Here is a 144179-nt window from a genome sequence, read left to right on the forward strand (position 1 = left end):
GGTAGTTATTTAAATCTGAAAAAGATATCAATTAAATTCAAAGAAAATTTTGACCTTGTTGCTTGTAATAGCATCAGTGCTCAGCTCTGCTAGACTTCTGAGATAAATTCATATAGTTAGATAGCAGAAAACATACCACTGTACCAGTGTGTCGTTCTGAGGACATCCAAAAAACAGAGATCCATTGTGCTAAGCATAGAAATGCAGTAACTGACATCAGCTGTCCTAGTGAAGATGCCAGCAGTTCCTCAACAATGAGAATTCAATGAGAACAGTTAAAGTTGTGCAGGGCTCAACAGGACACTGTATTAGCTCCATTAGCTCCATGCTGGGGAGTATGTCCTCCTGATAAAGGGAGGCACAGTGCAGAACTACCAGCTTAAACCCAGAATGTGGTAGAGCTGTGTCTATGGACAGCAAGATTGCCTGGGGGAAAAATACAGACCTTGATTTATGGCTACAAATGTTTCAACACATTTTTGAAACAAGGTTCAGGGTCAATAATTGTGCCAAGCTGGTGGTCTGTGACATGAGAGCATACAGTAGAGATTGGTTTATGAAATAAAGGTAAGATTAAATGTTTAAAAGATGATGCAGGAAAAATTACCATAAATCCTCCTAAAATGCTTTTTAATATGTAAAAAGGAACAAAGTCAGTCCATGACAATAGACTTCTTTGAGTTAAGGACCAAATGCCATTTCCTCAGGAGCATTTCTAAAAAGATGGTATTTTATGAATCACTGTGTCTTGTTCTTGCCAAGTTCTCTGCTTATGTACTTCTGTTCTAGGATATGGTTAACAGCCCTTGCATCTATCAGAAAGTAAGAAACATCTGCTATAGCACTGTGCCAGTGTTACCAGGGTTTGGGTCTCAAACTGAATTTTTGTTTTTTACTACCTTAGCAAACCTGTTTTGCTCAGCAGCGTTACTTGGAGAAACGGAATCACGACAGGCCTTTTCTAATAGATAAATCATTTATTCTGGGGGGAAAAAATGTATGAAAAAGAAAAATAAAAGAACCATTTTCCCCTAAGTGAATGTTATTACGAACAAAACAAAATAAACAAAAAACCACCTACTAATCAAAAGAAAACACAGCCACATGTTTTCTACAATCATTTCTAATAATAGTAAAAAGGTGTGATTCCTTGTTACTTAAACTGTGATACAAATGTTTCATGGTTTCCTGGTACAAATACTTACAAACTGAAAAATACTTTGTTATTATTTTTTCATTCACAGCCTACTTTTCTTTGCCCAAATATGCTCAAATTAGGCCGACATAATTTTAACTGATATTCAGAAAATCAAAGAAGCTTAAAAAAGCCAAAATGTGCCCTCTGGAATTCTGGCTAAAAAACGACTAAACCAGCATGTTTAACTCTTAGTATTACTTTTTCAGTAGCTCTTGAACTTAATGCATAATTGCAAAGAAAATTTATCAAAGGACAGAGTTATCAAAAATGATCCCCAAATTCCATTTACTCTGAAAAAAATAAGAATTGGGAGATACTTATTTTTCCTACCTTTTTAGAAAACATTCTTTGAAGGAAAGACAAGGAAAGCTTTTACTGTGCTATGGTGACAAATCTAACTGGGTGTGTGTCATCAGTGATAGTATGTGGTCATCCAAAAATAAGGAAACAGAAAAAATAGCTGAGGATCCAACAGAAGGTCTCATGTGCAGGGATGGTTGTTCTGTGTGGTGGGGGTAATGCTATGTACATATATCAAATCATATAGGAAGAAGTCTTTCTAGACCATTAATATACCTACTGAATCAGTTTATAAGATCTTTTCCTTCTTCAGTTCCTCATTTCTATATTTGCTAGCGTAAGATAACTATGAATGAGAGGATATTACTACCACATATACAAAAAAACCAAAAAAACTAAAAAAAAAAAACAAAAAAACTTCCACGTTAAAAGCATTGTAACAAATCTAACAGTACTTTCTTTATTTTTTCTGAAGCAGTAACACTGGCTGACTGCAGTAACATTTGACTCTGCCATTGCTGCAACATGGATATCCTATTCTTTGATTTGCCTGCACTCTCTATGTTGTCTGTTATTAAAACTAGGGAATGGATCCATATTGGAACTACTAGTCTCTGTTTATAACATTTCAATCCTTAATTTTATAGTGAAGTCTTAAATTTCAATGAAATCCACTTTTCTTTTACAACTAACTTGTAACAGTGAAACCAAGGGAAAAAACTGCTGTAACCTCCTCGAGTGCAGGATGAGGATTGACCCTTAACATTTAATTGCTGGTTTTTGTTTTGTTTTGTTTTGTTTTTGTTTTTGGTCTGGGTAGCACTGAGCTGAAAATGCATGATCTCAGTTGTTTATAACCAAAAAGCTTTACTCAGAAGCTGATTTCCTTTATTTATTTATTTTTACAAGCAAACAGCTTAGAGTAAATTTCTCTAGCTTTTTTGTCCTGGAATTTCCCATTGAGTAGCACTGTCTTTCAAAATAATTAACTTTCATTTGTTCTTCTAACTTGGAATTCTTTTGACCCAATAGTTTATACAGAGATGTATCATTTAGATCTATAAGTTTCAAATAAATACTTTTCAGTAGATATTCTGTATGTTGTTATAATACTATTTTCTTGTGTAATGGGCAAACATTCAGCCTGTATTTTAGAAACATTCAGAGTTGATTGTGTTTGTTGTCAATGGATTTTTTTTAATATACAGTGACTAACTGTATACACCTGGATGATATGGAAGAAACGATGGCTTTCATAAATGTTGTATCTGAGACAGAACAGTTTAACTATGTGGAGTCACCTTTGGTAACATTTGCATAAAATGATGGCATTACACTCCCAGTTGTCCTCTTCCCGTCATATACAAGATCAAAGAGCCAATTATGCTCTGAGTCTGTCTGCAGCTGTTAAGTGCTTTCAAGGACTGTTTTTGCTCTCTCTGTTTTTCAAGAGTGTGCACTATAAGAGAGTATCAGAGTTTCCACTGTACTTGAGCTGTAAATTCCCCAAACCAATGTTATGCTCAGGCATCTGCCATTTTGTTTGATTTCTTAAGATTCAGCAGCTGAGATACATAATACACAGCATACCATGGTCATGAAAAATGTTGTCTTTTGTTGGCAGACAGTGGAGTTCTTCAGGGAGCTGCTGTCTTGCTAGGAGAGCATCTTTTTCAACATGCTTTATGTGGGAACTGTGAGCTGGGCAGCCGGAATGAGGATTGGAAGAAAACAAAATCATGGATTGGTGTTAATTTAAGGTAGAGGAACAAGGGGGAGGGAATGGCACGGAGATGAGAATTAAATTTATGATTCTTTCATCCTCATCATTATCTTACCAGAAACTGAACTCTTGAGGGGAGAGTAGATATGTCCTGAAACACTGTTCATGCAGCTAAAGAGTTCTGCCAGTGTGGTGAGGACTTTGGTGGCTTATGAAAGCACAGTAGAATTTTTTTGGTGTTTACCATTGCTGATCCTGGCATTTAGCTTTCAAAATCACAGAATAGCTGAGGTTGGAAAGAACCTCTTGAGATCATGCAGGGTCAGCTAGAGCAGGTTGTTCAGGGCTGAGTCTCATTGGATTTTCACTGCCTCCAAAGACAGCAGAAAAATATTTGCTTGTGTTCAGATGGAATTTATGTGTTTTAATTTTTACCCATCAACTCTCGTCCCACTTGTGGTTTCCACTGAAAAAATCTGGCTCACCTACTTCATTCCCTCCCATCACATATTTGTCCTCATGGATAAGATTCCCCTGAGCCTTTTCTTTTCTAGGGTGACTGCACCCCACCTTCCTCCCAACATCTCCCCCCCCCCCCCCCCCCCGCCAGTTTTTTCTTACATATCTGACACTCCAGTTTCTTAATCCTTTTTGTGGCCCTGTACCAGCCTCACTACAGCAAGTACATATCCTCACTGAACTTGGAAGCCTGGAGCTGGATTTAGCGCTTATCTTAGCCTGTATGTGTCATTAAAGCTTTCCAAGATGGTTTTGTAACACTGTTTTAATGACTCTAAACACAGTGATGGCTAAATCCCTGGATAAATGAGATCAAGAAGAAGGGACTGGAGGCTGACGTGTTACAACTAGTAATGAAATAAACAGCTTTTTAAAATAAATTATTATTAGTTCTTCTTGTTTCTCAGTATTTTATAATACTGTTATTTATATATAGCTGTCCTTCTCACTATTTTCCACAATCAGATTTCATCAGCATCCTGTTTTTCCTCCAAAGATGAACATTATTTTGTGATACCACACATACCAGAAGGGAAGAAAATGAAAATAAACTTATTATTTGTTATTTATTTATTATTTGTTTAGTATGGCTTTCTGCATGCCTCTGTCAGCAGTAGCTTCCATATATTTCAAAACATCTTCCTATTTACATGTATTACTGGGCTATAGGAGGTAACTACACAAAAGTCTCTGGAAGTCTTTGCTGTGAAGAATTTTCAGCCTGTGTCTATGTCTACAATATCTTTTCAGTATTTTACAATTTTTATTTATTTATTTATTTATTTATTTATTTATTTATTGGGGGGGGGGGGGAGAGGGGGATATTTTCTTATATTGTTATGAACAAGGCTCAAAACAGACATTTATATGTTTATACTGTGATCCACTGAATAGAATGAAATATGATGCATCAATTCCTGTTAACTAATTTTTAGTATTAAGTATTACAGCTTTAGGAAAATAGTGGCCTTAACTGCCTGAAGCATAAAGTAAAAGTAAAATGAAGGACACAAAGTTGCAGACATTACAGTTTATCATCTGCAGAAGGGAAATAATGTTTACTACTTGAATTTTATGTTTGTTTTAATATCTTTTTTTTCTTAACCAGTAGCAGTTAACTTTTAAAAATATTTTACTTAGAACTTCTGCATATTTACAGTTGGTTTCAGTAAGAATCTCAAAATCTGTAATTTATAAGAGATTTAAAAATAAAAAAATAAAAAAAATTTTTAAAAATTGCTGCTATTCAGACAATGCCATCACAACAGTGTCTTGCTTATAAACACACTCCTTGACCTTAAATGTGTGAGTGCTGTGGAATAAAATCAATTTTCACACTGTGTAGCAAGTCTAGTGAAGACTACCGCTCTGTATTATCAGTTCAGAGAGCATAAATGGCCCAAAGGATAAGAGTGTTCAGGCCTGCCAAACATGTCATTGGTGACAAGAGCTGAGTGTTGTTGGTTTGTGCTTTTTTTTTGTGTGTAGTGTATTTTATTTGTAATTTTTTTGTTTGTTTTGTTTTCAAACTTGAATATTATCAAGGTAATAAACAGTTTTCGTACCACATTAGTACTTCTCTATCTTTAGTTTCCTCGTGGAAGACCTTTTGACAGATTTTGTTTCACAGGAGCAGGAGTAGAGTTCAAATTTTCGGGTCACTAATCAACATTGTCTCAAGCCTGATCAAGTCATTGGGTGAAAGGAAGGGGATGGCCTAGAATCCACTATGCCCTGCTCAGGCAGTGGATACATTGGCTGCCTTAATAAACAGCACAGGATAACAGAACACAAATAGAGTAATTCATGCTGGCTTCTTAGAGGAAGATGGTTTGCTGTCCTACGGTTTCCCAGTGAGACAACTGAGCATGTTATGATCCAGAACACTGGTGTTCTGTTAACACCGTTTCTCATATGAAACGAGGACAATTGCAAGAATCAAGTATAGGACTCTGTCCTGAAAAGCTCTATAAAATCTATTAAATATTTATTTTCACTGGGCCCCTAACAAAACTTCCTGAAATTAGATTCAAAGTTACTACTGGCTTTTAAAGTATCAACTTTCAATTCAGCAGCACAAGTTTACTTCCAAGTGAAGTAATCAAAATTACGCAATTTTAGAATTAAATACAAAAATTGCCTCAAACTATCCAGAGATGATTATCCTTGCCATATTACTCTTTATTTCATACTTAAACCATAAAAATGAAACAGATTAGCATTGTGAATGCCTGATACATATTTCCCTGGTTTTCTGTCTCAATTAGAAACAAAATCTCGCATAAGTCCCATTTATTTTTTCACGTGAATTGAAGTAATTTCCACTTAAAGCCCTGGTATAATCCTTTCATATTACAGTAATTTTAGTAAGCTCCATCATTATTTGAGGAATTCAGTCTCCAGAGAAATCCTTTGGTTACATGATGTTACAAAGGTTTTGTTTGATTCCCTAATAGTACAAAACTGTTCAAACTCAGACAATCCAACTTAAGTCCTACTTCTTCAATGCTCATTCTATCAGCTATCCTATTTTATTTTCAGGTAAATGACAGTTATTGGAAAATTATAGCTAGAGCTGATACATAAAAGCAGATTTTTTACAAATCATGTAATATAAATCATGAAATATAGTGGTCAGCAGTTTTTCTTTCTAAAGAACTGTTATGAATATATTTTTGTTCCCTTCCCTTTAGGTTATACAGTAATGCAATATGTTCTGAAATTTCAGTAATATATTTCTACACTTGCAGCCACTAGATTTTTCAGGAAAACCTGTATATTCTCTTCCATCTCTACTAATTCCCTTTGTCTGCATATCAGTCTCATTTGTGGAGACATCTCAAGTCATGTGTGTGTTGATTCGTACTCATGAACGTTTCCATTTTGAACTCATCTTTCCATGATTAATTTAGCACTTAGTGCACTGAATTATAAACTACAGTAATAATAGTAATAATAAAAAGGATAATAACTGTTCTTTTGGATTAACACTTAAAAGTCTGTAAAATTGTAGACTGGAAGCAAACTATCAATAAAATTTTCATGGCAGTTGACTGTACATCCTTTCTCATCGTATCTTAAGCAATTCAAATTTTATTTGCACATCTATTTTCATTGTTTAGGTATTACAGATTAATCCTGATCTTTAATTTTGATTTTTTAAATTTCTTCTGATGTTAAATCTAATTGGACAGCTAAAATTTTGCAGAAGTTCTTTGTAAGCACCATATTCATTAATGCCCGATTAAGATATTGTGCAGTTAACTTAAAACTTACATGGAGCAGAAACAATAATACATTAATTATTCCAATTGAAGAAAAAAGAAATCTTAAAATAGGAAAATTCATGTTTGGCTTCAGTCAGAAGGAACATCAGGAGGCCCTTCTCAAACAACATTGTCCAAGGCTTTTTCCAGATTAGGATTAAAATCTCCAATAATGCAACTGCACAGACCTCTCTGGAAAACATGTTCCACTGGTTGACTGTCCTCATGGTGAAAAGATTAGTCCATATTTCCAGTTGGAGTCTTTTTTGTTTCAACATTTGATAGTAAACTGCTGTTAGACATGGATAGATGGCAGTATTACATATAAACTGTCACACTGGTATTTCTTCATACTAAGGAACTCAAGGTAATACCTCAATGTAAGTAATCAAGCAGTGACAGATGTCATCAAATTTTATTATAAAATGTGGGTTTCCAGTTCTAAATTGAATAACTTAGCAGAAACAGCAGCATCCAAAAATCTGTAAGTAGCTATAAGCATAGCTTTCAGTACTGCTGAGCACATCTGCCATAACAAACCTGCCAAAAAATCAGGAAATCAGTGGATCTGTCAAGAATGGAGAACTGTTTTTTGAATGTTTTATTTATAACCAAATTAAACATTTGACTACAGCCCTCTCCCTGCTGGAATCTTCTTGTGTCAGTTGAAAAAGACTTGCTGCAAACCTTTAATAAGCATCTGTTTGATGAGAAGACAGTATTATGGTTTCGTGTTGTGCTATCTGATCTGGCTAATGAAAAATGCTAGAGCTGAAGGAAGGCTGTTATTTAAAAAATAAAATAAAATTGTGAGATATCACATAAAAAAGTGAATTTTTCATCTAAGATACAAACTTGTTATGCTGTTCAATCAAACCCACTTAACAATATGGACAGATATTGTCAAATACAGAATATTTTGCAGAGCTATTGAACATGCTTTCTGTAAACTGTTATGCAGCCCGACTGTATGACAGAAATGGGAATCTGAAGACTTAGAAGCTTCTCTGTACTCTGAAATACAGAATTTTGGCATTCATACAAGTGAAGGACAAACACTTCAATCTAATCTCTGTGCAAATACTGCAGCAAAGATCAACATTGCTGTCCCTATTTAGTTTTGTCAGTTCATTTAGCCTGAGAGAAATTTGAGAATATCCGCAAAAAACATGATCTTTTTCATTCTTTCAAAGCAAATAGAAAAGTATATAATAAAAATTTTAAATGTAAAGCACCCTTCAGCTTTCCATAGAGAAAGGTGAGATCTGTCTTTGTTGCATTCATCTATTTATTATTTCTTTGTTTGTTTGGATAATAAATATAGAAGAGACCCAGCTGAAGGGGAAGTGAAGACATCATGGTTAAATAAGAAGTCTAAGTGAATAAAATTCATGGAAGGATAAAGTAAAATGAAATGGAAGTCATCCAAATAGTTCATGTTTCTGAAGTGATTAGGAATTCTGGAAAAAGGCCAAAAAAAGAAACACACATCCTTCATATCTGGTGGTTACTTTGTTCCCTATAAAAATTACAGCAGAAATGTATTATTGACACCATGGAAAGTATTTTTATAGATTTTATTTCTGAAGAAATCATCAAAGTCAGAAAACCAGGGACTGCCACAGAAGTGGCACAATTCACATCCAGAAGTTAATAAAATAATTATTTGTTATTCACTCCTATGTAAATCTTGGTCAAAATCATATAAGGCTAAAATAAGATTAACTGAGTTTACCTGAAGACAAGGATTATATGCAACTCCATACTATTACCAATTCCTCTTTGTTAGTTATCTAGAAAACCTTTATTTGGCATGGAATTTGCACATGGGGAACCAGAAGAATGGGAAATAAATAAATAAATAAATTTTGTATCTCAGGAAATTTTGATCATTCAGCCTCAAAGCAATAAAGAAATATAAAATCGATAGATGAAATATTAGCTGAAATAAAATTTCCCAAGAATTTACATAAATAGAAACTGGAGTTTTTCTTGAGGTAAAATTACACTGCATTTCACATTTTGTACTTTGGAGTTTAAAAATCATTTCAGATGAATGTGTTCTCTTATATGAAAATTATGTTTTATAGATGTTTAAAAAAAATCAGAGTTCTGTTCCAAAACAAAGTACATTTGAACCATGCCAGACTTAGTTTTATCAGACAAACAACCCTTAAATAAATGTTTCCCAGAGCTAGACAAATCCCTTCTGATCAATACAAGAGAGTAACAAGAGCACATTACTTCTTCAGGTATTTTTTTTCTAGCTTTTATGGTTAAGATAGTCCTCCATAAATAATGAATGCCCTTCAAATTTTGTAGAGGTAAGAGAAAATCTAGCAATCTGAAAAGACAGGAAGCAGTGTCTTTAAAGTCTTATCACTAACAGGTTGTTAGCGAAAGTAGACTGAAGAGAGGATGCTTTTCCTTTCTTGGCTCCCCAGCTCTCCTTTTTTTCTTTTTTTTGTTCCTTTTGGGAATCACAGACAATAAAACTTCACATTTTTCAGGTTACCTCCTATACAAAACTATTTCCTAAAGGGTATCTTTTTCTACTCTGCATCAATATGGCAGGATCCCAGACCAAAACACTTTTTTTTTTCTTTTCTTTTTTTTTTTTTCGTTCATTTATCAGCTTTCTTAGATAGGAGAAATGAACTCCTTACTGCTAAATTTTCTTGTGGGAAATTTTCTTGTTTTATCTACACTTAAATATCTGCAGTTTTTTAGAGCTAACACACACCTTATGCATTTGTAAGTCCTTTAAATAACTGTTAAGAGGAGACGTGACTAAGGTTTATCCCCATAAATTATTATAGAAAGGCCTGGGTTGAAAAGAACTGCAATGACTTTCAACCCCCTGTCACAGGCAGGGTTGCCAACCACCAGACCAGGCTGCCCAGAGCCACATTCAGCCCAGCCTTGAATGCATCCATGGATGGGGCATCCACAACCTCTCTGGGCAACCTGTTACATCATGTCACCACCCTCTGTGTGGAAAATTTCCTCCTAATATCTAATCTTAACCTCCTCTGTTTCAGTTTAAAACCATTCCCCTTGTCCTAGCACTACCCACCCTTACAAACAGTCATTCCCCCTCCTGTTTATATGCTCCCTTCAAATACTGGAAAGCTACAGTGAGGTTTTCCTGGTGCATTCTCTTCTCCAAGCCCAGTTCCTTCAAACTTTCTTCATAGGAGAGATGCTCCAGCCCTCTGATCATCTTAGTGGCCCTCCTCTGGACTTCTGATTTGAGTAAGCATCTGAATTCTCTGTTCAGGGGCAGCTAGACTAATCAAAGGTTCACATTCAAACAATGGACCATCAGTGACCAATAGTCAGCAAAGTGGAATATCAAAGAAATGTCCAGACTAACGCAGAACTTTTTCATTTGGATAGTGCTACAGAGTTGTACAAAAAGGACTGCTCCTAAGCAAATTACCTTGGCTGAGAAATGGTACACCATGTCCACAACAGAACAGCACATTAGTATGACTATGACACTTCCTCTTTGTGACAACGTGCTTTTAGAGTTAACTTAGATTTCATCACATAGTTCTTCCTTGCAGTACTTAAACATATCCATTAATAAACAACAAATAATATCTTTACCTCATGGAACTATTTTTCAGGTGATAACTTGTCATCCTTCATATATACTATGTCTTAGCAGTAGCATCTGTAAAGCCCTGAAGGCAAATGAAATTGTGACTTTAAATATTAAAGTGTTATTAAACACTTCTAATGATTCAGATAGATTTCTTAGAGGTTTCATGCAACTGGTAGTCTGTGTAGAGCTGCTTTGTGCAGTGAGACACAGATGCTGGATTGGCTAAAAATATATCTCTGTATTATAAAATGCAGACATCTGTGAGGTTTGCATAAGTATACAAGGAGCATACGGTAATAAGATTTTTCTGAGAAGACAAAATCTACAAGAATTTTCATGATATTCTTATGGTTTTCAATTATTCTTTTGAGAACATAGATGTAGACTTTTTTGGAAGATACCACCAAAACTGGTTCTCCATGACCGGGAGACTTCAAATCTTCCTTACTTGTTTGTATGCAAAATTAAGTACATACTGCAACATCAGAAATCCCCAGGCTTCTTTATAGAAAGTGCTCAGAGAAGTTGAGTTGCTTCGTAGAGCACCAAGAACTGGCATAGAAAATAGATGTAGTATAGTTAGATTCTTAAATTTGGCTCTTAATTCTAACATCAAGGGTCTGATCCCATAATCCTCTTGCATCCTAACTACAACTATGCCTCAGGAGTGAACTCCCAGATCGAAAATAAGAAACAGAGATGTATTTTATCTCAATGATAATTAGCAATTTATTACATACTTGACACTTCTGTGCAGGAAATTAGTGTAATCTGAAGCATATGAAGCTCTTAGTAGTGCTTATTACAAATTCATAGACACTGAATGCAGCTGTCTGCACATTGTAGAGGCAGGTCCAGTCTTATCAGCTATTTTCAGCTTTGAAGATTCACATTTTACTGTGTGATCACTATTCATAGTTAATTGGTTCCCCACAAAATGCAGATTGGACTGGTAGATACTAGAATATTGTCTGCCTGGACTTCAGCAGGGAATTTGAAATGGTTTTTTGAAATGGTTTTGAACAGAATTCTTACAAAAAAACTGTTGAAGTATGGGCTAGAAGAGCAGACAGTGAAGAAGACCGAAACCTAGTTGAAAGGTCCAGATAGAGGTGATCAGTGGTATAAAGTTTATCGGGAAGCCAGTAACAAGCAGAGATCCTCAGAGGTCAGAACTGGGTCAAGTCCTGTCACACATCTTTGTTAATGATCTGAATGATGAAGCAGAGAGTACCCTCCTCAGTTTTGCAGAGGATTCAAAACTGTGAGGAATTACTCATATGTGAGGTCATGCTAGTATCCATCTACAGGCTGAAGGAATGAGCTGATAGGAAAAACAAAACAAAACAAAACAAAACAAAACCCAACATATTAGTAAGAAGAGAGGAAAATGAGCCCTTATTGTTCTGCTTTTAAAATTTTCAAGAGATGTGATGGTATCAAGGGCAATAGTAAAGTAACTTGAAAGGATAGTGAGTTTTTAAAAGTAGACCTCACATCTCTTCATCGTTAAAATTCCTTCCAATGAGCTATTGGATAAAGCAGAGTGGATTTCTCTCTCCCACACGGTAAGATGGTTGAATCCACACAGGATTATCAGCATGGAGTCCAGAGTGGAAATGTATATGACTTTTTCTGGTTTTAGGGTCACTAGTAACTGCTGAGAGAGAGGTCTTTGTTTCTTCTGGTCTTTGCTCAGTTTGCTCATTTATGTGAATTTCCTTTGCAGGACAGCAGTTTCTTCTGCACTGGTGAAACCACAGTTCCTAAAAGTAAATTCTTTTTAAGGATCCAGCCTACCATGCAATATCCAAGAAAATAAACAGAGGATTTTCCATTTTTAATTTTCATTTTCTACTTTTTAACGAATAGATTAAAAAGTTAAACAAGATAACAACACAGTATTTTCCCTGATTTCTACACATTAAAAAGCTAATAAATATTGAGTCTTCTGCTAGTGAGATCTGTGTCTCACTTTTGACACTAGAATAGTGTTATCATTAAATGGAAGTGTGCTTTATAGGGTGGAGATACTTCACAGCATATCAGGTTATTCTAGTGTTTTGCTTATTCAGTTGCTGTGTACTAGGGAAGAAGCACACCCTGGGTTTCCCTTTTGTCTAAATATTGCATACCCAAATTCTTCCCTGTAATAAGAGGGAAAGATGCAGCTGAGACATGCAACTGTGATCATGGAACTGGTAATCTCTACAATATCCTGCACTGAAGGTACAACAGAGCTACATTATGTCTTGCATTACACGGATATCCTCTGAGAAATCTGTGTATACCTGCTGATCAACACCTGCATGTCCACAGCATTTTTAAAAGAGATCAATAACTACTTTATAGTGAAATATATTGCATAGAAGGAATCAGAAATAGATATTCAAGAACTGTTTTCCCTGAAGTCCAGATAAAACTAATATTGAGATAAATTACAACTCAATGCCTGATGTATATATTTCTGTACTGTTTTTGTGTATGTATCTTCCTTAAGGAAAACCTAATGAAGAGATATTTTGTCTTTATTTTGGATATCATAAATCTATTGGCAACATGGACTGTGTATACAGGAAACAGGAAAACAAGTACAGCTGTCAGTAGGAAAAAGCTACAAAGGAAAACAGAAATAGCCTCTTTTACTTTAATAAAGTCTATATTTAAAAAGTTAAAACAGCTAATCATTTTTAATTTCTGCCACATCCTTTTTTCCTCACCTCTGAATATGACTTCAGCTTTAAATCTCTGCAGGACTTACTGTGAGGATACATTTTTGTCACCAGCAGTGCTCTTTGCACATATCCTACCAACAAAAAAATGCCTTGATCCAAACAGATGACAACAGTCTTTTCTCTTCCTTAAATCCAGTAAATTCCAAGCTTGCAAGCACTCATAAATTATATGCACATTTTAGAGTTTATATAAGGAAGCTGTTATGTTTAGAGAATGAGAATAACCAGAGTGGGCAAAGAAAACTCTTAATAACAAATCACGTGCTTCCACTAAAGGCCTGAATCTTTATGACAAGAGAATGCTGGTCTGCTGAGAACAGATCTAGCACACTGATTTACAAGTAAATTTTTTTGTGATATTAGATTAAATTTATAATCTTACTTTTTGTCTCTGGAAGCTGGATGTGGGTGTGAGCAAAATTTTACTTGTATTGTAAATTCCTCCATGTTGAATCACGTTAATTAAATGCTTCCTAAAGCATGGATTTTACACCCTGAAGCTACTGAGTCATGACAGAGATTTCTTGGATCTCACTACAACAGGAAATGCTGCAACGCAAACAGGTCAGAATTGTGTTTGTGTATTTCCCATAATGCACACTTGCTCGTACAAAGTACAGCATCCAAAATTCTATTTGAAGAGACATAAATTGATCTAATCTGCTTGATGTTATATATGCACTTTATTTTTTTTTTTTCATTTTCCTTGTATTTTTTCTCCTTTTGTTTTTCCTTTGTCTTGAAGTTCATTTTCCCTTTTCTCCTTCCTCCCCTGCTTGTCCTCAAGAAAAAAAAAAATCTAAATTAAGTTGGCTCTTTGCTATGGCTCAAGTTACCACAAACAACGGCCACTTATGTCACATTTAAAGACTGGTGTCCTACCTGCCTATAGAACAACAAAAACTAGAGAAGCTCATAGCTGATTTTGCCTCTCCCAAATTTCTCATTTCTTTCTTTAATTGCCTGACAGCAAATGCTACAGTTGGCCTGAAATCTTTCCTTGCTTTTGTAAGTGGGTGGGGTGGAGACCTTATTGAGAAAATAGCTAGTCTGCATAAATACAGAAAAAAAATACAAAATAGATGTGAACCTTGATCAAGGGCAAAAAGCACTTGAAAATTCTGTAAATCAGCACAGCGATGAGATATAGGAGAATCCAAGCAAAGACAGAATTAATCTGAGTCTAGTTTTATGTTTTAATATGATTTCCAACCAGAGATATGAGTTAGGGGCATTTCTAGCATGTGTTTTATATTTCTTAGAAATTAGGAAAAATCAGCATCTTAAATGTTCTAATATTGCTTTTTAATTCCACAGATAATTTGATTACTTTTCTGGAAATCTGACATGATCAAGTGCAAACAGATGTTCTGTACTGGTGGGTTGTGGTTAACTGGCTGGTCACATCAACATGAGGTGCTGCCCAAACTGATTCACACTGATTAAAAAATATCAGTATTTTTAAGTCACTTGGTGTTCACCAGTGCATCAAGTCTAATTCTGAAGGGATAAATTGATTGAAGTTATAAGCAAAGGAGGGTTAGAAAAAAAGCTTTATGAGTATCTGATCCTTGAAATCTCACTGCTTGTAATAGCAAATGTCTTGGGTCAGATGTACAATCCAGCTAAATACTCTTTGTGTTAAGTTTACTTTTTTGTATTTAGCTTCTGAGTCCATGCTCTAGACAAAATCCATCTGGAGCATGACGTGACTATAAATGGAGCCAGAAGGCCATGAATTACCCTGTGAATAAGTCGTTGTCACTTCTTTCTGTTAGTTTTATTTTCTAATATAGAAGAAATAGAACAATTACAAGGAGTTCTAAGGAAATTGATGTTTTTATTGCATAAACATATCATTTTTCTGTTCAGTTGTGATGTATTTTAACTAAAAGTAACTAAGATATTTGATGTTGATGGGATTGTTTGTTTGCAGCAATAATCCTAAGTATAAATCATGGCATTCATTGACTTAGATAATGATAGCACTCATAAATAACAGAAATAATAGTCTGGAAGGAAATAGCTCTCATGTGAAATATTGAAATATCTGTTTATCACTAACTTCTCCAGCCATATTTGCTACTCCGTCTATTGGATATTATGACATATCAAGCTTAGATGATCTCAGCCAAACACTGTTACCTTGCTTGAATCCTGTCCAGTGCTACCACGTGCTGACATTTCCCCAAACTTCTGCTAGTAGACATAGTGTAAGGCTAAGACAACAGTAACAACAGATCAGTACTGACTATTTATATACTGTATAAGTAACGGGAGAAAAAAAGAGCAACTTCAGAAGGCAATGCTTGTAAACACTAGAGTAGAGGTGTGTGCTTGACACTGACAAATCAGTAGTGACATGAGTATCAGTGTGAAGGAGAGTTTTAAAGAGGAATTTAAGGGCAAACAAAGAAGCAGTTTAGCACATATTTACAGTGACCCCAGGCTTTCTGGATAAGATAAGATATCACAAGATAAGAATTGATCTTTTGAGTTTAAAGGAGACAAGATGAGAGAAAGGGTATATAGAGTCAGAGTCTTGACATGAGCTTTTGTATTTTTTAAAAAATATCAACATTTCATGAGAAAAAAAGACCAGGTATAGAAATATGTTCAAAAATAAGAATGGAGAATCAGAATAAGGAAAACATTTAGTAATTAGTATTTTGTTTCTTTCAATTTGAGCAACTCGTGATTCTGTCATGGAAAATGAACAGGCTGCTGAGATGGTTAATAACTGTACTCTTCATTCAAGTGTATTTTTGGGCTTATGCTCTTGCTCCTTGGGGTCATTTGCTGCATTACACACCAGAAGTACTCTGCTTGATATTGCAGCATGTATCTACTGAGAGAGCAGCAACTGGGACGGTCCCATAGAACAGCTCTGTCAAGTCTTAAATCTATACCAAGAAAAGTAACTGCGATATATTACCATGGTTTATTATCACTTTTTTAAAAAAAAAAAAATATATTACTTAATATATATAAGATTAAAAGCAATTTGAATCAGTCTTTCAAGAAAATATTAAATATTACTGTACTATATAATTTTTTCTAAGTTTAAATCTGTCACAAATGTATTAGCCTTCAAGGAGTCACCTACCACCCCATCTCCAAGTGTTTCTCCACAGAGCTGTTACGTAGCATCCCAACCTACCCCATCGAAATATTGTCAGTTAAACAAAAAACTTCTTTCCCAGCAGCCAACCATGAAACTGTTGGCTTATCTCCAGTATTTGTTGCTTTTTTCTGTCTTGTCTGGTGGAGAGAGTGAGGGGAAGTATGGAAAGGTGTTTTTGATTTTTTTAATTCAAGTGCCTTTCAAGTTATCTTTTATACTTGGATAATTTCATATAGTATTCATTCTAATTTACATCATAATTAATGGATAGAAACCAAGGAATTTCTTAATGCTGCCTAATCTATCCTTCTCTTCTTTGTTACTCAGAAACCGCACCTTATATTTGCATAATTTTTAACTAGCCTTAATGTACCACCACAGCCAATAAATGGAAGTATGTTTCTGCTAGACAGTTCTCCCAGCAATCCTTTGTTCCGTTGCTCCAGAGCTTCCTAGGAAGGCTCAAAATGAAATAAAACTAATACAAGGCATAAACAGCAAATTTGACTCAGAGAAGAAACTGAGGCAGGAGAGAGCTGTACCATGTTCTTCATGTCCTAATTTTCTCCCTCCCCCTCCTCCTTTCTCTCCCAGTCAAATGTAATCAACCAATTAGGACAGGTACAGAAGGTAAAAAAGAAAAAAAAAACAAGGGAAAAAAAAGCAAGTGTGTCTTCAGTAAGAGATGGATGGATTACAGTACAGCTAGATAAGTTGCAAATTCTTTGAAGACCAAACAGAGTCCTCCAAGTGTATCTAATAAAAGCAAGGAATGAAGCAAGGTTACTCCATCTAATTTCAGTTCCAATGAAAATAAACCAACCAGTTGAAACAAAGAAAAAACAATAAATAATTTCTAAATGAAAACAAACAAACAAACAAACTACAAAGAGATATGTAACAGTAAAGATGGACTTCTCCAAATATAATATTTAAGAAAAAATATAGTCCAAGATTTTGCTAGATAGAATCTTTATTGGGGAGGTGAAAATTGGCAGATACAATATGTCTTGTTCATCACTCCTTAGAAGATAGTCTCATGAGGAAGCTAGGGAAATCACAACTAGTCAAAATGGTTACAGAACTGAATGGAAACGTATATCCAGAGGAACAGTCATTCATGCTTCACTGTCAGATAAGTTACTAAATAAGTAAGTTTCTATGGGAATCCATCTAGCATTTACTAATGTTTGATGATTTTGATAGTGACTTGCATGAATAAATTTGGCTGTATGAATTTTTTAAGCAATTTTAGAATTCAAAATCATTTTGAAAAAAAAAAGCAAGAAATAAATGGTCTGATAAGTGAAGTGTAATACAATAGGATTAGTGTAAAAAATTATCATTATATAAAAATTTTTGAATGTACAAATACCACTTGAAGGAAAATGTTCAAATAATTCAAAGGAAAATGTCAAGTTATAGTAAATTGTGAGCCAAAAACAAGGTAAATCTTGTGGATTGTTATTAAATAAAGACAAATGACATAGTAGTAAATAAATAGAAGTATTTTACTTGAAACACATGAAGTAAGTTTTTTATGGCTTTTTGATCAGAAGGTTAGATAAATGGTTAACATGTAGTTGTTGAAAGAAATTTATTTAATCCGTCAGAAAATAAAGAATAAATGAGTAAATAATAATATATATATTTTAAATATAAACTGCAGTAAGACTAAACACTAAGATAATAATAGAAATAATAATAGATAAAAGAAAGTGGAAGAGCAGGAAAGTTCATCTGGGCTTGTTAATTTTACATAGCTGGAAGATATTAGGCAAACACTGGAGAAAAGTTTGGCATAGCATATTTTGTCTTTGGCTGAAGAAAAATTGGAGGAGGTGAGAAATGATGAGACAGAGAACTGCGCTGCAAATAATTTATAATCCTCTTTGCCCACCCATTTCATCAAGAAAAAGTTGGGCTGGAAAACAATGTCATGGCTTCTCAACTAGTTGAATCTTTGTTGTGCAATAGTATGATGATATATGATATTGCAGTCTTTTTGTTTGTTTGTTTGTTTTTGTTTTTCCAAGAACTTACATTGAAATGCTCAGCATACACTTATTCTGAAGCTTTAAAGGGGGAGTGGTTTTCTAAGTGTGATGCACAGAGATCTGATGTAGATTCACTACGATTCATGTTTGTCGTTAAGCCTGAAAATGGCAAGTCAGTTGCAACTCACTAGGTACTAGCTAGGAAATGATGCTAAACAGGTACAGAATTTTATAATAATTTTTAACTTCAAGATAAGTTTTCAAGTATCTGACTTTTTTGCTTTTATAGTAGCAGTAGATTTTATAGTAGATTTTAATGCAAATTAGAATGAATTATTAACTTGACAAGCACTTAGATTTTCAAATAGGTCAGCTGGGTTTGGTCAGACAAGAAATGGAAATTGCCATTTCCTTTGTTCAAAATCAAATGTGCAGTAAGCCATTAAGCCATCTAAACCTAATCAAGAACAACAAAATCTATTCATAAAAACACTGTAATAATTTTTAGTGTGAAAATGAGGAGCATGTGTGGACAATAAATTCCTCTGTAATAATAAAAAAAATTGCCTTTTAAACAGTTAGCCATACTCTTGAAAGACTTCCATTTTTATAAGTTCACATTGAAGCTCTTCATAGTCTATTAATTTGTTATTAATATTCATTTATTTAACTACTTTTATGGGAGAAAAAATGTCATGGTGGCTTTGATTAAGATATGCTACCTTATCAATAATTGTATTATACATGTCTCTAGTGAAGCTCTTGTAATTCCATCTTTTTCCTAAATCTGTGTTCCATTCTAAATCTTATGTATTACAGATTGAACTTCAACTGCTCTAGTGTTTAATAAGAACTGAAAACATGCAATTCAACATAAATTTTATAGAACAACCTGTAACATCAGGGGAGCAATAAGAGTACTGCTTACAAAGAAATTTATGTATCATTCTTCTACTTTAAAGCCCACTTGGGGATTGTTAAATAGTAATATATTATTAGGTATCCATCATTCTTGGCGTCCCGGTAGAGACAATTACCTCTATGTTTCCGTCAGAAAGCAAATTATTCTTCCTGGAAATAAGTTTTATGCTTCATTATGTTCCAAAGTCTGGTACAAATTTGGAATGACTGAATTTGTGGAAAAATTAGGAAAAGCGTTAGTAGCTTTGGCATGACAGTACAATAATGTATTAGTAAGCATAGCCTTCAAGATCTGCTGCCAGGTTTGGTCACTAAACCAGACATTTCCAGAACATAACATGCTGTTCTTCTGTTCTTTTATTTCTCTTTATCTTCTTTTTGTTGTTTTCTTTGTTTGTTGAGTTTTTTTTTTTGTTGGTTTTTTTTTTTTTTGTTTTGTTTTTTTTTTTAATACTAATATTTTGACCAATCCCCTTTTTCTTTTTCTTGGAAACAAAAATAATTGCATATGTTCTTTAACACTATCTACATACAAAAGCAAACCAACCAACCAAACAACAACAACAACAACAACAAAACACCAAAAAACAAACAAACAAAAACCACTTTGTTATCAGGATTCCTTGGGCAGGTAAGAAACAAATTATTCTGACCAGGGATTAATTCCCTAGACACCTAGAGCCCCACGAAGCCTCTCTTACTGTTATGTGATTGTTGGCTATGTGACAAGTACACTTGCAGTAAAAGAAGACAAGAGGAATAGAGCAAAAGAAGCAACTGTCCATTTACTACACAACAAGTGATATACCTGGGCTGAATGGCTTCTTGTAATTACTAGCAATTACTTTTATCTGTGATTCTCTCAAATATATCTGAAGGAGATGATAACCTTACAGGGAAATATTCATCGAACCAGAGAACAAATAAGAAATAAACATGTATATTATTTAGAGCAGAGTTTGGAGCCCAGTTATTCTTTTTCTCTTTAGGATACCCTCAAGATCTTGCTGTTTCTTGAATTCTATAGTCTCATAATCATTTAATTCTACTAGGTAAAATGAATGAGACAAATAATACTTAAAAATAAAATAAAGATGATTTTCACCCAAGATAGCAGTCACAATGCAAAAAATGCATTCCCTCAGAAATAAGTATTATGGAAGTGTAGAATAAAATATCTTCATGGTTCAGTTTATAGAGCAGTGCAGAAGAAGAGTGGGAAACAGCTCTGGTCAAGGTAGAGGAATGCCAGGGAGAAAAGACAGCCACACTGGGATAATAGCTGATAAACCACAGTGTAACACATATTTTCTCATGAGATACTTGTCTCCAAAGACTTGAATGTTGCTTGTCTGGATTTTCCTGGAAAACATTGTGTAACATAAATGAACAGAGCTTTAATTTGTTGCATACCAAAAAACACTGAAGCTACCGTGTGTGCTTTTTTTTCGGTTGGATATATTAGGATGCAGTATAGTGCCCTACAGGGCACACACAGAAGAAGACAAATATTTGAACTCTTAATTCTGCCTGGACTTACACATTAGATAGATGTACAGCAAAAGGTAAAACAAATCCTGGTCATCTCTAGAAGCTGGACTTTGGCATTCTTACTAAGCTTCCTCCCTATTTTACTGCCTTGGGAACTGGACAATAACTGAAAAGAGATTTGTAGATTTTAAATTGTATATTTACTTACAAATTTTGCTTCTTACAATTTTTGTGAATGTAATGCTGTGGCTACAGGATGTGTATTTGCCTTTGTTTCAGCTCACAGGAACTAACAGCTCTGTATGCCTGTAATAGTTTCAAGAGTAGTACCAAATGTGAGCTTCGTTGAAACCAGAGCATTTAATTAAAACATTTCCAATAAAAAAATAGAGTAAAAATAATAAATGTAATATGTATTACAATATAATTATTTTGCTGCTGTACTTATTATGAAGACAATTTGAAATCTTTCCAAAAAATATTATTGTTATACCAACAACTGACACATCACTTGCTTTGAAACAGATTTTTCTGAGATGGGCTGATTGTACTGAATATCTTTACCAACCATAGCATTTTACGTAGCAAAACAAACATCATTATTCCACAATAAAATTGTCTAAAATGATTTTGTTATGAAGTAAAAGTACACAAAGAAACATGAAGATACAAAAGTTTCTTGTACCCTGAGGGTCAGTTGGAATATGAAATAATTTCCCTAATTCTCTCTTTCCTTCCGGGCCCACGTACTTTGGAAGTGGAAGTGAGATCTGAGATTTTGCATACAAGAAAATGCAATAATAGCTTTGGAGTATAATAACCTACGGTTTTAAGTTGTTTGGTAAAAGTCAGGCTCTGTTATATTTAAATCTGAATTTGGGTATTTGGTTTTATTCTGAACAGGTGAAAGTGAAGCTTCTAAAATTTTTCACCTATCTGCAAGAAAAGAAAACTACTGAGCAGCCAAACCATTCACAGGAACAGTGCCTTGGCCAAGTATAATTCCCTGTCCTGTGTAATTCAGAGTTAGGAATTTAAACTATGTCTGCCACAGACTGATGGACTGGCCTTGCACTGGTCAATTAAACTTTTATTTTTGTGTATATGAAAATAAATCATGAAAGTGGAGGAGATCCAAGTCTCAGTTTTAATTCGAAGAAAAGAGAGATAGAACAAATAATTTAATGTAGACACTGATAGAGTCCATACAGTTTCACAGCTATATGTTCATCTCTTACTGTCACTGTAGTGCTGTTATAGGCCTGCTACCTTCTATCTGTACCAGTTGTCGTCAGCTATCTCATCCCAGAACTGAGTAATATTATAAAAATTTTGGCTTCAGTCAATCAGCTTCTTTCAACAGAAGTTATTTCACTGGGAAATGCACGTATCAATTTTAATAATGACTTATAAGGGTTGCTAAGATACTTGTTTTGTTGACTAAATGTCAGTAACAATAAGTCGGTATGTTTGACTCTGCCCCTGATTATCTGTAGGATAATAAGCTCCAGCAATCTTTTGCAAGTTTGGGCAAAATTACATGAGAGACCAAGGCAAGGAAGGGAGGGAAAGAGAAAGGGGAAATGAAGGGAAAAAAAAAAAAATTAAAAAAAAAAATTAAAAAAAAAGAAAGGGAAGGAAGGAAGGAAGGAAGGAAGGAAGGAAGGAAGGAAGGAAGGAAGGAAGGAAGGAAGGAAGGAAGGAAGGAAGGAAGGAAGGAAGGAAGGAAGGAAGGAAGGAAGGAAGGAAGGAAGGAAGGAAGGAAGGAAGGAAGGAAGGAAGGAAGGAAGGAAGGAAGGAAGGAAGGAAGGAAGGAAGGAAGGAAGGAAGGAAGGAAGGAAGGAAGGAAGGAAGGAAGGAAGGAAGGAAGGAAGGAAGGAAGGAAGGAAGGAAGGAAGGAAGGAAGGAAGGAAGGAAGGAAGGAAGGAAGGAAGGAAGGAAGGAAGGAAGGAAGGAAGGAAGGAAGGAAGGAAGGAAGGAAGGAAGGAAGGAAGGAAGGAAGGAAGGAAGGAAGGCCGCTTCTCGGCCTTTTGGCTAAGATCAAGTGTAGTATCTGTTCTTATCAGTTTAATATCTGATACGTCCTCGATTTGAGGACTTTATATTAAACGGATTTTTGGGTGTGGGAGTTGGACCCGGAGCTTATAATTTGTGCCCTGGTGGCGCAAGTGGTAGGAATGCCGCATTGCAACACCAGAGGCCCTGGGTTCGAATCCCCCCTGTGGCACAAGTGGTAGAAGTACCACTCTGCTATACAGGAGGCTCGAATCCCGGGGGGTTGGACTCGATGATCTCCAAGGTCCCTTCCAACCCGCACGCGACTATGATACTATGATACTATGATACTATGAAGGAAGGAAGGAAGGAAGGAAGGAAGGAAGGAAGGAAGGAAGGAAGGAAGGAAGGAAGGAAGGAAGGAAGGAAGGAAGGAAAAGAAAGAGAAGGAGAAAGAGAAGGAGAAGGAGAAAGAGAAAGAGAAAGAGAAAGGAGAAAGAGAAAGGGGGAAAAAAAAAACAAACAAACCAAAAAACCGAGAAAACTTTGTTTAACTGTCATCAGTTCTAGGAAAATGTATTTATAGCCTGAACTTTTATTTCCTGGGAGTGGTGACCAGAGCCACATCTGCTTTCAATATGAATGGGATTTTTTGACAAAGGGAGTGAACAGGGCAAAGTGTAATCATGTATACATATATATGTGTATGTATATGTTTGGATTTCTTTTGTTTGTCTGTTTGGTTTTGTTTGTTTGTGAAATCCAATAAACTGGGGGTTCTTAGAAATAACAGGATGAAGTTAACAGAAAGTTTTCCTAGATGTCAATTCAGAAATTCTAAGATGTTCTGAATTGTACACCTGAAGCAGCTCTTCTCTGTCAGTGGAAGGACTAGAGAAAGATTGTAGCAGCACTGAACTGCAGCAAGTCTGAAACTCACCTCTGTGTACAATCCCTTAACACTGCTGTGCAGTGTAGTAATGCACACATTTTTACACTGTCTTTCTGACTTCTGGAACCCATCACACATTCAAACTGTTCCAAGTTCTAGTAGTAAGAGAATGGAATTTATTTTATATTCAATTTCTTGGCCAGAAAGAAAAGAAACATAAATATGTTCTACAGAAATACTCATGCTCTCTTCCAAAATGTGCTATCCTTCCCAAATATAATCAAAGTTGATTGCATATTGCCAGGATTGCAAGTGCAGTCTCAGCCTGCTATGATATTCCATGTGGGAAACATGCAGTTTTCTAGCCTTTCTATTAAAGCTCTGTAGGGATGAGTGATCCAAAGCTAGTGGGAAAGCAAGGGAGGCTGGCAGGTAGATATTTCCCTTTGGTATTCCTATTCTTTGGCTCATGGCTGCTGAAGTGGAATGAAGGAATGGGTTTCACTAGGCAAAGACAAGCACCAATTTATCAGAGAAATTCTTGAATTGATTTATCAAAGATATAATATGAAATTCCCAGCAGCACAATGTAACATAAGATCAAAGCTTTGTCACATGACTGTCTAGTGTTATAGCTTGCCTGAGCCACACTGAGTGAAGAGTAATTGTCTGGGACCTTACACAAAATACATAGTGTATTTAATCTATATAAGTAACAAAATATTTTTTAAAAATATTTTTTATTGAATCACTAAAAAAGAAATAAGGAAAAAAGAAATATAAAACTCATGAGATACCAGATCCTATTTTTTGTGAAACTAATGCATCGGTCTGGGTGGATGGAAATGGATGTAATTCTTAGCAAGTTCTCAAGGTGTTTCTCAGAGATTTTTCCTGAGATTTTACTCCATGTGTACTTCATCCTTGAAAATAACTGTTCACAATTGTTAGAACTGCCAAAATGCAATTACATGAATAAGGTGGGATTGTGAAGCAATGGAGATTATTCTCTAGTAAGAGAGCTTTTATAAAAGTACTTTGCCATCATTTAAGTTTCATTTTGAATGCTGTTTTGGTTTCAAACAACAAAAATAAGTACCTTTTGACCTTGATGACTCATGTTTAATTCACTTAAATGAGTAGTCAAATCCACCAAAAATGATAAATTCATAAGCTGAATCTTCATACTGTCAAATCTTTCCTTTGGATTAAATAAATTATTTGATTTCATTTTGCAAATCATAAAATTTTTGTGGCATTTTACCTCACCTTTACTTCAAAAAGTAAATTATGTTTCCATAATCAGCATCTATATTTTTAAGGAATTCCTGGAACTTGTGATGATTCAATTCTTTGGACTTTATGAAATTCACAGCTTTGATTGCAACTTGCATGATATTACCAGTTTTTAAAGCTTTTGCGCATAAATTTTCTTGATGCATGATACAGTGATATTCCATCAGATGTCAGCTGCTGGTAGCAATTTTGGCATCTTCACCTAGATATATTCTGGTAAGACAAATTCATCTTAGGAAAATTTGTTTGTGTTTTCTTTTTTTCATCAGAATAAGTTCTATCTGTAATGTTTTCCATACATTACTTAATAAACTCACCATCAATAAATGGTTTATATATGTTTTATATAGATAGATAGATAGATATGTATATGTTATATATACATATACATGTATGTATATATATAACATATACATATTATATATATGTTCATATATATATATGTGTGTGTGTGTGTGTGTGTGTGTGTGTGTGTGTGTGTGTATATCAGATGGAAATGCTTCCACATAATAATAATAGTAATCGGATATGCTACCACAGCTTTTATAATAAAATCTAGTTGAACTGTAACTTTAAAAAATAATTTTTGAGATTTTTTTTCGGTTACGCTATTTTGTCGTTATGAAATATTTTTAATATGCATCAAAAATTGTTTTTGCATGCAATGTCTTTTCAAATTTCTCTCTTCATTCACAAGTTTTATGGTTTTTTTCCTTTGAGATAGTATAAAAGAGATTGAAAGGTTTTTACGGGTAATCACGGCATTTTACTCACCAAACAGTACAAGTGCATGTAGCATGTATTAGACTGGAGTTTTAGTTTGATCGAGCTTGAGTGACAGGTGTGAGAGGTGCTGATAGTACTGCACTGTTCCCTCCTTTTGTCCTGGTTTCAGTTGAGACAGTGCTAACAGCACACCCATGTTTTGTTTGTTGTTGAGTGATGAGACCACACCTGGTGCTGGACCAGGCTTCTGAACAAGGAAGAGATTCTTCCATGGTGGCATGGCAGCAGGGGTTGGACCTCGTTACTTGCTGTCCCATTCCACATGTGACCCATGTGCCACAGGTTGAACATGGGTGCTTTTTTATGTAATGGGAATGAGAAGAGCTATTACTCCTGTACTGCTGTAAATCCTCCTTTTAATTCAGGAACCCTACTTTTTTGGATGCCTGGCAGGTCTAGGTACCAGCCTCTCACAAAATAAAGTTGTATTCCTACGTAATATAGCCTTGCAGCCAAATCTCAGCCAGTTGCTTGAAGCTGAAGCCTAGAAGCACACCTGTTCTACGGATGAAATGTCTAGATAGTCTCAGCTAGAAGATATGGCTTGAAACTTGTCAACTTTTATATCACTGGGACTGCTGACAAAGACTCCACTCATCTGTGCTAGCTCCCAGTGAGCCTGCAGTACAGACATTCCTAATTTCAAGACTCAGCTTCAGTATTCTTTGTGAGCTTCTGGGAACTCTCCCTCTCTGGACTCAAAATAGCAGAGGCTACAGGAATTCCATAGCCTTTCCGAATATTATGGAAGCCCTGAGTGCAGGCCTTTCAAAAAAATATTAGGGACAATTGCCTTTTTAGTTGTGGACTTAAGCTTGTTATGTTTAAGATAGCTTTATATTTGTGGTATTGCTTGTTGGTTCATTCTCCCATCTGGAGTAAATCAGCTATACTCTCTTGAATAGACAGAACTGTGCCAAATTATAGCAACAAAGATTCAGGCTCTTCACTTCGTAAATATGTATAATATATTTTTGAACTCATTTGTTAAAAACAAGTCACCTTAGTATTCTGAGAACTCCCCACAGGATGTGGCAGAAATAACAACTTAGACTGTCTGGTATTAATCTGATTTGCAGTCCAGTTCAGGAAGTGTGCCAAAGGAATCCCCAAACATAAAGGATGTTTGACTCATGGCTAGAGATGTGTTCTTTCCTCCTGCTTCTTCTCAAATGGATGGGATGGATATTCATCCCTGTCCCATCTAGTTTATTCCCCATGTTGTAAACTGTGTAACTTGTCTATTATATTTTAAAATCACTCAGTGTATTGGCACACTATTTAAGGAATGTAGCATTTCAGGAAGTAGCAAAAATCATGGGGCAGCTTAACTAAAGGTCATATGTGACCAAACCACAAAATGTCATCTGAAATGCTCAGCAGCAATCCAGCCATGAAATAGACAGTCACTAAATAGATGCTATCTCTCCCAGTTTATCCTGACGATTTCCTAGGGATATTTAAGATTATTATGCTGTGAAATTACTGTACCATCCTAATCAAGGTAACTGACCAAATATCTTCTGGAGTGGATTTCTTAAAAACTAATTAGAACGAACACAGATGTGATCCAAACTAGTAGGTGTGCACAACTAATCCAGTTTGCTAATCTGAGATTCTTCTCAAAATTCATTTACTTATTCCTTTAATTTTTCTTTTATTTCTCCTTTTTTTTTTTTTTTTTTTTTTTTTTTTTCCTTCCCTTGTTTTCTCTAGAAATGAAATACTAGGAAGGAGTTTCTTCCTGATGTGATTAAAATTCTTGCACGGGAATTGAGAAGTCAAGTTCTAACTCACTCTTCCACTTCAAGAGGGTCACTGCTCTCTCAGTTTCAGGGAGAAGCATTTTCCTCTACTCTCAGAGCCAAAGTTCACTGACAGATATAGACACCATTCTTAGGAAAAATAAACAATATATATTTGCATGTGGGTTTAGATAAATATTTTTTATTTTCAGTGACGTGTTTTCTTTCTAAGTGATTCACATGCACTACAATGCGGTCATCTCATTTCCAGTCACTCTTATATTTCTAATTAACTATTGAGTAATAAGAGAAGATTCTTAATAGGATTCTTACTCTAATCAGATTAAAAGCCCTTATTTTAAGAAGCTTAATAAAGAAAAATTTATTATCAACATTATCAATCTCAGTTAAATACTTTTGGCCTAAAATTTCTTTTATCTTCCATTTCTGGAATTCGTTTCTAATTTTTCTGACCCACAAAGATTCCACATGTTAGCCTGTTAATCTTAACAGATCTGAATTTTAAATATAGGGTGATACATTTATAATTATTATGGACAGCTCTTTGGGTAGTAGATAAAATCACTGGAAATGTAAGCAACTGTTTGTCTTTTGGCCTAGGCACTCAGATATTGGGAAATCTCACGTTATATTTAGTCAAAGTTTTACGATCAACTGTATTTTACCGTTTTGGGTAGCTGTTGTAAATGTTAAAGACATAGGTACAATTCCCTGTTGTAAGAAGTCTTTCTCAACAGGGCACCCAATTGTTGTACTGTGTATTGTTTTGCATAGAACTTGAAGTGGTCAAGCTGTCAGCTACCCATAAGATTATTTGCATAACCACCCTATTGATTAAACATCTGGGGACTAAAACGCTGTATGATATATTTGTGACTTGACTGGTCTATACAGAGGCAGAGTAGATTATTTTTTCCTACTTATTTTGGATAAAAAATATATTTGAGTGGGATTTTAGAAGATTAACCTTATTTGTTTGGAGCTTATTTTTTAAGTCATGCTCCTAAATCCTGCTGTTTATATGCCTTGTAACAACATTCAAGTAGCCATTCCATATAAAAAGTGTTCCCGAAATGCACTGAAAGATATGTATAATTTATAGTTTACCCAAGTGAAAGTATATGAATTGAATTGAAAGTAATTTTTTTAATCTTATAATTACATCTTAAAATTAAAACAACTCAATTGTCTTATTTACCTCCCTTGGTTTCAGCAGTTAGACAGAAAGTACTGGATGCCACACAAAATCTGTATGCAGCGCTTTGTAATGCATTATTCAAGAAGTCTGCTATTAACTACAATAAATATTGCAGTACCAGATGCTGTTGCAACATAAATAGGGAACTGCCACTTCTCCTTCTGTGATCAGGAAAATGTGCTGGATCATCTTATGCAATAAAGAGAGGATCCAACACTGAGCTTTGTTCTGTTCCTTCTGGCAAGTCTGTTATCATCTAACAAATTCACTATGTGATACGATCTTCAGCTGAAGTTCAAGGATTTGATTTCTCCTAAGTTTCATAGTTCTGCAAATCAACTGGTCACAGAAGTGTCAAAGTACCTGCAGAAGTGAGAGAGATGCCAAATGCTGCTAAACTAAGAATGGTGACAAATCACGAATATTGTTAAGTGAATCATTAGAACAAAATAGAAGGCTACGGACTTCTAAGCCGCTGATAGCAGCATCATATTTGTCTACTGTATTTTACAAAATAAGCCAAACTCAAATGGATTGCAGTACACTGTTTTTCTGTAGTGACAACATGGCTTAATGCCTTGTCCATTCCTACTTCCTAGTTCTTGGAATGCCTTTCATAATATGTTGAAGATTGAAATATCACTAACACTAAAATACTGGGATCAATTTGATCCACAGTCGTTTTAGAAGCAGTTTGGACAATGAATATACAGTTTTGAATGACTGCTTATATTTATTAATACTCATCTCGAATGGTCACATTGCATGTTCCGAATCTTCAGTGAGGCACATATATTCCTTCCAGTGGAAGAGAAAATATAAATGACTGAAAGGCTCTTCACAGCTATTTTCACCTCTGATCAGATAGAAAACTGTATTATATGAGAACAGGAAATCACTGCTGGGTATAGGTGAAAGCGCTTTTGCAGCAAGATTAAAGACAAATACAACTACTTGGAAATCAAGGTGAAGAGACAGGGAAGGAACATAACATAAAAGAGGAAATTGTTCTGTCTCAAAAAGGACATGGTCCAGTAGGCCTTTATCAGCTGTTCTGATTGCCCTGAGAACCATAGAGAGGAAGTTTATGACAGTGCATTTATGTCTCTGAGATATTTAGGAATACAAATTAAATCCATGTCATTGCAAATAAGGGAGGGGACAAGAGGAAATCACTTAATCTTAATATGTGGAAAAGAGGAGTATCTGTTGGCCTCAAATTTTTGATACAACAAACCAAAAGGAATGTCCACTAGCATGAGCAGAACTTCCACCCAATAATAGCAAGATGACTCCTTCTAAAGGTTTATAATCTGGCATCCTCCCAGCAGAGATTCTTTTCACTGGGACGTGACAAGATCATGCCACATAGCCTTGTGAAGGAAAGGACTTGTAAAGAACTCTAGGTATGGGATTTAGACCCTACAGGTTACCAATATCTGTCAACCTAGCCAGACCACAGCAGTTCTCCTGCCTGTTCGAAACATGCAGAAGGCATTCTCACAAACCCACTAATTAAATAACTCCATACACACCCTTCCCTGCATGGGCCTTGGCTTGCGGTCACAATGGTGGTAATTCTGGCAGAGGCATCCTGATCTAAAACAACAGCTGTTGCCACAGACAGGAGAGAAGGAAGGGCCTGGGAATGGTTTCTGTCAGGATGGGTGTACAGAGCATTAAAGATTATCCATTTCTGTTATTTCCAAATAATCGATCTTTCTTGATTTGTTTTCATAGATAACCCATTGTCCACCATTAGAGCTCAGATTTATAATTAACTATTATGAAAGCAGAGGAGAAACAACATTTAATTTTTTAACTGCTCTTCAGTTACAGGTTATTGCTATAGCTGAAATTTTATTCCTCAGCTACCTTGAAAGGTCAAGCAGGAACCCTGCCTCCATGTGTGTATGCTGACTTCCTTTGGGCAATCCGCCCAGACTGCAGACTGAAGAGGCCCTCTGGGTACATAAATCTCAAAGGCTTTGAGATAGTCCAGATGGTCTTAGTAGGAAAGGTTGCCTTTTCTCAATGCGTTCTCATTGTACTTTGACTAATAGACTCTGGCCAGTAGGAAGACCTGGTCTAGATGTAAATATTTTTCCTTTTGTATTCTGTTTGTTTTCCAGTAGGGCAGGAAGTCCTTGAAATGATGTTAAGTATGGACTGGCTGTCAGGGCCAAAATCATCTGTGTTTTCTGAAAGAAAATTATTTTCGTATTTGACAATAAAAAATATTGTTGCGCTCATATTGCATCATGTCTGTTCTCCTGGTTTCAGGGAACCTAACTATCTTCCCCTTCTCCTCCCCACACTTTGTGAAGTGAAATCACTTTCCTGTGCATTGATCTGCGTAAGGATGAGTTCTTCTCCATCTGAGAACACTTCATAATGTCCTCAAGCCTTGTTTTAGGAGAGAAAGAACAAGGCACAAATAGATACACTATTCTCTGGGCAGTGAGCACTGAGGGGAAAAAGGTTATCCAGCACCTACAGGTTTTCATTATCATGGCAACGAAATAGTAAAAAACATAGAAAAAATGTAGATGGGTTATTATATTTTAGTCAGTTACAAACAGGAGATGCTTCTTGATTTAAAAACAACAGCAACAACAAAACAAACCATAAAGACATGTGTGGGATAAAACAACACAAAAATTTTGATAGTAACAGAGGGAAAAATTGCACAGGCAAACCAGACAGAGAAAAGAAAGGAAAAACTTTATAAAAATGTAAGAGTTGTAGTCCCAAAGAAGGCATGAGGTGTGCCACAGAGCAGGCTTATTAAGGGAAAATTAAATTAAATATAATGTAAATACTGCTGGCCACACTTTAATTCTATTTCACTGATGGATTAATTTGCACTGATACAGTAACACTGCACTCAATAATATTTATGTTCATCACAATGATGTGGAGAAACAACTCAGAGAAGGAATGATTCTTTCATAGATGTCTCTTAAACACAACCTCTCTGGAAGATGCTGAGGTGTTTTTGTTTTGTTTATTTGTTTGATGTATCTTTGTTTCTTCTTAAATCTACATTAGCAGCTTTAAAATCAGCTTTTTCATGTTAAATGAAAGGATGCTATTAGTGTTCTTCAGTCCTTTGATGAAATGTGTGGGGGAAGAGCCTGGACCTGGATCTGCTTCTAAGCTCTGCATATCAATAAGCATGGAATGATCTGAGGTCAGGCAATGTAGTTAAATCACCTTTTATGTCAGGTTACATAAAAACAAACAGAAGAAGTATTTATTTACCAAATACAAATATACAACACTGATTGCAAAGATTGTTCAGGAATGAAAATCCACAGCTTATACCTACCTAGCATTTTAGCTTCTGAGGACCATTCCAGCTGTAAGAGGTTATCTAGGAAGCTGACAGATGCTTCAGTCTTCCTGTCTGAAGCCTGTTTTGCATGCAGCCTGACTTTGTTCTATTGGAAGTTGATCCTGGATTCCTACTTCACAAATACCATAATTCTCCTGCTGAGATTTAACAGATTGAACATTGCCTTTACAAGACTCATGATTTTGGGCAAAATTTCAACTTTCCTGCCACCAGAAAAGTATCTGTTTTATCTAACCTGGAAAAGTTAATGTCTCTTGGGTATGATCCAGGGCTAATCTTATTTTTCCATACAGCAAATGAAAGATTATTTTCATGGTGAGCTGAGCCAGTAGCTAAGTCATTCACTGTAGGGCAAGAACTACTTGTAAAGTCAATTAACGTTACTTCTCACTGACTCTGAGTATTCCTAGAAACAGAGGACTGAACAAACATACTTTATACTGTCATATTTGTTGTATTAGCATTACAGCCTTTGTTTTGTTTCATTTTGTTTTGTTTTTCCTGGATTTTGACTGACAGTTTGAACAGAAATTATATTAATGGGTTCCTTTTGGCAACTGTGGGTTCAAAATCGATTTATTTGAGCAATAGTGTGATACCATAGTGCGCTATACACAGTGACAAGGTATGTTAATAAAGTGAGTTCCTACTGAAATGTAATGTGTCTTACTATTTACTTCCGGTTATCTATAAGGAACTTTATTTAGTTATTCCATAGGCCTCAATTGTCTAGGCTATGGGAGACAGCTTTTGTAACGTTATTAGTGTGTCTTTAAAAGAGGCGCTGATAAAGTGTTGTGACTAAAGCCTTGGATTTTAGTAGCAAATGGAAACCAGTAAAAAACCAGCAAACAATGTTTGCACGGCTTAGATTATGCATTTCTGAACAAGAAAGGACTGTAAGCAGGTAATTTTTGTAAGCATTTTGGTTATTAAAAAAAAAAAAAAAAAGTGACATAATCTGTTTAACTAAAAAGTATCAGCTTGGGTTAGAACCCTTTCTGCCTTCACAAACAATTGATCTCCACATCCATCACAGTGTGCCTGAACACTTGGCTGCAACCCCAAGCTTAGCGGCTTGTGCATAAATATGTTGCACAGAAATGAGATGTGGCACCCTATGCAAAACTTGCCTCCACTTTTCCATCTGCTTTTCCTCTGTTTTGTGCCTTTTTCCTCCCTTACAAGGTCCTAGCAGATTCTGCAGAACTTCAGGCAGAATGCAATTTGCATACGAGAGAGCAAGCAGAATGACACTGGAGAGAGAGAGCTGCAATTCGATTATCTCTTAGTTAAATGCTGAGAAAATCTGTGATCTGTGGGGATTACTCAGAATGTCTTAGGAGGCTGTAAAAACCTTATGCTGATGAAAGTCACTTTGAATATATCATCTAACCTTCCTGTGTGAAAAGAGTTTTTCTCTCCCATCCCCCTGCCGACTCCTGGCAAGCTCTCTGCATTATCTAAAGCCACTAGCATTTCTGCAGCTTCAGGAGACGATCTACAGAATCCCAAGGAATCTACATTAACATCTCTGGGGTCTGGCTAGGTTTTGTGTTCCTTACAGGCTGCTCTGGTGATTGTATACACTTCATGCCACTGTGTTGATGGATGTTTTGTGATGCTATATAAATATTTTCTCTACTTTTTTTGCAACACATTAAACATTACAGGTGGAGAATGAGTATTCTGTGTCTCAGACAGGGTGACTGTGGGAGACCTTATCACAAAGGCCAAAGTAAAATAACTGCTTGTATTTTAAAATTCACTTCCATTTAGGACACTTAAAAATACTGAGAATGCCACATCTCCTTATTCTTTGTTTATACATTTTGCAGCTGTGCCACTTTCACTCAGTATTCCATTATGAAAGCATAGGGATATATTCAGAGAAATTGAGATCACGCTATAGGAGCCAGTTTTGTTCTAAATCATTTGTAGTAGGGTGCCTGCTGTAATAATTTTAAGGGTAAAAAAGGCACTATGTTCTATTTCTGTACTGCCACACGATTGGGATTTTATAGAAAGTTATTCCCTAGGGCAAGCCTGTGGGAAAAGTTGCAATAAACTGGCTCCCACTATTGTGTTGTCCAGCAGACCAAAAAAAGCAAACAAATAAGTCTCTTCCTTTCTGTTTAAAGAAACATTCATCATTATAATTCTCTTGTACATATTGTTATCATTTTGTTGTTTAATTTCTGTATGAGTACTATACATGAATAAAAAGCACTCAAACCTGATTGCTGGCAGTTTCATTGTGGTGGAAAAATGAGATTGATTTCTCCAAAGACAAGTTCTGAAGTGATATAACACTGCCTTTATTCATTGTGAAGAGGCCAACAACCTCTGTCCCTTTAAGTGGCCTTCTTTTGCTATCAACCTGATTTAATAAAACAGTTGCAAAGTAAGATGGCCACTTAATAAAGTATTGTTCAAAGCTAATGATATTTTGTGTCACAGTAGAATTTTTCATGTCAGGGATCTGAATCAACTTACAAGTTCTTGATAAAGCCAACTGAAATATTGTGTTTTTAACAGAAGTAGAAGGAAATATAGAAAGTAGAAGGAAATATAGAAGAAGGAACATTAAAAGTAATCCCCCAACTCATGTGTTTCCTTATCTACTGTTGTGATTACTAGGTCTGGTGGGAAGAAATTTGATTTTTAAAGGTTTTAAATTATTTCAGGATAGCTGCCTAATGTTTTCCAGAATTACAGGTTGCCTCATGCAGTCATGCAGAAAAATAAAAAATGCTGCATTTTGTTCATAGACTGAAATATTATATTTTTTTTCTTTTTCTATTAAATGGTGTAAAGAAAAAAAACCAAACAAACAACAACAACAACAAACAGAAATCATGCAGAGACAACCTAATGAGGTTTAATGCTACCTCTTGAGAAGGGCTGCCCTTACTAAGAGAAATGCTGACTTACAAAAAAAGCATGAAAACCACAGTCTATTCTGGGGAAAACAGAAAACATGTCTCAAAGACAGGCAAAGTTGATCCTCTTTCACAAACATCAGTTCAGTTCCATAGAGCAGACACAGACCTACATAGAGGTGGGGCACAGGTCAGGGGATTTGAATTACGGAGTCAAGAGCTCTGGAGGCTGAGCAGGAGCTGGTGTTGCATCCATTTTACCACATAATCTAAGGGCTCATGCAAATGAAAAAGATCCTGCCTAGCCTCAAATCCTGACAATCTGAGCATTTACAAGAAGGACTGAGATGAGATCAAACGAAATTTGGAGGATTTCAGGAGCCCAGGCACAGCATTGCCCCTGCTTTATGCAAGGATTGAGATAAGAAATCTAACTCCAGCAGTATGATTTAGGGAACCAAGGTATGAACAATGCCAGCACTCTCATGACAGCCAGCTGGCTTGGGAGTCTTTGGCTTACTGACAGAAGCCTTCAGAAGGTTCAGAGCCAGGCTGTGGTGAGGATGAGGGCAGCTTTTTACATCCCCTTTTCTGTCCAAAATCCTCTTGAATAGCTTTGTCAGACATCTAGAAGTAAAATAAACTTACAGTAGTTAGATAAGACCAAGCTAATTTGACAAAACACTTGTTTTATGTACTTAGATCTACCCAATAAAATAAAATTACTTTTCCCATTTGCAGGCAAGACTGATTTTATACGATCTTTGGGCAATCTCAGAAATTTTTATGAAAGATTCCCTCAAGCATAGCAAAGCACAACAGAAGCCTTTCTGCAGAACTTTTATTTATTTATTTATTTATAGATATAATGTGAAAAGTGGAAACATACAAAGGGATTGTGAAAGATGATACAGACTGTCTTACACGATGTTTTGGCACAGCAATAAACAAGTTCACGTATTCTCTTTGGACACTGAACATTGTAACTTCATCTCAGAAGAATCAGGAAGCCATTAGGTAAGACAAACTGACAGTAAATTCACTCTATTTTCTCCTCAGATTCCATCTTCCGTAAAACATTCTGCATATGTCAGTTCTCTCTTAAACTTTTGTTTGGAACAAATTAGTCAGATCTTCCTCTGCAATGTTGCTCAGGAAGTGCCTTGCTCCCATAACAATTTCTCATAGTTACTGCAGACAAAATGCTCCATGCCCTACACTGCTTTTAGCACTACCCCAAAAGGCTCTGGCTACTTCTCAAGATTACTTCAAAACTCAATATATGCAGTGTATGTCAACAACTTTCTCCTATAGAAACACCACATTTTGGGGACTCTATCATGTTCTCTTTCTGGTATTTCATTCACTTTCAGCTGAAAAATCACAACAAAATGATACTTCTTTCACTTTTGAGATAATACAACATGAGATTCAAAAAGGACTTGAGACTAAGCATTATTCAGAGTGCATATAGCTTATGTACTTCAAAGCATATTATTTTCTGCAGTGAGAACGTGACCCATCCTGTGCAACTTGGCCTGGACTTCAGGGGATGCTCCCAGGGGATTGTGTCACAGACAGTTTTGACATAGTTTGTCTAGTAGAGTAATTCATGCTCTCTATGAAAACTGAGCATAGGAAGGTAAAAGCCCACAGTAAATATAGCTGGATTCATTAAGGCAAGGCAGAAAATCCTGAAGAGAAAAGAGAAGAAGAGGAGAGAAAGAAGAGAAGAGAAGAGAAGAGAAGAGAAGAGAAGAGAAGAGAAGAGAAGAGAAGAGAAGAGAAGAGAAGAGAAGAGAAGAGAAGAGAAGAGAAGAGAAGAGAAGAGAAGAGAAGAGAAGAGAAGAGAAGAGAAGAGAAGAGAAGAGAAGAGAAGAGAAGTGAGAAAAGAAAAGAAAAGAAAAGAAAAGAAAAGGAAAGGAAAGGAAAGGAAAGGAAAGGAAAGGAAAGGAAAGGAAAGGAAAGGAAAGGAAAGGAAAGGAAAGGAAAGGAAAGGAAAGGAAAGGAAAGGAAAGGAAAGGAAAGGAAAGGAAAGGAAAGGAAAGGAAAGGAAAGGAAAGGAAAGGAAAGGAAAGGAAAGGAAAGGAAAGGAAAGGAAAGGAAAGGAAAGGAAAGAAAAGAAAAGAAAAGAAAAGAAAAGAAAAGAAAAGAAAAGAAAAGAAAAGAAAAGAAAAGAAAAGAAAAGAAAAGAAAAGAAAAGAAAAGAAAAGAAAAGAAAAGAAAAGAAAAGAAAAGAAAAGAAAAGAAAAGAAAAGAAAAGAAAAGAAAAGAAAAGAAAAGAAAAGAAAACCCTTATTTTCCTGATGAACAAAATAAAGGCAGGAAAGAGACAATTTTGTTCTATGAAATGAATTTCATATGCTATAGTAAATTCCTGAGTATTACTGAAATGCATTTGGGCCAACTTGTTATCTCTTTTTCCCTCGTTATCAGTACCACTGATGAGAAATTTAATCCTATAAATCTTCTTTGGAGGTCTATTCCTTAGATTTAACTCAATGTGTACGTGAAAAAGTAGGGGTTCTGAGTTTTCCTAAAGTTATGAAGAAATTATTTCTGTTTTGTATCCTCAAAATGATAGCCTATATATTTTAACAGGAAGTCCATTTTAAATTTCAAATTTAACATTGCACAAGCAATAAGAGAAGAACTGCAATTCTTATAGGCTGAGTTTATATTAAATGAAATAGGATGTCATCTTTGATTAGTATTATGTGGAAAAATTTTTAATCAGATAAAAACCCGTGAAAATTAAGAGCTTAAATACAGCCCTTGTATTCCTTCTGTTGAAAATGAGATAATATAGGTTGTTAGCAAGCAGTGTTTGAGTAATTTAAAAAAAAAAAACAAAACACCTGTTATTTGTATTTGAGAATAACTATCCAGTTATTTTTAGTCTGCATGCATTCTAGTCTAATTTTATAGAGCTTCATTCACTCAAGAGTAGTTCTTAAAGGTTTTTCTGAGGGGGATGGGAACAGTGTAATTGTTGTTCCTTAGGAATTTGTGGATTTCCTTCCTTTCTGAATAAGATGTTTATGCATTCTGTTGGTAGTTGTCAGTTTAAGACATTATAGATTCATAAAATAAATATGTTCATTTGAAGAGGGTCAGACTATGAAGACTGGAAAAATTATCATCCTTTCTATAAGCAAAAATACTTTTACTATGTTCGCAAACCTTATTCTTGATCTGAGCAAGGGTAAAAAGAGTTAAAAAACTGAATATATCTGGAGTGACTACTGTTAGCTGTTCCTCACAGTATTCCATTCCACAGAAATATTCCATATGGGAGGAAGCAGATTTGATATATTTTTCAAGAAGAAACCAAAAATAAGAAGATGAAAATAGATGAAGACTCTTCTGTCATAATTAGAAGCAATTGGTCCCTTGGGTCTGAGAACTAAAGTTTGCCAAGAGAAAAAGTTTCTTAGGAGCAAAAGCAGAGAGGAAATAGGGACCGCAATAATACTGTCAGTCTCAGTTATGTGAAAAGAGAATCAGTCAGAACAAAAGTGTAAAATCAGTCTTTGGGAATAAAATTTCTTAAAGAATAAATAATATTGTGCTTTTTATTTAATTTTTGTTTCAGGTTTGTTTTTAGGTTTGTTTGTTAATTTAATTTTGACACAATTTAATTTTGACACACTGAGAGTATAGAAATGTCATTTTTATATACAGAGTTTATAAGTTACCAAATAATTCCATACATGAACAGTTCTATTCTACAGAGAGCTGTCAGTTTTTGCATTAACGCCTTACCTGAATTCAGTTTAAATTATATTGCAAAAATATTTTCTTTTTAGCTTGAATCTGTGTCACAGTCTCAGCCAGTGGACTTGTACTTTCTTTTCCCACCAAACCTGTCATAGCTTTTTCCCTCTTTTTGTTTGTTTGTTTTTGTTTTGTTTTCCTTCTTGATCTCTTGGTGTTACATGGCTTTTTTAGTGCATGGGAAGTTCTGTGAATACCTACCATCCTGTATCACTCCAGCTTGAAATTGTACACCTACAAGGATCTAAATGGATCTAAGAGCCTGATAAAGTGAATGGAGGTCATCTGTGCCATGTTGTCATGTTCAGCCCTCCTCCTTCATGGCTCCTCACACCCAGCCCTGCCTGGGAAGGATCCTTGTGCTGCTGCCTTTGGGGCTTGCTTGATCCTCCCATCACCTGTCTGCTTGCTGGCACAGCTTCTGTATTGTGGAAAGAGAAGCTTTCTGAGAAATGTTTAAGCAGAGAGACACAATTGAGGTGTTGAACAGCTTGATAAGGATGAGCAACATAGAGGAGTGTTGGATGAAGAGCAGAGAATTCAGGACTACATGGTTCAAGGACAGCAGGAGATAGGAAGGAGGGCTGGGAATGCCCTCACTAAGGATGGACAGACATTGAGAATGGTCACTGAAGGTCTGGCAGAAAATTTCAGAATTGCTTGTGGAAGGATAAATTCTGGGAGTATGGGGTATTCTGTGCCTATGCCACATGTCCCCAGCAGCCAAGTGTTGTGCCAGCTCTCCCCCATCAATTTCAATAGCCTGTTTGCTATGGAAAAGTTCATTTTCCTCAAGCTTTTGCTAGGGTACCTGAAAGCCTGATCGTAAGCTGAATGGATATCTCTTTTATTCTGCAGAAAGTCTGCTCACTGTTACCCTCTCTCATATACACTTATAATCCCACAAGCTTAGTGAAGGTAGGAACTAGGACTGGATTACAAGACAACATTGCTTTTCTCTTGACATTTGAGTTTTACCTTCCTGAATAGATTGCCAATCTGCAGCTTCCCTAGTTTACAAACTATTTCATGTGAAAGCGTGCTTCCATTTCAGTTTGTTGTCTTTCAGTGCTTGTTGTGGTTTCCAGCAAAAGTTTATCAGTAGATGCTTCTTAACTCAGTCAAAATATGACCCCCTGAAAAGTTTCAGAATTTTAGTGACAGATAACTTAAAAGCTTACAAATCAATTGAAAAATAAATAGAGTTAAGGTACAGTGCTCAAAATCTCATTCTTCTTCATTTCAGGAGTTATGTAGAGAGACAATGATTTTCACTGGATGCCTTTGATGTACAGTAGCGAAGTGAGTTTTCAGATATCTAAAGGATAGATCCCTGTAGACATGTCTGGCAGTTAGCTTGTGTCAAGTTTGACAACTTTTAAATTAGATATTATCATTTCCTATGTCTGTATCTATAGACAGGCTGCATCTAGAAATGTTTTTCTAATTCACTTCAGTACAAAACAACAAATACTAATTAAATCTTCAAAATAATATGGCAACCAAAAACTTTACTGAAAATGCAATACTAAGAATAATGCAGTGTTTTGTTTTTTTGTTTTTTGTTTTTTGTTTTTTGTTTTTGTTTTTAATATATTGACATTCTTTAGGCCTTATTACAAGTATTGCTCTTTTGTTTCATTTAAGAAGTCTTTTGCATCAAACATTTATGTTTTCAGTAAAATCTTTATTCACAATACAAATGCAGTATCTTGCTCACCCAAACAGAGAAAAATAAATAAACAAACATAACAAAGCAAAGCAAAAACAAACAACAAGTTAGTATTCTTGCTCAGAAATCCTCAGAAACGATACCTTCTTTCTGAAAATCCTCTGGCTTCTTTACTTCTTCCTACAGTCATGCTTGACTGTATTACCCTCTCTAAAACCTCCAGCTGGTGCTGATATCATCAGCCCTACATTTGCTTTTAGTGTAGATTTGGGAGAAAGCTTGTAAGTCAAAGCTTGAACAGTAGGCCTCTTTATCTGTGGCTTATTTTATTCTTGGCTTTTTGTGTCATCGTGATGGAATACCAAACTAGATGAAGATTTATGACAATACTCATCTGAGTGTTAGTGTCTAACATCTCAATGCTCTGGCATTTCCTTCCAAATTAGATGTAATTTTAATATCCACAAGAGTTTAGCCAGTCTTTTGTTAGGACAGATGATGTGTGCCTGGGAAACTCACTGGCTCTATCTTGCTCTTCTTGGTTCAGGACTAGCATTATGTTGCAGCTGTTTGCTGAAAATCAAGTTATAAATAAATGTGCATTTAGACATACTACCCTGTACCCAGCAGAACAAGAAAAATTTATCAGAATATAAACCTGGGGATAAGTTCTTCTATGTAATCTATCCTCAGGTTGCTTTCTATATAAATCCGCTCTTCAAGTATTGGAAACTCCAATAGTTTCCACTGAAGAGACAGGACAATTGATGCTATGTAGAATATTTGAAATGGTTTATATTAAAAAAAGATCACTGCTCAGTGATTGTTCTAGGAAAATTTCACTTTGTATAAGCTATACAATTCCTCATTTTTACCTTATTAGAAATCACTCAGCCAATGCTGAATTTCTTCCTCTTGCTACTTGGAAATCAGCAAACTTAGCCCTTCCCTTTATTCCATATCATATTTTATAGTAATTGTTTTGAATATTTCCTTCTTTCTTTTCCCTTCTTTCTCTTTTTTCTTATTTCTCTCTCTCTCTCTCTTTTTTTTTTTTTTAATTATTATTATTTTTTTCCTTTCTGTCCAGTGACTAATATCTCCCTGCTGTAAGAATACAGTGTAAACAAGTTTTCTGCACTGTGATGGGTAAAAACAGGATTAGTACAGCATCTGGAAAAATATTCATGTCTCTCCAGGCTTGATTTGTGACTTTTCTTTTTTGTTGAATCAGTAGTCAAACATGAAGAGAAATGTAATTACTGAGTGTACTTCTGCATCCTACATGTAAAGAAGAGCACAGGTCCACAAAATATGAGACAGAGAGCAGGTGCAAAAGAAAAAACTAAGCATGGGCATTATATCTTTCAGAATGTACAAATAGAATATTATTCTCCAGTATTTTTCCTACACCTTATTTTATTTCAAGCTTCATCTCTATCATGTTTTTTATTTGTTCTTCTTCCCATCACGAAGTCTTGTGTTGTCTACATAACTCGGGTGCTACCACTGTAACTACCACTCCTTACACCAAAAAGTACTCTAAATTTCTCTGAAAGGTTAGAATACCTCCTGCTGCTTTGGTGAAGGAGCTGCCAAATTCTAGTGGCCTTCAGTCCAGACAACCTCTGGGCATCCTTTCCAACCTATTCTATGTTTTTTATTTGATTCTGTGTTTTAAACATAGATAAGGGAACATTTACCTGCTAACTATCCATCTTTGTGTATTGAATTGCACCTTTTATGGATCAAATATTGGCTCTGTTAATTTTATATGTGGCAACAAATGCCTGAGAAAATACATTTACTTGCTTCCTTGCTAATCTTTTGGCTTTTCTAGTGTGCTACAGGAAGAAAATTGAAAGCAAAACAATCCATATACCCCAACCATTCTGCAGTGTCTCTGCCAATAATAGAGAGCTTGTTCTTTCATCCTCCCCTGCAACTCTTTACATGAGACACTCGGCTCTGCTTTTCCTTGCCTTCAGCTGAGATCAGTTCATTGTGTTCAGCCACTGCAAACTGGCATCTGCACAAGAATGTTTTATGGGGCTGTACATGTGCAGATGAAATGTAGTCTAATACATGTGCTTCTGTGCCTGGGTGAATGTGTGCCAATGAAGTAGAGGAGCAGACTGCTCACAAAGAGTTAGCTGGCACTAATCTGTCATATTTTTGAATTTTGAATGTTGGGAAGTATACATGTGGCTACGGGTGCAGCTTTAATTTTGACTTTGTCTTTGGACAGGATGGAAACAAACAGACTACAGATTAGTGATGGATACTGAAAATCACCCTCCTTCTCTGCTATCATTCAGCTCCAAACTTGTTCTCTATCTTCTCTCCATGCTGCAGCTAGCAGCAAGTACCCAAGCAGTCTCTGGTGCAAAAGGAAAAAGCCTTACAGGTCAAGGGATTGAATTCCAAGAAAACAAATGAAAAATAAAGAAGTCAGAAAGGCATGTTCTGAATCAGATTGCAGACTAAGAGAGAGTCTCATTAAAGGCTCTTGCTGCCAAATGCTGTTCCACTTGCCTTCAGAGCTGTCTGCATTAATGACTACCTCCACTTGGAAGTTATTTACATAAAGTATTGTTCTCATGTCACTGCTGTAGATAGCAACTCCTTGCTAGGTGAGAGAGAAAAAAGAAACAGCAGGCTGCAAATGACTTCAGATAAAGCTGAATTTAACATGTGGTGGGAAGGATGAAATATTCCTCCCATAATGCCCATTGTGGCACAAGGGAAAATGAGTTTCAACAGGGTATGCCATCAAACAAGACCCTCCCAGGTAGGTCTTGCAGTGAAGGTGATAATCTTTGCTAGCGAAGTCTGCACTTCCATACTTACTATTATTTGACATATTTATTTGGTTCCTAGTCTTTCTTGGCAAAGGTGGATACGTGAGACAAAAGAAGTATGATCCAGGTTGTTGAGGAGAAATCATGGGAAGGGGAAAATTGCAGATTTGTTCAGTGTTGGACTGAATAGCATTTTTCAATACCATCTGTGGGAACAGTCTAGTGTAACTAGCAGTGGAGCACTTCATAGAGATACAAGTGTCACTGCCTATGTGCCAAGTGGGTGATTTCGAAACCACTCCTGCTGCTACCTCTGTCCTGGGTCTGATTCAGGTAGATAGAGAAACAAATGCAAAATAGTTTGAAACACTGCATCTCCTCCTTGAACTTAACAGGTTTTTCCCCCTCAAAAGTAGAACATTCCAATGCATAATGATACTTAAGCATGATTTAAATTCTATTCAAAATGAGCTTCTTTTGTGGTTTTGGCCTGTGATACAGAATTGATCAGAGAGATTTTATCTGAAAAGCAAACCTTATCATTTGCAAGTTCATTAGTAATATAAGTGATATTTTTAAAGACAGATTTGATACACTTTCAATAGGTCGGTGTTTCTAAAGTTGCCATAATCTGATGCTAGCATTTGATAGCCTATGAATCTTCACCTAAAGAAGAGATAAATGGATTACAGAGCCTTTGAGTATATCTAAAAACATAGGCTCTGTTGCAGATGCTCTCTGCGAAATGCTTGCTGCTATCCATTACAGTACAAATCAGAAAGCTCCTCATTGTATGTTGATTTGTTTCTAAAATGTAAAACTGAATGAATTAAAATATTTGTAATAACTAAAACCTGAAACTTAATAGCATTTTCAGAGAAATGAATGAATATTTAGAGATGTAATTGCTGCATAACTTATGTAATGTTCATTTATTAAAGATAATGGAAATGAAAATGTTAACATTCTGGGAAAATCCTGTAATAACCTTACATTATTAAAATATATTAAAAAGTTGGGTAGATAATTTTTTCTCAGATAATGTATCTTTTCCAGCTTTACACAACACTTCCGTCCAACAGGTTTTGATTCTCTTCCATTGTTAGCAGGTACATCACACCAGAAATGTTTCAGGGCTTGTGATTCTTTTTTTACACCAGAAATGTTTCAGGGCTTGTGATTCTTTTTTTTTTTCCATTACAGCAAGATTCAAATCATTTATTTATTTTTTCTCATTTTTTCTCATTTCTCTTTTTTTTTTTTTTTTTTTTCTCAACTGACTGTTGGACAGCCAAATTGAAAATGAGAGTAATTACCAAATGAACTTAATCTCAAAACAGGTTAACTTCCTTGGAAGTGGACCACATTTGTTCATATTCAGAAGATTTGGTCCTGGATTTAATTAGGAGTGGCTACTCTGGATTAACTCCCACATAGGCAAACCTTCTGCAGAAACAGAGCTTGTTTTTATTCTTTAAGAAAATGCTTCACTGCTGAAAAAATGCTTAAGTTTTGAAGTTGTTTTTCTTTTGTTGGTTTTTTTTTTTTCAGGAAGTTTTAGGAGGAAAATGTGTAGGGAACATTTTGATATATATTGAGGAAGGAAACTTCAGTAGCAATTCAGCTATTTGATGTTTGGAGAAGCTGCCATATGGCTGCTGAGGATCACAGTGACTTCCTAGCTAAAAGACATATCTGAAATAGCTATGTCTAATTCCAGCATAACACACCCAGAAAAGAGAGACTGCCAATATTCAACCTAATCTCATTGATGGAAGTCACTGTATTGTTGGACTCAATGACTGTTGATTTAGTTTTAGTATTTCTTCATTCGTGAAGATCCCAGCTGGTTCTGATAGCTGTAAAATGTTTCAATCTGTTGAGTAACTCAAGTTAATTTCATCATTAAAATAAATAGGAAAATGTACTGGTTTGTTCTTCAATAGATTATATAGTTCACAAGAAGTACACTGACACAGAAGGTACATAAGGAACATGAGCTAACTTGGATTCTTGTAGGAGAGTAAACTCTATGGGAGATCTGTAATATTATCTACTGTTGCAATCCAGAGAAGTAAGAATACACTTTCATCCTATTTAAAATACCATCAACTTCAAGGAAGTCTTACAAATTTTTGTTCATCTCCTTGGATGCAAGTGAATAACTGGGAGAGTCCAGAGGACAAAATAAGGGAAACTTGCTGAAAACATGGCCTGTGAAAGACACAGAGATGTTTAATCTGGGAAAGGCTTGAAAAGAGGGATTTTAATAGTCTTCAATGTATAGAAGGTTTCTGTAGAGATAAAATAAATAATCTGTTCTCTGTTCTGGATGCCTTTAGGAAAAATAAGTAACACAATTCAGCAAAGGATCTGTAAATAAGACACCAAAGGAGAGAAGAGTGATACTCACTTGATTGCATACAGGGTGACCATGAGCTTTTTATTGCCAACAGCTAAAAATATCTTGCTACAGAACTGACAGAGATGCAAATGACTCTGCACTGGATAGAATTAACTATTATTCTGTCTGTTTTCCTAAAAGAAAAAAAATATTACAAAAGATTAAGAAATTTCAAAATTAAAGAAAGGAGAAAGAAAAGTACAGTATTACTTGGAATAGGTAATACAGACAGTATGCTTCCCTGAACTCTTAAAGGAAACAATCTGTAGGCAGTAAAGAATTTTGTATACTGTAAAGTGAACATATCCAATACCAAGATAAAATATAACTAGTGTTACTCTTCCAGGGTAACTTGAATCTATATCTTCAAGGTTACACTGGGGAGTAAATTCTGCACTTCAGCATTTGCAGATAAATAAATAAATAAATAAATAAATGACACATGTTTCAAATAACTGGTAATAAGGCAAAAAGGGAACATTCCAACTTATTAATTATCAGAAGTCTAGTTTTGAGGGAACAACTTGAAAATTGGAGCTTGTGCTTTGATATTTCTGGATATCGTATCAGCTTTTATGTTGCTACGTTCGATTATATATCTATCATATTACATATCATGCCCGCTTTTTGGTATGATTATTCACTCTGTTGGCGTGTTTGCTTGTTTATTCTTAACAGTGGATTGCAGTTAGACAATTGACATAGGTTACAGTGTGATTTACCACATATTCAGGTGTCTGTTAGTAGTCCTTCATTGGAGGTGATCTTTCAGTCCAAAGCTGGCAGGGTGTACAATGAAATAGATCTTCAACCCTTGGAGAGCTATATCATCTACCTCAACTTTGTTTATCAAATAGGAGTATTTTTTAAAGAGTTTCAAGTTGACATGGTGATTTTATATTTCAACAAGTGAGATGTTTTCACTTCAGCAGTTCTATCAACTTGCTTTAAAGGCAGTAGTCTCAAGCAGAGAACTTCCGATAAACGAGAGGAAACAGTAATGTACACAACCTCTAGAGACAACTCTGAAGTTATTTTTTAAATACAGCTGTAGTTTTGGTTCATTTCCATAAATGTTAACTTTCAAAATGTGTGTTGAAACAGAAAGAAACTTGTAATGGCACTGGAGCTGTTGATGAAGAATAAGTCATGAAAGAAGCTCAGTTCAGAGTTGTATTGAAAGCAAGTTAAATACCTTGCTGATAGAGCAGAGAACCATTTAAGGGCAGTAAAATTGTTGTGATCAGGTTAGGTGAAAAATTTTTGCAAAGGATACTATATGCTCTTCAAAGAAATTCTTGTGTTTTCTTGTTTTGCTGCTTCCTCCTCCTTCTAGGAGGAGCAACATCAAGCAGATGGCATGTTCTGATATTTCAAAAGCTTTAATTTGTTGCCAGAATTAAATGATGGCTGCCTCTGTCTCCCGAATTTGAACTCTGCCCTTCCTAGAACACTTTTATAAATTTCTAGAATCACACAGGAGAGTTTGATGTGAAAATATGATTCATTAAAAAAATAATTTTAAATAAAATTTTTAATAGTTTACTGCATTGTAAATTTGCTTACATATATCTTTCAGTTTTGATTTGATGGATATTTTCTATCTATAAGGTCATTTAAAAATCAGCAGACTAATTTTAGGAATCCCTGTGTGAAACTGCTGAGAAATCCCTTCCTCACCAAGAAATCTCAACGTGCTCTGCCTTGCTGTGTGCCACTCAGAACTCGCCTTACTCCACCTTCTAAGCTTGGAGGGTACAGCTCTTTCTTTAAGGGTCTGTCTTGCGTGAACAGAGATCAGGCACCCACCTTCACACCACCACACCAAATAAGCACAAGGCTGAGTCCTCTCTCTGAGTAGATTAATCATTAATGTGTTTGCCCAAGAAGGAAGACAGGTGAAATCACCGAGTTTCTGAGCATCCTAACTACCAGGTTAGGAGCAAGGCCCTGCTCCTCCATCCCTTTGGATCAGAGTTACTGCAAATGCATTATGAGCCTCCTGAGATCAGAGCAGAGGTAAGCGAAAGACAGATACTACATTGCTCATCACAACCAGCAGAGAGACACTGTGAAGAGAAGAGGTTGAGCACATCACTAACATTCCAAGACCATACTTTCCCCTCTTGGTGTCTGACTAGACAGTGCACACATCTGACTACTGGATGTCCATAAGAAGTTACATGTGCTGTTGGGTTGGTTGTGTTGCATGTTTTGGGTCACGAAGCACACACTGATCCTCAGCCTTTGTCGACATGAAGAGGGAAGGTAATCAACATGGAAGTAAGGTATGGGAAGAGTATGGGGCTGAGTTAACTCATGGCTGGAGAATTAAGATTACAGAAGATGATGAGCAAGATGAAATCCAACAAAATGAGCACAGCCTGTGATCAGACTGACTGAGACCAGCCTGAGATTCACCACAAGGAGTGGTTAAACTCCAGGCTGTCTCTTCAGGCAGGTTTTTCAACAGGAACCTTATGAGAATTGATTACTATCTGTTGCTACCTTAAATTTGATCGGCTCTCATATAGTCACTATTAGTTGGAAAAGACCTCAAAGATAGTCTAGTCCAACTGTAAGCCTATCACTACCATGCTCACTAAACAATGACCCTCAATGCCACATTTAGAAGTTTCTCAAATACCTCTAGGGACAGTGACTCTACTGTCTTCCTGAGCAGCCTGTTCAAAAGCATCACCACTATTTCTTAGGATAATTTTTTCCTAAAGTCCAACCTCAACCTCCCCTGGCACAACTTGAGGCCATTACTTCTCATCACCAAATCAGAGAAGAGGCTGATGCTTACCTCTCCTTTTTTAGGAGATAACAGGATTAGCATACTTATGCAAGAAGTTGAGAAGAAATTATCCAATCAACACTGCTCTACTATTTTTTCCCTGATGAAAAACTCACAGGGAACTTCTGTGCTCGTAACTAGCACTATGAACAGCTGTGTGATACACCTTGCAAAGTAGCAGCTCCCTAGATGTAGACTTACTGCATCCAAATTTTGTTGTTCTGGTGATCTCGCTGTTTATCTAAGTTACAAAAATAACAGCCTTTGAGATTAAGCTATCTGGGACAATTTCAAAGTCTAATATCTAGCTAAACATTTTGAAGTCTTCCTAACTAGCAACTCAAATCTTCGCTACCTACATAAAGGGTTGTAGTAGGTCTGCTAAACATAATTAGGTTGCAAAAAGCTTTAATTTGCAGAAAATGACTCAACAAGAGAGCACGGGAAGTCAGGGATTGAGTCTGAAGTAGAGTCTTGACATCTACAGGAGTTACTTAGATATGTATGCATACAAGAAAAGAAACCTAAGGATTTAGTGAGTTTGGAGATTATAGATATGGTCTTGGCTGAAAAGCAGATGGCCTGTTTGAGTCATGCAACCCAGAATTAGAATCTCAATGTAATTGCCACCTCGGTGGCCTATATGGAGATATGGATGAATTTGTTCTGGGAGCCCCCAGGGATATGTAGGTGCGTGAGGTTCTGGCACATGCGGTTCTGGCACGTGCAGTCATAGAGAGGTGATGGTGCTGAGCTGCAGATGGCTGTGGAGGCCATCACAGGGTGTGGCACCCACTGAGTCTTTTGATCAGTGTATAAGACTTGGCAATCCCAAGGCTTGCTCTTGCCAAGGACTGGATTAGTGAAGAGATTCTGTAACATGCAGCTTTCCTCCAGGGTATATGACTGAAGTTCACAGTAGTTACCTGTAAATTTTGCTAAATCTAAACACTGTCTCTTCCTTCCCTCCCAACACCCCTCCATCCCACACACATGCACACACTACATTATGGGTACTGTAAAATGATTATATAAAAGGTTGCTGTGTATCAGCAATTCTATTTGAAATGCAATAAGTACCCTGTTGTAGCTCGTAATGGCATTATTCATTTGCACAACTATTTTTTTATTCAAAGGTTGAAATATTTATAATAAAAAGATGAAAACACAAGGCTGGATTCTTCTGGAACAATATAAAAGAATTAAAAACAAAACACCAAGCAGTACAGCAATGTTGTTGGGATAATTTCTTTTCAACTTCTTGCAAAGGAGTAATTGCACCAAAGAACTTACTGCATTATTCTCAGGGATGTGATTCAAAAGATTTAGATTCTATGTCTCTCCTTTCACTGATGCTATTAATTGGTTTTCAGACACATCCCCACTTTGTCACTTCTGAAGGTGAAGGCTGTTCTATGTTTTGTTAATGATGACAGCATTGATGAGAAAAAGGAAGGTCTAAAATATTTAACTTTAAGAACATGACAGATTAAATAACCCTTGGGGTCCTAATAATCATCAATCACAATGTAGGAGATGACAAGGTGAAATTTCTCAGATGACATTTTGTCACTTGGGCTAGTCACTTAAACTGACAAAAGCTATACATTCTGCTCTGCAGCTTCTTTATTCTAACTGGGCCAATTTTACTATCATGCTGTTATACTGCACAGCAGAAGTGGTGACAAACAAAAGAGGCTTTTGTGATCTTAGTTGAATATTTTACCATGAGCTCAAGAAAATATCTTCTTTGCCAAAAAGGAATGAAAATTGTCCCTGTATTTTGTGACTGGCCAGAAGCCCAAGGCTCATGTCTGACTGGAAAACAAGTCTAATCTGTATTTTAGTTCCTACATGCTTATCGTGGGATCATGCAGAAAGGGCCACAAGTCAGAAGAACCATAATTGCATTAGGGATTCCTCCTGTTACATGTTGAAATAACTTTCCTCAGGATATGGTGGAAGAAAAAGAGGGTTGAACTTCCATGTCCGCATTCTTCACAATTATGGCCGTCTGCTTTAATTTTACATTGTTTTCTATTACGCATCAGCACATAATAATTCTATTTAAGCATATAACAACATAAAACTTGATTGTGTTAGCACATACTTCAGTGTAGTTATTGGGAATAATAATAATAACTTAATTCCTCCAGAAAGTTTTAACTTTGGAAGGCAATTTAAAAGTAATGGCTGCATGAAAGCATTAAGGCACTATTAATGTAGCATGAAATCCTGAAAAGGCCCATCACATTAAAACACAGAAAAAATATAATATCAGCAAATAAATGTACATACTGCCACCCAGAAACTCTGGGCAAAATATATATATATATATTCAGTAATACATGTTTGTTAAAATGGGGTAAAATTACACTAGAGTCACAGCTGATGTAAAATATTGTAGTTTTATAGAATTTCTAAGTTGTTCAAATGTATTGCTACCAAGAAACAGTAGGTTAGCATAATAAGTATTATTTTCCTGATTGGCAGAAGTAAGAAAATTATTAATGCTTGCCATGCCTTGGACAAAGATTTGTTTATTTTCATCCACTAAACAAATGGTTATATTTGTTGTTTTGGAGATACTGAACTTGGAAAACTGAAGTTCAGTGTTTCCTTCAGTCATCTGACACATGTAGTTCATCAGAGTTCAGATTAAGTGGTGGTGGTGATGGAGAGTTTTCAGTCAGCAATGTGTAAACCATCAAAAATCATGTCAGAGACCCCAAAACAACTTGTTGGTGTCTCTTTGGCTGAAGTTATGTCTGCTTTCTCTGTATTTAATTCACTCTTTTCTGTATCTCTGTGAACTACAATTACCACGAACCTAACTTCAGTGAGAGCTGTTTTGACAGCTCTCATTGTGACACACCCTACCATTCATTTCATCTTTTATAACTTCTAGATCAAACCTCCTACCTTTATGGTATGTTCATGCTGTCTTCCACATTATGCTCATCTCCATACTCTGTAGCTACTTAGTGTTTGTTTATCTCTAGCTGAGCCGAGTGTGCATGGCACTTTCCACCCACCAATGTTATTGATTCTAGTCCTCAGGTCATGAACTTCTGATACACCATCAAATCAAGCCCTGCTACAACTTGGTCTTCTTTAAACCTGTCAGAGAAATGCAGAATCACAGATTGGCTAAGGGTGGCAGGGACCTCTAGTTCTATCTAGCCTAACTCAGTCAGAGCCAGAGCAGAGTGCCCAGGCCAATGGTCAGGCAGCTTCTGAAGATCTCAATGGAGGAGACTCCACAAATTCTCTGGGCAACCTGTGCCAGTGTTCTGTCACCTGCACAGGACAGAAATTCCTTGTCATGTTCAGAAGAAACCTCCTGTTTTCCCTCAGGCTGAAAAGTCTCATCTCCCACTTTTTTCAACCTTTCCTCATAGGAAAGGTGCTCCAGTCCACTCATCATGAGTCCCATTATGTCTGTCCTTCTTCTTGTACCCAGAAAAACAACATCTTTCACTCTTACCCACACTCTAAATTCTGCCATCCTTAAATCCTGTTTCGCTATCTCCCAGCACATCAACCCTTCTCTCTGCTCCTTTTCAACAGTCTTGTCTGTACTTCACTCCTGTTTGTAAGCCTCCTACATTTGCATCCAACAGCTTTGCTTCTCTTTCATAGCATTCCTTAGAGGTAGGTTGGAAGGTTTATTTCTTTGTCTTAAGGCTGGAATTATTTTATTCAGTCTCAGGTGGGGAGAGGTGCCTGAGCTCCTTGAGCTCATGTTTTCCTACTATTCTCATCTCTTGTTCTGGGCTTTTTACTGAAACACCAGAACAACTTGCTGAAAACTGAAAGGCAGGATTCTATTCTATTCATCTATTTATTTATTTTCTTTAATTTTATATATTTGTTAAAGATCTGGTAAATGCCATTTACTTCAGTGTGCATCAACTTTGGAATTTTCAGCAGTAAATTAAATTAAAACCCTAGTATTTGGGATGAAAAATGTTGCCTAAAGCTTGGCACAAACAATTTTAAGCTCATTAAGGAGTTACAGCAAACTTTCTGAAGCTGGAATAATTTGCATAATCAGAGATACACCTACAGATTAGAACTGGAGGTTGATAATGAGGATATACATTTTAGTGGCACAAAGCTTCTAAATGAAGAAATGAATGATTGTGAAGAATCTCACATCTGGTAACAGATATTGTGGCAGAAAATTCTGCAAGAAGACAGGAGGATGTTCAGAAGGTCTTAGGACTGACGCAGAGGAGCAGAGGAATATATTCATGGCTTGGCAGTGCATAATATCTTTATTTAGAACAATAAAGTATATGTATATAATGTAAATTTCAAATTTGAACTGGTATAAAAAAGGATCAGGGAAAACGTCTATCTTTAAGAGGACACATATATACATACACACCACATTACATAAATTTTATTACTGCCAGTCAGAATGTAGCTATGCAAGACTGTGCTGACATTTACACTGAGATAAATGAATTTGCCCATGATTCAACCAGCAAACATCTGTGTCTCTATCACTAAAGAGTCTGAAGTTACTGCGTTCTATCACTTCAATAACATAATAGCAACATGCCACCATCACTGTAAATCTGCATTCAATAGATATCAGATTCCTGAATTGAAGAATGCTGGATAATTCTTAAATGTAAATCTAACTCAAAATATCTTTACTTTATCTATATGATTAGCTTTTCAATTTAATATTTGTACTGTGTGTACGGAATAGTTTCAGTGTATTACAAAGAGAGAGCAACAGAGAAAATAGAGCTGGTGAAGATCAGAATCTAAAAAATGTGCAGGTTGTACATATACTCCATAGTATAGCACATTAGCTGTCCATAAGCTTACTTATACAATGACCTTGTGATTAAATAAGTACCATTAAATTATTCAAGTAAACACATATCTAAAATAGCACATTGAGTTACTCAGTTTATCACTATCTGCTTTTTATTATCACAAGGCCACTATTAATTGCATGCAAAATTCAACTATGCCAAAGGAAACCTAAAAAATGTTAGTTCCACACAAAATGGTAGACATCTGAAACCCAAACTCGGTTGACTTTCATATATTAAAACAAAAACAAAAAGAAACCAACATTCACTTTTCCACAAATTTCATTTTAAGAGAAAGGGTGTTCATTTCTGAGCTAATACAATGTTTACCCAAAAAATCTGAAGAAGTGATCACTATTCAGAAATCTGATAGGCTACAGCTGGATAAAGAAGCAATTAAGGGACTATTTCTGACACCACTATTTTTTACAGAATAGTAACATATCATTTCCATTGGTTTTAAATGTATCTCACAAATCAGTGTTTTTTCAAAATTTCAGTCCTCCTTGGTGGATAGATAAATTGGGCACAGAAACGTTGAAATAATTTTATGATCACATTTTCAAGTATCGTGCCATCCATTTGCCATCCATTCATATTTATAAATATGTCTTTTTGCCTTGCAAAATGGCCAAGACCACCTAATATTTTGTTCAGATCTCTCAAAAACGGTTACAAAGAACAGGGAAACCATGGACTCGGGATCAACAGTTTTGCCGATCTCTGTCGTATTATGTTCAGTGCATACTCAAAGTCAGAACAGATTATGTTGTCAGGTTGGAAGTTATACACACGAACTTTGTTTCGGTTTGCATGTAGCCTTCAATTTGTTTTACTCCATAGCAGAAATTAAAGAATGCAACATATGAAGGTGACATATCTACTATTTTAAGATTTTACTCTTGCAACATGAATATTTTGTCACCATCTATCTAGGTTTAATGTATGTTTCCATTTAAAGCTGTCATTTTATCTTTTACTGTTTTGTGGGTAGGTGGTATACTAAGGACTCCAAAACACCATGTGTTTTGAATGTCAGAGTATAATTTAAGGCACAACAATTTGTAATGTTACTGTGTATTGTGTATTTGATTTTCTGGAAAATATGTGTATAGGAAAACTAATATTCTCATGAACAAAGAATGTTAATAAATACAAATTTTTGTTTAAAAGAATCTTTGAAAAATACTGTAAAACTTAGAATATATAAACTAGCTTTGAGAACATACAAAGTAGCAACGTGAAATATATTTTTTTGTAAAATATGTAAGGATAGTGGCTTCCCCTTATCACTGGTTGATACTTTTCAGGTCTGTCAAAACATACATACAATTATTCTTCACAATACCAATAAGGTGCACATTTCCTACAAATTCGGTCATACTTACATTTGTTTCAGGGTAACTCTAATTTGGTTCACAGGTCTAATGAGTAAAGAACTCTACAATGGTAAATTTTTTGCAGACCTAGAATTTGCAGTGAGCCTTATTTGTAGAAGTGATGAGAAATTTTGATTATTTCTCATTAAATGGTGAGTGCTCCTGCAACATCTGAATGAAAATGAGGGTATGATTCTCTCACCAAGCTTCTTTTTAAGCTATGTTCCTTGGATGATAAAAACATCAAAGCTCTGTTAATCAACTGTGCTAATTTACACCAGCTGAACAAAATTGGAAAACACTTTTCTGACACCCAGGGAGAGCAAAATATTGTTTTCTGACACTCAGGCAGGCCTTAGTATAAGAAAAGAAAAAAATAGATCTATTTGGTCAAATCCTGGTATGGGTGAATTGGGAAGAAGATTCACCATTGACCTCAGTAGTGTCAAAATTCCAAGCAAAGTAGCTAAATGCACATATAAGCTCTGTCATCATAATAAAGTCCTGAGGTTTCACTTTCTCATCAAAACAGTTTTACCAATAATACACACACACACACGCACAGACACACACACACACACATTATATTATACAGATGTTATCTTCTTTCTAGGCATGGCTCTCAGAAAAATTATTGGATGATTAAAAATTCCACAAAAATTATTTAAAAATTAATTCTGTCAGCGTACCAGCATATTTTGGAGGATGGTGTTAGATATATTGTTTACCTCTTAAATTGCCCTGTGTGAAGTCAGGGGTTGATAATCCTCAGGGGTCCCTTCCAACTCAGGATATTTTATGATTTTACAGTTAAGTTAGACCATATTTCAGAGAGAACTCCAACTTTCTGCAAAACATTGATAAGGTGTTCCTTGTGCTAATTTTTATTTTTTTAACATTTTCAAGTAGGTCAAACTGAAATTCTTACTAACATAGCCAGTTTGATGAAGTATGGCAGTTTGTCATTTGAAGTGAACCACTCTTACATTCTGAAGTAGAAACCTCTAATACAGATCAATGATTTGTATCCATTATCTAGAAAGAGTCAGGACAAAAAATGCACAACTGTACTTGTAACTTTTATCACAGTATTTTTAGGATTTTCTTGAAAATGCCTGTACATCAAACCTGTACAAGATTTCATGGATGCTACAGCAGCAGTAGTTGTAGAAGACAAATGGAAATTAAAGCCTTTCTCTTTTGTTTCAAGAGAATCAACCTTAGGAGTGGAGAATGTCAGGATAGTAAAGCATACTAATCATTTAAACACAATGCAAATATTAATTACAGCTGACGTAAGTAAAAGCTAAATACACTCTCAGGATCTTTCAAATTTTGTACACTATACATTTGAAAACAAGTTATAAATGGCATGCATCTTCACCGCTTGAAATGCATTTCATGGGTTTGTCTTTACTATGATGTTTGAACGCAATTCAGACTCTTTACTCTCCCTCCTCTTGGTACGGCTGGAAATTTCACCAGTGTTCACATGTCCAGTAGTTACTCCTAATGCTTCAAAACTCCATGATGTACTGCAACGTCCTGTTTACTTTGTCTTCATCCAGTATTTGCTTCTCCTGAGCAGACACCACCAAAGCTGATGAATTATTGAGGCTTTTCATGGTGGGCATGTAGCCACTTGGCATCCAACAGAGGCCACATATCACTGTACACATGACTTTTGCCAGGAACAAAGCCAGTTCCTTATAAGTAAAAGGCTAGTAAACTGGTCCAAGTCATGACTTTACTTTCAAGTTTTATATACAGTATTGAAGAGTATATCTGTATCCATTTGTGCATTTTCTCTCAGTTCAAAGTTCTCCATTTGAAGACACCAAGGTAAAGTAGAGGACACAGAAATTAAATTAAGGTATTTATGATTTTCAATGATTCCATATAATTAGAGGCATTTGAAAGATGATCTTTGTTCCGGACATGTACTCTGTTTGTCAGAGTCAGACGCAAGTACTAATGCAATTAAAAAACCCAAATGCCAGACAAAGTAGATATTCACATATGATATAGTCCTGTTAAGTGCACACTCTTCTTGTTGTTGTTCAATTCAGTGTTGGTTTCACAGTAAGAAACACAAGTTGTCCTTATTTCTATGTCATGTCTATGGAGTCATGGGCAGCAACAACAGATGCAGACTCAGTCTGTCACTCCAGAAGGAATATGAATGTGCTTAAAGCTGCTTCATTTATGAAGCAAACATGGAACTGTTACCTGCCTGAAGAAAAAGAGAAGTTACAATTTTACTAGTTAGGTTTCCTCTCTATGCTACTTAACAGTAGAGCTTTTCACAGATGTATCACAAACATTTTTTTCCTATAATTATGGATGTAGATACATTCATGATACTTGCATGGCATTCCCTAATTCAGAAACAAAAGAATATTTCTACCGTGATTTATTTCAACTTCATGGCACTTCTTGATTCAAGAGCACATTTGCCAGCAAAAATTTTTGATATCATCTAGTTGATGGTGACTACATAACTCTTGTGGTCAGACTCCCCTTGCCAGAGGAACGTTCCATTTGCAGAGAACTGCTGGGACAGGAAAGCTCACATTTGCTGCTCCCTCCATCATTCTTGCTTGTCCCTCTTACATGCAAACAAGAGTGATGGATCTGATAGGACTATGGAGACTGCAAATAATGCTGAGTAAACAACTGGAAGAACTTCAGAACTGTCCTGCTTTTTGAGAGATTGTGATTTTAGATTAAACTGCTTTGAAACAGCTGTGGGGACAACAGCTGAAGTATTTCCCATGTTGGCCATCACACCAAAAAGGAGAAGCAGTAGTTGTCCTTCATTTCTGAATTCTGGCATCTTTTATTTTGTAATGTTTACATTAAAATTCAAAAGCTAAAATTAATAACACAAGATTAGTTAGATCAGCAACTAAAGTTCCTAAGCACAAAGTAAGTCTTCTGATAATAAGTTTTATTGCATTATTTTTTCTTCTCCCAAATTAACTCTGAGTGATTCCGCATTTCAGCAGACAGAAGCTAATCCCATGGTAGGAATTTTAACCCCAAGAACTTACCAGTACATGAAACAGCAACAGTGTTGAGGGAAAAAAAGCAACAGCTACACTTGTAGATGTTCTTTTTCTTTTTGCTGCAACATACTGAAATAAAAAATATAGGTACTTTATTACTACAGCACTAGCACTGTTGGTACTATTACTGCAGTTTCAAGGAACTGCAATGGAAGGCTTTATCAGTTAATATAAAAGCATCTATATATAACAAAAGAAACATACGTAATTGAACCAGAAGTATTAAAACATGTTTATCAACATATTATTTTTACTTGCTGATGAATTTTCAAAATTTTTCAGGGAAAAGGGAGAAAAAACAAACAAACAAACAAACAAACAAACAAAACAAACACTAAAAAAAACCCCACAGACAACTGCACAATGAATATGTAACCTGCTTACATTTTCCTCTTAGGGTCATCTCCAGCATTTACCTAATGGTTCTATTATTTCCTCCACCCCCTTTTTGTCCTATAAAATCATTTTTCATATTTCCTGTGATGTCAGAAGGAAGATTCATGTTTGGCTTCACAAGTTTTAACACCTGCCAGGCTGAGGTGCTGGATTAGCAAATTGTACATTTTGTAAATACACAGTTCTCTTCTATATGAAATGTTCATGATGAAAAAAATGTTTGAATAATATATTACTCTAGAAGTTTTGAACTCTGAAAACTGTAGCCCATGTAACTAGAAACTGCTAGATCAGAACATCGCCTGTTCCTGTCTTCAACAATGGGTAGCACAATGTCATTTCATACAATGTGAGAAGACTGTGGTAGATCTCCTTTAGATGTTTTCTTTAATTCCTCACAGTTAAAAAGTGAAAAAAGATTCTGAAATAGGAGGTTAAATAATACTCCCAAAACACAGAATTTTCTTTCCACAGAAAATAATAAATTTCACTTCTTTTTGTTGCTCCCTCTATGGGTCACAACCATCGTGTGTTGGCTGCATTCTTCAAACCTGCTTCTTTTAATCGCTATTTCTTACTCACTGTATGAGTCACAGGTGTCCTGTTAATATAATTTTGTACACAGGAATGTCCTCTGTGTCAATTCTTATATTTCATATTGAACCTCATTCAAAGGAAAGATTTTAAGCATACTTTTCAAATCTACAGCAAACTCTGGTAGCGTGGCTTAGTTTTCTTGTTTGATTGTTGTTCATGGGTTTTTGTTTAATTGTTTATTGTGAGATCTAGAGAGGAACTCGCTTCAGAAAGAATTTCTCAAAGATAATACATTTCTATATATATGTGTGAGTGTGTGAAGTGGAACTTTGTACCTTATCTCATTTTCCTCTTGACAACCATGACACTGTGTAGTTTCGTTACTTTCTGGTCTGGATTTAGGATGTGTCTTCTAGAAAGAAAATGCATTAAACGTGAATATTCTAAATGTTTATTTGAAAACTCTGAACACAGTTGTTGCATTTTCCAATTTGCTTCAGATTTTCAATATCAAAACCATTTTGCAAAATGTAAGTAAATTAAATATTGCCTTCTAATAGACATTTCCTAATTGTATAGTTTTACAATTAAATATTTTGTATCGTGGACAATGCCACAATGGCTAAAATCAAAGGAAACCATCTCAAGAACTAGGTAATTAGGGGAATCCCATGCTTTTAATTTCCAATTAGAGAGATATCAAACTGATAAGACAAGCTTTATAATTTGGTGATGGAACTGAAGAATATGACAACCAAGATTTATGGTTGCATGTCACACAGTTTAGAGATCAAAAAGAGATCTATGACTTTCATTTGCAGATTTATTCTGTTCTTCCAGCTTCTCTATAGCCATGAAATATAGTATAACTATGCAAACAACTAAATTAAATATTTCTTACCTTCCAGTATATCACTCCCAAAATGAAGCCAATGAGAAGAGATAGCAATGATGTCAATGCTATGCTGATCCCTTGCAGGCTGGAGCTGCTAATGAAGCCAAGTGCCTCTTCTGCAATTACAGATGTTCTCATTAGTGAAGACAGATTTATGGCAGAAAACCATCTTCAGGGCAACACTATTAACAAGAGCACTTTTAGGTACTATCTACATAATAACATCAAGATGGAGAACAGATATTTCAAAATGCTGTGTACATGAGGTGCATGTCATCCAAAATATCGTAAGAATTTTATTTATTTATTTATTTATTTACCACAGGGATGCTCCTCCCCTTTATGAAATTGTTCTGTTTAATAGTTCCAAGACTAATGATCTTTATTGTCATTTGTAGAGCATATTCTTTTTCCCTCACATAGAAGTTTCATTATCAGTTTTTCATGGTCTTGTATCACAAAGTAATTCCTTGGAAGATAAAATATTTGTCACTTCTAAACACTCCATGCATTTGTTTAAGTTCCGTAAGACACATGTGAAACAGAGACTGATTTAACTAAATAAGTCTGACTTTACTTCTAATGTCTGCCTGGAAATGTCCTGCTGATGTCAATAAGATCAAACCCTTGTAAGTTTAAATCTAGCTGTGTGCTATTTTGTTGCTACCATTTCTTGATAGCTTTTTGCATTTCATACAGAGTAGCCCCAATTCTAGTCTTTTATGTGCATAAGCAATTCCATTCTCCTTACAGGGAGCTGTATGCATACCAAGACTAAAATGAGGCTATACAGTTATTTGATCAAGACCAGGATGTGAAAAGTCCTGTGGAGTCACCCTGGGATCCACATTCTGAAATGCAAAGTGAGCTGTAGGAGACGGCCAGCTCTGACACCATACGCCCAGCTTTAGTTAATTTCAAAATTTGATGCCTGCTGCTCAAATGGTAGGTGTATTGTCAGATTATTGCAAAAGAGCAAAACTGAAAGCATGGAAAAAGTGTAGGCAATTAGATACAGAAATGAAAATGGAGTTGTAGGACTAGAAATTTGTGGAAGTGACTTACACAAACAGAAAACATCTAAGAACATATGGTGTGAAATACTGGGTCAATCAATGTGCATTTAGTACATTATTAAACAGCTACTGAGAAAACACTTTAGTTTAGAAAGGAGCATAATTAACTGGCAACTCACTTTCACTCTCTGAGTTTTTCTGAGTGTCACAGAATCACAGTATGGCTTGGGTTGGAAGAGACCTCAAGGGTCATGAATCTCCAACCCCCCAAGCCACAGGCAGTGCCACCACCCTCCATATTTAATATTAGACCAGGATGCCTGGGGCCCCATCCATCCTGCCCTTGAACACCTCCAGGGATGGGGCATCCACAGTTTCTCTGGGCAGCCTGTTCCAGCACCTCACCATTTCATAGTAAAGAAGTTCCCTCTGACATCCAACTTAAATCTTCCCTCCCTCAAAACCATTTCCCTTTGTCCTGCTATCTACCCTTTCAAAGAGCTGACTCCCCTCCTGTTTATAGGCTCCCTTTAAGTACTGAAAGGCTGCAATTAGGTCACCCTGCTCATCTTTTCTCCAGACTGAACAAGCCCAGCTCCCTCAGTCTGTCTTTGTAGGGGAGGTGCTACATCCCCATGATCATCTTTGTGGCCCTCCTCTGGACCCTCTCCAACAGTTCTCTAACTTTTGTGTACCAGGGACTCCCGACCTGGACACAGTACTCTAGATGGGGCCTCACAAGAGCAGAGTCGAGAGGGACAATCACCTCCCTGTCACTACTGGCCACCCCTCTGCTGGTGAAGTCCAGGATACCATTGGCTTTCCAAGATGCAGAAACACACTGCTGGCTCACATTAAGTTTTTAATCCACCAGGATCTCCAGGTCCTTCTCTGCAGGGCTACTCTCAATAACTGCTCCTTCCAGTCTGTATAAATACCTGGGATTCCTCCAGTCCAATTGCAAAACCTCGCACTTTGTTGTGTTGAACCTCATTACCTGGGCTCACCTTTCAAGTCTGTGTCATGTTATAAGCTTTTACACAAATATTATTTCTTGGAAATTCAGCCATATTTCTAGAGTTACTGTAGAGAAAACTATAAGAAAACAAGTCCACATCCCTTGTTACATACTATTTACAAAGTCTAGATTCTGATGATAAGGGCTTCTATTTATTTACATCAGTAGTCTGTCTAAAGAGAGGAGAAGAAGTTCTACAGAAATGAACATCACTTGAAAAGAATGGAAATTAACAGGAGTGACATATCTGAGCAGCTGAAACAAAAAATCCTATCATTAATTTATGCAACTTGTATTCTCATGAGAAAATTTCTATACTGTTCTTGTGTTCTAGTCGATTAAACACTGCTTTGCCTAATTATATTAATCATTCTTCCCAGTGTGAGGCTGGTTAGTTATAATACTGAACCTATGGGGATGATCACATTTCCTGGATTCTGTCCTATAAACTTCAGAAAAATAGAAAAAGTGGGGAAAAAAATCTTCCTCAGGTCACAAAGATCAAATCATTCAATGTTTTTGCAGAGTGCTTAAACTCAAAAATCCTCCAACTGCTCTGTAATGCCCTCTAGAATGATATGGCAAGCATGTTGACTTTTATGCCAACATCTAAAGAAATAGTCTACATTCAGGGAGATCAGTGTTAGTATGACATGATCATTTTTACAAATTTTTACTGACTCTAGAGAGTCTTACGCAAAGAAGGGTTTTCATTACAATGAAATATCTAGAACTAGGAAAATCCAATTTCTGGGATTATAACTACAATGCAGATGCTTTCTTCAGCATCCACTGAAAGGGACATATATTTAGTTACCCATGTGGAGACCTGCAATCCAGGGACAGAACCTAAATACAACCAAATTGTAAAAACAAAACCAAAAAAAAAAACCAAAAAAAAAACCCAACCAAACAAAAAAAAATGCACAAAGCTACTTTCAAAAATGAAAATAGTTTATTATTATTATTATTATTTTTCATAATTTCATTCTGTTTGAGTTAATTTGAAATTTAAGTAACCTACATCTACTTCTAAAAAACAACAGAATATCAGTTAGATTTGTTTTTGAGTCAGGAAAAAGATCTCTTGAAAAATTTGGAGAGAATTATATGAGTCATGGCAGATTTTATCATGTTCTTTCCATTTATCGAAATAGCTAAGAGAGAAAGGTTGGAGAATTTTCAGTCTGGAGAATCTCCCAGATCCTGTGCCACAGAGAAGAAAAGGGAAATAAGAAAGGCATGCTGGCTGCCAATTTTTTTATCCCTTTTATTGAGACTTTTTCCTCTGTTAGAAAACTGAAATAGAACCAGGTAGTTTGGTAACTTCATGAACTCTTTGGGCAACACCAGAGGAACTTCTGGCTCTGCAGTAGGTAGGTTATTTACTTGACTCTATTCTGCAATGTGCTAAAGGGGTGTGGAAGCAGCCCAGCACCTCTTTGCGCTCTCACTTCAACACCCTGTGGAAGAATCCCTTAGGAAGTGAGCTCATATGAAGTAGATTCATGTACAATCTTCATGGACATCAACATGTTAAGCTGAATGAAATACGTTTACATTGGGAGCCACTCAGCTACACAAAGAAGTTATTGAGCTGCTCTCCACTTTGAGCCCTGTGTGTAGGTTTAGCAAGCAATTATGATTCAAACCACCAACTAGATTTTATTGCCTTATATGTCTCAAAGGAATTTTCACTTTACCTCTTCTCAGCTCCAACACAATTACCACAAGATCTTATCTACAAAAATGTAGAACAGCTCTCACCTGTTCATTAGGGCTTTCCATTAACTGTAAAAGCAGAATGAAACACCAATTGCATTAAGCCATGGGTAATATTTTTAAATTGTTGTGCAATTACTGAATTAAACTACAGTGTTCTTTGCTTAATTATAAAAGTTGAACTTCTTCCTAAAAGCACTCACTCTGTTTACAGTGCACACATGTTCTTTGAGTTGTTCAGTACTTCATAATAAAGCTTAATTATTATGAGGAAGTTACAGGCAAAAATGGAAGAAAGCAACACAGAAGCTTCCATAAAAATATAAATTGCACTGTAACAATAAAGTGCTAAGTGTTAGTAACAGCTAGGGAGTTCAAGTTTAAGAGGGAAAGATGATATCCATCTGGTGGAAAGAAAAAAGGACTACTATACTTTGCTCGATTTAAGCACTGAAAGAGAACAAGACTCAAGACCTCTTATCCTAACATTAGTTCCTTATTTAGGAAATATTCATTTGAATTCTCTGTTCTATGCAGGAGTTAAAGATCCAGAGAACACAGGCAATATCAGTGGGACTGGGACGTAAACAGTTACTCATGTTTAAACTGGATTACATCATGTAGAATCAAAAAAATGAAGGGAAGGAAGAACAATGTTATGAGACCAAAGATGGAGTGGAAACACATTGAAGATCTATATTAAATATTATCAGGAAAACACCAACACTACTGTCATTCAGAAAAAGTATTAGAGAAGGATAATTGTTCCAGTTTACATTTAGATGGGATAAGATTCTTGGTTTGAATCATGTGAGGGCTCTACTCTATCATAATAGTTCAATTTTATCATTGTGTAATAATGATGAAGTTTTGAGATATGACATGGAATAACGGTAGCAACAACATTAGAAAAATGTCATCTACCTAATTCATATTGTATGATATCTCTATAATAATTATTTCATGCATTATTTTATTAGATTTTTTTTTTTCAGGTTTGTCTAAGTTGAATTTAGAATCAAGAGCAGTTCAAGTCATTTTATTTTCTAAGCAGACATTATTAATAGATTCAGTATTTGCTGTTAGTCTGGAAGGATTGATTTCTAAACAAAGAATGTTTCTCAGTAGTCTAGTATAACTATTAATTTAAATTGCTCTTTTTAATAGTTTAATAGTAAAGAGGGCCTATAAAAAAATATTGCAGTAGTTTGTGTCTGGGGATGCATTTTTCAGGTTTTTCCAGGTTTCTGCTCCTAATGTTTGACCCTCTAAACTTTGAATTTAGTGGTGCTGTTCCAAGAACAACCTTCAGCCTGCAGACTGGGTTCTCTGCATTGAGGATTCTCCATGTGAATGTTTTAACATTTATTCATTGTTGTTTCTTTTATGAAAGCAAGGATTAACTAAACAAACAAACAAAAAGCCAAGACAACCTAAAATCTGTACTGAAGATCATTTTCATACAGTAAGAGAGAGATGCCAATAACAATGTAACAAGTCCTTCCCTTTCCAAACTAATGAATAGCGTGTAACCAGCCAGTATCCAATCTTCAAATTAATGTAATTTAATCTGATTAAGAGTTCAAACTGTCCCCAGTCCTAGACATTTAGACCTTGTCATTTCTACATAAGGCTGTGGTATCCAATTTTCCAATAAGTTGCTTAAGAGAATGATAATCAGTTAGAGCACACCTGTACAGCATATGGCCAGCCAAGCAATTTCTTTGCCTTACTGCATTATTTTAATTAGGCTTTTTTCCTACTTGATTATCAGTTACAAAATAAGATTAAAGTGACTGTTTCTGTGCTCTTGTACACAGCAGAGCTCTGGCCAGAACTCTAGACTCTGCTTCGCTGCCTGATGTCCCTCCTGTTACTGTGCTGGGTCAAAACTCCTTTCAAATAAACTGTTTCTGTAGTATGTCTCTTTCTTTGGCTCCTTGATCCATTCCCATTGCTTCAGGCTGCATTTGAATATTCTTCCTCTCACAGTTACATCAAAAATCATCACATGCTCAGACCTGAGAGAGACAGGTATGCACTCTTTAGCCCCCTCCTGGTGCCTCACAGTTGGCTCTAGGCTCATCAGGTTATTTGCAGCCAGCTCTGTGACCTCCTGGATAGGAATTTATGGCAGTGAGATTTCTCTCTTTCAGAGAGGAAAGCTACCAGGAAGGAGTTGAAGGTGGACCCAACCACAAATGCAGACTGGATGGAGAATGGCTTGAGAGCAGTCCTGAGAAGAATTCGGGGGTGTGAGTTGATGAAAGACTTAACATGAGCTGGTAGTGTGACCCTGCAGCTCAGAAGGCCAGCCATTTCCCAGGCTGCATGAAGAAAACTGCGGCCAACAAATCAAGAGAGGTGATTCTGCCCCTCTACTCTGCTCTCATGAGACGCCTGGAATACTGCGTCCAGTTCTGGGCCTCCAACACAAGAAGGACACTGAGTTGTTGCAGCAGGTCTAGAGGAGAGCTACAAGGATGATCAGAGGGCTGGAGCACCTCCCCTATGGGAACAGGCTGAGAGAGTTGGGGCTTTTCAGCCCAATAAAGAGAAGGCTCCAGGAGGACCTTCCAGTGCCTGAAGGGGGCCTACAGAAAAACTGGGGTGGGAAATTTTATAAGGGCATATAATGAAAGGACAGGGGGAAATGTCTTTCAAATAGAAGAGGGTAGATTTAGATTAGATATTAGGAAGACCTCATTGCAGCCTTTCAATACCTGAAGGGAACTTACTCCCAGGAGGGGAGTAAACTCTTCGAAGGGCTGACAATAGCAGGACACAGAGAAATGGTTTTAAGTTAAAAGAGGCAAGATTTAGGTTGGACGTTAGGGGGAAGTTCTTCACTAGGAGAGTGGTTAGGCCCTGGAACAGGCTGCTCAGGGAGGTTGTGGATGCCCCGTCCTTGGAGGTGTTCAAGACCAGGTTGGACATGGCCCTGGGCAACGTGGTCTAATAAAGGTGTATGTTTGGTGACCCTGCTAGGCAGGGGGGTTGGAACTACATGATCCTTGAGGTCCCTTCCAATCCGGGTCATTCTGTGATTCTGTGAAGAAATTTTACCAGATGAGACATTGGAACAGGTTGCCAGAGAAGTTGTGGATGGTCTTCTCTGGAGGTGTTCAAGGCCAGACTGGATGGTACTTTGAGTAACCTGTCTAGTGGTAGGTGTCCCTGCCTATAGCAGAGGGTTTAGAACTAGATCTTAAAGGACCCTTCCAACCCAAACCATTCTATGATACTACAATTTTGTTCCAGCCTTCTCAGATGACTCTGGGGTGTCATAAGATATTCTGTTACCTACAAAGCAATCCAAGCTGACAACAGTTGTGAACTATCTATGAGGTATCTGGCATGGTGTTGAAAATCCAGGAAATAACTACATTACACATTTGCAAGTGAAGGAAGAAGAGAAGAAATAAACACCTACTGGGATCTGTCCTACCATCAGGAACTTCCCACCAGCGCCCACCAGGCTGGCTGTGTGCCAGCACTTTCTTAAGCACAAGGAGTACCAGCCACACACTTCAACATCACGCATCCAGATAATGCTGATGTTTGTAAAATATAAAATAGTAAAATGAAATGCATGCTGTCATCCTGATGTGTCTGGGAAAAAGGAAGAAGGAAAACTGCAGCACAATAATCTTTATGCATCAGTTCAGGAATCTTTAAGGAAAATCTCCATTTGCTCACATAGAGATCTCCAGAGAATATGCAAGGTGAATACTAAGTCATTAAAACCCCCTGGTACTTTGTTACTCTTCACTTCATCTTCCTACATTCCTTCTAACCCATGACAGGTAACACTGAGGCTCTAACAGAATCAGCTCCAGGCTGTCTTATATGTCAGTGACCAGTCATGTAGTACGCTGATCAAGATAGATAAAAAACACAGAGAAGGCTATGCTGGGGAGAAGATTACCATCTTCCAAAACCGTAGCAACCAAGTCCTTGATCTCAACCAAAAACTCCCTCAGCATACAGCTGGCCCTACTGCAACTACAGTAAATATACAGTAGGGACTGTCTTCTGATTTGATGTCAACTTTGACAACCAGAGTGCTCTCAAAACACAACGTACATAGAAACTCTTCACCCAAACAAGTATCCTAAGCTCAATTCAGGATATCTATTCTGTTTTTCTGGTGCTGAAAATGGTATGCCTGGGATTGCTGAGTTTTCTGAGGCCATGTGACTAGTGAGGCCTCACAACTACAGTAAGCCAAAAGGAGAAAACCTGCCCTCTCCAAGTGGCAGAGAGCTGTCACAGCATTGCAAATTTACAGCATTTCTAAATTTTGATTCATTGCATTTTGGTGTGACAGCTGAGAAACACATGGTGCACCATCAGGCACAAGTAACTTCCCATTAATTTGCACAATTAAGACATTCTTTTCCTCTGAACTCTCATAACAACCAGCTTCCAGAACAAAATGTAGACACATATATTAATTCAATACTTACTGTTACTGTTACTGCTAGTATTACTGCCAATGCTGTCATTCCTAAGGGAGCTGGCAGCAACAGGAGGAAACGAAATTGTTTTTGTGACAGCGACTCTGGAATCTAAATAGAAAATGAGTGTGTCAGCATTACGTAACTTAAAATACAGTTCCCTCTATATGTAATAAAGGGCTATAGGGCTATTTGGCTCTTCTAAAATTCAGCTACAAGGCTTTCTTCTTAATAGGCCGAAAAAGGCATCCTTATTAAGAGACAGATGAGTCCACACACTGAGCTGCTGCTGAATAGCTATTCTGGAAAAGAAATTGCTTTAAACAAGTTCTTAGGTTGTGGCACTGATCTGCTTCTAGTTATTACTGGTGTAATTGTGCAAATGGATATGTTGCCCTAATTAAAACAGCTAATAGCTGTCACTAGAGAGAGTAAAAGAAAAGAGAATACAAAACCTTAGTTTACTGGAAGGATGAGAATCAGCTGCAGGAGTCTGACCTGAGTGTGTTAAATCTTTCACATCAAGTAAACATGGCCCTTTTCTGGAGGAGTGAGGCAAATATGGAGGTGACTTGAGGCAACTCCAGTTTACAACTTATGTTAGCTTCCTATCCTTTAAATAGTGCAATCTTAGGCTTCTTTACTGCCTTATAAAAGCTAAATAGAGCACCAATAGAAGATAAGATGAAGAATAAGAACAATGTATAAAAATGATCCAGGATGTATTTAGGATGAAAAGAAACAGAGAAGAGCATTGTGGAGTTGTCTGGATTATATTAAGGAACGATGTCACTAGAAGTGATGGCAGTAGTTTTACTGCCAGAAATTATTCTCCTTCAAACAGAAATACAAACCTTGGTGTTGGTGGTAATTTTAACTGGCAGTAAAATGGAAACATTGAGATATATCACTGCATTCTTAGCATCTTGAAAACAAAGGAAAATCACACATTTCTCTATATTTAGACTCTGTTCTCCCAAATAAAAGCCATCTTACCATTCTCTGGAGTTTCTACAGTTGAAGGCATAATGCAGTCATTCTTATCTAGTGAGTCTGCAAACTCCTTGTAGACCTCAATGGTCCTATTAAAGAGCCTAAAAAAATTCTCAGGAATGAAGCGATCTTCTTCATAAAGGTGACCATTTTCTTTTATAAAATCCTAGGATAAAATATAAAATTCAACTTGAAAGAAGATCGGGAGAGATGTACATATCAGCACCTCAACAGATGATAAAAATATCCAAAGATGAAATAAAATAGCTCAAATTTTTATCCTGTAAAAGACCAGATCTTTTGTGCACAACCCTCACAACAGACTGTTTGATGCTTTCAAATTAAATTTGCAGATAGAAATAAAATATTATTCCACTGTTCTAAAAATGTGAAGAAACAAAAAGCACTTTCCCATCCTATGCTTAAAACAGAGATTTTTCATTCTTTGATGAGTTCCCTTGGCAAACAACAATGACAAAAAAAGAAAAGAAAAGAAAAGAAAAGAAAAGAAAAGAAAAGAAAAGAAAAGAAAAGAAAAGAAAAGAAAAGAAAAGAAAAGAAAAGAAAAGAAAAGAAAAGAAAAGAAAAGAAAAGAAAAGAAAAGAAAAGAAAAGAAAAGAAAAGAAAAGAAAAGAAAAAAGAAAAGAAAAGAAAAATACACCTTGATTTCACATTACTTTGTTATGCTCTGCATGTTTCTTTCAACCTGGATACAGGAACACAACACAATCATAGCTATTGTTGTAAGAGTACAGGGAACAGAATACAATAGCTGTGGCAAAGCAGGCTGAGATCTTTGATAATGTAACTAAAAATAAGAGCAGGGTTATAAACAAGGAAGCCCAGTCTCTCTGAGATCTAACAGTTATGTCAGACTAAACAAGAAGTTAAAGCCCATGTTAAGATCATTGATGATTGCTTTCTTCTTTGGAACAGACTGGTTTTCACACAACAGTTGTTTCTTATGCCAGCAGTTCAGAATTGGTCTGGACTTATTATGCCCAGGAGTGGTGAGAATAGAGGTTAAACAGGTACTAAGAAAAACTTCCTACAGCTTGGTTCTAAAATATTTTCTCTTTAGTGCCGACAGTACTAGATCATAGACTACTTTGTAAGGAAATGAATAGCAATTAGATTCTGTGGATTACAGAAATATAAATCCTTACAGCACAAAAATAAATGTATAAGGAAGATGAAAACTTAGTCCAATAAAATATGATGGACGTTTTTCAGTGGTACAAAACCTCTGACTACAGAAACTACTGATAGACTTGTTAGGGCTGAGTAAGGGATTAGAAAATTAATTTATTCCTATCATTTTCACCCTAGAAAATCAGACAACTCTTAAGGAAGACTCCTGGAAGCCTTCCAGCGGTTGTTGGCATACAAAAAAAATATGGAAATGAGGCATTATTTACCAGTCTTTCCTGTATCTTTTTATACAAAAAAAACTACATTAAATCATGGTGAAGTAGTTCGAGTCTCACACACTGTTAGAGTTTATTAATAGCTTCAACCACATAATCTTATAACATAATTTATGTTAGAAACTCTAGCAAAATGAGTAATTTTGGGTGTACAGAGAAGGTTTCTGCCTGTCTGAGACAAACCTAAATGAATTAACTATCTTAAGGATGAAGGTTATATTTCTGACTTCTTAAATAAGTGTATACAAGTCTCTACATATACTGTAATCCCAAGTAAGCCATTTTGCTTTGAAACAACTGATGATGACAAGCCGATGTTAGCAGACTGTACTCAGCATATCTCTGAACAGCAGGATTTCATAGGTACAGGAGTAGGAATGAAAAAAAAAACATTTAATGAAACTTTGGATCTTTTAAAGTAAATACTAAGTACTGTGCAACAGAAAGTTCAAGTAAAAATATTCAGCATGAAAGTAGAATCTCCATGTTAGATTACCTTATTTTTATCAAAAGCTAGACATGCCATAAGATCATTGATTATTCTTGTGAGGTTATTAATGATTGAATAATTGCTTAAAACATCAGACATATCAGAAATATCCACAAATTTCTGGAGAAGATTATGTAGACTCCTTGAAAATTCAGGCACCATCAAATGCAACCAACAGTGATTAGGCTGTCAGGGGATAAAAAGAAAGACAGAAAGGTAGATTAAACATCAGACTTTTGCAAAAACTTGTTAAGCAACTCAGTGCACAAAAGTAGATCACACTGCTCTGTCCAATTTAAATTATCCTGAATATCTAAATTAAAATTCACTTTCTTTGGTGTCAGCCAACTTTTGCCCTTTTGGTAACATTTCTATTCTCACTGATACTGACATATTTATGGTTGTTAAACACCGTCCCTTCATTAAATTCTTAATGAATGCTAAGCAGCAGACTGTTGAGAATTTGAGCCCTAGGACATACTACTATGAACACTCTTACATGCTCTCATTAACCTATTTTATTTTATTTTCTTTAATAACTACTGCTTTAGCTACTTTCTACAGACTTTTAAACCATGCACTGTTCTCATTTTATTATTGTTACTCTGCATAACTGAGTTAATCCCCAAGATCCTTGATTTAAATCTCTTTTGAAGAATGACTCCAGAAAAGTTTTGCTGTCCAAATTAATGTGTACATTTATCCACCTCTGAGGAAATCAGCTCAGTCAACTCCTCTTAGCATCTTCACTGAAAGGCATTTTCTGATAGGAAGGTTCAATACCCAGAAGTCTTTATTTTTCTGAGTTGTCACCTATTTTATTTTATTTTATTTATTATTTTATTTTATTTATTATTTTATTTTATTTTATTTTATTTTATTTTATTTTATTTTATTTTATTTTACTTTATTTTATTTTTTATACAGTCTATGATGGTATTTGTCACATCTTGGTGGTGCAGTGGCTTAGGACGCCGCCTTGCAACACTGGGGCCCGGAGTTCGAATCCCCCCTGTGGCGCAAGTGGTAGAAGTGCCGCTCTGCTACACAGAGGCTCGAATCCCGGGGGTTGGACTCGATGATCTCTAAGGTCCCTTCCAACCCGCACGAGACTATGATACTATGATGATACTATGATCTCTGCCCACTGGAATAGACTTCAAGTCCTTCAATTAAGTCTTAAGGAAAAGAAAAAAATACCCTTATGTATTAGTCACATTGCAATGTTTGTAAGGAAATCTCTTACCCTTAAATGTTATGTTATCAACAGTAAATGAAATGGGAATTTACTCCATACTTCCATATATGGAGATATTTTTTTCAATTGTTAAAAATGTATCAGGATGACTCAGGCCTGTAAGCTACAAAGATTTTGGTCCAGCAACCCCTAAGATGCACCCAAGATCCAAAATAGTTTCTAAAACTAATACTCTATGGCATGTAGGATGGTGATGGTATTATCCACTGAATATATGTTTTACAACACACAGAAAGCATCTGATGCTGAATCTGCTTCTACTCCTTATCTCTTTTTTGTCAATTTCTGAAATAACTCTCAGTTTTCAGTACTGAAGCTGTCTCATGCACTTCTAACAAGAGAAAACTATTACTGCATTCAGGAAATGTATAATTACATTTGGTGTAGGAACATCAACACAGTGCTTCTCTGAGCTGTAAACCTCCAAACCTTTCTGAGGTTTTGCGGATGTGTGTTCTACAGTGGTACAGATGAGCAGAAGCTCTTTGTTTCTCCTAGTGCGTAAGGAGTTGATATGGCAATTCCAGTAGAGATTCTGCTGTGCTGTTCCTGTGGTTTTGCAAATGCATGAGAATGTCCTCCAAAATAACTATTCTGCCCTGCAAAGTTCTATTTCACAGAAATTTTAGTTTTCTTTTCAGTAACATCAAGCTGTGCAAGTGCTTGTTTTCTAAATATCAAACTGTTAAACCCAGCAAATACAATACTGTTTGCCATGAAGAAATGGAGAACTAACTGCTTTTTGCATGTAAATTTGGACCAGCATTCACATCCCGGTCTACTTACAAATCTGACTTCCTCTGTACATTCAGGTACTCATGGCACTTTCATTTTTGTATTCAAAAGTTTGGAATTTCTCTCTTCCATGGAAATTGGCCCCTGATACTACTGTCTTTGCCTTTTAATCTTTAGGTTAAACTATGCACTTCACTGTATTCAGAACTACTTTTAACTCCACTCAGATGCATTGAGTTAGTGCATAATGCAACAGCCCTCTATTTAATGGATCAGGTCAGTCTGTTCCTGTTACGTGCACTACACTGGCTTTCCATTTGCTTTGCATTCACTCTGACTTACCACCTTTAGTCATCTACATTCAAAATTTGCTACCTTGGGTACATTTCTCACTTTGTGCATACAGTGAAGACTGAAGTCTGTTGAAAAGGAGAAAAAAAAAAAAACTGCAGAGAGAGCTTTTTCAAAAGCTGAACAAAAGACATCTGACTTATTCAAAGCCATGGTTTTCCCAGCTTGCAGGGACTTTTAGATCCCGGAGTAAAACCTACTTATTCAGCCAGCCTTTGGTGTGGTATGTGCAACACAACCTGAAATCCCCAGAGAGGAATTTGGCAAAGTGGGACGTGAATACCACTGAATACTTCCTCCTGGGAAGGCACAAGGCCAAGAGCTGCACCTTCCCTCATCACTACTGAATGTGATATACAAGCAAAGCGAATATGGAAATCCCGGCTCTAAACTTCTCTTCTTCCTATTTAATTCTTGGCTGCTCATCGTAAATGTAAACTGAATCTAAGTTTCTGGATGTGATGCAGCAAGATGAAATGGCATTTAAACTAAAGAAGCAGAAACTGCTTACTGTCAGCCAAAACTGAACCACGGAGGGAGGTAAGAAGTAAGCAGTGAGAACGACCAGGAGTCTATTGCTCAGGCGGGCTCCCTGGTCTTCTTCATCCAGAATGTAAACACTTCCCAAGAGAGCAGCAGAGAGAACAGCTATAACACAGCAGGGCCTACACAGGTCAGCTGCAGTGCCCTCAGAAGGGAGCAGAACCTAGGCTAGGGCTGCCCACCACTGAAGCAATGCTTAGAGCAGCAAGCTTCCAAATAGCTGGATTTTAAAATGCACTGCAGCCAGGGGATGGTAGGCAGCCAGCCTTACTGGGTAATTGCTATTTTCAGAAATTCAATATTTTTTTTTCCATCAGTTTTAATTGTATTACGTATGACCTGGCACAGGAATTCTATAGCCTTTTTTTTTTTTTTTTTTTCTGCTGAGTTTTTCTGCTTAAGGTATAAAGTTCAAGAAATATGCACTCAGCATAACTTCTATTTTCACTCTTTTTTATTCTCTCTTGTTTATTTGTTTATTTATTTATTTATTTATTTTTGCAGTGCATGCAGCAGCAAACAGAACATTTGCAACAAATCCTACTTAAATGTATTACAAAAATTAAGGAAAAAAATAAAAACTGTTTGGTAGAACAAAACAATAATATAGCGCAAAAAGGGTTTTAATATTAAAGACTAAAAAACTGTAAAGAAGACAGAAGACATTTATTTAAAAGCATCACTATATATGTGACAATATAGAAAGAGTGTTTGAATGAAACTGTGTCCCAAATTTCTCTGGTTACTTAGTTACTGACATTGCCACTTTCTGAACCTGAGCTTCTTCCCATTGGCTAGTGCATATTTGCTGTGCTTTAATGGCATTTCCACAACTTTAAACTAGAATGGTACTCTGGAGGATATTCCAAAGTAAAATTAAAAAGATACAAGCTGTGTAAGAAAGGGAAAATTTTCCACTGTCACCATAGTTCGATTCCTTTCCAGAAAAAAATATTAAAATACTGAAGATGAAGAAATTTTTTTTCAAATTCCTACAATTATTAACATTTTAAGTTACAGTAGGAATCTTTCTACATTCTTGTTTTTAAAATGTATAATTGCAATACATATGACAAGTGAAATAATCATCCTTTAACTGTAACATATTAAGCCATAGGACTAGCTACAAAATGTTATCAACACCACTGTTTCCAGTGGCAGTTTTACTAGAGTTAACATAAAGTTGTTGTACATACCAGGCTATCCATCTTCGGGACATATTTAAGGGTTATCAGATAATCATTTGGGAGATTTCCAACCTACAATAAATAGATAACAAAAACATTATTACTCACTACACAAATCAAGATATTTTATGTCACTATGTTCAACAAAATATATCAAGTATCAAATGAAGATTTTAGGCAACCTAAATGCAAGCTGCAAAAGCCTGCATACTTATTCTCCAATGGAACTGCTACTGACTCTTATTTGCTCAGAAGTGAAGTATCTTTCCACCTTTCCCTAATGCTTCCAGACTTGATCCAGTCATGTCTAACACTACCACCTCTCAGCAGAATTAAAGTCAGTGATGTGGTGAGAAGAAACAATGGTCTGAGGTTATTCATTACAGCAGAAATTCCACTGCATTTCCATTTTTCAATGGCAAGACTTGAACTGTTTGGAGAATTTACGTGACAATTTGTACTTAACCTAAACCTCCCAAAACAAGCGTACCCAGTAGTCTCTGACTAAGCCTTTTCTTGTCAAATAACTTAGAACTTGAACAAGCATTTAAACTTAAGAAATACCTGCCTGCCTTGTGCTCACTGTTGCACCTGGTCAAAAAAAAAACAACAAAAAAACAAAAACATTTAAACGTGGCTTTAACTTTGAAGCTGAGTTTCCTACTAACAATGAGCAATATAATCATGTCATAGCAATATCCTAGGGCAATGGAGGGCTTCCACACACATAAACTGAGCACAGCTCTGCAGTTGTGGGTAAGCATCTGGCATGCTGAAGCAAGGTTATGAGTGGAGGAAGGGGTCTTACTGAGCTATACAACTGACTCTTCTACAGACAGAATCTAACTCTACATTGAAAAATGCTTGATCATCTGGGGAATGTGTTGACTGAGGAGATAAAGCAAGGGAGATGCTGCCATAATCCACAGCCTCTGGAAGGAGCTTTTCCAAAAGGTCCACCAGTACTTCAATACTTAGTGATAGAGCAAATATATTTCCATTTTAGTTAGAGAAATTCAATAGATATTTTTCATCATTATTTGATATCCATTCAGACAAAAGATGACAAGCACATACATAGTTTACTTCTTGGAGTAAAATCTGCACTTCATTCAACAGAGCATTCCTACTTCTTTGGGTTAAAGATTATTTTCCTCATAGCTGTTTTGAATCTGCTGCTATAGCAACAATCAAAGTGACTTCTGTGTAGCTTTTAGGTAATATTTTGTTTGGCACAACAGAATGTTATATTTGTTAATTAAAAATAAGTTTCAATTAAAAATTGAAACAACAGTTTAAAAATTTCCAGGTTTTTGGATGAATTTATTCAGCAGTCACTAGCAAATTCCAATCTTTTTTTTTATTATTTTCAACATGCATTGAAACATGGACCCTCTGTTCAATGACCTCTACCTTCTTCCTACAGCAATAAAAAACAAGTTTTCTACAGATGATCCTCATTAATTCCATTCTTTAGGATAACTTCTTTTTAAATTATTATTATTTAAAATTTTATAACCTTGCTTTCATAAAGCAGAAGCAAAATTGCCTCTAAAATCTCTGTCAATTTCTATTTACCTGGGGTTTTGGGTAATTGATTCAAGATACAAAAAAAAAAAAAAAAAAAAAAAAAAAGTTGTGAAAATTATCACAATGCATTTACTGCTTCTTTAGAGCTTCTTGAAATTGACTGATCTATTCTAAATCCTCATCCACTTTTAAAATAATCTTTTCTTGCTCTAAAACCACTCTGACATTGTAACACATTAATAGATAATACAGTTTCTATGCAACTTCCTTTGCGTGCCTAGAGAAGTAGGATTAGAAGCACTTCAAGCAGCAAAGATATTGAAGATGTTACTGCATGTGCAAAGTTTCCTCTACTCACTCTAGTGGGATTCAGCACTTAGCAATGTCAGCAAAAGTACCATTCTTGAAGAAAGGTCACTGGAAGATTAAATTTGTTCCAAATCAATGAACACTACAAGAACTGATATGCATTATGTATACAATCTACTTTACTGGCATCAGAGTCTGTCAAGCACTTTTCGTACACATTTAAAAATGGTAACAGCCCAAGAGGTCTTACAGCTCCCCCAACATAAATAGAGAATACAGCTCAGTCTCAAAGAGATTCTCCTTGACAGACTTTGAATCAGAAAATATATTTTAGAATGAACTTACTAATAAAAATGAAGATCAGTGAGGGGGGGAAGTTGTCAAATGCCCTGCCTCAAGACAAAAAAACTTATTAAAGTTTTATTGATTAAACTCCACATTCCAGATGCCCTGCTGAAGTTAAAAGTTGGAGGTCATTCAAACTGAGAGAATTCTATTTATGTCCAAGCTTGGCCTACCAATTTACTCACAGAAAATATTGTAGAGATCCTGATGCAGGACTGAGAACATGCTTGTACCAACACTGTACATTTCATATTGTCTTGCTTTGCTGACATGAGTCACATTTTGTTGAAGAACAACTGCCAACAGTACAGCCCAGAACCAATCACTTGCTTTTTAACTGTTGAATTTTCTTCATGAAGTAATTAAAGTGGAAGCTAGAAGAAGGGACAAGCCTGGCTGCACTGAGTTTCCTACCTGTGCAAAATGGCAGAAAGTTCTCTGCACACCAGCTCTGAGAGAGGTTTCTGACAAGAAGATGGTTATGAGCTTAGAAAAGGGTAATATTTTTGTTAATTATAGAGAACATCTAGTGATAATCTTGGAAAGTAATGTGTACAACTAAAATAACCCTGCTTTGCAATTAAAATGCCACAAAAAAAGTTCTCTGATTTAGTGGGTGGCTGTGGTTGTAGAAATCCTACCAGGCACTGAGGGAAAAAAACAAAACTCTTTCACAACATGAAGAACAGGGAATCTGCATTTTTGTCTTCAAGTTCATATAACAGCAATATTAACTGCTACGTTCCCATTCGTAACAAAATCCCAGATGAGGAAATGTATGTTTGAATGACATGCAGAAGTTTGAATAATTAATACAGCACTGTTAACATCGCACAACCAAAATGCACTTTTTGAAATATGATCATGATAGCATAAATGGGAGATAAAAGATTATATTGTGAAAATGGTTTAGGTTTCGTAAACTACTCTGCTGGTGTAACAACAGAACAGAGGAGAGATGACCTACATCTGAAGTCAAGGGTTTTGACTTGAGGGCTACAGCCCTTGGAATTTCTCTTTATATGGTTGTTTTGAAAATTTTTAGGAAACAAGCATACATATAAATATTTTTTATGCACAGATCAAAGATAAAGTCATTAAAGTAAATATTACCATTTGATAATGATTCCTTTTTTATTCAGAGGCATACAATGGAAAAAACATACTTTTCATTTGGCTAGCATTTCTACCTCTCATTTTTCTCTTCCTCATTCCCTTTTGCTTCTCTTAAATACCTCTGCAACTCCATTCTTTGTGTCCTCAGCTTTTCTTTTTCTGCCCAGTCTTGCACTTTCTATCATCCCTGCAATCCACTCTAATTCATCCGCTAATGAAGCAGTTAATGAATTTTTTATCATTGGGCTTAAGACAGCATGTTAACAATTACCGTTCACACTTTCTACAGTCATAGTGGCAGATTATCTGCAGAAAAGCAACATTGGATCATTTTCTTATAACCCTTTCACTCAGTACAGTTTTATTCATTTAAAAAGAAGCTTATGACAAAGTCCAAACTTACAGAAAAGATGCAATGTAAAATCAAGTTGTTTGAAATGACTTATCAAAAAGTCTGGTTGATACATGTTGACTATTGTTTAGGCTTCAAAAATTCAAAACTAATAAGTGCTTTAGGAAAGTGGATCATTTATACTTTGTTTACGTCACTGATTTATGTTATTTGTTTAATAGATATCTTAAACTTTGTTAATGAAGAAACACAAAATTCATAGGTACATTGTATACATGCTGCATAGCTCAATTAAAATTTTACTTATATTTAGTCTTGATATTCATATTTATTGAGAATATATTATACACTGAGCAGCTTCTTAATTCTTGTGCAAAAGCACAATTACAGCAACACAGTGCCTTAGCTTTCTGTTGACTTACTATGCTGAAAAGAACAATGGGGACAAGTTTTACTGACAGATGCTGCAATTATCATTTCATAATACAGAACATTCATCAAGTATTGTGTTTTCCTTCAAACACCTTCATTAAAAGAAAAGATGCAGGAGTTAAAGTGATTACTGGTAAAGAAGGAATACTCTCTACATACCTTCATTCTCTATAGGTATGTAACTCTGCTCTTTTAAAGTTCCCCCTACTTAATAAATAAATGCATAAATTAAAAGAGTGCTGAATTATTCTTTGCTTCTTAAAACAGTTTTTACTAGGGAAACATTTTTCATTCTACAAAATTACATTATAAAGATTTTAATAGATATAACCTTACAGAAAATATTACAAATTATTTTTGTCTGTTTGATCTTAAGCTAGTTACAGCTCAGAAGCCTTGATTTTATTGAAGCTCCTTCTTTTTTATTCTAGTTTTTGCTAAGAGTCCAGTATGATGCTAGTGAAAATTCATTTAAACACTTCTGGAAACAAGTTACATACATCTGTCCACAGATTATTTTTCAACATAAAGTTGATTAGGCTAATGACCCACATTTTCAGATACTGCACCATTCTTCACTAGCATAAGTTCAGCAGACTAACCTGACCTATTTTCAAAGCAAGTGTTGACTGAAGCATATTTCTCTCATGTTCTGAAAATGCAGAATATTAACTGAACACATCTACAGCTGTGCTCAAGGGATTTCTATCATTCTACAGACCTATGTGTCTAGTTTTGCAGAACCAGTTCTTTTGTTACCTTAATCACTACTATACATTTATATTATGCTTATATCCCTTCTTCAAACCACCTTCTGTTGGACTCCGTATGCTCTTTCAAGGAGTCAAGCCCAGCCCAAAAGTAGACAGTAATTATAGCAAAAATCTGAGAAGCAAATAAATAGCTTGGATCAAGCTGCAGGCAGTGCAGTTTTGTAGGGAACTGTGGCACCATTTTGCTAATTATAGGGAAAATGCAGAAGTAGTACAGAACAGAGAAGGAAGATGAAAAAAGGACATGGATTTATGCTGCAAATAGTCTTAGTATGAGATATGAAGAGGATGAGAATCTACCAAGAGCTCATCAAGGAGTACCCTTCCTGTAGCCTCAAACAGCTTAACAGAAAGCAAGCAAATATTGAGGAGATGCTACAACAAGAGGGCAAAGCCAGATGTATTAGAACTTCAAAAGCTGATTTAATAGAGCTTTTGAAGACAAAATTAAGAAGCTTGCCATTGTAATCAAACAAAAGAGAACAGCTTGAAGGAAGTAAGTAGAAGATATGTGGTAAAAGCAGTAAAATGAACAGACAGAAGGAAGAAATTAGAGGCTGAAGTCCAAAAAGACTTTTCAGTAGATTGTATTTTAATTCACAAATGGTCTTAAGGATAGGTTTATTTGTATGGATAGAGAGCTACAAAAACATTTGTTCCTACTAGGACAGGAAAAAAACAATGAAGGTATTAAGAGTGGACTTAATAAGAGTTTGTGAAATGACAAGAACTAAAACAGACACCTTTATCGCAGACCTGAGTTCCTGGAGAGATCCTGTATCATTCCTAAACAATGAGGAGAAAAGGCCCAGGAAAAGATAACATTCTGGGGAAATGAAGAGCTTTTAACACTGCTGAGTGGAGTATTCATGCTATATTGAATCTAAGTTGATTTTTGAGTATTTGTGATGAGACATGAGAAAGGTCAATATCCTAAGGTAAAAGATGAGACTTGTGTATTGCTTCTGAACAGTAAATTACACAAATACTGGACTAGACAAATGACTGTAAACAAGAGAGCCTAAAGAACGTGTTGGTGCGGCCAAGAATAAAGCCTTTAGAAATGCCTGCCATATCGCTCACAGCAAATGTGATAAAGATCTACTAAAAGCCTTTGTATAACAATATCACAATAACTAAGGGTAATGACTGTACGTATACCATTAACTCCTGTGAAATCCCCAGCTCACTCTGGGAAATCCTACAGTTTGTTCTCAATGTGGAACGGGAAGAAATCTGTGTAAGACACTGGCACAGACTTTTTGGATCACTGAAGAAATAAGAACCAGAAAGACCAATAAAGAATAAAGACAACTGTCATGGTTTTATGATCATTGGTATTCTACATCATCACATCAAGTAGTGTACTGGGGCATTAACACTTTAATTCCCAGTACACTACATGATGTGATGATGTGGAATACCGATGATCATAAAACCATGATGACAACCATGGTGGTTATTCCTGATTTTGAAGATCTAAATCTTCAGAATAACATTTCTCAATTCAATATATATATATATATTTTCAAAACACAGAAGTGGCACAAAATATTTATAGTTATTTACAAGAGTCATAAGCTCTGCCAAACCTAAATTCTTCAGCAATCATAAATTTGAAATCACAGATTCCATTTTGTATACACTAAGGATATATTTCATATAGCATATGAAAGACATAAATGTAAACCAAATAGTCCTTAGAATCATGTTTAAAAAAATATTGCTATCCATCCATTCTGGAAGCAATATTTTATCTTAATTAATCCAAATAGACATATAGTAAAAATAAATAAATAAATAAATAAATAAATTTTAAAAATGCTCAAAAGTTACTGTTGTCTATGGGTGGTCTTGTCCAAGTATTAGAAGAAACTATAGGCTCTTACTTGTACCAAATGTAAGATTCGCTGTTGAGAAAGCCAAGCCAGTACCTCAGCTAGAAAATTTTAAAAGTAATTCAGGAACTCCACCACAGCATATACACAGTGGCTTATGTAGATATTTTTCAGACACTAATGGAAGTGGAAGGTGGTGAGATGAGGGAAAAATATCACTTAGGAATTCAGGTGGGAATTGTTGCTTTCAGTGATGAAACTTGCATGATACAGCAATGATTTTATAACAGAAATTTCAAAGGAAATTTGTACCAAATATAGTTTTAACAGCCTTAATAATAGGAATAACAGTGTGCTTTTTAGCCAAATAATGTGGCTAGTCAGCATTCTCTGCTACTTTCTGCTTTCTGTTATGAAACTGTCATGTAATGGTATTTTGTTTTAAAAATATTTTATGTATTCTTTTAACATGTTTATATATATTCCTTTCTTTTTATTTTCTCTCAGTGTCACCTTGTCATGGTTTAGCACTTCCAAAAGAAATGCTTGCATCATTATTTTAATTAAAATCAAGAGTTCTTCTAATCAGTTTAAGATACTGAAGTTATTTCAACATTATTCTTTCAATTCAGGGTTCATAGAAATGATTTCTAAATGAAAAATCTGTGCTAAAATTAACATACACAGACAAAACAGAAGTAGAAGTTCCTCAGGAAAGACATTCTCAAATGCACAGTTCAAAACAAAGAAAACCCAGGTGTCTTCTTTTCAACCTTGGCATTCTCTGCATCTGTCTGCTAATTCTCCCAACCAAAACACCTTTGAACCTGTTAGTTAAGTTTCACCCAAGTTTTGCATTCAGTGGGGAAGATCTGGAAGTTATACTAGTCAGGAGGACAATTCAGCATCCTCACCGTGGAGAGGCAGAGGAGTTCAGTCCTATTATATTCTGCTCAGTCTTGGCAGCAGCAAAAGAGCAGTGTGACCTGGGCAGTAATTGGGAGTTTTCTTCCAGGACATGCAGTGCACATGCACCAAAACTAGGTGAACTCCTTCCTAGCCCAAGTAAAAGGGGATTTGATATAAATCTGGCAACAGCACAGTACACTGCTCAGGGAGCCAACATGCCCAGGGGTTATGTGACAACTAGCAACAAAGATGCATGTGAAGAGGGGCGAGGGGACAAGGAGGAGGGTTGGATATGGAAACAGAGCGTTGCACAGATATGTGCAAGAACTGCAGCTGCTGGATGAGACTGGAGGAATATAATAAAGAAAACCATAGTCAAAACAAAAAATAAGTTGATTTTTATGGTATTAGGTTTATGATATACTTTACCTCAAAAGGCAAGTGTGATTGCTCAAGCTGCATTCAATATTTTTTTCTTCTGTCTGTATTTTTACATTCTTCTAGTTTAAACTGCTCTAAAGGGAAAGTTAAAGCATGTGTTCTGGAGATACATAATTGACAGAGTTATTGCCAATCATGTCCCAGACAGTTTCACCAGCACTCAGAGGAGTTTTGCTGTTCTGTAGTGCTTTCAACAGTTTTGAATCAAAGCTTAATGTTCTTTCAAGAGATGAATTATTATTTTGAATAAACATGCCAATACTTCAGACTTATGCCTAAAGGAACTAATGTGAAACACTAAATATTTGACAAGGGCTGTAGAAGACCCCTAGAGACTTGCACTATGAGCCAAGGCACATAACAACACCCAAAGAAAACAAATTAGGAGCACTACACTCAAAACAAATGCAAGAGACGCTAAATTCAGTGTCTGATAACATGAACTCCGGTCTTGCAACTGTTTCTCCACAACAAAGCCTTAATTTTCAGCTGAAGACAATATGTAAATGCAACTATTCTTTTTAAGTGTTCATTGCATATTATTTCTTAAAATCTTTTGAGTTAGATCCTGCAGTACTTTAAGTCAGCATAATCTGTGCCTACAGTGGAGCTAAACACAACTGACTTCACACAAAAAGAAGCAGTTTTTCTGGAGAATGCATTGTTTAACTAAGTTACGTTCAAAATGTACTTAAATTAGTCTGATTCTCACAAGAAGCTGACAGTACTTTAGATTCTAGGTATGAAAAAGTAGAGACAGAAATACAGGATATTCTGTGCAGCCCATTTACCCCTAAGAATGCAAGAGCTGTTCAATCATTATGGCCAGATTGCCAAAAAATACCTAATATCATAATATTTTTTTTATATGACACAATTTCTCATGAACCTAAGGTAAAGACTTCTGGTTTAGTTTAATTTGCCACCAATCTGCTCCTCACATATCAGCAACATAAAGATAGTAATCTTTCATCCGCATAGGAAACCATTTGTTCCCATGGATGTTTAAGAAATCAAGACTTTTGCCAGTTTTTATGTAAGTTTGGAGACTAAACAGCACACATGCCTATCTACTTCAACTTGGTCAATGAACTCTGAAACTATTCTCCATTCTCTGCAACGAAGGTTTTTATTTTGATAAATTGACAGTTGTTAATGGATACGTGTATTTTTAAGTATTCCTGTGATTCTAATCAAGATTTGTTAACTTTCCTTAACAACCTAAGCACCAGTATCCCATGATTATTGTATAACTTGAAGAATAACTTAAAATAACTATTACTTACCAATTTTGCAATATCATTTACGTCATCTGTCACTGGATTCCCGCAGGAACTCTGGGTTTTGACAAGAGGATTAAGTAAGAGTAGTTGAAGACAAAAGCAAGTGAAAATCCAAGTCTGTATTCAATAAAAAGAAACAAATTTAAAAAAATTGAACAATCTCCAAACATGAAATAAAAAACAGTAATAATTATTTTAGTATATGAAGTCTAAATGCAACAATACTTATCAGCTTTCATAAGCATGTACTTATAGTACTATAGTATGGCAAGACTCCACGCAAATGCACTTAATTGATCAATTCTGGAATAAGTGCCTTTAGAGTAATAACGGAAAACCTGATGTTGAGCCATCAGATTGCTTGCAGGGAATCCTTCTGGACTTACCTAGGTAAGCTTCTACAAGGTCAATAGATTTCAAAGAAGAGTTAAACTTTCCTACGTTCTTCATCATCAAAATAAATATATCTAAATGTTCGTCTTTCACCTGATTAGATATGAAATAAACGTATGCCTCTAATGTGATAGTGGATGATAAGGAAAAAATTGATAACAGATAAAAGGTCAAAGTCAGTAATCACAGCCATTACATTTGCATACATATATTGTATGCAAAACCACAGCTGAACTCTGCCCAGACTCCAAGATCTCAAGCAGCAAAATGATAGGTGACATGCCCTCGCCTATCGGGAACAGCAGCTTGGCGTTGGTGCTACCTTCCCTCCCTAAATCCTATTAGGAAGAGTAATGCAATACTCACAGGCTTGTGAGATTCAGCTAGAATGCAAGCTAACTAGAAATATCTGTGATGCACCTGGGTATCTCCTTGGCTACATCTCTTGAACTTCCCTGCCTTCTGCTGTTCCTTTTGCTTTGCTGGTTTTCCACAGAGCCCTGTGCCAAGTTTAAGCTGTAGATCTTTATTTCCAGAATGTTAAAGCATTTAAGTTACGGATAATCAAAAGTTGCCTCGGGCTATGAAGCTGCTTGTGCCAGCTGACTGAAACTGTCAGCAAGAAGTGATGATGGTGTACATTTACTGCAAGCAGAGAATTTGCCTGTGCAGGCTCTCAGGCCTCCACAAGGGCAAGACTGGGACCAGTATTTGCTTCTGCATGAACCGTGATACGACTCAGGTCCATCTTCCCTCTGGGTCAGGCAGAAGACCCACTTCTATCAGCCTGGCCTTCACATGGTACCTTACTCTTCAGTTTAAAACCAGAGCAAATTAAACAGCATGGTTGAAGCTTTCTAGGAAAGCAAAGAGAGAAAATTAGACTTAAAGATCAAGCATCATTAGAGTAACCTGGAGGGACTGAGGAAGCTTGAAGATTATGATCACCTCAGAGCTGTTAAATGATAAGGAAATCTCTCTTCCCTCTCTTAGATCTTAAATATATCTCAAGTAAAACCGATCATTTGTTTCATTAGATTACATCTTCCTGACTTGTTTAGGCAAAACTTCCGTGTGGGCTGCTGCTGGTAAAAATGGTTGGTCCTCCCACCTTCTTCTCTCCCATCACTGGCGAGATGGTTACACCAGTCCTATCAAGGGAGTCAGCTGCTGTCTCTGTTCTCCTGCACTAACCTTCAGGTAGGGCAACTTCTGATTCAGTCAGCTCTAAAGCCATGGGACTGCTACTACCCATGTAGAGAAACAGCAGAAATGCTGGTTATATTGGCACAAATAACACTACAAGAATATATTAGAAGTCATGTGAAATTAGATACTTAATACTCTTGCAAAACCACTATATAATATATGCTTTGCAGTTATACACATATAAACTATCCAAGCTCTCAGGAGATGCTATGAAGCAGTCACAGACTCTGTCTGTTCCTGGCTTTCTGATGAAAGGGTAGTGAGACCTGAAATATTGGTGCCTGGTTCTGCTGATTTTCCTCCTTTTGAGTAATCTGGCCAAGCGCACTTTGTAACTGTTTCATGTTTTGCATCTAGCAGTGATAGGCAGTCTCTGAAAAGACCTTGGAGATCTTGCAAAATTACTCTGTAAGAGCGTGAATCTCAGCAAGACAAACTCTTAAGTGGTCAAGGAAACATTTTCTATTCACAGAAACCACAGAATCAGAGAAAAAAACTGAAGGTGACCTCAGCTAAGAAACTACTTTCCCACTGCAATTTTTGAAACAAAATTGTTATGAGAAAGACAAAAATTCAGGACAGCTAGCTCCAAAAATGGACTGCCTATATACCATTTTAATGTAAAAAAATATATTCTTTTATTTTCAGAATTAAATAGTCACCAACAACAACACTTGCTGAGCATCAGGAAAATTTCTCTTATATAGTGTTGGAAGATAAAGTTCATACCAAAAATCACTGATTTCTTTATTTTCTTCCTCAAAACTAAGTAGCAAAAAGAATTTGGAATTTGTTCTATGACTTGCATCAGTGTCAAAAGACAGAATTTGATGTAACAATTTAAAAATCAGAAAAGAACGAAATGCATTCAATGGCGTTTTTAATATTTATTTTATTTTGCCAGTTCTACCAAGTAACATGAAAACAAGCAGAGCACATTCTAAATAAAATCAGAGCTCTGATGTATCTGGTCAGTTTTCATACTTTTTGATCAAAAAGGGCAGCCTGTACATGAAATTTAAAATCAGTACAAATTTTATAATTATGCAAAACAATAAGAATACAACACATTTTGGCTTATGTAAGCAATATGAATTAAAAACATAGTTATTTTTGTAATTGCTCTTAAAAACAAATGCTTTGCAAATTTAGAGATGATTTGAGGCTTTTCTTGTTTGTTTGCCCTATGTCATCCAACAGCAACAGAAAATCTGATAAATACTCCTAGTTTCAACACATCTATTATCCAAAATCTTTTCATTATTTGCACTTAGTAGAAAATATTTATATTATACATGCCTGTAGGCATACTGTGTGTAAGGGCTGTATAGATCAAAGAGCTAGATTGTGCAGATCAAAGAGCAAGGCCATTTTTGCGTTATTTACTAATGACCAAACCTGCTGTTTGTGCAAAACTTGAATAGACTGAATTAAATCAAGGACAGAATAAAAGGGAAGCTCAAACAGCTTCATAAACAGAGATTCCAGTTTTACACTTTACTAAGCATAAATGAGAGTTACCCACACAGCAGTCATAACATTTCCATATAAAATTGCTTCCAAGCTAAAATGGAACTTTCAAAGCTGGCCACAGAATTTACGCACACAGCATCTACTAAAATTAAGATGAAGATATATAGTAAGCAGGAGGCATCTGTACACTAAAGGGCTTTGCTCTATTTTAGGCTCAAAAATGAGTTTTTCCAATTGTTTTCATGTTCTGAAATCTCTTAAATAAGCTAAATATTTAAGTTGCCTTTAGAAAACGGAAAAATAATGATTAGACCAGTGAGAATAATTCAAATGAAACACTTATCTTACACACTTTTGATCATTCTGCAAATGATTTTTATTATTTCTTATATGCCACAATCCATAACTCAATTTAAAGCATTTTAGAGACCTAGATTGCAGTCTAGAGTGTTGAAGCTTTTAGTTGTAAATCAATAATATTTCCTTTTTGGTTGTTCAGTGATACTGTAATTCACTTCTGAGCATTGACAAAGGCTGAAGAATGAGTTCTCTTGTAGCTTTTCACAATATGTTATCAAAGATACTCAATTACTCTGGTTAATGGTCAGCAGACTCCTGAAGTGGAAAAGCAGCAAGAGGAAAGCCCTATTACTAAATAAGCAAAGCACTGGAAAGTCTGGATATTTCCAAATATCTAGTTCATACTGAAAATAATTATAACAGATCAAATCATCAAAAATGAATAGAAATAACTAAAAGCAAAAATAATTGAGCACAAGAGAGAATAACTGTGTGGATGAACAGATTCTTCATTATACATTTTTTTCATTAAGATCAAGTTAGCCATGGAACTTTTCACTCAGTTTCTTGAGCAAACCATCCAATTAACCACAAAGAAGACACAGCTGCAGCAGAGGTATCTGATGGTGTGGAACAAAATTCACTCTAAGCCAAGCTTTCTAAAATTTCTTTTTATTTCTAGGGTAGAATATCTCTCATTACCTCCTCATACAGTGTTTGCATGCCATTTTGCTGCTTGTGAACCTCTGCTACAGACATATTGGTTTGTAAGTCATGAACTAAATAACTAATTTAATGTTCATATTTACATCTTAACAAGTTTTTGTAATAACGTCCAAAGAGAAAATGAAAATAGAGTGTCCAGAATCATGAGTAAAATAATTACTTCATATGTCTGATGATCTACTTAGTTATTTCTAAGACATAAAAATAGGAAAAAAATGTCTTTAAACAATTACGAATTTTGAGTCAGTATGAAAACACAGGGAAGTGAATGAAGAGCATTTGTATAATCCCACTTCCCATTTCCATAGTATTCAGTGGTATCTCCACCCATGCAAATGGTAGCACTAAGTAAATCACTTTAAGTGGGTGTGCTAAAAGTTGTTGCTAGGTGTTGCTCAAGGCTCAAAACAATTCATAAGGGGTGAAAAAAATGTCATCTACCCAGGAACGCCTAGTTCTGAAAGCAGTTAAGTATTTTGGGAAGAACCTTTGAAGTGAAAGCTTCCTATGATGAGTTTTCAGATTTCCAGAAATCAGCTTCAGTGTAATTAGAAGAACCACTGCACGAAGTCCATGCACCAAGTCCACCATGCAACCACCACTGTCCTTCAGAAGACTGAATATTATAGCCTACAGATTAGAGTGGTAACTAGTGAGTGACAGATGTAGGTTAAATTTCCACCAGACAGGGTAATTCCAACTCACGGGAGCTGTGATCTGTTCCTATGGTACCTACCTCCTAATTACTACAGGAGGTACTTTCCCACCTGTGATATCTTTGTTGTTAGACGGACCAATATTTCTGACATTTACTATTCAGAAGATTTATACATTTATACTAGCAAGCCATTACTCTGAGGGAAAAAAAAAAGACGTTCGGCACGCAGACATCAGAACGTTTATGTGTATCCTTGTCTGGCACATGCTCCTCCATCTGGGTACCCTGACTTCTGGGAAGCTCTGCAGTCAATATGTGAGTTTTCTTGAACAACCTTTTGGCAGTCCATTGAACAAAATGGAGCCTTTCTCCAGCCAAGTGAGTCACCCTGCTGGGGTGAGACAACTACAGTTCTCTGGATCACACACTAAATGCTTTGTTATTATTACAAAAAGCAGATACATACTTTTCTAGTAACTGATATTAATCTTCATTGTTTCAACAATGATGTAGTAGGGAGAATGATGACAAAAGTAAACAAAATTCATCAGGGAACATCAATGCAACTTACTTTTATTCTGATTTAAACAGCAGCTTGAGAAGGACAGTTACTTTTGCAGAGTAAGCTGTGGAGCATTTTAGATGTGAAATATTTGAATATGTATTCAGTTACATACAAAATACAGAATACTTTTCTACAGAATTTTGACTAATGTCTAAAATGTGCAATATAAATGTATTTCAGTGTAAATATGAAGGAAAATAATGATTCGGTGTTACAAAGGTAAGCAAGCACTGGTGCCCTCTACACTCAGATGAGCTGAACGGGTCACATGCTCTCACAGTTATTTCATCTGTCCAGCATCCTGTATTTGAATTTCCACAGCTTTTAAAACCATTAAGCTCTTTCCCTAACCTTTGCAGGACTGTTGGCTTTCCAGTGGGTGACTTCTGGAAATGGCAACTGACAAGACTGGTATCTCTGGTCCATGTTGTGGCAGAAAACCAAGGTGGCATTGCTGGACTCTACTAGTCACATGCAAAAAGAAAATGCCATTTTCTGTATCCAGATGCTTACAAATCTCGTTCCTTTCTAATAACTTAGAAAGTTATTGTTAGTGAATTAGAAATCACTAATCAGGTCAAGGGACAAAACTAGTTGTAAACCTCCTAAATGCTAGCATAGGATTACTTTTTGTTCATTATATACTATCTTCATCCGGGAAGATAAAGTTTTCCCAAGTTCTTCACTTTCTGCACATCTTTTTTCCTGAGATAGACACATTTAAGTTATGCTGTCTTACTCCTCTGAGAAAATGATGAATGATGTAGACTTCATTTCCTGCAACCTCAGGCCTATTGCTATCATCCTCTATCCTTTCCATCTCTCCTTGACAGATGCAGAAGCAGCAGGCTACTCCAGTCAATATGCTGTTGTTGCACTTAGTAAGGCACTGTCCTGCTGTGCTTTGGTTTGTGTGTTTCAACTAGAGCTGAGATGGACATTATAAGCAAAAAGTGAAGATTGTTACAGAGTTTCCACTGAAAATCAGTTTAATCCAAGTATTTTGTAATTACATTTGTTAGACTATTAGATAGTGTTTCCAATGTGTGAACTATTTGTTTCCTATCCCTCTGAGGATACCAATGTAAAATATTTCACTGTTCCAAAAATGTTGGCTTTAACTCTTAAAAAGGTATTATCTGTTCCATAACAAATTTTGTCCACTCTTTAATCTCACTTGACAATCAGGGACTCAGGCAGTTCCCTTGTATCCTAAATCTGTCCTGGATGACAGCCACTTTCTTTAGTTCCCAAACACTAGGAAGTGAATTTACCAAGAGACAGGTAATGATAAATGGATTTTGCCTTTGAAGCTTATGTTAACAGTGTCCATATAAAGATTTACTGATTTTCTCCCATCAGATGGCATTCTAGTTCTGCCAAGTACCAGAAGTTCTGCAGACAAGAAAGCTTAAAAGGGAAGAAAGGGTTTAAAAAATAAAATAAAATAATAATAACAATAGCAAGTGAAAGAAGAGCTGTTGCAGGCATTTTCTACAGGATCTTTAATTCTTACTCTCTGCTACAAAGTGTGATGAATTTGGATCAGCATAACTAATACAGGAGTAGTGAGTGGTTCAAGAACAGTAAGGTAGTAGTAAACAAGTACAGAGAAAGTATTAATGATTTTGAAACATGGCATAAAATGAAACTCATGTACATAATTAAAATGTCTCTGTCCTCCCTAATGGCTAATTAGTTATATCAGATAAAAAAGATTACAAGTATTTTGTGCACACAAACTGTCAGAAACTGAAGTGAACTACAAATTTGAAGGGTATGAACTTGTGAAAAGTGAAAATTGGGAACAACAAAAAAAAAATTCTTACACAAACTTAAATAGTTTAATAGAAATGTAATAGAAATAATTATAGTTCAACAGAGACAGAAAGTTAGATGTCAATACAGTTAAGATTGTGTGTTTGATCTACCTACCTTAATTGTACTACTTCCTTAAAATTACAAGCCTAAATGTGATTAAAGAACACTGTTTGGGTCAGTGAAAGCTGTTTGCATAAATTATATGGTTTTTTTCACAGGACTGAGTTCCAGCAGCTTATCTCAGTCCCTGTAACTTTGTGAAGATCTTGTGACCAACTTCAGGCAGATCCGTTCAGTTTGCAGTCCACCCAGTTAGCCCAAGCATATCATAATAGGTTACCTGTATTCTAAGATAGAGGGATAGATCTAGACAGTCCTTCCAACAGGTAATAATAATAATAATAATAATAATAATAATAATAATAATAATAATAATAATAGCACTCCTGGAGTGCAATAGCCCCAGGGCAGTTGTCAGCTATCAAAGCACCTGTGTGCCTCAGGTAACTCCTGGGGTAGGCACTACTCTAGTAGAATGCTGTGATGCCTCATTCATTTGATATCACAAACAGCTGACGTTTGTAATCAAATCAGGGAAGGGACCCACAAGGGTCATCAAGTCCAGATCGGGGCTCCACACAGGACCACTGAAAATTCTCTTTTCCAACTCTAGCAAGCTTGGTGCATTGCAGAGCTCATCCCATTGCCTGAACGACCCTTTCCTTACTTCCAACCTGAACGTTCCTTGAAATGGCTCCATGCTGTTCCCTCAAATCCTTTCACTGTCACCAGAGAGCAGAGCTTAATGCTGTCCCTCTCCTCCCCTCATGAGGAAATATATGCTGCCTTGGGACCTCCCATCACTCTCATTTCTCTGAGCTGAACAAATGAAGGGATGATAACCACTGTTCATACATTCTGCCCTCTAGACCCTTCACGATCTTTATAGTCCTCCTTTAGACACTAATATTTTTCTGACCTTCTTATGTTGTGGTGCCCAATACTTCACACAGAGCTCAAGATGAAGATATGGCAGCAAAGAGCAGAGCAGGACAGTTCTTTCTGGATAATATCAAATAGAAAGTGTGGAGAAGTGGGAATGGAAGCAATTATAAAACTATTTTTGTCTGAATTCCAGATCTTCACTATTCTGGTGACTCTTGTACTTTCCAGTTAGCACGTACCAATGGCAATTTGTATCAGTATGTTCTCACAGCAACACTGCTGCTTTGCTTACACAGTTATACCTGTATCTATTTGATTTATTCCCTTGATCTATTTCTTCTGATCAACATTCTCTGAGTCCCTATTCTGCCTAACTTCAAAAAACCAGACTCTTGGAAAACAAACATGTGACTCACTTCATCGTACCTTCTCCAAGATCACAAAATGTATTGATTTATTCTGTATAATGCCTTAGTTTCACGGGCTCTTCTCTACAGCAGATGTGAATAGCGAATTATTCTACCTCTCACAGAGCATCATTGCTACAATTGCACTACCCAGCCAGGTGATTACTTATGAAGAAGATCTAACAACTTAAAATCAACACTTTATGTCATGTAACTTTTAAATGGGATTTTTCCTTGTTAGTCAGAGCAGTTTCTTCTATTGATAACAGCAGCTGACATAAAATGTATTCCTAATTTACTCATACAAAAGCTAGTTTCTTTGGATATATTCCAAGGCAATAGCCCCTGCAACAATTTAAAAAGGCCTGGAAAAGGCCTGTGCACTAGAATTGAGTGTTCATTTTGAACTTAGTTTAAGACTTAGTTGCTAACTTTAAATTACTATGTAATGCATTTCTCCCATGGAAAATGTTGTTGAAGAAGCTAAACTTGCATTTAGAAGATATTTAGTTAAAATAAATAAATAAATAAATAAATCATACATTTGGGCAAACCTGTGGTGAAATGTTCCAACAGCAATTACAACAAATCCGGATCTTTGGGGGAATATTTTTCCCACCTTTTGTTGCTGTTTTTGTTTCTTTGTTTGTTTGTTTTCTTCCATCATAATCAGTGATACTTAAGCATTTGAACGTATGTAAGTAATGAAAACTGATACTCTTTCAGAATTCAGAATATACTTTAACAAGTAGTACCCTAAACCTACATGATTACCTTGGAGCATGTAACAAGGCTGAAAAGTATTCTTGCAACATTCTATTGCAGGATGAAGGAGTATCATTACAAATCTCAGCTGTAGGAACTGGGCTCAGGTCATGTTCTTCTGCAGTGAAACTTTAGTTTCTACTCTACTCTATTATTATTATTTTCTAATTATTTTTAATCAATAAATTTACCATAATGCCCATTCATGATGTACCTATATGGTTCATAATTTAGAAAAGCAGTTTTATGGATTTTATAGTCTTTTACAATCTTGAGTGGTTGTAAAATTGATGCTACATTACATCAAAAAAAGACATAGCATGCTACAAATGTGAATAACAAGAGGACAATTTAATGTAGTAATGTATATTAGATATTACTTGAGTTTTAAAACAAATAAATAACTCTTTCCACTTCATGTTCTGTTTGCAACAAACCACCTGTTGTTAGAAAATGAAGTAGGCCTGTGGCCCCATAATCAGCCACTGCAGACTTTTAAACAGAAATCTATAGCAATTTTATAATTTTTTTAGTTATTGTGGGTTTTGTTTTTGTTTTTGTTTTTTTTACAAAAACTCCAGGAGGTTTCCAGAAGATAATGTTTCAGAAAGAAAAATTAAAAGCCCCTGCAGGCAAGCCATTTAAAAGCCAATATGCTAAAAATCAACAAATGTGAAAAATGGAAGCAGCATCATTTGGCTTTGCTGCTAAATTTCTAAAACTATCAGAAGAGGCAGTAAAAACCCTGCGGACTTTAAACATGTTGAATTTATTTGTCATGACAAAAATCCTATTGTTGTTTCTTCATTTACGTAGTGTTTCTTGATGTGGTAGTTAGCTAAACAGAAGGTCTGTCATGATACCACCCAGGGAAATGTCTAAGTTTAAACTTTATCATTCAAAAACTTGGAACATATGATTCCACATTTGTCAAAATTCATCAAATGAACTTTCAGTGAGCCCATCAGAAATGACACTGCCAGGCTTATGCTCTCCCTGGACCTATTTAAATCTATTCATTTTCAAGTTTCTAGTAGATCTTGGTTTTGTGCTTCTTCCTATCACTGAACCTGACAAACTAAGCTGTATTCATTAGGAATGTTCCGAGAAATGTTTAAGAGATTCATGCAAATTTATCTCAGCTGTTTCCAAATAAAACTGAGCAAAACAAAACCAGAAAGTCATCTTCTGGCTGGAAAAAAAAAGAAGAGAAGAGAAGAGAAGAGAAGAGAAGAGAAGAGAAGAGAAGAGAAGAGAAGAGAAGAGAAGAGAAGAGAAGAGAAGAGAAGAGAAGAGAAGAGAAGAGAAGAGAAGAGAAGAGAAGAGAAGAGAAGAGAAGAGAAGAGAAGAGAAGAGAAGAGAAGAGAAGAGAAGAGAAAAGAAAAGAAAAGAAAAGAAAAGAAAAGAAAAGAAAAGAAAAGAAAAGAAAAGAAAAGAAAAGAAAAGAAAAGAAAAGAAAAGAAAAGAAAAGAAAAGAAAAAAACTTTTTAAACTTCAGATCTTGAATTCAACTCAAATTTCTCTTACTCATGAATGCTACTAGCAAATCATTCTACTTTGAAAACAAACAAACAAACAATTAAGTTCTTACACAGCTTTTTAATACCTGTGTAACTTTAATCAGGTGCTTTTCTATGCATAATCAAAACCATACTGAAAGATCTAGCGTTAAGGTAGTGATCTATGAACGAATAGCACAACCTTACATTTATACTGCTATTAGAATACAAGGAAATTAAATACCTATCTTTCGGGAAAAGAATATTTACCTAAAGTACTACACCAATGGATGAGGTTAATCTCAAATGCCTTGAAGTTACAGCTTCTGTGACTGTAGACAACTGACACATCAAATTAGAAACTAATCTTCAAAACATTTAAGTATGCTTGTAAGACAATTTAAGTACTGGGAAGGCAATAAGCCATTTACCTCAGCAAGCTGGAATTACAAATACATTATGCCCTGTCTTAAAGCCATTAACTTGGACATTAGTAAGATCAATTGCTTTTTTTTTTTTCTTTTTCTTTTTTCAATCTAAATTGAAAACACTTCCATATGTCAAAAATATCTAAGCAATTATTTCTCCAACTGCACATTTTCTTATCACATAAAATGATCATCAATTCCTTTCTAAAGTTTTATTAAAATGTATTGTGACGCTGTTAATTTTAAAAGTTTTCTTACATTACTTCCATGAGACATATTTGTTTTACAGAAAGCAAATTTCCCAAATGACCCACTTAGGAATTCAAAGCACTATATAAAGTCACTTCAGAACTTCAGAATGTAAATTGAAAATGGCGAAAAGTAAGGGGATGGGACTGATCTTTTTTTTTTTTTTTTTTTTTCCCTGTAATGTGAGGAGCCAATGTCTGCAACACTGCATCAAAAACTCAAGTATATTTTCATTTCCTCTTCATTATGAATTAGTGGAGGAAATACTTTGTAATATTTCCCACTGATTTAAGTGTTTCTCCTAATTATTATGAAATATTATACATTCCTGTATTTTTCAGGGATGTTCAGTGGAAACTCAGTAGCTAGATCAATGCAACATGTCAGCATTGCATTAAATTTTGTGAGTTCTAACCATTCATAGTCACACGCTGAAAGAAAATCTTTCAGTATAAATGTCTCAGTTGTCATTACTTCAGTAATTGGAGTTCATTTACAATATAATTCAAAGGGTTTCCTTTTCCCAAAACTACAGACTGAATTGTTACAGATGGTAATTTTGGCAGATGGTTTTATATGAAACTGAGTTTAAAATTAGGCCAAAACTGACTTGTACAATTGAAGGAGGGAAGATTTGGAAACTAAGAGGTGTCAGATTTGTGCACAATCAGTCTTGCAGTCACAGTTACAGAATATATTGCATGTATGAGAAATATCGCCCTAATTGCATGAATTAGAATATACAAAGCTTTCATAGTCACAGTGTAAACTAATGTAACCACATCTTTTAACCTACTTAAGTGTATAAAATTTTTAATTCAGTGGGAGATAATGAGATGGTTTGAAGCAATATTACAGCTCTGCCCTGTTGCTGTAAGAGAGCTGTAAGCATTTCCTTTTCTGTAGCTTCTCTTGCTCTGACATTCATCCGACCCTTCACCATGTCCGTAAATTCAGAATCAGTGACCGGCCAGTTCAGCTCAGAGACAGAAAACTAATCCCTGAGGAATGAGTGGAGGCATAAAAGATGTGCAAGGATGAGAAGTCTGGAACTACTCCTTTTGTTACTAGTGACCCTTTTGGGCTGACTTCTATCAAGCTGCACTTCAAGTTACATTACATCTGCCATCAAAAAGCTTTCCAGACAAGTGTGAAGGTAGCATAGCCTGTTATAGTATCTTCTGACTTCCCACTATATTAAGTATTTCTTTGCTTCTGCAATAACGAAAAGATCAGTTGCATTCAGTAATCACTGTCCACTACTTCTCGCCTATTACTCTTTCTAGACATCTCTCTCAGTAGTTATTTGCCCTCAGCTTTCTGTTCCCCTCCTCATATGTATTGTTTCCATATAATATTTTTGTCCGTTTTAGGACTACCATTTCAGTACTATTGGTTATTTATACAGTGCACAACCAGGGCTTTGTTTAAGGTGGCTGTCCCTCACTATCATAAAAATATTACGCTTCTTATTTTTTTCTTTTTGCTTCCATTACATTCCAGTATCTTGGCTGATTTCTTCTACAACAGGTAAAATAAAGAGAATTTTCATCCTTTTTTGTTGTTGTTGTTGTTGTTGTTTTTCCCCCTGATCAAGTGTAACTACAGATACATTAGGAGAGAGCTTGCAAGTATTTTTTGCAACTAATGAAAACTACTATTATTAATGTACTTAGTTATTTCAAAATATTCTTTCCAAAATGCATCCCCCTTACACTTCAACACAATGAACTCCACTTGCCATCATGCCATCTGTTCTTCTATCTTCTCTAAACCTTTTAAAAGTTCCTCAGAATCTCTTTCAATATCAATTAACCTGAGTAATTTATGTAGTCTGCACATGTTGTCATCAATCTGTGAACCCTTCTTCCAGACTGAACAATATGAGGCTGTTAACAATTAAAGAACATTAACTCTTAAATTTTTGCCCTGCATCAAATTAACAATACACTTTGGTTTATGTCCCTGCATGATTTTTTCCTCAGGGTTATGATCAGAGAGACACAACGTAGGGATTGTTAGTTTTCTTCCTAAACCTTTTCTCGGAGAGAAAATCTAAGTAATTTGCTTCAGTACTTTCTCATTATTCGCCTATTTTGAAACACAATGAATCTTCGTACGTTAAAATCAATTATTTTACAGGAGCTATGATTTTCTATTCTTTTTATTGAGCTCTTAATATAGAGTTCCTACCTTCCTACTATTGACTGATCTAAATACAAAGCTACTGACAACACAACAATAGAGTCAAGCTGTTAAGAAAAAAAAACTTTTTTAAGATCTGGACATATTCATTAACTCTGAGGAAATGAAAAATGAGAAAATGAGTTAAGAGTTTTTGTATATTTAAGAAAATTGAGAAACAAACAAACATCAACAACCAAAAAAAAAAAAAAAAAACCCACAAAAACCAGGATTACTTATTTGTACCAAGTTATGAACTTCTTGTCTTTACTGCAAAATTAACACAAATTGTAAGTTATAGCCTGACATAAATCCTAGAGCCTTCCACACAAACTATAACTAATATTCAAGTGGTTTGATGTGTTTGGGTTTTGTGTGTATGCATGTTTGGTTTTTTGGAGGTACTTCTTGGTTTTGTTTTGTGGAGTGAGGCAGGTGAAGAGACATTGGGGCAGCAATTATGTTGTACAGTCTAACTGCTAAATCCACAGTCTCCTATGTTTCCAGTCAGACCAGACACATTCCTCCGATATATATTTTTATGCAGGTAGAACCTTTCCATTTAGAGCAAAGAGACACAATGAATATACCAAATAACTTCACTGTCACGGAATTATGTCTACAGAATTAATATAAATGCCATTCAGTGATTGCCATGATGTTTTTGTCTGAACCATGCTAACAAGAGAGAACTACAAATACCCAAGCAAAAGCCTGAAGATTCACTTGAAGCTTTCCTTAAATTACAAAACCTGTACAGTAAAACACACAAAATAAGAGTTTGAGTCAGTCAGTCTGTGGCTTGGTAGGGCTATGGCAATGCATATATACCTGGAGGAAAAATAATCTGAGAAAAAAAAAGAACTTGGTACTCATTATGTCTCTACAATTTTGGAGAAATATAAATGTCTACTAAACGTGTATGCTTCCAACATGCAATTAACGTTAATTTTTATATATAATTAAGACATCAGTAATACAAACCTCTGAATTTAGCAAGTAACTGATGAAATGTAGGTCTTCTCACAACATTTGCAATGATGGAACAGAATAGCTATTTAATTTTAGAGATGATTTTCAGAATGGTTAAAAAAAAAAAAAAAAAAAGTGCAGTTGTCTAGTGAGTTTACTTGTTATAGAGCTTTACACTTGGCCAAAATCATTCATGGGAATGAAAGAGATCTACATTCAACAGTAAAACAATTGTGAAGCACATTGAGCTGCAGTCTCCTACGGATGTTCTTGTAGGAAAACTCCTGTGAATATTGAAATGATCTAATATGATATTTTATATTATTTATATACCCAATTCTTAGATGTTTCCTAGAATTGTGTTTTTTGAAGAACAGACATCAATTTACTTTATCCACCACAAAATTTCATTGGCTTCTACAATGAGTCCTACAGAAAAGATCTCATCATTGAGATAATGGATATCTTTTCAGAATATAAATTCTACAATTCCTATTCTCTAAAATTCCAGGGTAAGACTTGAGTTAGATGTTTTCACAAGTGATGATGCAGTTTTCCAACAAGTATGCTTAAGAGATACTTGTCAACATGGACAAGAAAAAAAAAAATTGTCACAGTTTTGCAGGAATTGAGCCATTTACTCTGAAATAAGTAATAGAGCCTACATACTAAGAAAAGGAACCTGTCACAGAAAATAAAGACAAAAAGCACACAACAGTTTGGCAATTAGCACTTCAAATAGATACAGTTCAGTAGAAACTGAAATAACATTCTTGGGTACAAAGTGCAAGGGGTTAGTTTCAATATAAATCAACCAGCAGGCTACAATCAAATTAACATTACATATGTCTCAGACCATTTGTAGGTGTCAATAGCTTTCTGTTGCAGTGTGAAATTAACAAAAGTACTGCAGACAATCATTTCCGATAAATCTCTAGTTGATCACTAAAGACCATATGTGAGAAGAGATTCTTTTAAATAATATGCTGATGAGGAAAAAAAAAAAAAAAGTGAATAGAATTTCACTCCAGTTGATTTAAATGTCACATTAAAATGCTAAATCAGTTATTTCCTATATTGTTACATAATAAAGCTAAGAGGTTGAGCAGAAAGTGATAACAAGTATGTTTACAGGAATTTCCTTTGATCTCAGTAAATATAAGACTCTTCCAAAAAAAGCAAAGATTTTTTTAATATGGTAAGGAAATGTTTGAACTTGTGGAGGAAGAAGTAGTGTCACTTCCAGAAGCAGCAGATCAGTGTGTATATATATATATATGTATATAGCACAGAACAAGGAATTCATTCTAATCCTGAGATCCTAAATTTTCATAGACAAAATAAAATACAGTAAAAAGATATTATTTCAAAGATTAATATTTGAAGTGGGCCTCAGAAAGCTGATAGGATATAAAAATGACCACTTGACAGACTGCCAGGAACTTGTAGAAAACATTTACTAGAGATGAAGCTTAGAGTGAATGGAAGGTAACAGTACAGTCAAAGAGAAAACTTCTGGATTTTGGATTCCAGAAGTGCAGAACTTTTATGTTAAGTTCTTAATATAGCTTAAGACTGTGTGACTTACATTCAGAGACCAGTCAAAATGCCTGAAGATATTAGGATAGCACTGTTCTCTGTCTGAATGGAGAGAGAAGCTGGAATTGTAGTAATACGTGATGATAGAAAAGTAATTCCAGAAATGTTGGTTGCATATGTGGAAATGGACAAATTCTTTTTCCTTCTGTGGCAGAAGTGAATTGTCAGGGAATTATGTACACCACCTTGCTTGGCAATGGAATCTACCCCTCCTTGATTTTTAGAAGACAAGTTTTTCTCTTATTTTGGTAGCATGAAAAGAGGACTCCTGCTGTCCTGTTTTACACTATTAAAGGAAAAAAATAGTGAAGGAATGTATCAAAACAGTTTGGGGCAGAGTATGTTCACGGCCAGAATTTTTAAAAGACACAGATTTAGAGACTGCATGGCACATCTAGGGCACATTCTTTTCCAGGGATTATAATAAAGAAGATCAAAGTAGTTTCAGTGACAGCATTTAAACTTACAGTTTATAAATAAGGTTCGTATTACCTTGAAAATAAAGAATATAATACACATCAGAGCTATTTAAATTTGCATCAAGTGCAGCACTGATAGTTTTTGCCATTAGAATGGAAATGCAATCCACACACTGCTGAAACACTGTAATTTCAAAAAGACAGCAATTACGAATATTGGAGATCTTTTTACCCTTTTAAAATAACCACCAAAAAGCTCTGTTTATTCAAGAACATATTTTTTAATCCAAACGAAAGAGGGTGCCAAGCAGTGTTATACAAGCTTCCTAAATTCATTTGGCTGACTAATGTTCCTATTCCTGCGTGTTTCAGTGTTGTACAAGAAAAACAAATTTCAAGAACAACCAATGTGTAGATCTATATCAGTTTAAAGACATAATGCTTAATATTGTCTGCCTGACATTTAATGTGAGAGACAAATTTTTCACTTAATTAGCTGACAAATAGAAGCTGGAAATTTGAGGTCTGAGCTTAGGATTTTTTATTTTTTTTTTAACCATAAACTGTTAGCATGTGTACATTTTAACCTCTCTAAATTTCTAAGCACTTCTTTTCAGTAGTGAAGTTCTATGCATACATGCAGCATATTGTTAAATTAAATGCGTCATGCCTTGTCCTCAACCAAATCCCTGCTGCCTTCAGATCACTTCAGCTCAAACAAAAATGTCAGCATCCTGACAAAGTACTCCCATTTTATGTGCAATTATGAAATCTCTATGAAATGTGAGGAATTTCTTTATATCAACGTGAAATGGAGGAAGTAAAATGCCCAGTTCCCTGCAAAGCCCAAAACTTCCAAATTTACAGGTACATTTTGAAATAATGAGCCTTGTACATAAATACATTACTCTGAGTTTTCAGAATGTACTGTACATATTGCAAGTAAATTGTTTTGTAAAGAGCAACTCTTATAAAGACAGTTGCTGTATGAATCGCACAGGGTTCGTTTTCTGTTTTAAATGGAAATACGTTGTCAGGACATGCAAAAATCAGTTTTACAATCTGGCTTATACTGCCAAGAAAAAAAAATCAAAAGTAATTAGAGTGTTAGCAAAGAGACCTATGAATCCATCAGAGATAATGCATGACACTGCAAGCAAAAATGGAAGATATTAGTTTGCTGCTTTTTAACAAGTAGAATGTAGCAAAGAAAAATGTTTATTATTTTCCTCATCCTTCCGCATTGAAATAAAATATACTTATTTTTTCAAACCCCTTTTTGAAGGGGAAAACAAATTATTAGTTTCTTCCTCAGAAAATGAAGAACTAACTTTATCTGTCAGTGAATTCCACTTTCCATAATCGATAACAATAGCACACAAAGAAAAAATCATAGGTCCAGTTGACAAAAACTGTTAAGATTATCCAGTGTAGGGCTCAGATAAATCATTATTCTGATGAGGTTCTGTTGCATTAAAATACTCATTTATCCTCTGCATTTCTTCTGTCATAAAGTATGGTGTGAGTTCACACACAGGTTATATCTCTACTGTAAAAGAATTACACATGTATTTCTGAACAAATCATACTAGGCTGAACCTGGACATTCCCCAGTTTCATCTGTGACCACATTACATGCAGAATTTCAAATATCTTATGCAGAAGATGTTCACATCCCCCTTAGATCTGCACTGCAAGTACGTTTGTGCTTATGTAAACTGACATCTGGATAAGGAATACTTAATATGTACAGCTGCTTCTGTACAGTGTGAGCTCCCCTGTGTATATGAGTATGTGGGTTAAATGGGGTGAGATACTTGGACTCCTTACCAACTTCTAAAAGTTACAAGTGAAGAAAAAGAAGAAAAAAAGAAAAAAAAAAAAAAGGGGGGGGGGGGGGGGGAAGGTGTTCATTTTGGAGGAAAGACCATCACTGCATGTGATCCTGCTCACATCAAGTAGAGCTATCCAACATCCCAGACAAAGAAAATGCAGGGTTTAGGTCCCATCATACAATAAATAGTCTTCTTATATGTAAGGTAATTCTTAAACTGTGCTTGGGGTTCTTAAAACTATTTTAGATACTTCATAGAAGAGATGGTAGAGAAGACTGGATTTAATTTACTTGTGAGCTAAGCTGTCAGTGAGCTGAAGTCCATAGAGCCCAGCAGCAGGATGAATGAGAAGCAACATACCAGCTGAAAATACTAGATAAGAATTTATTGTCCCTGTGACAGCTAACAAGATTGTGCTGAGGTTAGGTTCAGGTACAGGGATAGCCACCCTTAGAAACACCAAGCTGTAAATAGAGATAGGACTGAAAACTGATGTTTACAGACTTTGATTTGTGGACTCCTAAATTGTTCTGAATGGAGGTCTAGAGGCTGGCATAATTCACAAACTGTGATTTTAGCCTTATGGCCTAAAAGGTAATCCATCCTACATTCCTAGCTCATCTGTCAGCCACCTTTGAGACTGAAGGAATAAACCTAGCAGCTCACTTAATTTGGTCTTAAAGTATGACTTAGACCATCAGAATTAAAATCTTCATTGCATGGACTAATTCAGATTTGGAGCAAAATGTAACTTACACTTCAGATTCAGAGTTTGAACTTTTTTCTTCTTCTCCTCTGGCATGGTGCATAATTGCTTATACAAAATAAAACAGCTTGAACAAGATATACTGGATAGTTAGACCCATCTTAAAGACTTGAGCTCCTACCCAAGAAATGATGTGAACCTGGGTCCATCTCACTCCAGTAGGTGTGTTCAGGTAAATTCTTTTAAATAGCTTTTTCACTATCTAAATTGAAACAAAACCGCTCACAAACCCAGAGTTAATCTCTGTAGACCACGTATTCACCCTCTTGGGACAGTCCATCCTAAACATAACCCATCAGTTTATGCTGAAGTCTGCAACTCAGCTCTGCCTCAGCTCCAAGGCTGCCAGCATTCACCTCTGCCTGATTTCCCTCTCTCTGCAACCTAAAACCTAGACAGTATGGGTAAGGGAATTCCAAGATACCTGGCCTGTTACCAAGAAAATCTTCAATAGAATATTACCATGTGAATAACTCTTATACCAGCACTGGACCACAAACAGGAGAAGAGGTAGTTCTTCGGGCTTGAGCTAAATGTGACTTTGAAGGTATTTCCTGAAACTGACCTTTTCCGTTCATCAAGTTTTGCAGCAACAAAGATGAGAGAGAGGAGGAGGAAAAATAAAATAAAAACAAAAAAAATTCATACATATTTACAGGTGCTCCTTAACAGTAGTGAAGATGTAGGCCTAGCAGGACTGCGGTAGACCTGACTGAAAGAACCCTTCAGGAGTTCTGATTATTGAGAGAGCACTGAACTGGGCCTGCAAGGCCATTCTGCAGCTCCTTACCCTTGCACTACTATGTCTCATGTCTAGCATGGTTTCAATTGTTAACAGAATATCTGGAAGCTCAGGACTTGCCACTTTGCAAACCAGTGTACTCCAAGCTATGGTACTGGGAGTGAGTACCACAAGGGCCTCCATTAGGAAATACCAGCAGTAACAACATAAACTTGATGCTATTTTTACCTTGCAACTAAACTTAAGTCTGCTCAGCACAGCAACTGTGCAAGAATATGTATAAAGAAAAAAATTCCTAAACAAATTAAAATGGTTATCCCATCCATCTACCTTATATGTTTTAAATATTGTTTAAACAGAAAAAAAACAAAAACAACAAAAAAAAACAACAAACAAAAACAATGTATCATTTAGTGATTATTAGATAAGAATATGAAACTAGAGGATCATTTATTTCCTGCGTTATTTTAATCCAAAGTTGTCATTAATCTGAAATCCTTAGCTGGCTTTTATTTAGATGTACGGAAGAAACAATGTCTTCATTAGCATACCCACTTTCATCAACCAAAGTTACTGTGCATGCTATTTATTTTAATCAAATAAAATACCTAACACTACTTTTTCTTTTTAACTGTAACATACTTTTAGTTTTCAGTCTCATAAGCCTTTGATACTATTTACAACTGCAAAGAATTAAAATCATCCAGCAAAAAATCCTTATTTTATGACCTTCCAGCCATCACTCATTTCAGCACTGATAGTACCTCTGAACATTGCCTTTGTAGATTCCCATATGAGGCCATGCACAATGCAAACAATGGACGATCCACCAAAACAAAGAGGAGTACTAACACCTCTTCACTCACCTTACATTGTTCCATCTCCTTTGTCCACAAGCGCGTGGGAAAGAGAAACAAGGATTTGCAATGTGTTTAAAAAGCTGATGAGTTTCAGGCTTGGCATACTGAAGACCAGGGAGAGAACAAATGCTTTCGTTTTCATCTGTCAGCTCCCACACCACTCAAATGGAATTACGTAGGGAGATTTTTCTTTCCTTGCTTCAAATAAATGGGCGTTGTGTTTATATACTGCATACTGAGCATTGCCCACCCTAAGCCAAGGGCTGTGCCTTGCCAACTCTTAACTCGCGTACAATATGGCGATTACATGAGCCAGCATACCATTAAGTCGCATAACAAAATTTGGAGAATGACACTGTCAGCTAGCGGAGCTGTACCTGAAAGCCTGAAATTTCTTGCACAAAAGGAGAGAAATTGTATTTTTGTGCAATAGCAGTACTGAGTCTGGAATGGACTGGGCTAGAGGCCTCAGTCTAAACTACAAAGCCAAGTGCCGCATAGTTCACAGGGATAAAAGCTAGCAGACACATGATGCAAGAAGGCAAAGGAAAAGAAACAAACCACCAAATGCCTCACAAAATATTCCTCTAGCTTTGAGTCTTACGGGTTATCAGCTGTTTATTTTCCAGATGACAGTTCATGGAGAATAAACCATCCAAGATGTCCTCTCCAGCTGCCGTATTCACAAAACAGCCTCCCATAAACAGAATGAAAACCAGGGAAAAGGGGAAAGAGCCTTTACTTAGTCTATTACTCAAAGTGAATAGCACAACATATTCCTGGCTCCAGCAAACTTCTTGACCTATCCGATGAGCAGCAGATCTATGCCTACCATGAGCTGCAAGTGTCTTACAGAGCCTCGTGTTTTCTTATAGAATGAGCAAGAAAGACTGGAGATCAGAATTGATACTTTCCACTAAAATAATGTTTCCGTAAGCTTGCACAAATGAATCAATATCTGCCTTGCATTTCTATCATAGCTTGCTGATATCAGACAGGAATAAGTAATTTGCGTATTAACACTTCTTTCAGGTACTGTTTTATAATAAACACTACAGAGGCTCCCAGTTCATGACACAAATGTGCTCTGGACAGGACAACTTAGGAGGTTATTTATCTTCTGGAATAGCACACATTCAGAGGTAAAAAGCTGAACTCGGGTCTAAGGCTCTTCTAACAGTAAGGTTTCTGAGAGTTGTACATCTAACTCATGGCTAAAGATCAAGTGCCCAAACCAAATATCAAGCAATTCATAGCAATGAAAGCTGCCTGAGTTAGCCCCATGCTTGACCCCTCCTCACAGCATATTTCTCAGCAACTTAATCTTATTTAGATTGACTTCAAGTAAAACAAAGAACAGGGAAATCAGAAACCTGCTACATGTTTTTACAAGATTGTATCACAGCAGCTTCCGTCACCTTTTCTTACTTCAAACATAAAAAGCTATCCAGACATCAGTGGTATTTTATGTGCTGCAATACTGGCATGCAAAATGACAAACGTACTTCCGATAATAGTTTTAATTACTAAGTATATACCCTGCAAATCCTCTCATACAAGTAATCCTTCAATAAGATTAATTCATGGAAACAGTCCCATTGAAAAAGGATTTGTGTGACTGGACCCTAAATGTTTAATCATATTTCTAAGAGTATTACCACTTTAATATATATGTAGGAGATGCTGGTATATTTAAATCAAGCATTTATTAACTTAAACTGTGCAGTTTCAGAAATGATCCTTCTGGGACTGACATTATTGGGGAACATGCATCTGCAGTTCCCCATGTCTTTCAGGCTGAGTCTGGTGTAAATAAACTGACCAACCTATTTACTTCCAATGTTAAGCATGACTCCTCTCTTTCAGCACTTCAGCTGCACTGACATGTGACTCAGTTGCTCCTTCAGCTGCACTATTTACATACTGTGCCCATAAAACACATCATTAAACATCAAATCCCCGACTTATTTCCAGCACTACCCAGGTATTGATTTTTTCAAGGCTTAACAAGGTAGCAGTTCTTACTTTCTCTATCAGGTCAAATACATATTTTTATGTTAAGAAACGTTAACTTCTTTTTCTTGCTTTCCAATCCTATTCTCTTATCTATGACAGCTAACAGTCCAGACAATTGGAAAAGTAGCCATAGGAGAGGGTAAAGATTAAAGTTCACTTTAATGTGCTGAATGCCACAATGTGCTTAAGTTCTGCTACTTGTATCCACACCACTTGCTCTCTCTTTGCACGAGGGTCTTCACGGTTTTAATTTAAAGTCTTCTTGAAGTATCTTGTTCTGATCCCCTGGAATGATTAATGATTTGGTATCACGTTTGCTTGCTAATCCTTAAAATGAAAGAAACGGTCCTTTGGAAAGCTGAGAGTCTGATAGTGTCTCCAAAAAGCAGGAAGCGTAACTGCTTGAAGGCTGACAGATGCTTCACCACCATGACGAGAAGTTGTTCCAGTACTCTGCTGCTTTTAGTAGTTTACCTTTCATAGGAAATGAAATGCTTGACTGGTTGCACTTGTAAATCCCTGCTTGATTGCCGAACAGCTTTTTCCTTCTCTGAAGGAACAGCCCAGCACACGCTTCTGTGGGCTGTGTTACAACTTCATTGCTATCTACTCCAGTATCAACAGAATGCGTACAACTCTGCACGCATATCTCTTACAGTTCAGTGAGAGATCCCAATCATTAATCTACTCGGCATATTGAACCAAGTTTCTGTAGGTCTGAAACAACAATTTGGAGGTTTAAGGCACCTTTAGTCATCTAAATGGAACATCAACACTGGAGATACACTGTTAGAATTCAGAAATGAACGTTTCAGATAATACCTCATTGTATTTCAGCATCACAAAAACTACCAGTCAGCAACTAATACCTCCTTAGGTACAGGTCCATTCTCCAGTGCTTTGGTCAGATGACATTTAAACACTTCAAAAATAATTATTTCTAGCTCCTGTCACTTCTTGAAAAAGCATTTAACTGCCGAAAAGACTTTAGCAAGGTGCTTCTCCGTTTTAAATGCTTATGCCTCTTCCAGTGGCTGCACGCTGAAGTCCTTGGGTTGCCAGTGTGGGGGGGATGCGGCAATCGCCAAGAGACAGGGAAGGCACATCTTGCTTCTAAAGAACGGAGGGCGGGGAGGCAGAAGCCCCGCAGCCGGATCTGCGCCGAGTGCACGTCTGCACAGCACCCTCCGAGCTCCGCCGCAGCACCGAGGGGACCCGACTCCCAGCGAGATGGGCCCGGACACGGGCACCTTGCAGAGTGATGCAATAAACTTTTTAGACTTCCCCTCAGCCGCTTCTTGTTACGAGATGATTTTTCCACTCTTTCCCACTGTCTCCTGACCCTAGCCTTGCTTTTAAAATACTCGCAGCAGTTGCAATCTGCACAGAACCTGGATAAATAAATAGTGGCACAAACGCTGCAAGGGCACAGAGCAGTTCTTCTGTGCAGAGTGAGGAGGAGGGTGAGGGAGGAATGCCGGAGGCAACCTCCAGCACGGACCCGGCGCGGCTTCAGCGCTCCTGCCTCCGATCATTCCGCGTTTTCACACCCGGTCCTCGTAGCCCACGCGTTAACACAAGCAACTGATTTATTATTTTTCCGAGTGCCTCCCAAAATTCCCAAAAGCAAAGGAACCTATCCGACCCGCTTGTTGGAACTTTTCCACGCTCTACGTGAGCCAAGGACAAGACCCGACAATATTTATTTATTTTCTTACTATTATTATTATTATTATTATTATCCTCCTCCGGTCCGCTTCGCAACGCAGCGGCTCACCTGGAGGCCGGGCGCCGTGTTCTCCCTCCCGCCCCACGCCCGGCGGCCGCAGGCTCCGGATGGCTGATAGCCGCCCCGAGCCGCGGGCACAGCCGGCAGCGCTCACCGCGCCCCGCCCGCAGGTACCTCCGTCGGCCCCCGCCCGGCAGCCCCGCTCCCGGCCGCCCCCCGGCCGCACTCACTTGTGCCTTCTTCATAAGGAAAGGCAGCGCTGCAGTCCAGCCCAGCCGGCCGTGTGCAAACTCCCTTCAGCTGAACTGTAGCTCCAGCATGCTGCAGCGGCGGATAGTCCACGCATTGGGGTTGCCCTCGGCCAGCCCCGAGCTGCTGTCGCTCCGCTGCGGGCCTCTCGCCACGGCACGGACTAAAGCGGCGGCCGGCGGCCGGCCAGGTCTTTTATATCTCGGATCTGCCTCTGGCAGCAGCGGCAGCGGCGGCGGCGGCAGCCCCGGCAAGACACGCCTTTTCCCTCCCTCCCACCGTCCCTCCCTTCGTTCCCTTCCCTCCCTCCTGGAACACTTGGAGCCGAGGCGGGTCCCACGGGGAGGGGGAAACCCGAGCAAACTCGGGGGAAGTTGGAGGCAGGAACCGGCCCAGCCTGCCCCTTCCCGCCGCGGGAGGGAGCGAAGCGCGCCCGGCCCGGCCGCCGAGGGTTGGAGGGAGAGCGGCGGGCAGGGCTGCGGGCGGAGCCGCAGGGAGTCGCCCGCCGCCTCCGGGCGCCCCGCGGTGGTGGCGGCCGCAGGGGAGAGCGGCACCCGGAGCCGGCACGGGAGCGCGGGGGGCTCGACCCGCAGCGAGAGGAGACCCCGACGGCGGTTGTTAGGAGAGCCCGGCGCCGTCCGGCCGCGCACGGTGAACTGGGCTCTGGGGTCGGGCCGCAGCCCCGCGGTGGGGCGGGCAGGGCAAGGCGGCGGAGGCCCCGCAGGACTGGCAGAGCTCCCTGCGGCTCCGTGCCAGGGTACCGCGCTGCAGCTCCCGGCAGCGACTCCGGGCCGGCAATTCCCTTTGCGGTACTTCCTGCTGTGACACAATCCAAGCACCGATCACTTGAACGAAAGGAAAGCATCAGGATGCTTTCTACCTGCGCCAGCCACAAAAGTTGTTGAGCAGTGCCTCCTAATGCTTGCGTAAAGGTGGTCCTGCAGGTGCTGTGCTATTAGAATGTGTGTAATGTGTAAATACACAGTAGCGTTGGCTGTGGGAAAACACTGTCAGCACAGACTGAACTGTGAGCATGCATGACGCTCAGAAGAGCAGGTGATGAACTGCCACTTCCTGAGAGCAACACCTAGTGAGGATCAGAGATTGAATGAAGAAGGGTCAGTATGCCCATAGGGACAATTATCTCTTAAAGATCAGACTGCTATCAGAATGCACAGCGAGGTTTTCACTAGAAAAGCTCCACTGGTTTTAACACGGAATGAATGATAAGTTTTCAAAGGATAAAAGTAAAGATGTGCTGTTAAGGCTCAGCTCCACTACATATTTAGGTGTCAGTGCAGACAGAGAGACGTCTCTTTGTGCTTCTTCATCAAATCCAGAATATTGGGATAATAGCCTTCATTTAGAGCATCAGGCTGTAGGTGAATTCTGTACTTTTCCCCTTTCGTACTGATTGCTATGCTGAATTACCTTGTACTTTTTGTGTTACCTTCACAGCTTTATCAGACAGTTACGTGTTCCCTTGTATCTCTACACGGCTGTGATTCAAGCACTAGACAAGCAGTGAAAGGGAGGAAGCTCTTAAGAACTGTGTGAAAAGATATTTTGTATCTCACCTAGCGGTGATTAGCCAATATTACTTACGCCATAATGCCCTTTAACAAACAGGGCCAGGAAATTAAAATGTTACAGCATATTTCCTCCTCAGAACAGATGTCAGGTTTAGTCTCCTGGTGAGAATCCCTGGGAAGTGTGAAAGAACAGCTCAGGGTAGCAGTCACCTACCTTATGGAGAATACTTCTGGTTTCTCTCTTACTGGAGATCTGTCCACCATTATTCATAGCAAGAAGGCTGAAATGGCTGCCCCACACAATGCTGCCATGCAAACAGGGCAAGACTTCTGAGCCCTACAGGCTCCTTTACCAGCTGCTCATCCTGCATCTCTTCTGTCCATCCCTAGGATGAGTTATTGAACTTGCCGCTGTGTTTATCCAAGCCCAGCTATGAAGGACAAATGCCCTTTTCATCCCATCCTTTAAGCTGACAACTCACATGCATATGACTGTTGTCTTTGGCCTCAGTGCAATTTGGTAATTCTTTTCCCTGAAATTCAGATTTTAATAGTTTAAACGCATTAATTACTTATGTCCGTAACCCATTAGAAAGCATGTTTTTATTACTCTTGCCCTTTTTCAACACAGGACTGGCTGTTGACTTTCCAGGTACGTGCAGGTTAGCCGAGGACTGTTAAAGCATTGTGTGGTAGGTTTCCAAAGTACAACTGCAAACCGCACGCAGCCTTTTAAGGTTTACCTCATTTGCAGTTCTAAATGCCTAGGGGCGAGTACAGACTCCTCTCACAGCTCTGTGAAAACCTGTTTCTTCACAGGGAAGCTATGGAAATGGCGCCGGCCATCCAAGCTCTTCATAGGACTTGGTTCCACCCACTGAACAGGACTGTCCTTCCCAAGAGGTTCTGTTCTGCATGTATGGAAATAGCAACAACTGAAGCACAAATGAAGCTTTCCCATTTACCTAGAAGTTTCACCATCTTCTGCAGGTGAAAATGGCTGCTAACTGCTTTTTATGCTAGAATTTTCTAGAATATCTGCTGCATTTTATACAGCTCCAGCCATGAGAAGGAGCTGAGGCTCAACAGAATGAGCTTACCCCTGTGAATGAGTTTATGTGGTGTGTCAAAAGCCTGACCATTGAAGCAGCCAGAACTGGGAAATAAGGAAAAACAGATCCACTTTCAACTAATGGTGGTGTGGAGTTAGAAAAAAACTACAACAGTTTGGAAAATTGAAAGATTTCTCCTATGAAAGAATGAGGACAAGCAACAGCGGTGCATATTACAAAGATAACACACTAATCTCATCTAATCTGTTACACGCCCTGAGTGCATTGGGACTTTAGCTGGCACAGATGCCAGGTATGCAGTCTGACCCTATGACACCACTATGAAGCCACTTTTATTTCAGTTCACACTGAAGGTGCAGAGGGTGCAGGTGCATTTTTTTTCCATAATATAATTTTGTTCTAAATATGAATCTGAGGATTGCAATTTTCATGTAACTGTTTGATTGTCCATAATATATTAGTATGGACTGGGAATTTGGAGATAATTATGTAGTTTTAAGGTAAAATCACTACTTAACTAGCTCTTCTGGCAGACTAGTTGAGAGACTGAGTGGAAATAAATGTGATTTTCTAGATGAATAGAGATATCTCCAAATTAAAATAAATAAATAAATAAATAAATAAATAATAACTAGGGGGAGATTGAGGGGAGGGAAGAGGGGAGATGGTGGAAAGGGGTTAGCACAATTATTTATGTTCAGAGAAGGGCAATGAAGCTTGTGAGTGGACTGGAACACAAGCCTTACGGGGAGTGGCTGAGGGAACTGGGTTTGTTTAGTCTGGAGAAAAGATGGCTCAAGGGAGACCTCATTGCTCTCTACAACTACCTGAAAAGAGGTTGTGTTAAGGCGGGTATCAGCCTCTACTTCCACATAACTAGTGATAGGACTAAAGGGAATGGCCTCATATTGCTTCAGAAGAGGTTCAGGTTGCATATTAGGAAAAAAAATTTTCTCAGAAAGAATAGTGATGCATTGGAACAAGATTTCCAGGGAGCTGGTTGAGTCACTGTTCCTGGAGGTTTTCAAAAAAGGTGTAGATGCAGAACTAAGGAGCGTGGTTTATTGGGCATGGTAATAATGTGTTGTTGGTTGGACTAGATGAGCACAGTGATTTCCCCATCCTTAATGATTCTATGATTCTATGAAATCTGTTTAAGAAATGCTGATGAAGAAGGTTGAAGCTGTATGATGTTATATAAGACCACTTTGCCCAGAGGAGCTATGGAGTTAGCATATGGAGCACGTTAAGAAACTTAGAGCAGTTTTCTTAGAGAGAAAACTTTGTTTTCATTTGTTGACTTTTTTTCACTGACTGACATCCTGATCTGGAATACTAGAGAAGAGAAAAAATGATGGGTTTACAATGAAAGCCTAAAATTACTTCTGCCCATTGCTGTCTTTGCTGGTTTTCTTTCCATAAAGCGGCAGTTTTATTACCAGTAGGATTTTACAGCAGGTTAATTAGCATGCCAAAGATATTCTGTTTAACTAAGAAATGTTTCTGATTTTTTTTTTTTCCCAGTGAGTTTAAGTCCAGAATAGGAAGCTACACTGACATTGTTAAAACTTGATCAGAGCCTGTAAAAGTATAGTTTTAGCTACTGAAAAGTAAATGGCCATTTCCTGACTTACATGAGTGTCCTATATACAAATGTTTTAAAGCAGTCACAAATGGGAATCTGAAGAGCTCACTTGTGTGGGGGAATTCTCAGCTAGAAAAAAAACAAAAACAAACAACAACAAAAAACCACTGGTACATGGAGTACACAACTTAGGAAAAGCTGATGCTGCCAGAGTTCTGTGATCCTTGGCAGAAGCCCTTTGGCTTCTGATGGACCTCCGGATGTTTATAGGCATTCGCAGAAATCTGAGGCTTCTTGAAACTCTTGTAAACTATTGGAACTAGGTTCCAAGAAGATCAGAGGACGGCAGCAACTGAAAGATACTGTTTTTTCAGTCTTAACTCGTATTTTTTTCCACATCTGTTCTGAGATGGGTCTGATTCACCTAACATCACTCTCAAAAACATTACATCTGCTTTTGAGGAATTAATTACATTGTGATCTAGAAAGTTATTTATTTATTTTTTCGTCTAGACCAGGAGACCTGGTGGAGACCACTGCAATTACTCTGATGGCATGCCTCTGTTTCCTTTTACATTGATGGAGAGTGCAGGGATAAATGGTGCTTATCTATCTCTGGTCTTAGTGCTCAGTCCCAAAGGGGACAGAGTTTGAATCAAGAATGGCAAACTGGCTGCTTTCCAAGCCTTGGGGTGCCTTGTATCCATAGTACACTATGCTCTGGTTGTTGTTAGTGAATATCCGTTCTGAAGCGTTCAGCAAGGTTCTGTTTACCAGGGTCCAAACAATGTCTTTATTATCCTTTTGCAACGACAGAGTACCAAACCAGCAAGGACAATTTACTTTGTTTTTGCAAAGGTATTTATATTGAATTTGATTAGAAGATTGGAGAACACTGCTCAGTCCCATTGAACAGATACAGTTAGTAGTCCAGATTCTGAAGAATGCTCTTCCTGAAGTTTGACATCTGTCTATGCTTCAGTATCCCCTCACGTGCTGAATGAAAAGAACAGTTATTTATCCTATAGGTAATTATTTCCTCAAGATGCCCTAGGAGATATGACTTCTAGAGTTGAAATATTGATATTGATTTGTAGGGAATATTTTAGTATCTTCAGTCTTTCAGTCATATAGGTACAATAAGTTTTGTCACTACTTTTGGAGGTATTGGCACGACTACACCAAAGTACTGGAACTCATGCTTCCAAGAAGCATATTCACAGTGTAATACACACTATCTGCAACATGAAAATGTATTATAAGTAATGTATTCAAAATATCACTTTTTTTACCATATTTTTCGCTTATATACATACATAAATACATACATTTAAAAAAAAAAATAATAATTTAAAAAAAGACAATTATGCTGAATGGTCACCAAGCCAGGCAATGTTGGAACTAGGCAGATCCTAAGCTGATGCGTCATCTTGGACATCTACAATAAAATTAGATGTTTATTACAGAATAAGACAACTATTGCTTATTATGTCTAAAATTCTGTTGTTTCCCTGTCATGAGATTAATTTATGAAACTAAATGCACTAATTATAGTTATGCATTATCAGAAAAAGTACATGTTATTATGCTTGTACAATTCCATTAAAAAAGTAATACTAACATTTAGCATCTGTACTATGATTAAGCGCTTCTTCAATATATTCCTATTTTGATTTCAGTAATTTAGAGGTGACAAATGTATGAAATCTGTGTGTTCCCAGATCTGTTTCGTGCAACTCTTGATTTGCATTAGTCTATGTCCTCCTAGTCACAGTAATTGCAGCCCCTGGGGAATTTCATGGTAGGAAGTGTTCATTTGAAGACAAAAAGCTGTGTAAGTGTGATTAGACATAAATATGCACTGTTTACATGGGAAACAGAATATTCTTATTCAATGAAAAAGAACAATTTTTTTCATATAGTACACTCTGTCTGGAAAAAAAAAAAAAAAAAAAGGCAGGTACTGTATAAAATAGTTACTTCAGAGCCATATTGTGTCATTACTTTTTCCCTTGTAGACAGATTTCATTAAGAGTGCAGGAAGGACTAAAATGGAGGTAGGAGTAAAAGGGCATCCTAGGTTCAGTCCTTTGCCATCAAGACAAGAAATATCATGTAGTCCATCTGAAGATTTACCCATTTCCAGCATAAAATGAGTTAAGTCTCTTGCCCTTGCTGCTTTATGGGAATGTTGTTTTTAGAATTTGACTCATCTCATACTTGGAAACCTACTTTTAATTTGAAGCTTAATATATTCAAGGTTAATTTATACATGTTTGTTCTCGGGCAAAATTTGTACAAGCTTTACCATAAATAACTCAATTCTTTCCATGCTGCTTTTTGATCCTCCTGCCCAACCTACTGGCAATACGTACACTAATAAACAAAATGGAACAAAGCACGGGCTCAAGTACTGGCATGCAGTGGTCTGTGGTGTTTAATTTTTAGCACTGTTTGGCACACTTCCGGTCCAGCCATACAGCACTCTCCAAGTCTGAGCTCAGTCAGAAGAAGAGCGTAAGCCAGGAACTGCTTCTAACAATTCCCACTGTTCTAGGGGAAGAAGAAAGTTTGGCTGCATGGACACAAGCCATCCTCTTCCACTTTCCCCAGGGCAAGAGAATGGGTCCAGCGCTAAAAGCTGTGGTTTGGATTACCTCTTTTGACACACTCACTAAATATAGTATTTGCAAATTATATTTTACAAAAAATTGCAAAAGCAGGTGTTCAGGAAATGTCCAACCACAACACCTGTGCAGTAAAAGTCAACCTTAATTCTGAAATTTCCTCTCTTTTGAGGTTTGGAATTGCAATCAAAGCATTCTATTGTTATGAAGAAAAGAGAAAATGCAGAAATTACCTCATAGTGTTGCATTCTTGACTTGAAGGTTCACTCCTATTGGATCTCACCAAGTGAGATTTGAGTGTCAACAAGAGGTACAGTGACAGATTTTCTGTGCTTATTATCCCCATGTGTTCCTACAGGGGAACACTAAGCTGTAGCTTTTCAACTGCTGGAGAAGCAAGGATGTGATGATCAGTCACTGTCCAGACCTTTTTGGGAGATGATGAATTTGCTTTAGGTATTCCTTTGAAAATAATAGAGAGAAGGAAAAGCTGAGATTTAATGTTTTTTCCCTATTTTATCTGTGATTATGTTTTCAGTGCAGTGGGGGAGAGAGGCCATGTTCAAAAGTGGGGATTCCAGCTGGAATTATGAGAAATGTTTGAAATTGGGTTTGAGCAATACTTTCAAACTGACGTGAATAAGAAAATACAGAATTAAACTATTTTGATTTTCACTTTTGCTAAAATAATACTACTGACCTGCTCACTAGCTCTGAGCTCTGTCACGATAGATAATCAGAAAGTGCAAAGATGAAATACATATTTTTTCCCCACACTGTTTTGGAAATAGTCCAAAATGTAGTGCAATGTCACATGTAAGTCTGAGTCACTTCTCGGACTTGTTTCATGTGTGGTTAGCCACAATATTGCACTTCTACTAGATGTGAAAAATGTGCCACCTGTGTGGTGAAAGGATGATGTATTTTCCTATTCCTTTTTCTGAAGACTTTTTAAACAGTAATAATTTCCGTCTAATACAGTCAACCTATTAAGTCACTCACTAATTTGAAAGAGTGTTTCTAGAAAGGAAATGTAGTTCAGTTTACTTTTTTCCTTTATGAGGTAAAATGAATTTAAAGTATTGTTTCAAGAGGAACAGACTCATGTGACAGCTCCTTCCCCATAGTTTCAAGCTGTGGGGGACTGTGTTTGATGACTTTCATATTCTTCATTTCACTCTGTATCATGCAATATTATCTAACTGTCCTTGTCAGCTGCTTCAGATGGATGATTTGCCATACCTTCTAGCTAAATTTCAAGCTTAGTAAATGTTGTTGTTTTTTATGTTTTAAGAAAGCACTTGGATAGCGAAAGAGAAAAAGAGAAAATCTAAAGCAGATATTTTTATTCTCCACTTTTCTAGACATATTTAACTTTTTTAGATTGTACTTCAACTGTATTTTGATCAATTCAATAAGATTTACATCTTAATGCTATTTTTTTTATTCCAAACAAGCTGCCCTGAAATCATACTTAGTTCCTTTGTGTTCTTTAATCATCGCATAATTTACAAAAGAGCACAATATATTTTTGTTCTTTGTTATTTTTCTTATATCTAACATATATGTTTCTCTGTAAACAAGTCATTTAAGCTTTCAAATGACTTTTATAGGGGAAAAAATAGCATAACTTTGATAAAGTTTGTTCTCTACCTTTTATCACAGCTTACCCTATTAAAATAGACTGGAAAAAGACATATTTATTCTGAAGGACAGAAACAGAGCTTATCTAGAGATGAGAACCAAACATTTCAGGCCAGTACCGGAAATGATTTGGTTAAATTTGACTGGAGCCAGCTGCTAGAAATTGCCACCAACAAATTCTGTTGCACATAGTGGTATTCTTTCCCTGGGATCTTTGGTGCTTTGTTCTAGAATGGCCCTTCCTCCTCCTCCTCTCTTAAACCAAGACCTGGACGTTTATAGGGGAAGGAGAAGCACATCCTTGCCAACTCGACCTGGCCCTGAAATTAGTTGCTGTTTCCTTGGCAGTACATGATCCTGTAGCTCTGCAGCAGTACACTGCTGCTAGCAACAAGTAGAAATATTCAATCTGCCTTCTTCATTTTCTGCAGCTTGTTTACTTTCTTGAAACATTCATCTTGCAAAATAAAATATTGCATCCACTTCTAGAAGACAGGAATCACAAATGGGGAGAATAACAATTTTCAGTGAAAAGAATCCTTGTAAGTAAATTAGAGCAATATTAGCTATGTTTTTAATATTTCAAAGACACGTTAGCTGTGGAAAAGGCAGATATTATAGCTGGTCCACCATGTACCCTGCAACAACAGGGAAGTATTGAATCATGACCCTGATAAGGTCTCTAATACTATTAGAGGTGATATTATATGTCTATCACTTCTGGATGCATATGGATGAAGATGTTAACTCCTCCTTAGAAAAGGATATTCAATTTTGATCATGAAGGAGAATGAAGAGTCTATTTTGTGGAAAGAAGTTGTTTGTTTCTGTGGAGGTTGAGGAAATTAATAGTGTAAGCAGAATCAAGAAGCTAGTAGTATTCACACAAAAATAAGTAAATACTGGCAGGTCAATAATCTGTTTGAGCTGAAAACAAGAGAATTACAGAATACGAGGTTGTTGTTCTGAAGCCATCTTCCAAATGAAGCAGTGGGAAGAAATCATTCCTAAGAGGAGCTTAATCAGCATACTACAAGGATATGCAGTGCTTTCGGAAGAGAATAACAGGTGACAGGAGTGTGAGGCTGAGGCTGCACCTCAGCCTGTCAGCATGGGAATAATGGAAGGAATCACTTCATCCTAATATGCTAATGAACAGAGTGCGTTGCATCCTTTAATTTAGCATTTTCCCAACAAGTGAATATCTAGGTATTTCCCTATAGACTGGTATGTGATGCTTCTCTGCAATAATGAGATACAGCATAGTGGCACATCAGTTCATTGCTGTAAGGATCCATAGGTGTGGTAAGGACTTCATAAATCATATGTTACTGTGCCAAGATTCAGGGAAAAGACCTAATTACACGGTAAAGGTAGGCTAAAAATTGAATAAATTATACTGGAGAGAACTGAGAATGAATTAAAATTTTCTTATGCAGGAGAATAATGCTGAAAATATGTGATATTTCAAAATGTATGTGAATGTGCCCATACATTTCTAATAACAGAAAATTACCCCTTGACAATGCTGTGACACAGGCTAGATCCTCAGCAGGCTAAAACTCTTTCTGTTTTCCTTTAATATGGGGGAGAAATAACATGTTTGATGCTTTGGATCTTTCAGACTCATATTCACACAATCTCATGCAGCTCTTCCTGATTCAGTGCTCTAAAAAACAGAAGAACTAAGAATGATGTTGAAAAATGGTTCTTTCTCTGACATGGAGAGAAGTGTGACAGGACAGATTTGGTAACAGGTTTCATTTCTGCTAGTTTTACAAAGCCTACACTAACTGTAGATCAAGGGGATTGCAAATGTCTGCAGCCAATTTTAAGAAATCTGTTTTCACAATTGTATATTCTTAAGGTACGTGGAGTGGTGAAAAAGGTTACAAAACTAATGAGTTCCTTATTGAAATATTCCTTTGAAGATCCTGTTCCAAGCAGTTCAGACTCCATGATGTACTGAACAGTAAAGTAATGGAAAATCTCTGTGTATTCTTGATTTTTCCCATTTGAGGGTTTTTGTGTTTTTTTGTTTTGTTTTATTTTATTTTGTTTTGCTTTGTTTTATTTTGTTTTGATTTGTTTTGGTGTTGGTTTTGTTGTTGTTGTTTTAAATCCAAGCATGTAAAAGTACAATATTACATATTCTACCCTTTGTATGTCTCTGTGTAGTTATTTATAATCACTGTTTCAGTGAGTGCCACAGTAATAAATTTTCTCTTTAACCAACTATTCCAGCAATTTCATTTCACTTGGTGGAAACTGTCTTGATTTATATACATAGTCACATGATCAGAATTTGACCTTCTGTTTGGCTTTTTGCTATGCTGTATGTACAATAACAATATAATGAACTTGTGCTATTTCAATAGCTATGCTGACATTAGCAAATGGGCTTGGAACACAGCAGAGATTCTTCTGCAAGATAAGATACCATAAATTTAGCTGCAACAGCACTGCAAGTGATGATGCTGAGGTTTGATTTCTAAACAGAATAGCTGTGTTAATCCCATCTCCATTGAATGCACAAAGGAAGAATTCATGGTAATTAGGAAGAGACAAATGGCAGCATTCACTTGTGGAATTCTGGGCCCACATACGTGTCTTGTAATCACTTTAGGTCTTTTGGTTTCTTACTTGGCAGAAAAGGAATTATATACAAGGGAAACTTGCATACTGGAAGGAGGCTCCACTCTGTCTCCAGACATAAAGAATATCTACAGGATGAGTAGAAACAGGTTTATAATAATTATACATGGAGCTGGAAACAGTCTGGTTGCTTAGTATGTTCCATTTTCATTTTACATTTTTCTTGTATCTGTACTAAGTGTTTTAATACCTCCTCTAAGGCTGGTACAAGTAAACAATTGAGTCTAGATTTTTTTTTCCCCTCTATCCCATGAATATTGCTTTGAGTTTAAAATAAAAATTGCAAAAATTGCTGTTTCTTCTCCATGGCTTGTTTCCCAGGAAAACTTCAGTAAAACTTCAGCAGTCTGCAAAAATACTAGCTGAGCATGAACAACATGAGAGTGCACCTCATTGCTCCATAGAGGTACTTGCAGAACTGTGAACGCCATAAAGCTTTCAGAGCCATCAATGCAGAAGTGGAAAGTGAAGGAGAAAGATGAGCATACTGCCTCTGCTTTATAGACACTGCACAGCCTCCTAATGATGGGAAAGGAAAGGAGGCAGGATGGACTTGGCTTTCTGGAATGGTGGTGGCTCATTTTCTGCTGAGGAATGGAAGCCAACCTTGGCTGCTAGCTATTCAAATGAGACTGGCAGCTCAAGTTCAGACTTGTGTTTATGCTGAAGAACTGAATTTAGTGGGCTTTTCCTAGATTTCTCACTTAGAAGTGGGAAATTCCATCCGCCCCTCCCCCCCCTCCCCCCCCCCCCGAATATTCCAGAATTGATAAATGGTTCGTATACTTGTCTGTTGAAACCATAGCTATGTGTCTGATTAATTTTATAGAACACCTGATTACACATTCCCTTTCATTTAATACATGTGGTGCTGCATTAAGACATTAATTGTCCTGAATAACAAACTTGCACAACAAACTAACCATTAATTTGGTATTTCCTCAAATTCTCAGTGCTTCCATTTGCCTCATAAAAATATTTTAATGAAAATAGGGGAGTATCGGTTTTAGTATTTCACAGACTGGATAACACATACCAGAACAGCTGTAATCTCTGCAAGTGTTTTAAAAAGATAACTCAAGCTTTGTTTTACTGGAGGTTCCTTATATAGTGGCACTGCATATTTGTGTTTCCTAAGGGAGCAGAGGTTATAAAGATGCTTCACCCAGAACATAGTTTCCCTCCCTGTGTGTAGAATTACAATATTTAATGCAGTGTCTAAATATCACTCACAAAATAGACAGATAGACAGATAGATAGATAGATAGATAGATAGATGATAGATAGATAGATAGATAGATAGATAGATAGATAGATAGATAGATAGATAAAAATACATGTTAATTATCACATTGATTTATTAGTGTTTTTGAACAGGAGGAGGAGGATAGTTGCCTTAGAAAGGGAATCTTCTGGAAGCAAATCAAAACCTCATCATTTTATAAGTTTTGAAGTAAGCAACATTTTTACCGCACTGGATGTTGTGGAATAGAATATAACATAATCACACCAAAAGGGAGAAACTGTTTTGAATGTTAAACACAGTTTGAAACACCTTCTGAGCATGGAAGAAGTTCAGTGTGTTCTTTGAAAAAAAAAATAAAAAAAAATAGTGCACTGAAAATTTTGACTGTGTGTTGATATTTATGTATTTGGATTTTTTCTCCTTGTGTAGAAACTGCTTGAATTTTAAGAGATGCAATGTGATAAAAACTGACATTTTAAAAATTTCATCTGAGAGCTTATACTGTGGTGACCTAATTCCCAGTACCCAGCCTTTGCGTCTTATGCTTCAGAATACTTATCCACCAGGAAAACCAAGTTATACAGAGCCCTTTTTGCTGTTCAGTGTGGAATTAGAAACCTCTCAGACCACCATGTTTGCGGAGTGGGTATTTGTCTCTGTTCTTTTTAACTACAGTTATTATCAGTGATCTTTATTTAAGTATGCTTCTGTTAAAAGTACTCATATAAGCATTTATTGTGTTAGATCCTTCATGTGTATTTATAAGATATTTCTGATACAGAAATTAGTTAAAAGCTTTTTATGAGTTAACTGTTATCTGCGTGCACTAAAATAGGAAAGTAAAAGTGAAGGAAAACTTGTCACTTGTGGCTTAAACCTACAGTACCTGACCTGCTAAGAAGGATCACACCTTTTCAGAAGCTCGCTTTGAAAAGCAACCACCTGATCATACCAGTTGTCCATAGTTAGAAAATAAATGTTCTCACATGAATATGCTCTTTAAACTCTGCACTGATTACAGTGCAGGACTGTAAAAGATGGATTCAGAAATCCCCCTAGATCTGCAAATACCTTCTTGTGAAGCACAGGGAAAATGATTAAGAGCCTGATTTTAATATCAACATTTCATAAGGAGCTATTTATTTTGTTTCTGCCAAGTCTTTCAAGATGCTTTATTCATGAGGAATTTTTAGTTAAATAGCACCTACTAACATCACTAAAAGATACTCAGTTAAGGACTAACAAGAAAAATAGGTGTTCTTGTTGAAAATTAATTTCCTTAACTTCCATGAAAGCAGGATAAGGCTGGTTATACTGATTTTGTTTCCTTAGGTGGTCAAGTACATTACTGATCTGACCATCCTCCAGATCAGGTCTTATTCACCTTTTGGATCCGTATTAGCTGCAGATCTAGAAGGAAAACTCTATAAAAGCATTCCACTCCCTTTCATAGTCCTAAAGTTATAATGCTCTTTTCTCTCAGTAGAGAACTCCTACGTGGATGCACACCCAGTCTGCCTTTCCATTACAAACTTAGATAAAAAGTACACTTTGCCATCACAAAAGTTCGACTTTAACTGCCAGTTTTGATTGTCTTGATTTATGGCACCTAGGAGTTCATTTCCTCTGGCAGAGACTCACACAGGGAAATCCACATCTCCTCTTTCAAGATATATTAATTTAAAGTACTGTAATCTTTTTTCCCTGGAATTTTACAAATCTGCAGCAAGAACCTCAGCCAGTGTAAATTGGCCTCCTGTATTGACAATGAAAGAGCTCTGCTAATTTACATTAGTTGATTACCTGGCCTATGTTGTTTAACTTTTAAAAAAAAAAAAAAAAAAGAGAGAGAGAGAGAGAACTTATTCAGGGGCCAAAATGCTGAAGCTGTTCTTGACCTTTAAAATTACTTACATACAAAGGAGACAAGAAATGCCTGTGTTTGTTCTTGATCCCTTACTGCTTTAAAATTTAAACAAGTGCTTTAAAAATAGTTTAGTCCACTGCTAAGCACTTTGACAGGATTAATAGCATTCTTGCTTTTCTTTCTTCCTTTCTTTTTTTTTTTTCTTTTTTTTTTCTTTTTTTTTTTTTTCTCCTGAAGCATTCTCCAGTTTCGTTTTAGCCAAGGTTAGACTCTAAGTGCTAAGCTAACTTTGTGAAAGGAAATAGAGGAAGTTAAATACTGAGAAAGAAATATCAGTGTTTGTCTTATTACTAGCTAAATAAGGCCAGTAGTGAACAGCTGATCTGGAGAAAGATGCATTATTAGTTGTAAGTTTGTATAATCGTGTTAGGCAACCTGAGAAACACAATTGCTCTACAGCCATACTAGCTTTCTCTCCATTTATTTTCCTTCCATCATCTTCCAGGTTTTCTCATATCTGACTTTTATCACCTGTCTGTGTTCCTTGAAATTGGCAATGACGTGTGTCTGATAAATTTTATTGCCCATTAACACAAATTTAGTTGCATAACGTGGAGATTTTGAGTTTTCACTTTGTTACCTTGTTCTATCACTTCAATTGTCCTGCCAGTTTCCAAGTCAGTCCTGCCTAGGCAGGATCATCTGTAGCCTGCATTAATTCTTCCAGGGCCTTGTTTCCAAAACACAGGCATACGGCTGCAGGGTGACTTCTGTAGTTCAAGGAACACTAAATCATTTTGAACAGTAGTTTAAGGAGAACAGGGAACACCCTTCCAGTTGTTTTAGCCATAGGAGCCTGGTGCAAGTAGAAACTAAATATCATGGCTTGCAAAAGTAGAGTAATTATCTAAACATTGCCCTCCTTTACACAGGACCAAATGACTATTCCAGTAACAGGCAGCCGTAGCCCTGCTGCTTTCAGTGATGATCTTCCACTTGTCTACCTCCTCTTGTTTATGGGAAGGCAGTACAAATAGCGAGGAGCTCCAGTAATGTAAGGAGGAACAAGAGGCATGGAAAGTCAGATGGTCATAAGGGCCATAAATCTTCTTCCCTTCATCTCCACCACTGATGGCTGCATTGCAATTATACAAGGATTTTCTGCAGGACTTTGTTTCTACACACTAGATGGATAGAATCTATGGAATATGCTCGTTGCTCTGTGAAGGCAAATTTTACTTATCTGAAGATGAGGATAAAATTCAGTTTTGCCTGCCCAAATGAGGTTCTGAGCCAGGTTTTTTACCAACAGAAATTTTATTTTATGCTCAGACAGATGAAAGGACCACTGCTACTCCTACGTTGGACGTAGGCTTCATGAGTAGGAATGTGTGGATTCAGTGAAGTAATGTCTGGTTATGTGCAGTAATGACCCTTGGTCATCCTCACTGAAGGTGCATTTTCCTGATTTATGGAGCAGCTTTGTGTATAGTATTAATTTTCATCTCTGAAACTAAACCTAAAGCTTTTCTCTGGGACCTGACAGATGTACACAAACTTTTCACAGGGATCCAAACCACTGTCTGTTCCTTTGAGCAGCCAAGTCTTGATCATAATGAGAATGTTCAGTTCAAAGCATCAGACTATATCCAGTCTGGAAGAGTACCTCTGAAATACACATAATGTGGATGTAGGAACAACAGCAACTTTAATCTTTCAATCTACTTCTACTTGTTGAATTACGTGTTGATGTAGATGTAGCCTTATGTTCCTGAAAAGAGATTTATAGCCTGCTACAACTTTCCATGAAACTAGCCCAGAGCTAGAAGGAGGAAAGGCAAAACAGCCTATGGTAGATGATGTCTATGGGAACACCTGGAGGCTTATATTTTAAAGAGTTGTTTGGTGGGAATATGAGTTTCATGCCATCATTTTCTGGGAAGCATAAAGCACTGCACAAAACATGCATTTTTAGACACAATTCCTTCACTGCAAAATTGGAACTCTTAACTTTGATCAGTTCTTGAACTTGCCAGTGGGTGTAGAAAGCTCAGAGGCAAAAAAGATATGTACTTTTTGAATTTTCTTTATTGGTTGTGCTGACTGATGAAAGTGAAGAAATACATGTTACAGAGTATAGAATACAAGAAGTTCTAAGACAGTATTTTTATTGACTGGATAATTAGGATCTACTTCTTGTCTTCTGATTCTAATGAGAATAGTAACAGGAATAATGTATCTTTCTATCCCTACATAGAATGAAATAACATTTAACATTATACAGATGTATTAAACATATAGAAAACATGAAATTTCTCACAGTATTATTGAAAAAATTCTGATTGCACACCCATGGAAGACCTAATAATAATAATAATAATTGAAAAATACATTCTGAGTTGGAAATTATAAATTCACTCTTTACTATTTAACATTCATTTCTGGTTTTCTTCTTATTTGATTTGATTTTCTGTTGTATGCAGTGAATGAATTTTTAATGCCTTCATAGTTTTCCCACTTATTTTTCATACTATACTATTAGTATTTAATTATCTAATGTTTGCTGTATTTGACGTTTCTCTACTGTTGGATGTGTTTTATGTAATTCTTACTATTGTATATATTGCATATTATATTTTATGGTATAATATATATATATACACACACATATAAATAATATTTATTTATTTATATATTTGTACCATAAAATATGACTTACAATATATTGTATGTTATACATAAAATATTGTACATAGAATATATTATAAACTATATATATATTTAAATTATAAATTATATATATTTATACAACATACTTTTTTTAAAAATAATTTTCATTATTTAAGTCTGCACATAGTGAAATTAGAACCACATAATATAGTTTGTCACATATGGCATTAAATATCAACTAGCGACGGTCATAGCCCAAAAAATTGTTTCCTATAAGTGGATCTTCTGCATAACAACTACACAGACTGAAAATCAGAGAATTGCGAGTCTTTTGTAATGTATTTCAATGAAAATAAACCAACCATGTTCCTCGAACAGCAGACCATTTGAGGTAAAGATATTATATTTGTATGTGTTTCATAATTTTTTGTTTTAGCAGATTTTTTTTGTTAAAACAAACATGAAAATGTGAATGCTATCTATGAACACATAACTCACTGAAAGCAAGAGAGATGTATTCCATTAGATTATTGCTTTCTGTTTTGAACCTTAGCTGGGCTGATTTATCGAAAGCAATATAATTTTTCAGTTTATGAAGAAGCTGGTCAATTCACTTCTAGCTTTCTCCATTACTTGATTAGTCATTGCAAAAGTAAATTCAAGTTCCTTACAGATATACGGTATCATTTTAGGTTATGGTGAATATTTTCTTTTACTTTGAATTCCAGAGATGCTGTTGGCATGCATACATTAGTAAGAGTGATTTCATTAAATCCTAGACATGGATTAGGGCCATTCTAACCATGTAGGTGAAACTACTGGATTAGTACACCTTACATAGTTTCATTCTCAGTAAGAGTAAGAGCTAAAGCAAATTTTCTCTATGTTTACAGTTTTCACTATATGGATAGAAAGATTTCAGAAAAATTGCATTGTAGAAAAAGAACTATATAGCATTTAAATAGAAATGCTTAGTACTTTGTCTGACATTCTTCTGTATATAAATGATTTTCATAGGAACTCAGATTTGATAGATTTTGTAAATCTTGTTTTCAAAAGAACTTTTAAGAAATATAGTTACTTCTAATTAGTGCAGAGAAGAAGAAGTAAATACAAACCTGAATACAAAAGACATAAGTTTGTGAAAAGGCACTGATTTCTGCATTTTTAAATGTCATTAAGGAGATTAGAAAGCGAAAAGAATAAAAGTGCTGTGTTTTCCTGATTCTGACAAGATCAGAAATGTCTTTTTCCTAAACTAAACTAGTCTGACACAGTGTTTACTTTACCATACAGTTTATATTTATGTATAAGAAGTAAGATCAATGGATTTAAAGAATATCTTAATATTATTCATTTTAAAACAGTTTAATAGCTAATTTCATACATGCCAAGATGCCTTGGTAGTAAGTCACATAATACTGAATCATATTAATGGATCTGAACACCACATGAAAATAGATAAAAAAACCCAGCAGCATTATCACTAGTGCTGCAGGTATAAACAAGATAAGAAACGCTGTATTTTAATTGAGTCACTGTACCAGACTTTCCTCCTCAATCTGTCACTGGGCTGCAGAAACTCAACACAGTGCTGCTGTGCATCTCTGTTGTGTGCCATTCCAGTGGGAGCCATACATGTGTCCAGAAACATCTACTTTTTTCTGTGATGTGGCATATGTTACCATGTTCTTCATGACAAGTGCAAAATGATTCATGATCCCTACCACAGATTACCCAAATTACACCGTAGTTGCTCCTGAGGGTAGAATGCAGTCAGTGCGACCTCAAAGGCCCCAAATATAAATCAATAAAAGAGTTTCTGTCTTCCAGGATGCTCACCACCCCAAGCTACTTCGTAGAGGTGACTGTTGCAACCAAACCAGATACATTTCATTCACCATGCCTCATTGGCAGCAAGTGTGATTAGGTTCTCATCCTGTACAAAATGGCAAAAATCCTGAACAGCAGGATCAATTTTTGGCTTGTACAATCTTGGGTAGCTGTTCATCCCAACTTCTACTCTGTGCTTCTACTCTGTGAGTTACGAAATTCAAACTCAGGCAATCCTCTCTTGGCTTTCCATTAATATCTTGTGGCTTTGTCTTTCATCACTCCTGCTGTTCTTATTTAGATGTTCTCACCTGCTACGCCTTAATGTCTTCACAGTCAATGGCTTTTTGCCATGTAATTCCCTTTTAATTTTTTCTGATGTGCTTTTTGTTTTGTCCTAGTATTTGTATGAAGCAAAATCACAGAATCACAGAATTATAGGGATTGTTCCTTCACCTTTTTTTTTTTTTTTTTTTTTCCTTTCTTTCTTTTATTATTATGTCATGGTTTTGTAATGTTGCTGTCAATATTCCACATCATAACATCATATACAGAATGAATTTGCATATTCTCATTTCTATTAGCGGTACATCAGTCCCGTGATTAGCTGTTAAACTGACAATTATACTGCAACTTTCTTTGTTTACTAAAAAGATACATACTGAGTTTAGGAATTAATCTCTTTATACTGAATTTATGATAAAGTTTTCAGACATGGTACTTGAATTCCTATTACTTCCAAGGACTTTCATATTTTTTTCTTTTTGAAAGCAGGAATGTAAAACTCAGAAAGGGCAATTATTTGTTGAAAATTCAAGTGCAAGGGATACTTGACTTAATTCAGCTTGCAAATATTGAGCTTTTACATGACACTGACTTTGATCTCGAGTTTCTAACAGCCCATTCTAATGTCATGATGTAAATAAAATAAGATTAGGAGTACTGGATTAGACCAAAGCACAGCTAGCCTAGTAATCTCTCCTCAGTGGTGCCAAAGGTTACTGAACTACAAAATCATTTGGGCTGGGAGGTACCTCAAGAGATCTCTAATCCAACCTCCATCTTGTCAGTGGCCTCAAGTATTAGAATATTCCTACTGTGTCCCCTCTAAATCTTCTTTTCTCCAGTCTAAAAAATACAGAGTAGAGAGAGCCTGCACTACTATTTCCATGGAATCCTACACTGGCTTCTGTCACTTTTTGTCTCAGTGATTAAATTTCTTTGTCTAGGATGATGATTTTATTATTATTTTTTAATAATTTAATTAGCCCATGATCACTTTCACTTTCTTTAACTCTTTAAATATTTTGTGGCTAAAGGTCTAATTGCTCAGATACATAGCATTTTGTTTTCTTTGATCCAGACAACTACTAGCTTTTTTCTAAAGGAAGAAACAAGGTACAGTCTATTCAGTGGCCTAATGATGTTCTCTGATTGATTTTATATTTATTTCTTACTATGTTTTTACACTCTTTACTATTCTACAGTTACTGAGTACTAGACACAGAAACATCTGTTATTAATTATCCTTTAACTAATTTCTGTGGAGTTCTGGTCAGAGTCCATTAGAAATTTTATTTTCTCTTGTGAAAAATTTACACTGATCTTCACTGAAACTTACCTACCATTTAATGTTCAGTCATAACGTCCCAAATTTTCCTTTGGTGCTTCAAAGCTGATGCTAAATTTTTCTGATCTTGAAAAATGTAATAGTTGCAGGAAACTCTTCTTTCTTTCTAAAACTTTGAAAAACATGGTCCCAGTACTGGTACCTGGGGACTTTCTTCCAGGAATCAAATTTATGTTTACTCAGCATTTTCTATCTTAACACTACATTCAATTCATGAAAAAATATCTCTCTTTTTCTAAATCTCCAAAAGAGCTTCTGATGTATTACCTTCTTGGATGAAATCCAGGTAGTCTCAAACACCTGTTTCTCCTTGATGAACAAGATTTGCTGTCAGGAAGAATGTCAGGAAGCTTGCAAGTGAAAGCCTCCCTTCCCAATAACTGTCTTGAGCTCTTCTGCAATATCTTATATTTGTATACTGATTCTGTTCTTTATGGTAGTTACAACCAGTTTGTCCAGAGCAGGTTATAGGATTTCTAGTCTCTAACTCATTGGATCTTTCCTGAAACTCATTTTAAATGCTGGCATTGCATTGATCCCTTTCCAATCCACAGTCATCTGGGCACTCCTGAATCAAAGGCTGTGCATCACAAATAATAGCCCAGTTATTTTTTATTAAGTTTTGTGGTAAATTTCATCTGATCCTGGCTATTTGTTGCCATTCACTTTATCTGTTTCTTCCATAGCCTTTTCTACCAGCACTTAAATGTGAGACAGTTCTTGTAAAGAATTCCCAGAAAAAAATCCCTCTGGACTGAGAACTTTTAAATATACATCCACAGGATCTATATTTATTTGTTTGTTTATTTATTTTCATCACCCTGTCTTCCCTGAGTGCTCTTTTGGATGTCTGCTGACTCTTTGAACTCCATGACAGACTTCTGTAAAAAAAAAAAAAAAAAAGTATAGATTGTTTTTGGTAAACGTTCCTTAAGTAGTTTTCTGATGCCTCACTGCATTTTTATTTTTAAGCCACCAAAGTTTCATCCTCTCTTGTTTTTATATTTAGATATCACTTCATCTTTTTCCATCATACTCTCTTGCCTTTAGTACTCTTTCTCAGCACTGTTATTTAGCCATACTGCCTTCCTTTCACTTTTCTCAAACCTTTCATGACAGAAAGCACACATATGCACTCTATAACTTCCTGAAGGGAGGTTGTAGTGAGCTGGGGGTTGGCCTCTTCTCTCGTGTAATCAGTGATAGAACTAGAGGGAATGGTTTTAACCTGTGCCAGGGGAGATTCAGGCTGAACATTAGGAAGTATTACTTCTCGGAAAGGGTAGAAAGGCATTGGAATGCACTGCTCAGGAAGGTGGTCAAAAAAATAAATCCACCCAGTTTCTAAAGCATCATTATTTAGCATAAAAGCTTCCCTAGAATTCTTCATTTTCAAAATGAGCTTTCCTCTAAATTTCAGTCTGGAAAGAGGGTAAATGATGTTGTATACTGAAATCTTCTGCATCACAGTGTATGTTTGAAACGGAGTGAAACATACAGGCAATTATTTTAAAATATTTCAGCATATCTGTTTAGACTCTCTAACAGAAGCATCCTGTCTATGTCTTGGCACATTCACATGCTAATAAATGTCAGAAGACAATAAAACAGGCTGCTTGGATCCTAGGGACTCATCTAACCTGGAGAAATCTTTGTATGACTCATTACAACACAATTATATCTATTTAGTCATATTTAAACTGACTAGTCATTTTACTTTTTTTGAATTAGCAACGTATGTTGCTAATTCATAAAATGTCCATAAAACAGAGTACACCTTTTCAAATGTGTTAATTGGGTCAACATTTGCCCTCTCCTAGCAATTATTCTCTATAATTCTCTATAGTTTTTCTTTATCCCATAATTGAGTTGGTGACATAACATTATGAATTTACTTTAGGATGCACTGAGATATCCACCATAATAACACTTTTCACCATTGTGCCTACTTAACTAGAGTTACAGTTGTGTTACTTGTGTTGGCCAGCTTTGATTATTTATTAATAAGGGATGAAATTCACTGGTGATTGAACTTATGAATCAGCTCATCACAACTGATGTTTCTTAAAGAATTAATAATCTCCCTTATTTTACTTTAAAATATAAACTATGGATATTGACATACAAGTTCCAAATGCATAACACAGAAAAAATAAATCCACTTAGGTATGTTAATACTCTCCAAGCCCAATTGCACTAAAACATTTATTCCTCAGCTAATCAGAAGATGACTGCACATTCTTAGCATGTCTTCTTCATCCTAGCTGCAGCACTTACTTAAATAGCAATATATAGCCCCAGAAAGGACCAGGAATAGAATGTTTAGTCTAACTGTTTTAGACATTTCATTCAGAGCACTTCAAGAAGGAGTGTAAAGCTGCAACATCACTTTTAAGTTAATCTGTATGACAGTTCCAGAATCCTACCATTTGCCTATTCTAACTGCACACTCCAACTACAGTGATCTGAATTTGCAAAAAGAGACAGTTTAGCTATACTGAGAAGAAACCAAAACCAAAGACTTTACAGTTAAAAGCTAAAAAAGAGTTTCCTGCTGAACTGACTCTCATTTCACCATGGATTTAGAAAATAATGAGAACTAGTTGTAAGGATAGAGGAGGGAACACCAAAACCAGGAGTTTTGTAGATGAATCAGAAGTGTGTAGGTATATGTAGACTCCATCATCATCATCATCAGTTTGATCTTTGTGAAAACAGACATTAGTAAAACTTGAGATTGATTACTACCATTTTTCAAGGACCCTATTTGATGGGCCTTGCAATAAGAGATCCTGAATCAATAAAAAGATTATAGGATGAAAAGGAGAAACATTTGATCTGAATGACTTGAGACAGAAAATTGTATTTTGAACAGGAATAAAGAACTCTCCTTGCAAAAAGAGTTGTAAGCAAGATTTTTCAAAAGTGTCTTGCCTTCAGTTATGTTTTCTTTTGTACCTGTTTAAAAAATCAGAATTTTCCCCACTTCCCATAGTCTCACACAGTCTTGCTAGAAATGATTAATTTTCTGAGGCACCATAGTTATCTTACCTTTAGCTGCAGTTGGAAGAAGACTATTTTAGATGAATCTGGGTGAAGGGATTGGCATAACAATAGTTTACACTGCATGTTATGTTTTTAGGAAAGAAAAAACATTTTCTTTCAATGAAATGGCAAGCTTTGAGAAAGCCACAAGAAGTTGTGCAATTCTGATTATTACTAAATCTTCACATTTTTGCCTAGATGTTGAAGTTTCTAGCTGCCAAGTCTGGAACCCAGGTCCCTTTGTGTTACAGTAGGCTAATTTTCTACTTACCACAGACACTAACCCACAACTTACTACAGAAAAGCAATACAGTATGGTCTGTAAAGACTGTTACTTATGATAAGTTCAGCTAGTAAATATTTCCCCTTATATATGACCTTTGTATTTGTGTAACACAGTTCTTTGTGTTTTACTTCAACTTATTACATTTTTAATCAGTTCCTTTTCTTTATAGATTTATTATTTATTTTTTTTATGTTCCCAGTTTTAGTATCTGGACCGCATTGGATGAGAGCCTACTGCAGCTGCAGCTACTTAGAGCAGAGTGTTGTTTGAGGGAAAAACTTACCAAAACTTCCTTCTTACCACTATTCCCTCATGAGGGTCAGTACTTGAGGAGTGATAGTGCATGTTTCCTCTGTTCTTAGTGGAGATAACTTTCCTGATGAATGGGGCTCCAGCCAAAGAGCACTTAAGTGACTATAGAAAAGAATGTAAGCTGATGATACTCAAAACTGGCTGGTCATTTTCCATAGCTGAAGTATGCAGCCATTACATAATAAAGCTGTGTACAAGCTCATCTGCCACTGGTTTACAGAGTACATCTAAATTAATGCCATTTGGGTTTGGTCCTGCTCCCAAACATTTTGTATACATCTTCTGCTCCTCTAGTTTCTTTTTCCCCTCCCTTCCTGCAATCTGCTATATAATGAAACAGCCTCTTTTGCCTGATTTAAAATTCACACAAAATACCAGTTTGATGTCAGGATGTCTATGAGAAGCTTTCGAAACATTTAACTTTTATTAGCTTGATTGCTTTCCCCAAATGAGTTGTGATGTTATGCAGCCTTAGCTTGTAATGTGGTGCCAGAAATGAAAGATTTTTAGTCTTCAGCTAGTAGTCTCTGGTAATTTTTTAATTACTGCAGTGTAAGGAGTCTGGAGGTGTTAAATGGAGAAAATGGAGAGATGCACTGGAAATTTTCTAATCTCTTAACATTATTTGGTTTAATTTCATATTGGAAGTAGATAAGGACTGACAGAGAAAAGAACAAGAAGGAAATTGTCTTTATTTTTCAAAATATTCAAAGGAACTCTGAATTCTATTAACATTAAAAAATATTATTCAATTACAAGAGGATCAATCCACGTGTGTTTTTGGTTTTTTGTTTGTTTGGTTGGTTGGTTTTGGTAATTTACTGGTGGATACATTTCTCTTATATTGGTAATACTAATCTACAGAGCATGTAGCTTTATGAAGAGTTTCTTCATCTCAGTGATCAGACAAGAAAAAAAATACTTTGGCATGCTGCCCTGACCTAGTGACCTAACCAGGCATTCTGTGGTAGGGAGCAGCCTTTCTTTTAGCAGCCCCCAGCTATCACTGGTCACTGTCATGAGTGGACTCAAGAAGTCCTTTATTTATGCCACTGAAAGCTGTACACATGGCTCCAGAGCTTTAACTAGCCAAAACACTGTTGGAGTTGAGGACACATGAAGACCTTCCTAGGTGGGGGGTTATGGAGGGGGATGTAAATGGCAGGCAGGAGGAATCTGGAAGGCAACATGGTGATTTTGGGGAAACAGCCTGGAAGGGAAGGAGCTGCAGTCCTAATGCGTTTGGTGTGGGGCACCTGTGGGAAACAAGAACCTGCTGTATAGGAGAAGTGAAATCCAACATCATGGGGAATAAAAATGGTGTGTAACAGGAGAGTTTGTTTCTTATGAGAAACTTCTTATAGAGCCCACATTTTTTGAACAATCTGGCTAGTAAGCTGTGGTGTGCTTTCTGTTTGATGGTGTCGTAGATAAGAAACCCTTCTCTGTTTTTGATGATATTACATCATAGCACAGATTGAGAGCACTAAAAATTTAATTAATGAGAAATGGAACTTTGAACATAATGAAGAGATGTGGCATTATAAAGTGATTGTTGTGGGAGGTTTGTTAATTTTTTTTTTCATTAATCTTAAAATCTTGTCCTTTATATTTCAGTTCTAGATTCCCTAATGTGATTGTAGAATTATACTGACATTAGTTAATTTCATTTATCTCATTTAAGATTTTGGTAATTATTAATTTTATTATTTTATGCAACCCAGGGAAATATGTAAGCCTAGAGGCTGCTGTCAGAATGATTTACAATTAAAATATTTCTGTAAAAAGGCACACTTATGCCATGCATCAGATCTCTGCTTATTGGGAACATGTTTATTTTAATATCAAGCCCAATTTTTAAAGTCCTTTCATAACTGTTGCAGTGCAAAATAAGTAGCTAGCTAATAAATTCACTGATGGAAAAATGATGTCATCTAACATGTTGACATTTTCTTGTTTCCTCTGTACTTCATGTGGTTTTCCTATGACTCTAAGAACTTCTACACAGGGGCTATGGATTGGATTATACCCTCGTCTGCATTGCTGTGTGAAGACAACCAAAACAACTCTAAACAAAACCAGCAACAATCATGGCATCATACTCAGGACAGTTAACTCTCTGACATACAAATTACAGTGGTTTGTAATGGACCTTGTGGCTGTGGTTAGCCATGTTTTGATTCTTGTTTACTGCTAGATCTTTTATCACCTCAAGTGATCACCACATATATTGAAGGTCAGGCTATTTTTCTGTCTTTATTCTGGACACTGGGAGGGCTTGCTGAGGGCTAATTGGATCCCACATGAGCACACACACGCACACACACACTGAGTATTTGTCTTGTGCAACATGGGAAGAAAATGTAATTCCTGTTCCACTGTGTATTTATGGAGTCTCTTAAACCTGTATATACTATTCAGTGCAATGGGACTTGGATGTGAATTTTGACATTGGAATCTCTAGGTCTAGAGTTAAGCCTGATAAATATATTGAAGTAGATATATTTCCACTAGCTTTGAATAGTGTTTGTGCCAGTGCTATAACATACACATGAGAAAGCACATGAAAATGCAAGGCTGGCACAATTACAAGAGAACATGTTTTATCTTTTAATTGAATGCATCAATCACAAAGTTTTAGAAACAAAATACCTGTTCAACAATTTACAACAAAGCATTCACCTTTACAAAATGATTTTGTTAAAAGTCATATGTAAATAAGTCTTTCTTTTCAGATATGCACAGACATCTGAGATGCATCTTAACAGCTTCTGTTCTTAATTTTCTTTCAGAGAGGTTAGACTAAGATTCTTGATGTTGTCATTTCAGGGGATTACTTCAGTTCCTTCCTAAGGGTGGAATGACAAAAATATATAACCTCCAGCTACTGAAGGAAGAGGAAGTTACACCTATAAGTAGTAAAAAGAATAATATATCCTTGGTTTTTCCTGTCTGGAAATGACTTCAGGGATGGAAGATGCAAAAGCACTTCTTACTCTGTAAATCTCTCCTTTGGCCATCTAAGAGATTAAGACACTGAGTGGTTATACCTCTGTTAACACACTGCTCATATAGAATAGATTCAAAGAATCACTGAGGTTGGAAGAGATCTCTTAGATATATGTAGCAGTATGAAAGGAAACCTTAGCAGTGCTTACTACGGAAAAGACACCAGAGCTGTACTGCTAGAAACTGAACCACTTCATCGAGCAGTTTTTATTAGCTCTGGCCAAGAGAGTAGTAAGCAGATTGTGCAACATTCTGTTATTGTGGTTTCTGTATAAACATATTAAATAGATATTTTTCTTAAGAACTTCATGATACAGGCATTTATTAATAACAAACAGAGAATTTATACATCTGTTTTGTTAGTGACTTTCAGAAATTCTGATTGTGAGAAACTTGCAAGATTAGTTCTAATCATTCAAGTTCTAAATATTACCAGCATTAAACAGAGTGAAATTTAGGCCTTGCCAATTCCATTCCAATCCTTCTGAAGAGATGAATCCCTGGTGAATACATATCTTTCTGCCCATTCATTCAAAACATTGTTTCATACGTTTTATGCTCACTAAGTTGATGGCAGGAGCATTCCTGTTTCTTTCCCACCACTGATTTCTCTTCCTAGCCACATTCTCTGGCCCAGGCACTTCTATTTAATTCTTCTTAGATTTCTTCTTTATATTTCCAATTTACAATTGCCTTCTACTCATACCTTTTCCCTCTGGACTCAACAGTTCCCACCAATTCTTCTTCACTTCCCCAGATGACTTTCCTAATCAGCATCACTTGCTAATTAAAAATGTAGATACTTAAGAAATATGTGTGTTTAGATTTCTCCTTATGTACTATATCCTCCTGAAAGGTTCTTGGTATCAGTCCTAAAGGACTGTGTAGCCAGTCCCTGAGCTCAACTGAGACCATAGAATTATAGAATGGTTTGTGTTAGAAGGGACCTTAGACATCATTTTTTTCCAACTTCTTGCCATTGGCAAGGACAGCTCCCAATAGACCAGCTTGTTCAAAGCCCCACCCAGCCTGGCCTTTAATCTGTTCTGGAGATCATATGTCAGAGTGCTTTCCTGTGCTTCCTTCCAGCAGATTCCAGCTCATGGTGCATTCATGGATGTCATGACCTGAATATAGCCCTGCACATAACAGCACCTCCCTGTACTCTTATTCAAGAGCAAAATAGCCCAGATTTTCTTTCAATATATAGAACCCCTTGATTTTATTCTCCTATTTTCCTGTGGTTTTCCTAGGCTCTGCAAAGTGCTCTGCAGTAAGACTCCTAATGTTTGAATAAATTTCAGTATAGTAATTCCAGAGGCCATTAATACTTAGTGTTTATTGTGATCTAAATTGTCTATAAAAGTAAAAAAACTTGCATGTACATACAAAACAAGCAAACAAAGAAAATACACAACATCACAACATTAGTAAGTTCTAATTCTGTCTTTTCCTTTGTTCTCAGATGTTTGAAATGAGATAAGAAAAAGCCACAGTAATATCAGTTAGAATCCTTGTGTCACTGTAAATTTCAATTTTTAACATTTTTACTTTCTTAATCATAGTGGTCTCTGTTGGTCCATTTCTTTTGGAAGTTGGGTTTAAACATAATGTTTCCTTACATATTTTTTTTTCATGTCACTATACTTATATTTTCTTACTAAATCCTCATCTCAAAATTTGCCTCTGTTCCCAGGGCCATAATCTCCACTATTATAAAGCAACACACATATTCTGTTCTCAGCTAAATTGCAGATTTATACCAACTGAGGGTTTTTTTCCTAGAATTTGCGCATAAATAATAACTGTGAAAAAGAACTTAATAAATGATAATTATTTCTTTTTTTTAAAAAAAAAAAAAAGAAAGAAAGAAAGAATAAAAGAATAACATCAACATTAATTTCTTCTTGGATGTCTTCGTCCTTCAAGCACTTAAAAAACCTGTCATGCTCTGAACGCTTTCCAAATTGTCCATATTTTTGTTTTTCTGACATTCTATTCCACTGTAACAGAAAATTTTGCTTCCCTGCAGTGTGACTTGATTCCTCTCTGTGTGAAACCTAATTTATGCTAGCATTTTTGCTGCCAAATCTTCCACAGTTAATTTGTTAAACAAGGTGTCTTTAAGAGATATAGCAACTCAACAAATATCCTGTATGTAGATCTCCATCTCCAAAATGTAATGTAGTTACTTGCATTGGAATTGTATTCTGATAATTCTGGAAAAGCTGTAAAAACTGACAATTTCAGCAAAGGTAATAGTAATATAAGATGATATTCAATGTCAGTAAATTTAACATAGTTTGTTTTTTATTATGCTCAGTTCATGTTTCTGCTCTACTCAGTTCCTTAAAGAATTTTGAAGTACGCTGGTGTTCCTAAGTGAGTATTACCTTTTAACTTTCTATTTTATTTTATACGTTCATGATATTCAAGTAAATGGTATTTGCAGTGAGCATGAAAGACTAAGGTAGCAACATGCGAAAGCTAGAGAACACAAATAAATTAATATATGTATTCTCACATATTTTCAATGTTGTCTTTAGAATCATAGAATCCTTAGAGTTGGAAGGGACTTTCAAAGTTCATCTAGTCCAATTGCCATGCAATGAACAGGGACATGCACAGCTAGATCAGGTTGCCCAGATCCTGATCCAACCTCGCCATGAAAGTCTCCAGGTTTGGACCATCAACCACATCACCAGGCAGACTTTTCCTCTCTCACTGTAAAATAATTCTTCTCTGTATCTAACCCAAAAATATACCTTTAAGCTTGACACCACTTTCCCTTGTTCTATCACAATAGGCCCTGCTAAAGAGTCTGTACCCTTGTCTCCTATACCTCCCTTTTATATATTGTAAGGCTGCTATCAGGCCATTTCAAAGCCTTCACTTCTCCAGACTGAACAGCCACACTTCTCTCAGCCTGTCCTCATAGGAGAGGTGTTTCACCCTTTAACAGCATTCTAATTATTCACTTACTTAAATATATCATAAGAAATCTTAAGAAAAACATTAAAGAAGCCTTTAAATAATACTTGTCTATTCTAGAGAGTTCAATTAATTTAAAATAATTAAATAGTTTAAAGTTGAACTGGAGGAAATGGGAAGATATCTACAATCAAATGTTACATTTCCGGAAAATCAGAAGAGATTATAAGGTATGGCTGAATAATTTTCAGGACACTTAAATATCAGAGATGAAAAAAAACTTTGCTTATGAGAATCAGCAGCTTAGATTTTAATCAGTGGAGAATCCAGGATAGGAAAAGGAGAATTAGCATGATAGAAAAGCAATTTATGCCTGTGTTTAGAGTAGACTAAACATAGATATAAGAAAATTTAAAATGATAGGGTACTATGAGTAAACAAGATGAGAGATGAAGGCCTGAACAAATCTCTGTACATTCAAAAAGAAATAAAAATTGTATTCCCTAATGTGATTGAATCCAAAGTGTAGTAAAAGAATGAGACTTTTTTAAATATAGTGTTCTCAGTTGAACTAATAATTTCTTTTCAAAAAATTCCTTAGGAATAAAGAAGATGACAAAGTAAGTGCTCAAAATTTATGAAATAATTAAATAATTATTTCATCTCCTCTTGACTGCTTTCTATGAACTATTATTCTTTCGTACTACAGGATGTTTTGGGTTTGTGCTGTGATTTTTTCCTGTCAGATAGACATAAAAATTTCTGGAATCTGGGTGAAGAAAGAAAACGATTATTTACTTGAGGAAAAGGAGGTTGTGGATGCCTAATCCCTGGAGGCATTCAAGGCCAGGCTGGATGTGTCTCTGGACTGCTTGGTCTAGTGGCTGGCAACCCTGCACATAGTGGAGGGGTTGGAACTAGATGATCATGATGATCCTTTTCAACCCAGGCCATTCTATGATTCTATTATTCTATTATTCCATGATTCTATGAGAAAAAGATATTGAAGGGCCCGGGTGATTTACAGCATCAGTCCTGCTGCTTCAGTGAATGCCATAGGGAGCCTGAGAATGAAAAAGTTGTAGCTAGCTGTCCTGTCATCACTGAAATTTATTGGTGAAACTTACCAAAAGGGCAGGGCTTGATGTAAGCAAGAGAGCTTAAAAACTAACAGATTACAGATAGTGTGAGTTAAACAGAAAGTGACAGAGGGAGCTTTGGGAAAGAGAATGAAGAAAAGTCTGCAGAGAGAGGAAAAAGCAAACATAATTAACATTGTAGACAATATCAACAAAGCTTTTCTTACTGTTAATGCACAGTAATTCTTTCCCCAGCTTTCCTTTCTCCACATCCATCCTCAATCTTTGTCTGCAGTCAGCTTTTGGATACTATAACCAAAGATTTCAGTCAACGAAATCCGAAAGTAGAAAACCATGTATCATGCCTCCTACTCAAATTTCTCATGGTCTAAGGGTAAAAATACCAACAGCATATAATAAGCTGGAAAGCATTCAAGAGTATTTGATATAATCAACAAATCGCAAGTGACAACAAAGCAGCGCCAAGGATAGGTAGCTACAGAGCAGCACTGCTGCACAATCTCGGAAGATGAACTGGCTTTTTGATAAGGAACTGGTGGAATGCTTGCTCTCAAAGAGATGTGATTAACAGCTCAGAGCTCAGGTGGAGACCTCACGGGTCAGTATCGGAATTGACACAATGGGGATTGACTGCAACCTCAGCAAGTTTGCAGACAGCCCAGAGCTGTATGACGTGGCTGACATGCTGGAAAGAAGGGATGCCATGTAGAGGGACCTTGACAGGCTTAAGAGGTGGACCTATATCAACTTCATGAAATTCAACAAGGCCAAATACAAGAAGTTTCACCAAGTGCAAATACAGGCACAACAGAGAATGGATAGAGAGCAACCCTAAGGAGAAGGATTTTGGAGTGCTGATGGATGACAAAAACAGCACTAGCTGGCAGTGTGCATCTGTAGTCCAGAAAGTAAATAATATTCTGGGCTACATCAAAAGAAACTTGATCAGCATATTGAGAGAGCTAATTCTACTGCTCCTCTCTGCTCTCATGAGACACCATCCACTACTGCATTCAGCTCAGGGTATCCCAGCACATGAAGGACATAGGCCTGTTAGTGTGGTTTCAGAGGAGGGCCATGAAAATGATGAGAAGGTTGGAGCATCTCCCCATGAAGACTGGTTTAAATAAATGGGGTTGTGCAGTCTAGAGAAGAGAAGGGTCCTGTGAGACACTAAAGGGGGCCTACAAGAAATCTGGAGAGGGGCTCTTTATGGGAGAGAGTGTCAATAAGACAAAGGATAATGGCTTTAAAGTACAATAGGGTAGATTTATATTAGTTATTAGAAAGAAATTCTTTAGAATGAGAGTGGTAAGGCACTGGAACATGTTGCCCAGAGAAGCTGTGGATGGAGGGTGGCAGAACAGCTGCCCAAAGAGCTTTCTTTCTCTGTCAGAATGCTGCTGTCTTTCATTTCTTGCCAGATCTGTTCAATGCTTCATTTAGCTGGTGTCTCTGAAGCAAAGCTTATGAGCCATCTGCTTTTTCAGCTTCTAATATCTTTTTGCCCCTATATAAGAGCATTTACTTCAATACACTCACAGAAAATTCTTCTCAAGGGTTACATACATCTGTGATGTCCTACTTAAACTCATTCTTGAAGAGAAATCACTGAAGGAAGGCTCCATCTGGGTCTGTGCTCACCCTGAGCTGCAGATGGTGAGGAAGATCCATCCCTGGTGTTCTCAGCCTTTCCTCACAATGCATCTTGCCACAGAGTAAATTGAGTGAGATCCAAATTAAGATTTTAGCAAGTCATTAGTAAAAGGGGGAGATGTGCTGGGTTGTTATCTGGGGCTTAGGTCTTCAGTTTTCTAAGAGTGTAGTGATATTCCCTATGTTGTTCTTCCACAACAGAGAGATCAAAGTCCTTATTCTCTCCCAGCAATCAGCTGGTAGCGCACAAGGATTGAAGAACAGCCAACCAAGAAGCAGGAAAATTTGTTAAATGTTAGAAACATCTAAAAGTTGGAGAAGCCAGCTAGTAAATGTAGAATTTATGTCATTGGCTGTTGCCCAAAATATGTTGGAAGATTATAAATCAGAAGGTTTTAAGAATGATTGCTTCAGACAGGGATTGGTGGACTATTGGATAATACTTGAAGATTCCTTGTTCTCTAGTATCTGTTGTCATACTCTAATTGCGAAGTATGAAATACAAATTAAAAAAAATATATATATATATTCTTTTAGCATTTGTTTATTTACATAGCACCAAAAATAACTAGCAGGGAGCAGCTGAATACTGATTCCTTCCAGAAAGACCATGTCCTTGAATGAGGGAAATGTGAAGAGAATCAAAGAGTAACACAATCATTTTGTAGCAAATAACACAGTGAAAAAAAGGGCAGAAAAGCCATTGGAGAAGCAGTTACTATTTGCTATCAATAATGACCTAGAGGAAAATATTATGAAACTAGATTTCAGTTTTGTTTGCATAAGCAAAGCTGACTGTCATATTCAGGATTATTAAATAAGCAAAAGCTTTAAAGTATGTATTACCAACACCCTTTTAAACAAGTTCTTGCAGAACCTTTGATAAAGAAGTCAATAAGCCTGCATAAGCCTCTGGACATCTACAATTAGCTAAACTGAAGATGAAATAACTGAGGGATAAAACATTGCAAGCATTTTTATGTGTTTGAAGATGAACTCAGTGTTTATTTAGCATATACTTTTGATGCTAGACTATTACTGTTATCATATATCTAACATTTACCCAAGAAGGAATATATGAAAACACAACAGCATTTATTAGCCTCTGTATGTAGTATCTGATGCAAGGAACACATAAAGTAAAATATAGTTTTATTTCAAAAAGTATCTTTTCAACATCTTTGCCTTTAGTAAGTGAAAAAATAGGAGCTGTAACACACTTCCACAGAAATATGATCCAAATAGGGATATTAAAAGCTCCATCCAACAAATTGAATGCAACACAGTTTGTATTATGACCTGTAGCAATCCTGCTTTCTCTTTTAACTACTTCTTGTTTACTTTAGGAGAAAAGCTCGCCAATAAAATCAGCAATATAGTCTAGTGAACTGAAGCCTCATCCTTGGTACTAAGAACTTCATTCATGAACACTGTAGGCCTCAGACCTACAGCCTTTAAGGTTCTCCTTTACACTGTTGTTTTGTGTTGTGGTTTTTTTTATATGATTGTTTGGAACATGAAAGCACTTCTCAGTCTATAGTGAGCAGTTAACATAACCTAAACCACATTTAGCTTTCTTTGTAATGATGAGAAACGTATTAAAACAAGAAATGTCAGAGGTTAAAAACTTACTTGTGTAGAGTTTGAAACACTGTAGAAAGTTTATATTCTAAGAAAGAACTGAATTTAAATTAAACTATTGTGTGAATCTAAGTCTGAACAAGGTTCACAAAGATATGCTTTAAAGAAGACCTTCAAATATAAATATAAATATAAATGCACTAAATTAATATGTTGTCTACTACTCTGCATTGAATATTATCACAATGGTATGTAGAAGGTTCTCCTTCTGCTAGAAACAGATTAAATCAGAACACTCCAAATATGAACACTAAAGAACACACTAAGATAGACAGACCTTGAAATTCCTATACATGTTTCTGCTTACTCATGTTACACTTAGCAATGCAAACCAATGCTGTGGAGTGCCATTCAACTTATCTTCCATGGTACATCTGCACTACAGTATTCTCCGCAGAACATGGACAGCAGTACCTGGCCTTTTATGACTGGATTCAGTTAGGAATCTAAGTTAAGGCATCTAAGATAAGGCTTCCACACATAGAATCATAGAATTACCCAGGTTGGAAAAGACCTCAGAGATCATCAAATTCAACCACAGCCTAACCATAGTAACTCTAACAACCCGCTGCTAAATCCTATCTCTGAGCACCACATCCAAATGGCTCTTAAACACATCTAGGGACAGTGACTCAACCGCCTCCCTGGGGAGCCTATTCCAGTTTTTAACTATCCTTTCTGTAAATAAGTGTTTCCTAACATCCAACCTAAACTTACCTTGGCACAACCTGAGACCATCTCTGTCACCAGTGAGAAGAGACTTGCCCCGCTCTCACTGTAAGCACCCTTCAGGTACTGGAAGAGAGTGATAAGGTCTCCCCTCAGCCCCTTTTTCCCCAGACTAAACAGCCCCAGCTTCCTCAGCCTTCTCTTCATATT

At 36.4% G+C, this 144179-nt stretch overlaps 1 protein-coding gene and 1 pseudogene across 2 annotated transcripts; one reads left to right on the top strand and one right to left on the bottom strand.

Annotated features, from left to right (window-relative positions):
- Positions 1–22898: 22898 nt before the first annotated feature.
- LOC146762358 (U2 spliceosomal RNA) lies at positions 22899–23030 on the top strand (annotated as a pseudogene).
- Positions 23031–52772: 29742 nt separating this feature from the next.
- On the bottom strand, positions 52773–109174 carry KITLG (KIT ligand). 2 transcript variants are annotated; one of them, XM_015857837.3, is made up of 10 exons: positions 108940–109174; positions 84153–84266; positions 74831–74893; positions 70754–70933; positions 68834–68996; positions 67847–67948; positions 59628–59737; positions 59062–59138; positions 57779–57862; positions 52773–56958 (listed from the first exon to the last, which is right to left on the bottom strand). In XM_015857837.3, exons 1-9 carry the CDS (start codon positions 108952–108954, stop codon positions 57823–57825), a joined length of 864 nt encoding a protein of 287 aa, XP_015713323.2. In that variant the 5' UTR covers positions 108955–109174; the 3' UTR covers positions 52773–56958; positions 57779–57822. The 2 variants fall into 2 exon arrangements, with proteins under 2 accessions (XP_015713323.2, XP_015713325.2); XM_015857839.3 differs by lacking the exon at positions 67847–67948.
- Between the last annotated feature and the right edge of the window lie 35005 nt (positions 109175–144179).

The sequence above is a fragment of the Coturnix japonica genome, chromosome 1 (assembly GCF_054131305.1).
Source record: "Coturnix japonica strain WE chromosome 1, WE-NBRP24, whole genome shotgun sequence".
In the NCBI taxonomy this organism is placed as follows: domain Eukaryota; kingdom Metazoa; phylum Chordata; class Aves; order Galliformes; family Phasianidae; genus Coturnix; species Coturnix japonica.

Excerpts from the sequence above, each read along its gene's own strand:
- KITLG (XM_015857837.3), bottom strand. Across the intron at positions 74,894-84,152 it reads TAAATGATATTGCAAAATTG|GTTGGAAATCTCCCAAATGA; the intron begins GTAAGTAATAGT and ends TATTTATTGTAG. Across the intron at positions 67,949-68,833 it reads TGTAGAAACTCCAGAGAATG|ATTCCAGAGTCGCTGTCACA; the intron begins GTAAGATGGCTT and ends TTTTCTATTTAG.